Source organism: Cuculus canorus, chromosome 19 (genome assembly GCF_017976375.1).
Source record: "Cuculus canorus isolate bCucCan1 chromosome 19, bCucCan1.pri, whole genome shotgun sequence".
Taxonomy (NCBI): Eukaryota; Metazoa; Chordata; class Aves; order Cuculiformes; family Cuculidae; genus Cuculus; species Cuculus canorus.
The window spans coordinates 313,870-458,048 of NC_071419.1; the positions used below are offsets into that span (position 1 = coordinate 313,870).

The 144,179-nt window shown below is 46.5% G+C and overlaps 1 protein-coding gene across 1 annotated transcript; it reads right to left on the reverse strand.

Moving 5' to 3' along the window:
* Positions 1-22,114: 22,114 nt before the first annotated feature.
* On the reverse strand, positions 22,115-118,694 carry LMX1B (LIM homeobox transcription factor 1 beta). Its single transcript, XM_054084346.1, has 8 exons — positions 118,230-118,694; positions 117,558-117,744; positions 33,841-34,073; positions 31,325-31,503; positions 30,918-30,995; positions 30,458-30,524; positions 29,515-29,676; positions 22,115-27,765 (listed from the first exon to the last, which is right to left on the reverse strand). Exons 1-8 carry the CDS (start codon positions 118,366-118,368, stop codon positions 27,608-27,610), a joined length of 1,203 nt encoding a protein of 400 aa, XP_053940321.1. The 5' UTR covers positions 118,369-118,694; the 3' UTR covers positions 22,115-27,607.
* Positions 118,695-144,179: the final 25,485 nt, after the last annotated feature.

Sequence of the window (144,179 nt, forward strand, 5' to 3'; positions counted from 1 at the left end):
CATCTGTAGGAGTGTCTTTAACTGCCCTGCTTCATGTGGCTCTGGCTGCAGATTGCCAGCTATTTTCTGAAATGTACTATGAGAAGGGCAATAAGGCAATATATCAGAGTGCTATGGAAATAGCATAAGTTTATTAGATGTCCACCATGGCTAGAAACAGAGTTGTTCTTTTTTTCATTATTTGTGTATTAAAACTACATGTTCTGCTCCTCCCCCTCTGGGATACAGTTTACAGTCCCTTCTCACCCTGAACACTGAGAGGTTCTTTTGCCAGTAACCTGAGTGTGTGTTCTAGGAGTGTACAGGATTTTCAAGTGCATCTCATAACAGGATTCAAAAGAGCAGTCACAAATGTACATGAAGGTGCTATTTCCTTTGGCTATATTTGTCTCTAGCCGTGGTGCAAGTTGGTGCTGCTTTTATAGGCAAGGAGCACCAGGCAAGGAAATAGTTACAGATACTAATGAGAGAGGATAACAACCTTGATCAAAATGGCACAGTTGCCAATTGCTATCACTAACAGTAGCTATACACTGCAAGACTTAAAAGATATTTTCCAATGTACTATCTTAAGACCATTGTTATAAGAAGCAGCTGCCAGAATGAATGGAAAATAACCTGCTCATGGATAAAGAAAGGAAACAGCAGAGAATCAGCTACTTTAACACAAATAGTTTTTCTTTGAAATACATGTGTAGAGCAGCAGCAGGGGTTGGCACATAAATGGGCACAATTCTGTGATAGGGTTTCCTGACATCATTTAACTAAGCATGATGAAATGAAGAGAAGGTAGGAGGTGGGAATTTTCCTGTCTGGAATCATGTTTCAACTGATAAAGAGGTAGTTCCCCCATCTCCAAATACCACTCCTTACCACCCATTGTTTGTACTGCTTTAACACATCAGTGCGAACCCTGTGCAGTCCATGAACTCTGCACGGAAGAATGTACCAGGCATATGTACTAGGATATCCACTGCTGCTTGCAAAAGACTTGTGCTGGCAGGAAATGTAGTAGCAGTGTCACAGTCCTACTTGGCAGGGCTCCCCACTCTCCTCCCTCATAGTAAAAAATCAAACTGTTGGGTGGAAAAAAAAAACCCTAACCCAACACCTTAGGAAAAAACCCCACAACAATTCCCAAAGCAAACTTCCTTTCTCTTCTTTTCCTTAAGGGCACTTTGCACAACCTATACCTCGGATGGGACCTCTTCCAACAGAAGCCAAGTTTTGTTTTCACTCCATTAATCAGGCATGGCAGGAAACTGTTACCAGTTGTGCACAATGCATCTAGTTTCTTCCCCTCTCTGTTCCCAATGTGCTTGGATTTGTTAAGGTACAGAAGACTGAGAAATGTAATGTTGTGGGCTTGCCAAAATAAACCACAAGCAATGATGAAGCAATAATGTATTTTACAAGGTGTCATGGAAAAGACATGCTGCAAGATCTATTTGCTGGACTGCTATCTACACTTTACTGTCTGCAGCTGCACAAAGCAGAATCCTGTGTATTTACTGAGTACTCATTGAACACAGGGTTGAATTACCCAAGTTAATATGCTTCACCCAGACTCTGATCGTGGTTGTGGTTCTTTGAATTCTGATACCAGTTGTTGAAAATATGTTGGACAGAGAAATCTTTGGTCACATCCATCCTTTGATAACAGGAAAAATTGTTCTTACCAATACCTTTAGAAGAGACCTTGTGAGCAAGATATGGCCACAGAAGGAGGAAAATCCCTAGAATTCATCAAAAGCCAGTTCAGACGTTGGGGCATCACTAGCTGTCAGATGCAGCATCTCTGGGAAATGCCTCCTTGCGATAGCTAAATTCACTGACAACGTTTAGCCCTGTTACAGAGATGGAGGCCTTAATGTTTAAATTTGAATGTACAATGAAATCCACAATAGTTATTTTTTGAGCTTTCTTCTGGACACAGTAAAAAGTCTAGCTTTGTCTTATCACAGCACAAGTCTTAGAGGGAAGCAAGCATTGGTATTGAGAGGAGAAAGACAAAACATTTGACTGCTGCAGAAGAGCAGGCAGCAGCTGTTTTCTACTTCTGTCATATGACAGGTGCCTGAGTGTGGTGCTTTGCCCTGCTTTGCTTCAGAGAACGTGCATAAAACATCACTGACACCTGGCTAGAAACACGGTTTCACTTATGCCGAGCCTCAAGGCTGTAAACTGTGTTTGCAATAGAATCTTATGTCATTTAATTCTTCTTTTGATTTCCTATGTAACTTTTTTTGGCTATCATCTGTTTCAAAGAAAGACATCAACTTTGCTGAAAAGTGACCCTCATTCCCCTCTGCAGCTCCCTGAGGAGGGGACGTGGAGAGGGAGGTGCTGTGGTCTTCTCCCTGGGACCTAGGGACAGGACACATGTCAATGGCTCAACATTGAGTCAAGGGAGGTTCAGATGATATTAGGAAGCATTTCTTTACTCAGAGGGTGCTCAAACTCTGGAACAGGCTCCCTCGAGAGGCCCCAGGCCTGTCCATGTTTGAGACACTTGGACAATGCCCGTACCACAATTTAAGTTTTGGTCATCCCTGCAGCAGTGAGACGGTTGGACTAGATGACTGCTGTAGGTCTCTTCCAACTGAAATAATCTGGTCTGTCCTGTTGCCCTCTGTCTGGTGAAGAGGACCTTCCCTCTGCCTGCACTGCACTGGACTACGCAGCTCTGTGTAAAGCAGTGCTAAGGGGACAGGTGACAGTGTTCACAATGAGCCATGAAGTTTATACATGACGGCAGGGCTTTAGTGGGATGCTAGGCCTCCAGGCTCTGATATGCACATGTTCTTGGTGATATCTAGAAACTGTCACCATGCTCGGTGGAAGGCAAATGTGCCTGCTGGGGAGATTCCTTCATCTCCCACAGCTGTGGCACTGCATTCACACATGCGTGCCCTCCCACTGCTGGAAGCCAGGAATCAAGTTCCTAGAGGGAGGGGATGACATCCAGGCCTTAATGGCATAGGTCCTCATAGGGCTGATGCACAGAGACACAGTGAGACACGATTCACTACTCCCTTTGGATTCCACTGTGAGATGCATGGTGCAGCAGGGATCTGAGGGGCTGGAAAGACAGAGGAGAGCAAGCAGGACACGTTTCTGAGGCAGAGCATTGCAGTGTGTGCTGGCTGCTCGACTGACAGAGCAGTAAGCCCAGCTTCTCCCCTCTGCTTCTTGATCTGCTCCTGCACTTGGCATCTTCCCCTTCAAGACTGGTTTTCTAAAAATTGGATATAAATATATGCATCTAATTCTATTAATGTATTTTTAAGTCTCTTTTTTTAACTGAGCAGTGGAGACTGACTGTCTCTCGCCGGCTCTTGCTATGTTCTGCATTTCGGGTGAGAGACATGTACATAAAGGCTCTTGAACAAATAGTAGCATCCTGTTGTGTTCAATGCCCATCTGTAACTCATTTTCAGCTCATTCTAAGGCTTGAACTAATGAGTGTGCTGAAGACACTTGGAGCAAAAATAAAACAAAATTCAGAAAGCTGGTGAAACACTGTTGTTCTTGGCAACAGGAAGGAGCATGGGCTGTCACAGGGAGCTGCCTGGTGAGCCAGGGAACCATCCTCCCACCACTGGTGGATGGGCATCAATGGGTGAGTGTCTGGGAAAACTGAGACCCATTTGTGGGAGCTGGACCAGTACACTGTCAAGCCCCACATCAGCTCAGTGCCGGAGGAGCATGCTGTCACTTTCGTGTCACATGGAGATGTGCTGTCCCTGGGCTCGCTTTCCCACACTGTTCAGCCAATAACTGAAATGTTTTCTAATACATTATTTCAATTAATGACTAGCTTATACAGACAGTAACACTGATTTCTTAGATTTATTGAGGCCAACACATCGTAACGTAGATGGCAACCTGTGCTGCTGGAACAATGATAAATATGGAATGCAATAATCCAATTAACAATAACACCTCCTGTGTGAGGACAGCACATCCTCTAATCGTGATGCTGACTGGAAGTGCATCTGCAAGATGAAGAAGAGGTAAATGTATTATCAGTAGTCACACAGCATCGGGAGCCCTGAACCTCCGTCATGAGTCCCTCAGCCACCTCTGTTAATTTTTTTTCTCTTTTGCTGTCACCCTTGAAAAGAACCTTACTTGAAATCTGGGGCTGTTTAGGACGTGCAGGTGTTGAAAGGATGTCTACCTGCCTTGAGCTTGAAAGGTCAGAACAGAGACTGCAATCATCCCAATTGTTCAAAAAATGAACTTTGCTCCTCGTTCCCCCTCCATAGCAGTAAGCTCTTTTCAGCAGGACAGGCAACGGTGGCTTCCAGACTGTGAGCAGTCTTAGTGTTTGCAATGTGTAAATGTGTACTTTAAGCTGTAAAGGTCATTTGAAGTTGACACTCTTTTCTGATAAATTATTGTTTATATTATTAAGTCTTATAACTTTTGCCCTCTTCTTGTTTAGCCAAGGTAGCTCACAGCCCTCTGCTCTTTCTGAATTATTGGCATCACTGAGCAATGCAAAAGCAGTGAAAGCAGGGTATCTTTTTTCTTTTTTAGCATCATGGCTGTATTTTTCTGTTTTCATGGCAAGTTTTGCCTCAGTATAGCATTTTCAGACTACGAGCTACTAAGTTGGAGGTTAGGAACTAAAGAGCTATGGAAAAATGAAAAATTTTCATTAAAAAATTCACAGCAGAACTGTGGAGGAAATGGATGATGGAACAAACAAGGATATTTTCAAGGATAAGCAATGGTGATTGCACTCCTCAGCAGTGGTTCAATCAAACTGATAGTGATCAGATGTGTCTGATCAGATGCAGCTCATTGCGAGGGCTCACATCAAGTTGGAGCCATTTAGATTCTCTGTCCCTGCACAGCACCAGCCTTTGTGGTGGGAACATCCCCTTTGCCTTGGAACAGCTGTGGGTGGAAGCTGCTGTGCTGTGCTGGTTAAGCATCTCAGAAATTACCAGCTCCAGAGGTGGTGTCTGAGGCTGAGCTTGGGGACTCATGGGGCCGGGGGCAGCTGAGGGGTTGATATCAGGGCAATAAATGCACATTTGGGGCTGTACTCTACTGCTGTGGAAGGTCAGGTCAGGCAGTTTTTTACTAGCCTCTGCTTAATTTAAGAAAAATTAATAACAAAACATAAAACATTTGGTTTTTTGGAAGTGTTGCAAAGAGATTTTAACAAGCATATTTTAAAGCTTTGCTTAATCAGGATGCAGGGCCTTTCTTCACTGTTTTAACAGGATGCAACACGGGTGCTGTCCCTCTCCAGCCTTCGTTAGCGTGATTGAGTTACCTGAATGTGGAGGGGTTTTTTTAATTGTTTGGAGTAGAGGCAGGCTGGTTACCAAGCAAGGCTTACATCCTAAAAGGCTGTATTTCTCTGCTTTCCAAACTAATGAAAGTATTTCTTTGGGAGGAGAATTTTCCATGTAATTCCAAACAAGTGTTGTGAGAGAATATTTAAATCATTGCTGTTGGTGCCTTCTAGCACCAAACCTAGTTAATTTCCTCTCATGTCTTGGAGGACTGCACATGCTTGCTTTTAGGAAGATGACAAAGCATCGGCACTGCCAGGAGATCCATGTCAATGTGTGAGGTACCTCTGTGGTAAAAAATAAATGACAGTCAGAAATTGGTAGCTGGTGCTTACAATATAGACCCGAGAAGCTAAGATTGACATTTGCTGGCAGCAGGTTTGTTGTGGTTAAATATCTTTTTTCTTTAGCCAAGGAAAAATATTCACACAAAAATTACTTGATCTGCAGCAGAAGAATAGGATTAGCATCAGGAAAGGGTGTCTGGTGGCAGGCCTCCATGCTAAGAGCCCCCGTCCCTGAATGGGTCTCATTCTTCCCTGGCTGAGCTGGTGGGAAGCTCTTGGTTTTACAGGAAAGTGCTCAGACTGCTGCAGTGGTGTTGTTTTTGCTCTCATGTTATGCCCTTTTGCACGGGTCAAGAGTTCTTCCACAAAACTCACTCCAGGCATAGGTCCCAGCAAAAGTAGCCTGTATTGCCTGTTTTCTGAGAAGGGCTTTTATAGATTGGTGTTGGAGCCCTCCTGAAATGCCTGTCAACCCAGCACTGTTTGCTTATTCCAGGTTCACTGGAAGGAGACCTCACTTCACTCTTCAGCCTGTCGTGGCAATCTCTTTCACACGTTTTTCTCTATCTTTTTTCCATAGCCATCTCTCAGTGAGATCTCTCCACCACTGCCAACCAGCTCTTCCAGGCTGTGCAGTCTGGCAGAGAAAGAGACAAAGCCAGACTGAGTCATTTACAAAAACAAGGCACTGCCCATTATTTTAGCATGCTGGAGTGGACTACTGCTGGGAGATCCCGAGTGCCAAACAATAAATGAATCCTCTCTGGTTAATCGTCACCCCTGCCAATGAGACGGAGGCTGGTCACTTTTGCAATAAAGGACAAAAGTCTTTTCTTCTCCTCTTTGTTGCTTGTAACAAAGCTGGTTGGATGCAGCTGGGATCAGGCCCACAGCTGATCCTCCTTTCCCCCGCCCCTGGGCCATTCCTTTCAGCTCAGCTGGGGTAGTCCAGACAATAGGGAAGCTGCGTTTGATGCATCTCAGGATGTTAGGTCTGTGGTTTGGACAGCCCAGAATACGCGTGTACTCTCTCCATTGATGTTCAGGGGCTTGATACCTCTTTGTTTTGTTTGCTTTATTGAAAGGTAAAACGGAAGAAGGGATAATGTCCCTGCTTAGAAATATAGATGCATGGTGATGTAAAAGGGGCAAAAAGGGAACAGTTCAGACATGAGACCTGAATCCAAACTCTTTGAGGAAGGTGTGGTCAGGGAGGGAAGCTGTTATACCAGCTGTGCTGCCCCACTGCAAGATGTCCTCAGGCAGGATCCTTTACACAAAGCGAAGCCCTGGTCTGTGTATAAGGCTGCCTGGTATAAGGTGTCAGGATATTCTGCCAGTTCCTCCTGGCCTCTGGCAGGTAGCTTTCCATGCAAGAGTGAACAGTTAGGGCTGACTCAGCTGCAAACAAGCTGTCAGAAAAATAGTGCTCTCTGTTTTTCCGGTGTTGGAGCTTTGCTTCCCCAGTGTGTTTGATGTAGGTGCATTAAAAATATAGGATTGTTTTTTCCACACTGTTTCTTTATTTTTGTGGTTACCTTTCTGCTAGCTTGGGAGCCAGCAAGCAGATCCTAGCACGTCCATTCTCTGCCCACTTGTGCCTCAGCCAGACACAGAGCTGCCTGTGTGAGCTATGCCTGTCTCATTAGGGCCTAACCTGTTACCTGCTTCCCCACAGTTTGATGGGCTGGGCCTTAAAGGAACTCGCCACACAATGTCCTCACTTCCAGAAAGCATGCTGTTAGCAAGAACATCCTAGCTGCTTTTCTCACAGTTTATCTTATCTGGTGGCTAAACTTCACTTATTCTGCGTATCAATCTGAGTATCTACCTGTGCTTGTGTCTGCACTGGACAGCTAAGGGGTGATGCCCAGTGCTGTGGGTTAAATAAAAATATTCCCTTTTGCAGATTATACCCAAGGAGTTGGAGACAAGTCTGGACTACAGTGGTCTGATATCCCTTCTCCTTGCTGCTGAGGAACTGTTTTTCATGCCTTCAGTGCAAAGAATAGTGGAGGCCAATAAGCATCTTCAAAGAGATCACTCAAGCTGTGTTTATCTATGCACACAAAAGAAACTTGAGACAATACAGGCATCATGACATTCTCTGGCGTCTAATGTTAAAGATATGAATGGCTCTTAGTCCATTTACTATTTTGGAATAATATATTTCCTGATGTTTCCTGTGTCATTGGAGTATCAATAGTTATTGTGTTCTATCTGCACATCAATGCTTGTTCTCCCTTTGCAAAAGATGCTCACCTGGAAGCCTGTGGAAATCGCATACGTATTCAGGACTCAAAACATTTCTTGCCTGATGTATTCAAACACAGCAGCAGAATTTCATCACCTACCTCACCACCAAATTCTTTTCAGATCTTATCTTTTCCAGTCATAAGCTAAAAAAGATGCATGATACAATATCCTAACCATGCTGCAGGGGATGTGACTCCATCGGTATTTTCTGAGATAGATGTTGGGAGTGTACGTGACTAAAATTGTTGGAGGATAAAATTCCTGAGCATGGTGCTGAAATGGTGGATCACCCACTGGCCTGGCCTAGGACCTCCAGAATGCTTCTGGGGTCTAGGTGCCAAAAAGCTACTGAATATCAATTAACATTGTGTTTCTGATTCAGTTCCCTGAAACTCAACTAATCCTTCCCATAACATTTCTTTCAGCTTTTGGGTGGTGATTGAATGAAAAATCCTATAGACTTTGATCATAAGAGACCACATTGCTATGGCAACCAAAGTGTGAAATACAAATAACTGGGCTGATTGGACAGACTGAAAAATCCTGTGCCACCCCTGATGCAAAGAGGGTAACCAGTCCCAGGGGACAGTCCTGCATCTCTGTACCTCACAACTCACTGACTGTGTGGATGATCAGGTCAAGAGCAATAAGAGGAACATGTCAGGACATGGGCAATTTTTGTCCCATAGCAGGTTCCTTTTATGGTTCTGCTCTGAAGAGTCTGAGGGTGGCAAGAGGGGAAGGGAGGTCTGGAGATGGGTTTTGTGGCTGTAAGCTCAGTTTTGATGGAAGCACTGAATATGCAATTATTTTAAGAAGCAATCTGGTTCTTAGCACGCTTGCTTTCATTGTCTGAATAAAGCCAGTTCTCGGCTAGCCTTGCACTGAATTCACAAAGAACTAGGACTGAAAGTTGACTGAAAACCACTCCAAGTTTCAGCAAAATTCAGGGAAGAAAGAGTCTATTAGTCCATCAGAAGAAAAGAAAATATTTTCTGTACAAGAGAAAAAGTCAGTGTTGGGTTTCATCGTGAGCTCTATTAAGAGCTACATTTAAAAGGTTCATTCCTTCAGGTTCAATGGAACATTATACTGTTTCAGATTCAAGGTGTCACTGTGGCTCAACTCCTTACCTGTGTGTTGTGCCCTGTTTGTTCACAGTCACATGGCAAGTGTTTTTTGAGCTCTTTATCCTGTTTTGCTTTCAAGTGAGATCACACATAATTGCAGGGCGTAATTAATACAGTGGTATCATTCTTTATTAGAATTCTATATATGAATAAAAAAATCACTGTGATTGACTGTAACATAATGCTTCATAGTTTTTTATTGAACTTGAAACTTTATTTAAAAGACATTTGAAAGGGAGAAAAATTACATCTACTGTCGATGGCATCATCTGATAACACTAGGGTATTATACACATTTCTCCACAGAAAGTTATTAAAGAATAAATTCCTCTTTAATAGAAAGTTTTAAAACTACTCAAAATAGAATATTCATGGGAGATGTTTTTAAAGTAATATTTCAAATATTTTAACTGTATACTATATACATGCTGTTGCACGTTTTCATTTTGGAATCAACTTTTTTTAAGTTTAGACTCTATTGAAGTATTGAATCACTCATTTACTATCTCAGTGCCATGTGGAACAGCACAATCTTTCTCAAGGTCAACAGTACATCAGCAGTGATCTAGGCCCGCTCAGCATTAATTTTTGTGTCCATGCTGACATGGCAGGAGAACACATCTTATATACTAGGAAGAAATTTTTTGTGCTGAGGGTGGTGGGGCACCAGCAGAGTGCCTGGCACACCTCACCCACATAGGTGGTAGATGCCCATCCCTGGAAACATTCAGAGTCAGGTTGGACAGGACTCTGAGCCAGCCAGCAAGGCGGAGAAGCCCAAGACTGCTTTCTTACCAACAACATTGCAATAATAACACAAGCAACTTTATCAGACGTTGCCAAGTATGTTGAGAACTTAATGTTCAGATCATACAGCGAATCAGAACATCCATTTTGAGGCACGAGTCTGATGCCCCCAAGATGAGCTGTCCTGGAGATATGCTGTTTTCTGATGTTTGAACAAGAGCCAGGCTTACCTGTATTTGCTTTGATGTGTTAAAGCTTTGATACCCACAGCAACATGAAATCAACTTACAAGAAAAATTTGGAGATTCATATCAGATTCTTATGGCAGCTATTCATAAAGATCTCTGATAGGAAGAAGTGTGTATGTGATATTTAGGTACATTCTTAGAAGCACAAACCAGGGGACAAAGGTCTGATGCAAAATCGAGGGGTTAATGACAAAAATACAAGCACTCCCAAACTTCAAAGTAGGAATGATAGAATTTATGACACTTGTGAAATTTTGTTCCAGACCAGACTCCTGGTCTAGTTGTTGCCATCTCCTTTACTTGCCACCACAGGTGACAATGTTTAAGTTTTTAACGAAGAGACAAGAAACGTCAGGTTGGTTTCCTGACAGAGCATTGTCAGCATTGACCATGAGCGTGATATCTATTCAGTTATGGCTGCTGGTTCCTCAGAGAAGGACAAGATCTCTCTTACTTCCTGAGTGTAGGCATGCTGAAGGAGCATCCAAGTCCAAAACCTTTTGTTTCTTCATGCTGCTGAGAAGAGGCAATAGTCATTGCCTGAAATTACCTGCAAAATCATTTGCCTAAATTTGAGTTTTCCAGCATCAGTAAGGATAACAGAGCTGTTTGGCTAAGAACTGCTGGACTGCAAGCTGATGTGTGACAGCAGAAGTCTCCATATGAAAGTGAGCTAGTCCAGTCCAGCAGTGGTGTCTTCACAACCAGTTTGGCTCTCCAAATTTTGTTTTCCATGTTGAACAAAACCTTCACTACAAATTCACCCAATGTTGCTCCTCCTGTGATCACTTCAGTCAGTGGGTGTTGACAGCAAGGACCATGCTTGCTAGAGATCAGTCTGCTCACAGCCACAAATATTCTTTCTTGTTCCTGTGTCAGGATGGAAAGGACTTGCCCTGAATTCTTCCTAGCTAATTATCTGTAGAATGAACTCACACCAATGCCAAATCTTGCAAGAATAGGAATGTGCAAACAGTTTTTACTTTTCAGGACCGATGTGGCAGAGAGAAGGTTGCCCTGCGGAGCACAGTCCTGTCCTCCATCAGCACCAGCAGAATCGACCGCAGTGTCCTTGAAGGCATTTGCATAACTGGAGGGCAGTTATGCCTTTTTCTGGCCACAGTGTTTGCACAAGAAAGACATGCATGTCTGATGCTGAAGACAGAATATTTGTACTTCACATATTGGAGAAATTGTTCAAGAACAGTTAATCCTTGTGAAAATCTTGCTCTGAAACGCTGCCAAGAGCGGTGGCTGTGTTATTATCTGCCAGGTCTATGCCAGTCTGCGAGCAGTAGCTTCTCGCCATATAGCAAGGAACTGGGGCATCTGGCAAAAATAGTAGCAAGTTTATCTTCCAGAGAGAGACAGCGGATTTTGTTGTTCATGCTCCAGTCTTTCCTCCACCACTGCACCCTGTAACTGGAAATGCTGGTTTCATGATGTCCTACAGATGGAGCACATGGGGCACTTTTTCCAGGTGTGCTTTACCTGGAAAACTGCTTCACACTTTATGAGCATATGCATACGCTGTGCGTCTGTGTTATCTCACTCATCTTTTTGTTGATTGCAGCATGTATCCTAGATTCATAATCATGTGTATTCTGCATCATTCAAAGCCAGGTTCTTCTCAGCCTGCTGCTGTCAGACAGGATGTGCTAGCACACACACTCGGTGATGATGCTCCCCACCCAACATAACCATGTGCTTCCCCTCTTGTTTCACATTTCATGCTCTTGTCAACAATAATGTCTGAAAATAAATGATGTGAAGATTCAAGCATAGAGAGGAAGATTGATTGATTCTCCTTCAAAAATGGAAAAGAAACAACACAAACACCTTTGATTTTCACGTACATAAGATATTGTTCATGTCGCAGCTATGCCACACTCTGAAAGATAAAACATTCTGTTGTCTTTTTAAAGTGGTGCTTCCAATTTTTCCACCCCCCATTCCACCCTTATGGTCCTTACATATAAATTTCTTTTCACAGAAGAATATTTTTCATTCATTAAACATTTCCCCATCCTTTCTATCTGGTTAGAAGAATCAGCTATGCTCTTTGGCAGCCTTTCTGAAAATAACTGCTGTTCCCTGTATTGCAGTGCCTGTAAACACCTCCTCTGATTGAGCCCATCATGGGATGGGCAAACACTGCTTCTCTGAAAGTTGCTGCAAGATCTAACACTTTATGAATTCTTAAGGAGAACATCCTGTAGATGCTTTTATCTTATTCTTTCTATACCGAATACACAACTGCATTCTAAATCCTTGCATGCTGCTCCCAGATTGTTGTACAGGACACAGGGAGTGCCCAGCGCTCAGCTCCCCCTGGAACCACCTGGCGCCGAGGGAAAGCCCGGGCCCAAATGCCACTAGGACATCGTGTTAGAGACCCTCAATGCTGTATCAGTGGGTCACTAGCTGGGTCTCAAGAGCCAAATGGGTGAGGAAAAGCTGCCTCCTGCTGCTTCTTGGGAAGCTGTATGCTAGCTTCAGACTCCCTTCTGCCCCAGATAAGGATCTAGGTCAGACAGATTTGACAAAATGAGAGATGGGTATCTCTTACTTTGGAGGAAATAAAGTGCAAAAAATCCTCAGGTTGTCAGAGTGAAGCAAGGAGAGTGCTTTTTATATGTCTGCAAGGCAGAAAAGAGACAGGAAAGTCATGACAGGTATCTAGAACATACTGTAGTTTTGGGGGGAAAATTTGGCTTATTCAGATATTGTTGATTTTATTTCAGAAATAATAAAATAATGGTTGCATAGAAATGTCATGTTGTGAAACATGTTTTTCAACTATATTAAAATATTAATATTATCATTGCATTTTCATTTATAAAAGCTTCAATCACTTGCATCTGCATTTGATTCAAGACTAACTATTTAGGAAAGTTAGCTTTTCATTCCATTCTGTCCACTTATTCACCAGAAAAAAAAAAAATTCATTTTCCTCCAGCGTTATAAGGTAAAGCTTGGCAAAGCAAAACAATGATGACTGATAAAATATTATTCCATTGCTTTGATTAAATCTGTTCGGTTTTATCTACTTAGTCTGTAGAGGTTTGTTTTTCTTGCTGTGGTGCAATTGTTGCTTTTGGTACAGAAATACAAATATTCCAGACTTGCAGATACCAGTTCCCATTTTCAAAAACTCCTATCTGCCAGCTAGTAGGGGCATTGCTTCGTTAGCAGCACTAGCAGGAGCAGCACAGTCTTCCTTACCCCTGCAGAACGGTTCCTCTGGGGAGCAGGTAAGCAAAATAATGTAGGGAAAAGCAGTACCTAGTAAAAACAAGAGCTGGCGAGCCTCGATGGGCTTGTCACAGGGCATAACAGTTCTGAGCTGTGAAGTCCTGGGTGCTAGGAGGTAGATTTCAATGTCCTTGCAAACTTCAAACTCCAGAACACTTGTCCTCCAAACTTCAGAACACTGCTACACATTTTGAGCAGATTAGGAAAAAAATAAAGATATTGCATTCTTTAATGGAGGTGAAAATTGCTGAAAGCGGTAGTGAGTTTGGTGTGCGAGTTTGACTAATAATTTGAACATGTGAATTAAGGTCCAGAAATTTACTGTAGTGCCCTCAGGCACTGTGTAGAGATAAGCAAGGTACCATGAGAATGAATTCATGCTTCTTGTAGGTAGGGTAATTTGGGCTAATTAAGGCAGGCTCAGCACCACCCTGGTGCGGAACAGAAAGCTGAACAAGAATTCAAAGGAACTAAGCTGTCAACTTCAGTGAGTTCCTCACCCAAAAAACCTCACTTGCAATCATCCATGGAAAAAAAGCTACTTGCACAGGCAGGCCATCCCGAAAGGATCCAGATCCATGAAAAAATATTTCAGTTCTGGAGAAGGTAAGATGTTTAGAGCTCCTGCCAAAACTCCTCATGATGCTTGCAGGATATGTAGGCTGCTGACAAGCCCTGCAGTAGAACTGCTGCCCAGGGGACAACCCAAAGCCTTGCAAGCCCTGGGAAGGCCATCTTGTCTCAATGGGGGCAAAGAGAGACCAGGTTCACTTCTCATCTGTTCTGCCCAGCACCCTGGTCCAGTAGTGCTTGGCCATGTTTCCAGCAGTACCTGAAAGATGAAAGGCTATGCTCTGCACCAGGTTACGACGCTTTCCTCCAACCCAGCACAGCACAGACATCAGTAATGCCCCTGGGGCTGCCTGAATCATTGCTGCAGCACCCGGACCTGACACTTTGCTTTGCAAAGCATTAGCTGTATAATGCCTGTCTCTGCTCCAGTTCCCACTTCGTTGAAGTGATGAAACCCTGCACAACATCAACCTGACATGGCTCCTTTCTCCTGGAGAGGATTCACGTGCTGTACTGACAAAGTTGCCAGGTATGTGGAAGGGCTAGGGCTGTGCTCACATGCTCAGAAAGCAGTTGAGAAACCTGAAAACATAGCACAATCTGATGTAAACAAACAAGTTCTGCATATTCTCCTTTCCCAAATATTCAGAAGTCTTAAAAGAATTGGGCGTGTAATTGAAAGTAGCCAAAGGCAGCTTTATCCTGTGCTACCAGCACTTACGCAGCACTCACCTATCACCCAAAGTTTCAGTTGGCAGGTTGACAGGGTTATGCATTTTCACATGGGTGAACAGTTCTCTAACAAAGCATTGCAGCCTTAACACCACAAAAAACCCACATCGTCTTTTTCCACTGATTCTTATTTCAACAGGCGGGAAGAGAAATTTTCATTCTTTCTATGCCCTGGTCCTACGATTGGGCCCTTTGCCTCATAGAACAGATTTCCAGTGCCAGAAGCCTGTTTTCTTCTATTTCTTGCCTCTCTTACATTTTCTTTGAGAGGCAATAGGAATTATCCTTCCTGTATGATTACCCTTCTGCTCTTTCCCATGCTCTTGGTAAGCACTTTTGAACAAGTCATTGTCAATGTAACAGGATCACTGTGGTGATGGGTTCCTGAACCAGCAACATTTTGGAGTTTGGAAGGCACTTTGTCAGAAGATTTGGCACTTGAAAGGGATGCAATAGTTCTGAGCGACGAGGAGCACTTCCATGTATACCAAAGTGCTTTCAGAGTGCAGCTCCAGGGAACAGTGCTGGTGCCAGCATGCTAGGTCGGCTTCCTTGCATGCTAAGACCTGCATTTTTTTCTCGTATGGGCCAGAGAAGAAAGTCATTCCATGAAAGGCAAACTCAGTAGGTAACACATTACTGAACAAGCCAGTAAAAAAGGGGATAAGATGAGCCTCTTATATTTCTGCATTTGAGGGAATGGACGAACTTGTTCCTTCTACCATGGAAATTCAATAACTCCCTTAAAAAACAGTGAACTTCCCATGATTTGAGACAAATTCTCACTTCTGATGACTTTGCTTCAAGCTAAAAAAAAATTTTTTTTCACTCAATATGACAAGATGAACAGAAAACCCCATAATATGGGCAGAAAATACACAATACGAGAATCTGAATGTTTTCTCCAGTATCACCATTATAATTCATGTATCTGCTATTTCCTTCCTACTCTACATAACTTGAAAATACATGGAAGGGGAAGAGCGGGTGGATGTCTTAAAAGGTCCATCCTACAGAAACCCTGTGAGGTGCTAAGCTCAGACAGAAAGAGTAATTCTGATTAAATTCTTAATGAGCAATCATTAAAAAAAAAAAAGGGGAAAAAAAAGAAAGAAAAAAGAAAAAGTCTCCTCACACAGTTAATTTCTGTAACTTAGGAACACAGTCAATTTCTGTTATTTAGGGGGGGAAAGTGCTTCTCTCATTCGTCCCTCTTGTGAGAGACAGAAAAGTCTACCTACAATGCAAATCATATAGTTAACCAGAACCACAAATGAGAACACTTCTGGTTCCTTCTGCGGCAAGCTTTGACGTCGAGTGGCATTCCCAGCATGGAGACAAATTTATTTATTCATTAATTTAATATATTCAATGAACCAACCAGCACACAGACTTATTCTTTACAAGTAATTAGAATGTATTACAAGCATACAAATGTGCCTAAGATTGAGAACCTGGGTGATAATCTAATGAAAATATTGTCGCTGAATTAATTTCCTACGTGGTGCCAGAGCCACTGAATAAAAAGTATATTGAAAGCCTTCAGAGACCTACTGTCAACAGCCCAGCACTACCTCTACTTTAAGCTGGAGAAGATTAGATTTCAAACTCCTGTTCTTTTTCATGTACGATCTAGTTGTCTTACAGGAATCTTCACTACTTGAAAGGCTTTACAAAAGTTTCAGCAATTAAGAAAATGAAGAAATAGGCAATTTCTGCACCAAATGTCATTAAAATGCATTAGTCTCAGCGAAATGTTGTTCAAATACAGATTTACCTGGGACTTGAGGCAGCTGATCCTCTCCATGCCAAGTTGCAGTCCTATGAGCTGCAGATTGCATCACTGCAGCCATGGAAAATCATGCTGTGCCTGGCAGTTCCTGGCTGCAGCTGCGGGCTCTCCCGAGCAGCCCTCCAGCAGCAGCTCGGACCAGCAGCGTGCAGAAGGTCACTGCTGCTTCACACCTTCTAATAACAGTCAAGTTCCATACTTGCTTAGTATTTTCCTTTTCAAGCATTTTTCAAACCAAGGATGTATCATAAAGAAAAGGAATATTTTTAAGAACGGAACACGTGATTGCCCCAACTCCACACCTAAATAAATGCTGGGGGTGAGCTGGGACATAGACACAGGCTGTGATGCTGGTGCTCTGAGGACCAGAGCTGCAAACTGAGGGAAGAAGTCCTTATGAAGCATAGCTGTTGAGACTGATTCTTTGCCTCACCCTTGGAAGTCAGGCGGGCAGGTGAACTACGTCAGGGACAGGGGCTTCGGATCTCTGTTTCAATCAGCTCATAGAGAGGGCCAAGCAGAAATGGCCTCATTGGGTGCGGGGTCTCAGCCAAAGGCTGCCTCACAGCATGAATCTACGTCTCTGGTGCATCCTGGAGCTGCCAGCCTAAGAGCAACCTGCCTTCAAACATGCTGCTGTTTCTTCCAACCTAGAGTACAGATCTGGGGGCTTTTCCCTCTTCATAGCAATGAAGAAAAGAGATTAGGTTATCCAGGGCTTTGTGATTATTCTTTTTTCATCACGGATATTTTGCCTGCTTCAGTAAGCAGCACCTTTCCATTGCTGTGTGCTACATGAAAGACTATTGCCACTAGGATTATAATTACCTGGTTCCTCCCCTCAGTCCTAAAGCACAAGGTTATCACATAGTGCTAAGGTGAAAAGAAAGATCAAGGGAATGCACTGGGAGCACTACTGTGCAACATTTATCAGCAGCTCCTTATCAGGTTAATCTGACAACACAGGTGTGAGGGAATGCCCCAGCTGGGATAGATCACTGGGAATCTGATCAAGAGTAACTCATTGTGTGCTGCTGGACACTAGTTTACTTGTTACCTGTTGAACAAAGGAACAAATTAAGCAAGCCTGATTAAGCTGTGTTGGTAACAAGGGAGGTGTGGTGGAGAGAGCTGAATGTCTTGGCTGTCTGTGGGTGTGTAGCTCATAACCATTACACAACACCCACAGACACGCTCCCTTGGGGGAAAGGGCATGGTAATTATAGAATGGGTGTTCAGAGGGAAAAGACATTTCATATCCCATGTTCCTCATTTTAATAATATAGACTGCTGTGTTGTGAAACACGTTCCTTAGAAAAGCCTTAAATGCTGTGACCCATGTCCTCGCTGAGCCAGCAACCAGAAGGCATCCCCGTTGCGTGGGGGAAATAATTTTAGATCTCTGTTGTCCTGGTCACTGTCACCTTCCCTGTGACTCCCTGTCTTTGGCCACTACCATTAGCCAGCCTCTCAACCTCATTTGGGCACCTCTGTCTCGTCGTAGTTCCCAAAACAATGTCTTGAACACTGAACACAGTGGAAGGACTAAAGGTATTTTTGGGAAGAACTGTGTTGAGGCTGTCATAGTCCTGATGCTTTGAAGGGAGGGTGTTTTTTTTATGCAGGAAAATAATATTTCAGGTAGAAAGCTGCAAGAAGTTTTTCAGAGCCTTTAGTAGTCTATGTGGGAAAATAACTCAGCTCTGACAAAACCACCTGAATGCTGAATATGTCCGTTTAGAACCAAATTATCACAGCATATCGAAAGATTTTTTTTTTTTTTTTTTGGAAGTGGACAGACACACAAGCACAGGACATTGAGAAAAATCTGTGTGTCACTGACAGACACCATGAGTAGTTTAAGCACTGGAGCCAGGCTTCAGGGCTCTGCTAATGGCTTCAGCCTGTCAACCTTGGTGTCAGCTATTAAACACTTGTCATAAAAGCATTGCTTTTATCTACCTGTCTACCAAAATCTTTTTTCCTTCGGACACCATCTGACTATGCCAGGGGCAAATCCAACCTTCATTATCTGCTGCTAGGAGTGAATCGTGTGCTCACTACAGGTTCAGCAGAGACAAGCCGGCACAAGGGGTGGGCAGGAAGCTTCTTGTGCGAGCAGATATCCTGTTTGTCCCCAGCAAAGTTCCCTGTGCACATGCCATCCAAAGGCATACAAAAGGCCTCCATGCCCTTTTTTTGGCTTAAGAAGAGAGAATGTGATGTTCTCATTAATTAAAGGCCAAAAGATTATCAGTTAACATAAATCTAGAGGGTAGAGAAGAGCAAATATTCTCTCAAGAACCAGTAAAATGTTGTTTTCTTGCATAATCTACTGCTCAGCACTATTTTCCTTTCTCTACAGTTTGGGGAGCAGCTCTGGTCATGTCTAACACTGTCTTGCTTGCCCTGTGATGCTCATCAAGCCTGTGATCTGCAGAAACAATGAAGCCAAACCAGGGCTCCGCACCGTGCACTGACCTGCTGGCAACAGCTGAGGAGTCCAAGCCCAGCTCTATCAAAGGGGACTGTCAGACCCAGGTGAGGAGCTGCGGGCCAGGGAGATGGGCACGGGCAGATATCTGAATCCGAGGTCTTCCACAGGTACAACTGACAGCGTGCTATCTCTTCATCCAAGTGAGTCTTATTTAATTCTCAAACTATGAGAAAAAAAAGTTTGAAAGTGTAAATGGTGGCTGTTGCTTTGATAAATACTACAAGCCAAATTCATTAGAGAGCTTTCAAAGAGAATGGTTTTGTTTTCCCATCATAAGTAAACAAAGAAATAGCATTCTCTATCATTTCTCTCATTTCAGAATGTACCTGCTGGTTCTAGTGCTAATTATCATGTTCCTTCTGTGACGGAAAATAGCCCCACAGCATCTTAAATGGAAAATTTGGTTTTCAGGAAAGAACAGTTTTCTGAGAACGTAAAAATGGGTTCCATTCTTACTGAGTAATTGGTTTATATTTGAATACGAATAAATGAGAAGCAAGTATGCTATTTATTTAATAGCATTTAATGTACAATCATTTTATACAGTGGGACCATGCAGATAATGCTTCTTTTATGTTATTAAACATATTGATAAAACACTAGGCATTCATTAGTTACACCATTTCCAAGTGCACAGAAGGATGAACAAATGTGTTTTCATTATAAGAGGTAATAATAATTAAGAGTGACAGCACCTTATCCTCAGGATCTGCCTCCCAGCGGAATTTTGGCTGATAAAAAAACAGAAGTTAAGATAAGACAGCAATTATTAAGACAAATCTTTTGAAGGGCTGTTTGAACTCCCGTGTCCAGCAGATAATCTGATTTTACAAGGTGCTCCGAGGTGGGTAGGCTGCATGGGAAGCAGTACCCAGGTGCAGGCCTTTAGCCCTTTGCACCGGCATTTTTACCTCTAGCCATTTCCCTGGCCGCTTCTTCTTTTGTTTGCTACAGCTGTGGCATATAAATCAGTCTTCATTCTGTCTCACTGACACCAAAGAGAAACACAGCACAAACAATGCAGAACACCAAGACCCAAATGTATTAATCACCTTTTTTTCTTTTTCTTTTTTTTTGCTCCCTTTCACCTATCTTTTTGGGGAGATTCGGAAATGGCTATAGGCAACTCAGTATTTCTTCCTTCATAAATATTAGATGCATGCAGAACATGAATATTTGAATAGCTAACTCTGACTTAGGTGAAACCAACTGCTAATGGCAATCCATTTTTCCTTAGTGACATTCCACCAATAACAAGCATGAGGGGGACAGGGTGATGAAGTTTGGAGCTGGACAGTCTAAGGGAAAGAAGGTGCCGACTGGGAACAAAAATGCTTCATTGATCAGGCCTTCAGGTTGAGCTCAGGGCTAGGTGTCCTCTCTTACCTCAGAGAGTTTTAGCAGAGGTTCATGCTCGGCAGTTACATGTGCTTCCCTTGGAACTAAATATCAGGAAAAAGTTTTAAACACTTATGACTGATTTTTATCATGTCACCGACCTGCTGCCTCCTGACGTGTTGTGCCCTGCGTGACATTGCACATACGATGTGCAAACTGCGGTGGGAAGTACCAAGCAGTTCTGTAACGCTCTCTACCCGGGCTGCACCATACCCCCACTGGTAAAATCATGGTTTGTCATGGGAAAGGGGGTTGGAGTTCCTTCAGCCCAGCACCAGTTTCCTAGTGCACTCCTTTTCTCTCACTGACACCTGCAGCCCTGTCCTTACAGTCCACATCAGGTTAAGCAGCTGCTCCAGGGGAAAACACTGTCATTTTGGCCTTTAATGACTGTTTTTCAAGCCAGATGAACTCACCCTGCCACACAAGGGCTGTAAAGGATGGGCTGGAATGTTGTGAGCAGCAGTGGGGGTGGGAAGGGGGCTGCCCCTCTCCGTGACTGCAGGCTAGCTGGAGAACTGCACAGTTTGATTTTTAATAAAGAATAGAAATTGTGACTTCATGCCTGAGGCATAGTAAATAAATGTAGCATCACTGGACCTGGGGAATGGTGACGAGCAATCCGATGTGACCAGATCAAACCTCAGCTGAAGTTCACATTCATGTTTACATGGCCCAAGAGAAACCAGCGCATATCTATCACCTTATATTGGTCTCAAATTTGCCATTACTGGATTAATACTTCATGATCCATGGGTAGTTCTTGTACACATTTGTCTGGTTTAGCACGCAGCTCCCATTGTCTGCCTCAGGAAAGGTCCTGTTAGGTCCCCCTGGAACAACCACAGCCGCCAGGGGCGGGTTTGCTCAAGCTGCACCACCTCAGCCCGTGCTGGGGCAGTGCTGGCAGCAGGTCAGGTGCTGCAGACACACTGGGCTTACGACGGGGCCACTTGTGCCTGTCTGTGCCCCATGGGCACTACCTGGCACTGCCTGCCTCTACTGCCCGCAACCCTGGGCACCAGCACGGGGCCCTGTGCCTCACTCCGGGAGATCTGCTGCTGTTCTGCTGCTGGAAATACTGCCCGTAGCCTCAGTGGGAGCCTCCACAGCAGCACGAGCAGAGAGCATAATTCCTGAGTAAGCCTTTCCCTGCCAGACCCCTGAGCCCTGGCAAACAGCTGGAGCAGCGGAGGCTGCACCCAGAGCACAGCTGGGAGCAGCAAACAGCCCTTACCTCCGTGAGCTTCTCTGGTTCTTGGACGATGCCATAGCAGGCAGTGGTGATAAGCACCAACGTCTTCCCCTGGAACAGCTCATGCTCCAGCCCTCTGCCAGGCAATGGATGAAGCAGAGGGCCGGTGAGTTAATGTGTTCATGGTGTAAGCTGTTTTCTGTAATGAAAGACATTTCCTTGGTTCTTTCTACAGTTGTGCATGGAGCCAATGGCAGAGGAGTAGAGCACTCAGGCTTATCACCACTCCAGGCATGCCCAGCTACTGGGCTTTTTACAGTTGACTCATCACAGCCATGTACTTTAGCTGAGCCTTCCTGGCACTGCTGGGAACAAGACGCACCTGCCCCACACACCTGTTGGTCTGGTTAGTTAGTCTGGTTACACCATCTTTAATTCCTACAGACTTTTCCTGACCTAAACTGGTCCGTGCAAAAACGGCTGAGGGCCATGATGATGCGTTAAAGACAGTCCTCATGCCTCCAGAGGAGCTCTCAACCTGCAGCTTTCCTCCTGTAGAGGAGCTCTCACACCAAAGAACTGTATGAAAGGAGACCCTGCCATTGCCCTTGCTGTGTCTCCCCTTGCAAGAAAGAAGGGCACTCACTGAGCAGCCTGGGCTACTGTTGCACATCACTGAAAATATTAATGCAGCGCACTGCTGTCACAGTCCTCTGGTTTTCCTGTCTAAGGGAACAGTGGTGCCATCCCCAGTACACAGAGAACACACTTCCAGTCTGGAAAAGCAAAGAACTGCACACGACGGAAAATCCTGCTTTGTTTACAGGTTGCTTTTATTTACAAATATACTGAAGTGTAATCTCTCTTTTTTTCTGTTTTTATTTAGAGAGTGTGTGTGTGCGCACGCACGTGCACATGGGAAGGAGCATAATGTATGAGAAACTCATGTATCTTAGCCGCCAGGCAATGGTGGCAGGGAAAAAAAAGCAGTGAAATGAAAATTTAAAACACTAATAAATAATTTAACAATGACAAGTAATTAAATTAAAAAAAAAAATCCGATCTACATACATTAGGTTGGTTTGTTACCAACAGAGGGGAAAGGATCAGAGAATCTACGGTTAAGTATGAGAGAGCATAGTCATATTTTTTACAAGTTAAACAAATTGTAACAGACAGCTACAAAATACTACATTTCGATAACATAAATACAGAATATATAAATATACAAGTAATACAGCCATACACAGCTAAAAAATAGGGTGTTCACATAAAAACAGAGTTCCCAATGCAAAGTATCTGGCAGCCCCTTCACAGTTCCTGCTGAGCAGACACAGGTTGTGTGGAACCAAAGGGACCCGGGCTGCATCCTCGAGGAGGGCAGGTGGCCGTCAGCTTATTCCGACAGGCCTCAAATGAGCAAGACTGTGCTTAAACCCCACCAAAGCCAAAAGACTGCAGGTACCTGCCAAGAGGCAAGCAAGTGTCCAAGCACCCCGTCACTGGAGTGAGGAGCGGCCCAAAGCCCTGGCCATGCTGCTGTGGTGCAGCAGTTGGCTGTTTGTGCCACTGAGGTGAGGAGGGTGGGCTGGAGGTGACGCACACACAGGGGGAGTGTCTGTTCCTCAGCAATGCACTTCACGGTCTGGGCACAGGCTTGGGTAAAGCACTATCCTGAGCACTTGAGACTTTGGGTACTGCGGCTCCAGCTCTTATGGGTCTGACATGCTTCAGCAGCCTCTCTGTCCTTCCACTGTTGTGACCAAGCTCCAGGCTTGGAAGAACCCTTCCCTTCCTCCTGGATTCTGCTGTTGACTTCTAGTGACTTTTGGGGACAAGCAGAATTATTATGACACAGTTCAAAGAAGTGCTCTCACAAACCCCAGCTTGCAGCATCCCTAGCAGCATCGCAGAGCTGGGTTCCCTTGGGCGGTGGCTTGGGACATATTTCACATCCTTAAGGAAATTGGAAGGGAGTCCTGAGCACAGTAGGAAGAGGTAAGTGGGTTCACATCATCCCTGGAAGGTTTGGCAGCATGAAGGACCTTCCCCATGCAATGGCAGTGCAGCAGAGTGGCTGAGTTGCTGCTGACGGAGCGGCAATGACCCCTTCGAAGGACCTGGTAATGCTCATCAACTCATGCAGGGTGGGTCTGAAAAATCCACTCAGCAGCCATCACGAGACTCAGGTGAGCCACATCTCAGGCACGGTTAGCAGCAACTGAGCCAAGTGATCTGGATGATTTGGATGACAGCATTTAAAGAAATGATCAAAATGCTTAGGATGGCGTTTTCAATCTTAGTGACTGCAACCTCCACAATTTACTTACACCAACATAATTGCCTTCTACATCGCGACTGAAAAACACATTTACCACCAGCCCCTACAGCTTCAGGTGCAGGGTTTAATCCAGAGGGCTGTGGTAAATGAGGGGCCAAGAACAGCAGCGTGTGGTAGGAACCGTCCCCTTGGAAGCCAGCCCTGCAATGGAAACGTGCTGTTGCCCGGCCCAGAGCCCAGCAGCGGCATCGAGAGACACGCTGTTCCATAACCATTTCTGACTGCCAGGAAATCGCTAGGTGTTACCGTTACAGGTCTGGTAACTGCACAATAAAGACCTCTGAGGAAGCTAGTGCCTAGCTATTCATTCTGATCACACCATCATCTTTGTCAAACATTATTGAGCAAACACTGAAACCTAATCAATCATCTTTTACTTAATTGCATCTTGTCACCACTTTAGCTTAACATGTATTCCTTGCTTAACCAAAACAACACGACTGAAACACCGTGAAGAGCTCACTTCATGCATCTGTATTAGAGAGGGGTTAACTTCCTAGGGAAAATGATCACTGTAAGGTGCATGTAATAAACTGCTGTCATGACCTCTATAGCCTTTGAGCTCCCATATGTGCAATCATTGTTTGTGGTTTCCGTGGAAGTGCCAGATGCTAAGATTTTTTGGCAAGAGTTTATCAATTTGACTCAGTGCAAGATATTACTGTGATACGGCCCATTAAACGCTTTACTTTCACCTGATTGGTGACATTCCCTTGACAATAGAAGAGTAAAGCAGAAATCAAAAAGGTCAGAGGTTGCTACATAATCTTTTACTGCAGGTCCCAGGTTAAAACCACAATGATCACACTCCAGTAGGGTAATTCATTCGACACAAAAAAAGTGACATTTATTTTGCTTTAATGAACTTTGGCCTTTGCCAGATATAATGTGTCCACTGGAAATCATTGGCTATGCATTCCTCCCCTTGACCAGCAGCAACCCACAGTAGCATGGGAAATGTTATGCACGTCAGAGAGCTTGACTGTGTCATGCATGCGGCACCAGAGATGGTAGAGCACAGAGGAACAAACAGCTAAGGCATCATATGATACATTGAGGGAAGAGGAGATGGCATGTACAAGCAATGAAAAGAAAAAAAAAAAAGGCGGCAGTCATCTAAAAAATCAGCAAAAGACGATGGTTACTTCAGCTATGAAGTGGGATATCTCATTCTTTCCTTGGAAATGGATTGTTTTTTTCAACATCCAGCTCAGAAGCAGAGGTAGAGTTGGGACAAGGCAGTTCTCCAAACTGCAGGTCACATTATAGTTCTTATATAAGTCCCTGTAAACACTATAAATGCCATTTTGATCCTGCCAGTAATGAGGGATGCAGCAAGGTTGTGTCTATATGTAAAGTCTATAAACCTGGTATGTTTGAGATGGCAAAGATACTTTTCTAGGACTCTAAAGTAACACAGCAGAAGGGTGGAAAGAAAACCGATGAATCCATTGACATAGGTGGTCACAAATATTTATAATGTGCCATATGAAATCTGCTTGCCTGCTGCCCTGCAAGCAATGAGGATCACCTGAGTTCTTTATAGATGTTTGCTACCATGCAAAAAGGAAATTGTTATTTATTTTGATACACAAGGAAGAGGAAAAATAAGTGAAGGGAAAAGAAAAGAAAATTCTTCCAATTTCAGAACACATCCAGGGGCTCACAACTTTCACCTGAAAATCCACATCCCTGTCAGAAAGTGAGAATGGTCGCTAGCAAAAGGATATGGGTATGACAGATCTATCTCCCTGGGCACGGGGGCCTGCAGGGAGGGGAGTGTCACCCTGGCATCCTCACAGACATCAGCCCCTTCTCTCATGAAGGGCTCTGTGTGTGGCAGGCACTGGGTCTGCCACCGTGCCACAGCAGGAAGGGTCTGCCTGGGTTCTGCACTTTGCTCTCCTGCATTGCACACGTGGAGCCGTCTCCCCCAGGGCTTTCCTTGCCTCCACAGAGCAGAAACTCACGCACTTATCTTGCAGATAAAACATTGCTTTCTCAAGAAACCGCTAACGCGCCGGGGAGGAGCACGTTCTTACTGTTGCCCTTGGACCTATCACTGATCCTTGCCACTCACCCCTCCGGGACCCAAGGAGGACCCTCTCTGTGGTGAAGGGGTGGGCAGCACCCCAGCAGCCCTACTCTGGCCTCCCCCCGTCAAGATGGAGTGCCAGGGAGTTCCACGCTCCTGCAAAAGGTGCTGATCCCCACGGGAGACTCGGCAGCCTGGCTGGTACCAGTCCCCAGCCTGGAGTAGTTGGATTAACCAATGCTTTGGACTTGTTTTCAGCTATTATGGTCAATATATTAAAGGTATTTATTTAAGAAAGTGCCTATCCTGCCAATCTTTCCCCATGAGCTCTATTTTGAACACACCCCATAATTACAGATATTACCCTGGCAAATTTTCCCCATGAAGTTTTCTCCACTAAGAGCCATGACCGTACTTGTCTGCCTCTCTGCATTATAATTATCACCAGGTAATATTTATAACTATACTATTATTATTTATTATATTTTATGCCCTACGAAAACCTATATGACATATGCTCCAACTTTAGCATCTGAGACATTCATACTTCAGCTGGGATGTTCCCTTCAATCTGTGTCCTTGTTCTTCTCTCAATTGGATCAGTTACAGCATTTATTGTCAAATACAGGAGTCCCGTCAGTGTCCCTGCAGGACTTGGGATAGACTCCAGCTCAACATATTTAAATCTCCCATTGTAATCTCTTCCATACCTTTTTTTCACCCAGCTGGTACACATTTCAGGACTTCTGATGGCTCAGGCTAGAACTGTATATCATAGAATCTTGCTGAGGCGAGATAATTTAATCAAAGTAGTGCTTAATTATTCCAGATGGACAATGGAGCATAGCACATTCATGCCTCATGCAAAACAGAAATAAACAGAACAGAATGAATAACATGTTTGCCAATCATGGTCTAGACTTGAAATTTGGCACCTCAATAATTACAAACAAATGTAAATGTTTTATTCTCACACTCCAAAAAAAATTAAATAAAACTCTGTCTTGTAAGCACCTTTAGTTTTTAATTATTTAAGATCAATACTAACCTAAATGCCTCTGTCCCTAAGATGCATCTCCTCTCCAGGGTCACAGATCTTTCTTATTATGAAATCACTGGCATTCTCCACACGTATCGCCATTAACCAGTTTCCTCAGTATCAGATGCGTAAGGGCTATAAACTAATGAGCAGATCTAGGTTATGTAGAAAATGTGTAGAAAGGAAACAAATGTTGAACGTCACATTTACATTAACTTCTCACAGTTCGAATGGCAATTTATCCACAACATAGTATGAATCATGCAGTAAGAAAAGGGAGGAATCTCCAGTTTCTTTGATTTATTTGTCATATGGTTGACTGATGTCAGTATCAGTGGCTTTAAAAAAATGTTTAAACATCCAAAAGAAAGGAAGAGAGAAAGGAAGGAAAGGTCTAGCTTTCCGCAAAATCCATTTCCTCTACAATGATGAGCTCAAACCAAACCAAACCAAAGTCTGCCGAAGAGCAGGGTCTTCTGTTCCTTCCATGCTTGTGTCGTGGTCTGGTGCAAGCGGGGAATCAAGCGGATGGGACTGGTGGATGTGTTTTGTTTATATATATGTATGTATGTAGGTAGGTATTTTTATATATGTATACATACATACACATATATGCACACAGATACAGTCTTCCTAAAAATGCTCTTTGCAGTCCAGAGGCAGCAGGAGTCACTGTGAAGGAAGAGCTGGGCAACATATGGCTGTAGAGTCTGCACTGGAAAAAGTCACTGGCTAAATATACGTCGGCTGTTTCTTTTCTTTTACTTTCATGAGGCAAAATACGAGCTCTGCATAGAGTACAGCCTGTCAATGGGGTTTCCTACTCTAGCCTGCATGGAGTTAACTTCGGAAGAGGCAAGAAAACAGTCGCTCAAGCTAGTTAAAGAGGTATCACTGTCGATATCATGAAAAATGGAGTCGTTTCCTGCAAATGAAACGTATATGTTAAGCTGGATTATGTGCAGCCAGGAGGACACAGTACACACGGATGCTCACATGCTGCACACTGCAGCAAAAGGGAACACTCCTGGGTTTGTTTCTACACGTTAACGTAATTTCGCTCTAAGGGTCTACAAAGAGAAAGGTGAGCAACCCATCTGCAGAGCTCAACTGGCAGTGGTGGCACTCAGATCTGCCAGATTTTAATTTACATTGCAGTCAGCAGCACAGAAATCTTGGCTGACAATGTGAGCAAATGGTGCCATGGAGGAACAGGTCCCCAGCTCTCCATAAGCTGGAATCCAGCATTTGTGGGAGAGCTGGGGCTACTAAGGAAGGTGGGGGCAGACTCCGAGTGCCCGTGACAGGGGAAAGCAGTCTAAGAGCCATAACCAGTAACTTTCTTCATTTACAAACAAAGCAAAACACAGATCTACAAATGCAACAGGGCCCAGGAGGAGACCCAGTTTCCCTGGCCTCAAGTGAGCTACAGGTGTAAACATGATTTCATTTCAGAAAATTCCAGTTTTACGCGGCTGGTTGCGGCTGGTTTGGAACAGCACCATTTATTTCCCTTAGCAACCATGGTTTCACTTCACTTCAACTCTCAAGATACTGGAAAAAGCTCTGGCTCAAGTCTCACTAAGAAAGTGTTAGTCCGGCTCCTTTCCCTCATGCCCTCATATGAGACAGCTTTGTGCTATCTCCTGCACTGGCTTGGAGCACAGCACCTGCTTCTCAAGGAGTTTTGCTTAGAAAGCCAAGCAAATTGGTAGCAACAAAATCACAAGCCACCTAATGCTCATTTGCACTTCAGATGTCCTCAGCTCCATCCAAGATTTACCAAACTGCCTGGTGTGCACCGTGGACTTGTCTCAGTGAGAAAAGTAATAACACAGACACAAAGCAGATTTCTTGTTGGCCTATGCATGCTGTGCTCATGACATGAGACACATGTACCTCTACAAGGAAGTGCTCCTGGATAGCAAAACCAAATCTGATGTAACGAGCCCTTGTGGGCTACAGCAAGGCCAACAATCACAGTCTGAGAAATTCCGTTACATTTTATTTAAATGCAACACTGCAATTGTCCAGAATCAATTATTAGGCATTTAATACTTGTGATGTGTTTGGTGTACCTATCCACTTGATGGTGCATGGTCAGGAAATTGTGGAAGCAAGCCATCATCTTGACTTTGGGCCAAGAATAAAAATACGCAGGAGAAATGTCCTGTGGTGACACATCTCTTAGTAGCTCAAGAGCTATTCTTTAGCAAATCCGTGCGTCCAGTCTGAGGGATCCTAGAGGGGTGCTTATTCATTTTGGAATGAATAAACTACCTGGCTTTATTAGACCATTTTTCAAGGCACCTTTTCCCAAAGCTTCTAAGAAAAAGAAAAATCTTGTGATGAGCTAGAATTTGGTACTGGTTATTCCTGTGCCTTAGATAGTGGTTTAAAAAAAGCAGAGCTGGCAAGATGATGCTGCTTAGTTTATCGTTTATCGGAATTATAATGTGAAGTAGTTCGGAAGAGTTTCTAGAGCCTGGGATGAGGTCTCTTCTACCCCTAATGTGTACATGAAAACATAAACACAAAACTGATGGGTACAACTTCCCTGGTACAAATCCCAGAAAAAATATTACAAAAGCAAGTAGCTCTACTGACCCTGTGGTATGTCAACCAGCGTATGAACCCTGCTATTTCTGATGCGGCAGAATGATGCATGCCTTACCATAAGGGTTCATGTGGTCGCCTGGCATTTGTGGAGGGGTAAGACCCTGCTGAAATGGGTCTGTGCCATAACTGCTTTGATCCATTGCTACAATCTGCTGCTGTGGCGGTGCAAGTGGTGTGTAAGATGTCATCATTCCTTCCATTCGGTTGGACATCACTTCTGCAAAGCAAACAGGAGAGCACAGTCACTGCTTAGGAAGAGAGGCAGCAGACAGCAGCATCAGTGACAGTACTGAACACGAGCAGAGTAACCACAACTTGGTGTGCCCTGTCATTCACAGGGGCCATCCAAACTTTGAGAATATACAGCCCTGAGAAGTAAGCTGAAAGTCTGGTGATTTCCGACTACATAATTGCTGGAGCTCCTGGGTGCTGGACCATATCTTCCGAAAGTCTGTTCTTTGTGTGACATAGCCCTTTTATTCTCTAACTTCTGTTGGCACCATTTTGCCTGAAGGTTGCAAGGCCTTGGGAGTTGGGGAACCTCCAGAACATCCACAGAGCAGCACAGCAAGCCCTGGTGCCTCTGTAGCTAGTGTCCCAGTGTCCAGACAGCTGCTGGGGCGCAGGAGGAGCTCTCAGTGCTGTGGCTGTGGCAGCAATGCTGGTGCACTCCAAGAAGCCTGCAGACGCCCAGCTGAATGTAGTCCTTTCTTCAGGAGAAAACGAACTGGAGGATCTACCTAGAGCGAGGGTTCTGGAGATCTCCTTCAGTTGAAAGCGCCTCTATACTGCACATTTCTTCTAAAAAGGAGGTAACTGCTCCTGTGTAAGCACCCCCCGGGTCTGGCCCTGTAACTCTGTGTTTCCACTGAGGATGGCACACATTATCCACAGGCCTATGTATGCTCTCTATGGCTGTACTGAAGACATTATATGGCACTTCAAGAAACCTTGTAGATTCTTTTCTCCTTACTTTGCCTTCACCACAAATCCCCTACCTTGCCCTAGTCGCTGTGAGTTTTGTTGCTCCTGCTGCTGCTGATGCCTTCGTGCTAGTTTTTTCATCTGGATAAAAGAGGAAGAACAGAACAATCTTATGGCTCAGAATGCAACAATTTTGTTTCCTTGCAAAACAAACACTGAACTGATTCATACACACTGTTTGTATTCAGGCACTCACATCACTGTGGGTTCAGCTTCATTTCAAAGCTTAAACATTTCAGTTTCCAGTTTGCATTTGCATGCAAAATATACTCCCACCCTCATGTTGCTTTGAGCACACAAACTTAATTTCTGTGTTTGAAAGTTGCTTTTTCATATGGATGCAGACAGCAGCACATGCAACACATACAGCTCTGCCCTTGGGTCTTGGCAGTACATGCTGAGGCTGAGGGGAGGAGAAATACATGCTGGAGGACAATCTGCATTTTACTTTTGAGAACCTGACAAACAACCTACCTTTGCTCTTTGGTTCTGAAACCAGACCTGGACAACTCGCACGCTGAGTCCTGTTTCAGCTGCTAGCGTTTCTCTGACCTACAGGAAGAAATGTTTAATAATGTCATTTTAAATATCTTTTTAAAAAACTAATCAGTTATGTTAGGAGGGATATGCCTGCACTTACAACAAAAACTGCATATACGGAATTACTTTTTAAAATTCCTCATACAGTTTATGGAAATTCTGCCCTAATGCCACTACCAGTTTTGTAAGTACCAAACAAATAGCCTAAGCTATGTAAAAGGAAACTAAGTCATTTCACGATTTTTGTTTTACCCATAAAACAGTCTGGAGCAGTGGCCGGACCCTGTCTCCCCTATGGCCTGGTGTCAGAGCTGATTTCAAGTCCTTGATGAAGCACCTACCTTCCTACAGGGCTTGGAAGACACTTCAAAGGATGCTTTGAATGCTCGCCTCTGCTGCGTAGTAAGTATTGTCCTTGGTCGTTTAGGTCGTCTTGGGTCCTTCCCATCATCACTTCCCTTTCCTTGGGTTACTTGTCCTTTGGTGGGCTTAACATCCCCATCTTCATCGTCACTTTTAACTGGTGAAAAATAAACAGGATACAACGTTGTACTTGTTCCATCAAGGTAATAAGGAGGTTGAGAACTGCTCTTCAGCTGCCAAACCAGTCAACAGGTTCAACCATCATCCTGTGTTTATCTGTACACCTAAAGCAACTGCAGGCAGAAAGAGACTTAGACCTGTGGTCATTGCCTAAATCAAATGCCACAAAAACATAAAAACGTTTTTGAGTTTTAATTGAGAGCATGGGACTGATCAGGGGATGGAAATTCAGAATGAATATGCTTCAATATTTACAGGAATCAGCCACAGAGAGACTTTGTGCCCTCCCAGCATCACTCAGTCCCCCGTGTGCTCACCTGCAGCAGCCACACCAACAGACACACATGCTTCCCTTTCTGGCAGAGCTGCAGCCTCTTCCGAAGCACTGGCTGCAGACAGGTACTATTGCCTATACCGCTATGGCAGCAAAACAGTATAAATACAAATAGCACAAAAATACCTCTAAGTCTGTTTAGCTAAATACATTATTCTGAGTATTTTGAAGCTCTAGAGAAAATATTAAACATAATCTTTGCCATCTCATTTCTGCACCCCACAGAAAACAAGAGTATACCTGCTCCATGTACTTTTATGTGTCTACACGTACACAAATATGTCTACATGTGTAGACCAAATAGATTATTTCTATTTTCTACAGTTAAATTCTAAACATTTGTGCAATCTGGTGATATTACATGTGTTAGTATAATAACTCAGAAACCTCAGTTGCAGTGGCAAAGGCTGAAGAGCAAGTACAAATTTTGCTGTGAAAAACAACTTTTCAACTCAGCATATATTATTTCACCAGACTATCGACTTTTCTTCCAGAAAACATTAATACCCTATTGCAGGGATCACACTGCAATTTTTATATACTCAAAGATCACATCTGGGGAATTATTGAATGAGACTTTAATTCATTTTAGGGTCTGATTATTATGCACCTAACAATCTAATCATCTTTTACTTTAATAAGCATCTTTTGCCTAATGATTAAGGAGAAGTTCAGTCATTTTAATAACCATGACATTATTAACTTTCCAGCATGCCATTTCTAGGAAAAGGTTTGTGAGGATTAATATTGCCCATTGGAGAGTTAACTTTTGTGTCCAGTGGATAAATATTTGATTGCAGAAGGACACTATCTCAGCCAGGGGTATGTGAAATCATTTGCTCTCACACAGGCATCTGGGAGAGCTGTGTTTCCAATGTCTCAGACAATGGGAGACAAAACATCCCATTTAATTTGTCAACTTGTTTTTCAGGTTTGGGTTTGGCTAACAGAGAATAATGAGGAAAAAAAAGGCATCTGCGGGAGCAAGAAATGACCCCCTGTGCCAAGGGGAAATGAAATGGAAGTGAAGGCTGGTTTGTGCCACTGTGGTACCATACTGCGCATCACAAAACACAAGATCTGATCCTGATGGAGAGCCTGCCTGTGCCCAGAGCAGACCTCAAAGGCAGATGGCTGGCAAGCTGCAGGCCCCAGTGCCCAGAAAGCAGGGGAGGAGGATCCCTGTACCATCACTGTGGCGTGAGAACAGCCCTGCACGTGCAGCAGGACAGACAGCAGGACGCTGAAGCTGGTGATGATGAGAATGCTGAAGTGCAAGGAGGAAGCTTGCATGCCTTGGGCAAATTCACAAAGAGCCCAAATGTGGAGATTTACAGAGCAGAGCACTCCAGTTCCTGCAAACACCATACAGCACTAAGTAACATCCTGCTCCAAGAAAGGCCCTGGTCCTGTATGCCCTGTCGAGTCAGCAGTGTCCTTTGTCTTGCAGCATTCCTGACATGAAAATATAAATTTCAGTGATGTGGAGAATATGATTCTCAGATTAGAGATGAAGGATAATTACTGCTCCTAGCTAAATTGGAATAATGCATTTTCCCATAAACCAAAGGCAAACATTCATGTCATTTGTACGCCTAATGGAATGGTAACTGTTGATTTTCTTAGACATTTTCTTGGGAAACAAGTGTGCAATTACAATGGCTAGCAGCAATCTGTGCACACATGGTCTCTAGTTTGGATCAGCCAGGGCACACCAGCAGCAGGAGGTTTCCAGCCTCCTTGAGTGCATACGGCATAGGGAGGAGGCATCCTGCCTCTTCTGAAGCAGCCTGTGAGCCTGGGAGGTAAGTTAGGGAGAACAGACTTCAAGTAGGGATTTTCTTAACTCTGCCTGCTAATTTGCATGGGTGGCATGTGCATGCAGATAACGTGGCTGTGTAAATGGATATACTTTTCTATAAGAAAGCTCTACAAGCCCTTGTGGCTTTTCCAGTTACAGCAGGTGTGGGAAAAGCTCACCTGAGTCTGAGTCGTCCGGGCTGACCGAGCTCAACAAGTCTTTCTCTTTTTCATAGTCACTTTTGCAGAGCAATTGTCCTTCCTTAAGAACAAACTCGTCCCCTTTCCTCAGCTGCCGTTCGCAAACACAGCAGCAGAAGCAGCTTAAGTGGTAAACACACTCCAAGGCTCGCATCACAAATTCTGTTGGGGCGATCTTTTCCATGCAGCCACTGCATTTTGCAGCAAACAGCCTGTAAGAGAGAGTCAGGAAAGTCAAAGGGAACGTCAGATCATACACTGCATAAATTTAAACATAGCAAATTCTTTAATTTAACTACAGATCAGCTTGGCTCATGCTCTCGCACACTAGGAGACTTGCATCCTTAGCCTTGGAGACATCACAGGCATGCAATTTATTCAAATCTCAATCCCTTTGGTCTAGAGAGTTCCAAATCACCTTTGCTGGATAAAAAAAACACAGAGATTTGTCCTTATCTCACTGTTTTGTTTCTTCTTAAAATGTGAGACAAAAGGGAGCTCTCAGAGTTTGGGCAATTTGTTCAAAACCAAATTCATTTTAATTCACTCTCTGTTTCATGCAAGCTCTCTGGTTGCAGCACTTGAATCCTATTCCAAATAGATTTCATGACTTTCCATTTTTGGCATTGTCTGCCTCTGAGGAGGCTGATATATGAACACAGAAGCAGGCAAGAAAACTTTGAGCTATGGCTGAGAAGACACACACACACATGCAATCGCACACATGTAATTGATAAAAAGAGGAGGGAAATAACACTGCTTTTCTTTGGATGTTGAGTTATTCCAGAACAACCTGTCTCTAAAGGGAGTACTGTGCATTTTAAATGGTGTGAAACATCTTTTGGCAGAGATAGGCAGTGATACAATCTGCTAAATTACCACTATAATCACAGGCTATAGAACATACACTGTATTCTAGACTACTTCTTATTAAACCTTTGCACCCCCCCTCTTTCATCCATCATTAATTTTCTAAGATAAAGGTAGAATGATTTAGATTAATTTTATTTTACTTTTCTAATGGCAACCGGGAATCTCCCTCAGTAAGCTTTCAGGACGAGGGTTGCTTCAAATAAAGATGAATAGCTAGGTTACATCCCTGTATCACACAGTGGGCTTGGCAATTTACAATAAGCGTCTTTTATGGCAATACATCAAAGTGCAAGGTGCATTAATATTTACATTTCAGCAATGAAATTAACACAACTGCACGCACAGATCCACTGGAAAGAAGGCGATTCTGCGTTTTAGGATGGGGTACACTGATTTTTTTTTATGCTCATCCTCAAAATGATACCCTTCTTTATAAAGATGATTCTCCTGGGTTTTAGAAGGCCGGGGCCGCAGCAGTCGCCGATTCCTCCAAGGCCTCCATTTTGTCTAAGATGAAAGTACAGTGAAATGGCAGTCACCAGCTCCTCGCCAGAGCCATGGAGTCATGGAATGGGCAGGAGGGAAAAGAAAATGTAAATACATTTGCATGCAGCATCCAAGGAAAGGCTGAGCGCCCACCAACGTGTGGGGTTTCCCCATCTGTATCTTTTGAAATAATAAGAGATCCACACTGTTAACCTTGCTGGCTTGGTACGTCCAGTGCCATGAGGGGACGCCGGGCACTCACCAGCCACGCAAGGTGGGCAAGCTGCTCCTTTTTGGGTACATAAACTAAATATGACAAAGGGAAACAGATGGCACGCAGGACTCATGGGCACTGTCAGTACACAGCCTGCCTTATTTCACAGCTGGGGGGGGGCTGTCTGCAAGGTTTTCTCCTGTTAGACGAATACTTCAACGGAAAGAGAAATGTGATTTTACGTTCTGAGTAGTAATCACCGCAAAAAGATGACAATGCTTTAGCTGATAAATTCCTAAGCAGGAAATACTGTTCTCTATATATAACAACATATCTGAAAGGACTAAAACACACAGAGGAAAAAAGAGCAAGCAGATTTCAAGCACTTTAGAAAGTTGTTTCTATTTAACTGCTTAAACCTATTTGACTCAGTTTGGTTAAGCCTGTATCTTTAGTCCACAGACTGCTGTTAGGAGGGAGCACACCTAAGGACCCTGGAGATGACCAAACCCAGCGTGAAGCCATCTGGCTCCCTGAACCGGCACCGCTTGGCTGGCACGACTGGAACAGCTGCCCAGCTCCGGACCCTCCGGCCACGCCGGGAGCGCTGAGGATGGCACAGCCGGGCAATGCGAGCACCCGGCCCCGGTTGTTTCACGCTGGGACGTGGGAACTCCACAGCAACTGCCATCCATCCGGAAACTTTTGCGGTGCTGCCGGGATAGCGGCGGCCGAACCCTGCGCTGCGCCCGCGGCTCCAGCCCCGCTCCCGGCGATCGGCACCGAGCCGGGGACCCGCCGCGCCCTCCCGAACCGACCCGGGGCGAACCGGGCCGGGGGGAAGAGGAGGGGGAGAGAGGAGAGAGGGAGGGGGGGAGAGGGGAGAAGGGAGGGGGGAAAGGAAGAAGGGGAGGGGAAGGGAAGAGAGGAAGGGGAAAGGGGAAAGGGGAAAGGAAGAGAAGAAGGGAAAGGGGAAGGGGAAGGGAAGAGGGGAAGGCGGAGGGGAAGGCAAGAGGGGAAACCGAAGGGAAGAAGGGAAGGCGAAGGGGAAGGGAAGCGGGGAAGGGAAGAGGAGAAGGGGAAGAGGGAAAGGGGAAAGGGAAAAGGAGGAAGAAAAGGGAAGAGGGTGCCAAGCTCCGCAGCGAGGGCAGAAGGGCGCTGCCGGGGTGCGATGCGAGGCTCCCCAGCCGCGCTCCAGCCCCGGGGGCTGCGCCGGCCCCGGGAAGCGGGGCGGTCACCGTTCGCGCCGTCACCCGGCGGCACCGAGCGGGCTAGGTTACCTTCCTCGTCAAAATAAAAGGTGTCTTATACATAAATAGAAAACGCTTCGTGTTATTTACTGGCCGTTGGCTATTGCCAGCAGCCCGTGCCGGCACAGCGGTGCTCCCAAAGGCAGCCTTTCGCGTATAACAAATTACATCGTCGTCCGCGCGGTATGAACTCACTCAAATCGTCATTAAATCCACCTGACGGTGCTGCACGGACTTTGTAGCTTTAATGTGTCCGTTGTCAACAAAAGAAAATCCCATTCTCTGTAGTCCCCGCGCTAAAGCATCGCTTGCACGGTTACACACACACGTATCGCACCACGTTGGATTTCATTCTGTGATTATAAAATCTTCATTAACCCTATCTTATAAAGTGTTTATGGGCATTTTTTCAGCTTCCAGAGCATAACCCAAGGTTATGCACTCTTTTTTTTTTTTTTTTTTTTCCCCCGCAGAAGGCAATCTCACAACAGGAAACTAATCATGACAAATGACCAGACTTCGGTATCTGTGATCTAAACCACTGCTCATTAGACTGTTTGTTTTATAAACGAATGGTAATAAACCTGTTGAGAAGTGTAGGACAGCAGGAATACTTTACAGATCACCCCTTTACAGGTTTCTTTCAAAGCCATAAATTTGAAGGGGAGTATGCAGATGCTCCGTGGTGAGACAAAGACTGTCCCACACCAACCACACTGAAAGAAATACTTCTTTTCCTTTCTATACATTTTACAAATAATTTGCACAACTCTGACTTTTTACCTCCATTGCCGATTATCTCCAGCTCTCTTAAGTTAATGTCAAACCTCAAAATCCTTGGACTTGTTCAAGTATGTGGAGAGTGGAAATCAAATGCCTTTATTAGAAGCCCCAGGAAATCTCAGACTCCTAAGCACAATGAAAACATTCCAAAGAAAATTGTTCAAAGAGGACAAAGGAGAAAAGCAGAACAAAAAAACCTTGTTTTGAATCAATGATTGCAAGAGTTTTATAAATAAATTCTGTTGCCTGGACAATTTTGAAAGACAACTCAATAGAGGTTTAGGAGTTTTTAAGTGTGTTTGCCTCTATGCCTGAAGCACTTGAGAGATTCAGCTGAGCTAAAGCCTAGAACAATGGCCTGTCTGTCCATCCGAGCATTTGTAATAATTGCTGTGAAGCAACTTTACAGTACTAGATAGTCAAAAAATATCCACCAGCTAAAAACTGGGTGAACCTAACAAATTAATTTTGCATATATTTTAGGAGCAATGAAAATGCTAAGACATGCAGTCCTGTCTATAAATAGTAGATGAAAATGTTCACTAGCGGAAGAGGCCATAAAGATTTTATTTGTTAGGATATCCCTGTGAAGACAGGCTGAATCAGTAATCCTCAGGAACAACCACAGTTACATGATCCACCGTGCCTTCCTGCATGGGCACAACCATCTGGTGTTTAATATGTACGACTGATTTATTATCTCTCGCGTAGTTATCTTGCAGTAAGTTTGACCCTACTAAGCTCCTGAGAATCATGGTTCTGCTGTTTACTCTTCTGATGTCCTGGCAAGCCACCCTTTACCTTCCTATTGCTCAGCCAGGCCCTCAATTTCCTCCTGTCTGTGGGCAAATAGATGTTAATTGTTTTATTATAACTAATTTAATCTGTGCTGAGAGATCTCCATGTACAGTGCAAAATTTGCTGTTCATATTAAGTGTGGTTCAAGAGGTTTGTTACACAGGACAGAGGTATAAAAATAGACTAATTCAGCCTGGCTGCGTATTTACTGAACCTCTGCCATGGAGCAGTAAATAGGAAGTTATTAAGTGGTGTTTGATGGATGTGAGAGGACAGATGCTGCTGTCTGCCTATCAGAGACATGAAATCATTTTCCTTTCTGTGTTATTCTGACATTACATGTTGCAAGAAACGACAGCAGATACCTGGCTTTTCTTTATTTAATAAATATGCAAAGACAGTGCTCACAAGCTTTTGTGAATATTGTAGGTGCAGTCTCCAGCCCTGATGCTTGTCTGACCACAGCCTGTGGTCCCCATTGCGTCTGGGCAGGAGCTGGGACCTCGCCTGGCATGAAATATGTTAGAGATGGGGTAAAATATATTACGCTTTTCATACAATTGAGTTTTTTTAAGAGAAGAAATTACTAACAAATGGCATCTGTTACTTGTTCTTTGGGAGAAATTTTGACACTTCCATCTCCTTTAGATGACACAAAATGGGGAAAACACTATGCATGAGGTTTTTTCCCAGCACAGGACTCAAACATTTTTGTGGTGTCTTACAGCTCATGGGTTCTTATAAAAAAGAAGAGCTGTTGCTTGGTTACACTGAATTCTGAACATTCAAAACATCTCAAATACACTAAAGCAAAACAGAAATATTATAATTTTATTATCTGAAAAATAAAGAAACCCTAAAAAAGGAAACAATCCATTTTAAATATTTTCCCTGCAGAAAAAATAATTACATAGTTTATTAAAGCCAATTTCATAGCTGAAACTTCAGTAAAAGAAAGCTAATTCCCATTCACTGAGTAGTAATAAAACATGAGCAAAAATTAAAAGTTTCTAGAAAAAAAAGAGTAATATTTAGAGAGAAACGAAAACAAAGAAACCTTTTTCTTCTTCAGGGAGAAGGAGAAAATTTTTATTAACCCTCTACCCACAGGTGCTGCAGTAAGAACACCAACTGCTGGTGAATGCTTGCATTTTAATCTGTGCTTTGCAGTGGGGATGTGGACTCAGATTCAGCTGCAGCATACTGTGGCACCAAGTGCCTTTTTTTCCTTGTATTTTCATGAGAGGTGCTGCACTGCCATACGAAGGCACTCAAATGACAGGGCGCACGTGATAACCCATGATAAGCAGAATCTTGCTTCAGAGCCACAAGCTCACAAAACCACTCTGCCCACCAACCAAGCTCGCGTACCTGCTCTATCCCCACCAAACCTGGGTCCCAAGCAGCATCACGGAATGGCCATACCCAGATAACTGCTTGTGTCATTACCATATCCACCCTTAATTTGATTTCCTTCCGACTGGCATGAGAGGAAAACTCCCATTTGCTTCAATAGGCGCAGAATTTGGCTCATTTTTATATGCTGCTTCCCATCAGCACCACCAGCAGCACTGCCTGTACCTCACTGCCATGTGGTGGTCCTTGGCCAGACCACCATCACTGGCCTCTCCCACAATAGCAATGCCTCAAAGTCTCCTGCCCTACGTTAATTTTCTCCATTTACATAGTTTCAACAAAGGAAAAAAAGTCACGGTGACAGAGAGCTGATACAGCCAAGGCATCAAAATCCCTTCTGCTGGGCCCAGCATTTGCTGGCCACGCCACAGCTCTGCGCACTGGTGGCTCTGGGGTCTGAACCACGATACTGAGACCAATGGAAAAGCCCGAATGAATAGATTCACTAACATGCACAGACACACAGAATTCTAAGCTGCATCCTAATGTAACTTGCTCAAGTGGGGCCAGAATGACCTAAAAAGTTACATCTTCCTTAACTATAAAGTAAAACATAAAATGCAAAGTGCACAGGATTTTCTCGCTTCTAGCAGAATGTGACAGAATGAATTCTTCTCTTTGCTTAATTTTCATCCTCTAATTGACCACTTTGTTCAACTGTCTTCCATCACTGCCATGCAGTTCTATTTTATAGCATTTTTCCTTACAACACTTTACAACACTTTGATGGAAAAATTTATGAAGAATCGAATTATTGCTGTAAGAAGGGAATTAAAACAATTTTTCATTTACAAAGTCCCTGATATTGCTCTACTGTGCTCCACCTTTGGGAATCCAATTGCTCTCCTCAGCTACTCCCATTCCTCTTTATAGCATGGCAATTGCACTGTACAGATTATAGCTGCAATTTTCTCCTAATCTGTTCTGTAGAATAGAAACTGTTATAAAAGTTAAGGGCGCCACTTGAATTGATAATGACAGGGCTGCAATTAAAACACCTAATGGATTAACAAAATATGATGGCTTTGTTAGAATTATATTTTTAGGCAGTGCAAACATTTGGGAAATATCACTATTTTTGTCTCCTAGTTTAAAAAAGGCTGAAGGGGTTCTGCTGTTGGTAGTGCTTCCACCGGCACTGAGGTGCTGTAAGAGCATCGTACAGGGGGGAGTTTGCACTTCTGATGCAACTCCGATAAGCCAGGTCGTTACTGAAAACCAACACCCCTTTCATTTTTCTTCCTTTGGAGTTTTATTCAGTTATTTACCCATATTAAACTCAATCCATCTTCATTTCCTACCTGTACAACCTCACTGACTCCCGGCGGGCAAAATCTGCATGGGGGAGGTGGCGTCTCTCCTCCCAGCCCTGCTCCACGCCAAGACTGCCCATCCGAGTGGGCTGAATACCCATCCCTCTTAGGAGATGTCTTATCCTTCTTGTTCACTGAGTGGCACACTGAATTTGCAGTTGCCTTCGAATTTACATTGCCAACAACACAGGGAAATTCTTCTAATATAATTTCTATATGAAATTCCCCCCAGAGGCCCCATAGCAGGGCGACTGCGCTGCTGGTGATTCACCGCCCTGGCCCTCGCTTCCACAGAAGAAAAGAATCGTGTGTCAAAGCAATTCAAATGTAATTTCTAAGTTATTTCTTGGCTGGCAAGAATGACTTAGGGAAAGAATTTACACGGGGCCTTTCCTCTCAACTAAGAACATTAAGAGGAAGAAACGTTATTTGCCCGTATAAAACAAAATAACTTCCTGTGCTGCTGCGCTGATGCTGTACAAGAGCTAGTGCCCAAAGCCATCAGCACAGCCAATTTAGCAACTGATTTGCAAGGGAAAGATACCTTCGTCCTGTGGTGTTAATGTCTCTACAGTGGGGGGTCTATTGCCAGCTTCTCCAAACTCATCAACACAATCTATTATTAATACCCAGAAAGGCTTTATAGTATCTTTATAGCACAAGGCAATGAAAGCTCTGTGGTGTAATCTGTTATCTATATTGCAAAAACATGTGAAATAAAACAAAACATAGACACTTCATAAACAAAATGTTTCATCTGTTACATCCCTCTGCCTCTCCTATATATAAAGCAGTAGGGTGCAGGAAAGGCATTCCAAGAGATTTGCTGTTAGTTGTGGGACTGTCTTCTTTTTACATTTTATTTGTAATGTAACAAACTTTAAATTCAATGAAAATATCTGCTTGTTACATTGAGATGAAAAGGTTTGGATCTTTGCAAAATAAGGCCTCACTTGATTTGCAGAGCAAAGGGGCTTAGGAGCAAAATATAGCGCCTAAAAATCCTAAACAGAAGCTCTTTATGACCGAGCAATAAGCTGGTCAACCCAATGTTAGACCTGTGGCAGGGCAAAGAGGGAGGTGCAGTCTCAGCTCCGGCAGTGGCTGAGCGTGGTGCCCAAGCAAGGGCAAGACCAGGTACCTACGTCAGGGGCATTGCCATGGTGAGAGCTGAAGAATTTGTCTCCTGTATGCAGCAGTGCCCACTGGTCCTGGAGGCAGTTATTTCTTTGGAAAGCATCCAAGGACAGAATTCAAGCAGAGCTGGATCTTTTCCTCTATTATTGATCAACGTGTCAATATTTTATATGAAAAGCCCAGAACTACCCTACACTTAGTCCCTTGGAACAGACACAGTTAGGAATATCATTTAACAGCAAATAGGCAAATACACAGTTTAACACCCACAAAGATTTTGTTTTGAATAAACAGATTGTGGCAGAGGTGGACCTGAAGGGGGCATGGGGAAAGTTCTGTGTACTTGGTGCATACATGTTTGCAATACAGTAAGAACCGAAAAAGCCCTCAGTGTAGGCCTGTATCTTATTTCCCAAATGCCCTTTTATTTTCTCCCCCTGTTGAAAATAAATTGTTCTTTTGTAGTGTTTCTCTTTTCAGTCCGACTGTCAGCTATTATTTTTCTATTTCCTCTTTTTGTCACTTTGCATTATTTTTGGTGCTGTAATTCCCATTTGTTCCCACTCCTATCTTCCTGTCTCCCATTGTTCCATTTTTTAATCCCCAGTTTTACTCTTCTTCGGCTCTTTTTTGGCCCATTCTCAGTAGGGTTTGAGAGAATACCCAGGCGTGACTCCCTGCTATAGCAACCACACCTCCCCAGGAAAGCCACAACAATCTCTTCGGGAGCAGGAAAGTCTTTCACAAGCTGGCAGCAAAAGTAAATCCTTCTTCAAGGAACAAGAAGGATTAGCAGAGAGCAGTGGGCTGCAGACTTAACCCTACCCCTCATTTCTTTAGAGCACCAGTCACTCAGAACCCTGCTGGGATGTACAATTAAACAGAACCCAAAAAAATCCTGAATGACACAAGAGCTGGATTGTGTAAAGGTTTAATTCCACTTTAATACCTTTCCAAGTTCAGAACTCAAAGATAGCAATTTAACCCAAGAATCCCCATCAGAGCATGAAAAGTTGCTGTTTGTCTTACAAAAGTCCCCGCTATATTCTGCTTTAAATCGTGCACTGTTTCCTGACCTTTACTGGATGAATTTTCTTCCCCAGCCATCTTGCAGAGTTTCTCTTTACAGTCATTATTCACAAACTTCGTTCTTTTGATAGGACAGAAGAACCTTATCAGAGGCACAGGGTTTGGGGAGAAACTGATAAAAGGGAGCACTGAAAAAGGAAAAGGAACACTGAAAAATATCCAACCCAAACATTCAGGCAAGTAAACGTATGTCATGCAACATCTAGGAATAACTTATTCTTGTAATATGCAGTCACTCATTAATATCATGACAGTTATGTACTCTTAATGCTACAATGTAAAATAAACAGGTCTCAGGATAGGCTTTTCTGAAAACTCCCAACATCTGTTTCATCTTTTTCATGTTAGTGAACAGATTATTCTAGTATGGACAATTACTATAGTTGCTTTATGAACTGGATTTTTAGATTAACACAGAAGTACCAAAGTCTCCTAGCTTCTGGAGGGCCAAATACGGTTGATAGAGTCCTAAAGACTTAGCTACCAGCATCTGTGTTTGTATTCAGGCTTTGGTGAGCTCAACTCTCTAAATCTATACAAAAACGATTTACCCATAAGCAAAAGATTTACCCTACAGCGTGTTTAGACCCTCCTCTTGCCTGGAAGATTAGTCCACATTTTAAGTTATTCCAGCAGTTAAACATATATCACACAGGACACTGCCACATGTGTGAAAATGAAATCCTGTTAGACACCAACAACATTACTAGGCATGCAAAGAGGATTATTCCTTTAAGCTCGCAAGACTGAAAGGTTTGTCTAAATATTTTATTAACGTTTTCAGAATATTTTTTTAATTAAATGAAAACTTGTAAGTAGGTCAAAGCTGGAAAATACTACTTAGCTTTTGGTTATGTGTGTGTATATATATTACGAACACACATACATACAGAGAGAAAAAAATAGAGATGGCTCCAAGACAGAAGTGTAGAAATTCCCCGCCACATCACATCAGTATAGCATTCCTTTCTTTTAATGAGAAAATTTGTATGGCTTGGAATTGTTCTATAAAAACACAGAAATACCTCATGGTATTCCTGAGGGTTCTATAAAGGTTTCAAAAAATTAGGTGTTTTGTTGAATATGTAGCTGGAAAGAGTCCTGCTCTGCCTGCACTCTCCTCTCCACAGCACTGACACAGCACTTTGGGTTTTTTTACAGAATATTTGCTGAAATCAAATGACGTTTGCCCACCAGTAACTCTGAGGTTCTGAAGATCAGCTGCTAAAGACAACTAGAGGAGAAAAAGCTGTGGCAGTATTCCAGTAAGTGAAATGAAGAACTCTGACAACATCAGGAACAGGACTAGGTTCTCGCTCCCAGGTAAGACAACTTCAGAGTGCTCAGCTCCATCGGGTGTTTGGTCCTAAACCTGTTTCCTACTACTCCCTCATAGAATCCCTAGCTTTGTCATGGAAGTGTGGTTAACAGTGTCTCAATTTGCTGTTGGAAGAACAATGGGATCTCCCACCAACACATGCCACAGTGCAGAAAACCACCTGCCCTCCAAGTCCTGTGGCTGCCACGGGTGACCCTGCAGCCCACGCTTGTGTGGCTCCAGCTGCTGCTGGCGATGGGCACCCAAGGGGCACAGCTGAGCCGTGCACTGCTCTTGTTCTCATTTCACTGACAACAGGCATTAAAATATTTCAGATTTACTCCTAGTAGTGCACCAAGCAGGCAGGAAATGTAGAAGCTTGGGTGTACAAGTTAATGAAATATGGTTGGGTGAACATAAGCTCTTCATTTAGACAATAACAGTCACCGCTGCAGTCTCTTTGTGCCCGCTTTATGAAAGTCATAAACTCTCCAAAGAAAAGCACGAGCTGTTTTACCCGGACAGTCTTTGACTCCCTCTCACTACCTGCTGGCGCAGTTAGAAAGTATGAACTGCCTTTGAACAGATTAGGCCCAAGTTAAAGTGTGACAACATCTTAAGCTTTCTCCACATGTTGCCAATGATTTCCAACTAAAGATGTTACCCTCATCCTTCTGCCACAGTGATAAGAATCTACAGCCAGCTCACTTGAGGAGATAAAAGCAGTTTAGCTGGAAGTATGAAGTGCTCCGAGTTGCTAAGCTGAGTGGCTGGCTGTCCCAACCTAGCTAAATTTTTCCTCTACAAAGAACAAAATCCTTATCATTAGGGACTTAAGCTGCTTTTTATTTTGAGACAAAAAGAATACTGTTTATTGGCATCCAACTCAAACCAGCTGTAAACAGTTGCTTTGATGAAGAAGCAGCTACAACTGCAGCCTGCCTGGAGGCACATACCCGCTGCGTGTCAATCATTAAAGGAAGAATGTAAGGTGTATACCGGGTCAAAAGAAGGCCAGGGGACATTCAAGACCTCAGGGATCCTGGATAGCCCGGTTTGCCTTTAGAACTAAAAGAGGATTTTAAACTATTCTGCTGCTTGACCTTTATCTCAAGAGGCAGCGCTGGGGCTCAGCTCAGCCCTGCATATATCCACAGGAACAGCAGACCTGCAGCAGTTTGGAGCTTTCCTCCCCAAGGTGGTGGTGGAACAGCACCCTGAGCTTTGATTTGACAGAGCCCAAACAGCACCAGAAGGTTGCACCTCATGACAAACTCAGAATCCACACAAAAGGCTTTGACAGCAGAAGTCCTGCTGGTTTCTCTGGATATTTGAGTCACAGATGTGCAGGGCACTCTAATTAATTTTAATTCTTGTATTCACCCTTCTACATAACTTATTTCTTTCATCAAGAATCACTTTACTGGCTGCAACAACTATTTAAATTAGAGATACCCCACCGATCATTTTGGTGTGTGAAGCATGAAGTTGTTATAGAATTAAAGATGAAATGGCAGGAAGATCCAAAATTTAATTAAAAGTAAATTTGAGAACCCCAGCAATAGCTCGGTCATGAAATATGTCTCTACAGTTATAAATCCTCTTGTAGTCAGATACATACCAGCAAAAAGCCCAGACCTCAGGACAAGAGACTCAAGAGTGCCTAGGCAATGACAGGTGCTGTTTGGAAAACAGCCGCTCTTGGATGTGAAGTGGGAAGGGGTTCATAGTCACAGAAGAAAGTGAGATTGTCATATAATTCACTCTTTTCCATTTCCTGGAGTGGGCAGGTCCAGTTACTGCTGTCACCAGAGTGAGATTAGGTCTCAAGCAAATAAAAGCACAAATGGTGAAGGTTTCTTACACAGCCCTTCTGCTTCACATTGTGCTTTAATGACTTTAGGTGGACAGTAGTGCCTACTAAACGCTTTCTAAACACAGAGAAAATACACAAATCCTGAGACCAGTAATGTAAATGTAAGAGAGAAATGGTCGTGGTTTGAGAGGTGAAGTGGCTCAGACGTTGATGGGCCTCTGAGTTCTCAGCTGCAAAGCTCAGCACGGGTGAGAGAGAAAAGGCCCATAACGAACTTGGCACAGTCTCCATTCACACCATTCCCCGAGACAGACAAACGAACATGGCTATTTGAGGGGGCAGTGAGGGCATGAGGTTCTGCCTGACACTGGCACTAGCTCTCAGTGCAGGCACCTCCTTCGCCCCTGTGCACAGAGCAAGCTGCTGGCATGGAGTGCACTGCACCTAGTGCTGCAGTGGCTGCTGCCTCCCACATCCTCCTGGCCACGCCCAGCCAGTCACCATCCCCCAGCAGGGACAGCAGTGCCTACCTGATGCACAGTCACCCTCCCGGTCCCACAGCAGCAGCAGCATTTACCCAAAACATGGTCTGGAACATGCAGCAACGCAGAGTGGAAATGCGCAAACTGCTCCCCAGGACATGGGGAATTGGCACTCCCCAGGGACAGTCAGTGCTCGGGGAGGGGACGCAGCACCTGCAGCTTTCCTCCTCCTCAGACCCTCTTCCTGGTGAACGCTGATGTCTGACAGTTGGTCCAGGCATCCTCCCACTCCCCAGCACAGCAAGAGAGCTTTTCTGAAATGAGCAGCAGTACAAAGAGCTTCAGCACTAAATGGCGGTGCCAGTCATTGGGTCTTGGGAGTTTATGCTGCTTTAGAAGATTGGAGCAACTGTTTCGGTGTGAAATCAAATGCTAAGATAACTTAGCTACTAGGTAGGCCAGGATGACCAGACCTCATTCGTGCTATGTGAGCTGGACCAGCTACTTATTTATAGGAAAGTGTAATTTCTATAGAAGACCCTGCTGCCACCAGAGATGTGGCTCCTCCAGACATGGACTCAGCACCTCCTCCTCCCGTGGCTGCAAAGATACACACCAGTTTTACCAGTTCCACTGGCAGACACAGGATGCACGTCCCTGTCAACGTCCTCGCTGATACCACAGATACCCTTGTTTTGGGGATTCAATTCAAAATTGCTGCCTGGGCCTGGAACCCTCTCCTGAGCTCTTGCCAACCTCACAGCCTCTCCCTGTCCACATCCATAGCACCATCCTTCCACTGCCCACTCTCACAGTCAAACCAGGAGCTGGGCTTTCCTGCTGCTGCTCTCTGCCATTTTCATAGACCGCATCCACAGAAAATATCTCCAGCCCTTGCAGTGCCGCTACCTGCCTGGTGTTCAGCATCTGAACGTCCACTTGATGCAGCCACCCCTCTCAGGTACACCTCACGCTGCTGGAATTGCACAGATTATTTCGGGCTTGCATGACAGGCAAAAGGCAGTAGAAAGTTTGTGGTGCTGTTAGATTATGCGGTTTTACATATATAGTATAAAAAAAAATAAGTCTTTGCAATTTATTCTGTTAAGAAATTTTCCTGCATAAAAGCTCATAAAATCTTTCTTAAAAGAGATCATGGTTCATCTTTATTGTCATGTTGATATTTTTATAAACTTACTCTAGTGATCTATAGGAAAAGCAAACCAGACAGCTCTGTATTTATGGGCATATTTAAAAAGCCTCTTATAGTTAACAACTGCATTTAGCTGTGTTAACTGCAAGTTGCAGTAATAAAGGCTCTGCACACTTCGATGCTAAATTAAAAAAAGTTCTGCTGTTCAATAATACATAGATGCAGCTTTTTTCATTACTCTTTAATATCATTTCCATTTAGTTTATAAATAATTGTAGCTAGCTAATGAAACGAAATAAAACCTGCCTCCAACTCATTCCCTAGAGCAAACTAAACTCCTCTTTTTAAAGCTTCTTAATCACCGCCCAGTTCTTACAAAATTAGCATAGTAATGGGCTTTAAATTGAGCCTCTTTGTTTTTTAATTAAGCTCCCAGCAGGTAAAAATAAAACAGATTATTGAAGAATATGCCAACACTAATAGCCTGAAACTCTTTTGACAATTAAAAAGATCCCATGTTAACCCTTTTGAGGAATCCTGCATGCTAATTAGTCACTCTGAGGCCCAAATCCATCAATATTGCATCCAGACATCTTGTAAAGTTGAGGTGGTGAAACCAATCTGTGTCAGTATCTGCTGCCATTTCCAAGAGGAAGGTGAGGCACGAACTCTCTGTGGCAGCAGGGTGGTGCTGGACAGCAGCGATGGACCCGCTAGCTGTCACCTCACGGGTGCTAATCTGGTGGTTTGTGCTGGACATGCATGGGGCAGCATCCGCAGCGCCTGGACTTGGGAAGCCGTGCCATTGGTCCCAGTCCAGGCACGGGAAGCCATGGGATACTGCGCTCTGGTACCATCGGCCCCATTCCCACGGTGGGCTGGGCTCAGTCTGGCAGTGGCAGGGCACAGGTGGGACGGGGCAAGGGGAGGACACCGTGGGTACCCACTGGATCCGCTTGCCTAAGCCCAGGCTCCAGGGGCCACTCTGTGCCCCAGCCCCAGGGCATCTCCCCACACTTCTGGCGCCCACACAGCTCACCCTGGTGTGCAGACAAAGGCCCCTCTGGTGCTCCCTCAGCCCCAGCGCTCACTGTTTGGTGATGCCTCCTTGAAGCCCGTTCTGCATTCTGTACAAGAAAATTAAGGGATGCCAGAGCAGAAGCCTGCTCGGCATTGCAGCCCCAGTGCTGTTTGAAGGGTCTGCTAGCAGCCAGTGCCCCAAACATGCCGGAGACGTGGCAACTCTTTCTTGCTTAGCAACATCAGACTGCCCAGAGGCAAAGGTAAATCTTAGGAAGAACAAGAGGGTTAAGAAAGAGAAACACGATGCCGTGTCAGGAGGGTAGCGATTCTCTGGGAAAATTTACTAGATACTGCTGGCAGCCTTGGAATGGGAACAGCACCGAGCCCCATGGGTAGCGCTCTGTCAAATATTTGGAAACCCCTCTCTGAGTCCCACACTTGATTTTCTGTGTCAGATTCAAGCGTCGTTGTGGAGTGCTGGCTGCACTCTGCTTGCAGCCAGCCAGGACGATTAATCCTTGGCTTTCAGGAGTACTGTGTCCATCCCCAGAAATGAAATCACCAACATGAAAACACCATTCATTTCCAAGCACGCTGATCACTCTGCATCCTTCAGAGACTTGCAATGAATGATACCGAATGCTCCTGTGTGCTCAGTAAAACCCTGTCGGGTCTCAGGCAGCTGCAGTAGCTACTGTCAGCTGCTGCTTTATATCACACTTTCTACCATGAGGGTCACAGTGATGGAATTAGGGGCTGACAGAGAATGTGATCAGATTTAAGGGCAGACTCTAGCCATGAATATATGCTACCTTCTTTCACTGAAGCATTTGGGAGTCTGTGACGTGTCCTAACGTTTCACTTTCAAAGACAAATGGCATTTCTTGTGACTGTTAACTGATATCAGATAATTTGGAGAAATAAGGTGCACATTGCTTATAATGGACTGAAAATTCATTAGGCAAAGACCTTCATTTAGCCTCTGTGCAGGGACAAGCATTACAAACTTCACTGGGCATTTCTGGACCTTGCCCTATCACAAATGAATACCACCATCAGAATAACTCAAAGCAACATAAATCCATCACATCTAAATTGACTTCCCCTGAACCACCCTGGAGTAGGTCCCATATAATTTACATCAGAACTAGAGAGGCTGGGCTACGAGATGGTGAAGATGACTTAGAGTTTGTTAGATGGGGTTCTTGGTCCCTCATCCCCTCTCCTCACTGCCTCTGTGGGGCCTGATGGAGACACAAGGCTCATTCCTCCTGGGACCATTTCAATTACCAGGACCTCTTCAGGAATATATTTTCCTTAAAGCAAGAAGCCTTAACACTGAGGATAAGATTGCAACATTTTCAGCACATCTGGCTGAGAACAGCTGGAGAGGCAGCATTCAGTACAGATTTCTTTATCCTTGTGCTTGAGTTTTGTCAGCTATTGCTGGGGCTCCAGAGGGGCTGGCGAAGAGAACAGCAACTCGAGTAAGTGTTTCTCAAATTCCCACAGAACTGACTTTAGAGAGTGCAGAATCCACTGCAGCAAACAGAGCTCCAATCAATTCACACTGAAAGCTTCACACCAGACTGAGGATAACAATTACCTGTGCCAACGAGATTTATCCTAGAGATGTTAAGCTGGAAAATATGCATAGATACATTTTGCATTAGGTACCTTTTGCCAAGTGACACGAAACAAGCTCTTCTGTGAAGCTGTACTAGCATAACCGTTTTGGAGCCATGCACTCACCCCAGTACATCTCAAGAACACAGGAATACAAGAGGCAATCAGCACCATGGTGCATTTCAAAATATTTCTGCCTTTTTGGACAGCTTTTACCAGGCCCAGAGACGTTCCTCATCATATGAATAATCCCTTGCCCATCACAGAACCAGTACAAATGAAAGAAACTTTTTTCCACACCCAATCCTGATTGGTTTTCAGCTGCAGATGGAACTATAATGAACCTACCAACTTCTTCTCTGTGTGCACAGGCTGCTATCTCCACCAGCATCTGACCTTTTGCAAATGGGATCCAAGGTGACCTTTTACTATTATTGCAGCAGTAAATGCAGTTTTGCAAGGAATTCTCACTGGAGCATGTTTTACATTAGTAGCTGGTATGCATCAGAAACCCCAATTTCTCTGCTGCGCAGGGTTTATTAACCCAGCTATCTCTATAGAGATGTACAATTTTATATGAACTGTAGATGAAACTGGCATTGCTGTCACCAAGCCACTATCAGGCAGCACCTTTCAGCAGCAATGCAGCTGTCCAAACAGCGCCGCTCCTACCTGGGCGGCATGGCAGTACTTGTTTACTCTTTTCCAGCAGAATACACAGTGGTAATTCTTCTGCACTTCATCGCTGTCCCTCATTTTATGCTTTATATTCACCCTCTCCAGGAAATCAGAGAAAGGTACTACTTTCTAACAAAAATATCTGTCATCTGATCACAGCTTGGCAGCTTCACCTTCCCCCAACCCCAGAGTGCTTTTGCTTAGTATATCTTTGGTGGGAGCATGTTTCACACTTGCAAGGTGTAACATGGTTTATTTTGGATAAAGAACAGCCAACCATTGCTTCTTGAAAGCTCCCAATGTCCTTGAAGCTGGGCTTAGTCGTTGCTCAATAGAAATAAATAAATACAAGGTTATACTTGGATTCCTTCCTCCTGGAGAGCAGCACCTTTGATGCCTCCAAGCTGGTGGTGATCTGGTACACCTCCTGTTCTGGCCCCTGCACTGTTTGTGCTCAACAGGGGAGGGCAAGGAAACTCAGAGTAAGGCTTAGAAATTCCTTCTGGCGCTGGCCCTAGCATTCCTGGTATAAGAGGCCCCTCTGGGCAGAGAGACACAAAAGCAGTGAAGGAGACGCATAAAGCAGTGAAGATCAGATAGGGACCTGGGGGAGACAGCTGCCACCTCCTAAGGGACCAAGGTGAGGCTACTCAAGAAAACAGTACAAGCAAGGCTGATGATATAAAGATCTCTAAGAGTTTACTTTGCTTGAAGACAGAGCAGCTACTGACGGCATTGCTTCCCACTTTGAAGACCTGAATGTGTTTGAGGGAACCTCCTTCCAGCTTCTCATCTTGAGGACATTTCACAGCAAAAACCTGACATTTCCAAGGAATATTTGCACTTTCTGAAAGGGTGCAAATTCTTTTGGCCAGGAAGACACTGTATCACAGTTGTGTGCAACAAAAACCTGTGTTTGCTAATGCAAATGACTAATTTTGCCATTGACTAAATTTATGAGGTTCAATGAAATCCATAGCTTTCATATATCAATACAATCAAAATACTTACGCTCCCACGCTGGGGGGAGAGGGTCTCAGCCCAGCAATACTACGAGGGAATAAAGAAAGAAGTGACATTTTGGTCAGTTCAGGAGAAGAAACAAGAGACAGACCTTTGCCTTATATCAAATATTATTTTGCCCATATAGGTTTCAGAGACACACACCCACAGTGTGTTAAATTGTGCCCTTCTGCAGACCGCACAGATCTATGAACTTGGAGGCATTTATGTGTGTACGCATATCTGAGTTGCAGTGTCCTCCTTTCCAAGTCCCACAATATAACTGGGAAACAATACAGAACTCCCTGTCTGTGCACCCCACAGAACCTCTGGCCCCTCTGCAGGGGCACCCAGCAAGTCTTTTGTTAGCAAGCAGGGATTACCCCAGTCCTGTGCCTCTGTCATTAACTTGCTCACACAAGACTTTTCTTCCCTGCCCTTTATATAAGCATCACCTGCTACACCCCAGGCAGGCACAAGAGTAAAGGACTGACATCGCACATTTCTGCCATGTAACCCCTTATCACCATATCCTACCTCCTCATCCCACCACTGCGTCCCCTCTCGCTTTCCTTTCCAGCTGTGCTATGCCCCATAAGGCACCATAACGCAAATGCAGGATTTACCTCCAGCTCACTGCAGGCTCGTTGCCTTTGCCTGGCTTTTCAACGTCTACTCCACACTCTTCATGACTGCAACTTTCTGCTCTCCTGTGCTGTTCAGTGCTGAGCCCAGCAAGCCAGGATCACTGTTGTGACCTCCCGCGACTTGTAGTACTGACCTAACCCAGCAGCGAGCACGGGAAAAACAAGGCTGGGGACACAGGAATGCTGCCCATGTGTTTCAGAGTTGGGGAAGAGCTGGCAGCAGCCTGACTGCTGCCTTCATCCCCACCACACAGGGGACAGAATCGCTTCCCCCACCGATCTGCAGTTGTGCCCCTGACAGACACAGAGAGCAGGGTCACAGCTCCAAAACTTTCCTTGCTTATTATACAAGCTGACTTTGGCCATCAGCTGCCAAATGGCAGAAACAGAGCAGGATAAATGCACATGAGGCTGAACGTCCAGCCCAGAAACATCATTTAGCCCTGCCGTTTCTTTGCCATGCACACTTTGGTATTTTGACATTTCACAGAATGCATCGGTCAAAACTATCACCTAATTGCAGTAACGATCTCTTGGTTGAGAGCGAACTCTTGGCAAAGCTTCAAACCCTAATCATGTCAACTGAATCCAACTGCAAGAAAACAACTACCTGTAAAGCTGTCATTTCTTATAGTGTGACCATTATTGCCACCCCATGAAGTGCACAAGCCACGTCCTCCAAGTCCATCCTCTGACCCACACCAGCCCCCAAAATTCCACTGCTTTGTGATTCCCATTAAAAAGACCAAACCTGGACTGTTTGTGCATAGGGTAGGCTTTTACCTGGCAGTGACTCAGCAAACCATTCTGTAAATCAGAAGAATATAATTAAATAAAAAGCAGCAAAAGGTCTCCTGTGCTCAAGACATGGTCTTCAATTCTATCATATTTTTTAAGAAATATTTTCCAATTTAATTTTTGTCTATCTTAAATTTTCTGAAAGGGAGATAAGCTATCCATGAATATTTTATTAGACCTAGCATTATGCAAATTAGAGAAGGTTGAACCGATCCTTAAATTAGCACTCAGCCCCCCCCAAAGACTGCTCACATCACTTCCCACTAAACACCGACCCTCAGCATTCTTCTGCTCTGGAGGAGCTGGATGCAATTCCTGAACTTGACCCTGTACAGATAGAGGAAGCGAGATAGGTTAGAGCTCTGAAAGCCAGCCTGGAGAGCAGACCTCCTCCAGCTGTTGATGGAAATCTAATTATTTTTAGAAACCTTTCAATGTAAGTGACATGCAGAAAAGAGGTACGAACACTGTTTATATGATTTCCACACCCTGAAACAGTGATTTTGATTTAGCTTACAATGTTGTAGCAATTTACTTCAGCAATTCTGCCCACTCATCTCACAAAATAATAGGGAAATCCATAATTAAAGGCAGATTCAAATACTGAACTTGGATTCTTCTGTCTTGCCTGTTCCTCCCCCACAATGTATGAACACGAATTAGAGCACTGAAGTGCAAGTACAGCCCTGCAGTAACCATCTAAATATGCCACTCGATCCAAAAGAGAAAGGAACGAAAAGATATTTCTTAAGGAACTCTTAAAATGATTCTTTGCAGCTACCAAACACTACAGGCTGGATGAACCTCCAAGGTCTTCTCTCTGTTACCCACCAGAATTAGAAGTATGATACGTTTAATCTAAACCATATTTTTCAATCCTCTAAGTGGTTTAACAGAGCTGAAAAGCTTCTCACCCTGTAGAAAACAACTTATGTAATTTTTCTATCAAAAATCCATAAGCTCTAACAAACTGAAAAAATAAATTACAAATGCGTTCTTCCCAACACATCCATTCTTCCTTTAACACACATTTTCTTGAGCCCAAGGCAAACTTTCTGTACAGCACAGAAAGATGCATTTGGTACAGGTATGTTACTTAAAACTGTTTGTAAGAAACATCCTAAACATGTCCCTTGCTGTAAATGTGACATCTTTACAGCATATGCTTAGTAAATGAAAGCCCTGGGAAAAGGAGGAAAGTCAGGATACCTCCCATATAACTGATTGTAAATTCTTGGGCACCAGGTTTATATTCTTAATAACCTACTAGTTAGACTTAGTGTGTCTGTTCCATCTAAGTCAATTTAAATGAGGTGTACCAGATACAGTACATAAAGTGTTTCATACTTGTGGATATATGTTTAACTATTGTTTCTTTAGGAAAATCTAATAGCTAGCTCCATTTAATCACTGTCAGATGTTCTACATGTTGCAAGTGGTAACTTCCTTGACACAAACTGCTTTTAATCAGGAATCTCCAACATATCTTGCATACATCACAGATGGACTTTTGCGATACATGAAAAAGTTTTTATAGTATTTATTTTTTGGTCGTGTTACCCTGGTTTACTTTTTTCTTTACTGAGTACTTAGGAAAAACCTAACAAGGTAACTTTTTATTTCTCTGGTAAAGGCCATGAATTCCATGGGGTTTCATAAAAATTAAAACACAAATGCAACAGCCCACCTCCCCCTGCCACAGGCTCTCAACCCACTTACTCAGAGTCTGTGCTAACACAATCAGTTCTCCACAATGGGGCAAACGCAGCCTTGGGCCCACTGCAGCAATTCCATCCTCCCTGATCCCAACAGCTGTTTGTAAACACATCTCGGCTGGGAGCACGCGGATGGAGCACTGATGGCAACAGCCTTCAACTCTGTTCTTTAACTTCTCTGACTCTAAAAAGGCAATCAAAGCCACCCCCCAATGCGTGATTAAATATACGCAGGGGATAATCTCGCCTCCGAAAAGCTGGAGAAAAGGTGGTGTCGAGACTGGTTTGAAGTGGTCTCCTTAATAGAAAAGGACGGTCTCTTTCTGTGTACATCATGATTTGCTTTGGGATTTCTGTTGTGCCCCGTAAGCCTACAGGATATTACAGCAGCTTTTGTGTCGCTGGTGACCCAGCTGTTCATTATTGAAAAATTCCACTGCTTGATGCTGAGGGCAGGAAGGCTGACCTCGCATCTTATGGACGTTACTATCTTTCAAAAGATACAGGATTAAAGGGCCGAGCAAAATCTGGAGGAAAGCTATGTCTGGTTTTCTGTGTTTTCGTTGTCTTTCGCTATATTGGCCCAGAGAGGGATGTTTGTACAGGATTTAATTAGTTGGAATCAGGCTGAGATTATTGTTGAGACTATTTACTCAGCAAATCTCCAGTCTGAGCTGGAGCTCGAAATGAGTCTGAATAAGAAAATCTAGGAGTGCTCGGTCTTACTGCTCATATTCTGTAACGAGCAGTGCAGCACGGACGTGAAGAGGCTGATCATGTGAGGTGCCGAATGCCCTTCATTCCCACTGGAATCAATATAGCGGGGGGGGACTATCATTATATCACATGATTGAGCGTTAATCAGCTATAAATAGCAAGAGAGAAGATCACAAAACCCCCGAAGGTTTAAGAAGAACTTTAACTGCATCCTCTTGAGGAGCAGGGCTATAATACCAGTGTATCATACACCACAAGCAGCAATAAAAGGCATGTTGTTATCACTGCCACAGTTGTAGGGATCCAGCCATTCCATATAGATCAACTTCTTATAAGAAATGGGTTAGGAATATAATATCTTTTTTTCCCACATATTTATTTCTTAAATTAAAGCATCAAGATTTGGACATTAGGCCCTGAACCCATGAGCTTCAGTTGAAAAGAACGCATTGCATCTTTTAGATATGAGTAAGGTAGCTGGAAGTAGAAGCTGGAGGGTTAATCACTATGGGAGAAAGCAAGGAATAGAGTTCCGGAGCAGGGTATGAGCGTCTCTGAGAACACAGCACATCCACTATCAGGTCTCCCCAGCTTGGGAGGAAGGAGATCCCCTAGGATTCGCATCTTAAACTCAATAATTCAAGGTTCTGGGCTCTCTACATTTGGATCAGAGGACAGTCACTGTTAGGAGAGATTAGTAAAGATCAATAAGCTGCCGTTCATAATTTGTAGAATAACACTGGTGCTTCAGTCACCACGTGGAAACGCAGAGATACCCATGCTCTTTCTGGGGCTGTGGAGGGAGCACATCCTCCATCCACCCTTCCTACAGGGCTCCTTCCTGCAAGCTCTGTGGTGGAAAGCCACTGCAATACATGGTGTTATCAGACTACATTTCCCTGTAGGAGGACCTCTACCAAAATTATGAATAGCTACTTGCAGACGCTGGTAGTAATTGTCCAGCATGTTAGAGGAGGCACCAAGACTGCTAGGGAGGAGAAAAATGTGTTGGGTCAGCTCTCCTTAGCCAGGCACAATCCTCATCAAAAAACTACTCCCTGTGATTTATTAGGCTTGAAATCTTGATGATGGCACAGAGGCAGCCACCAGGCTCTCATGTCTTGAACACCAGACAAGCTCAGCAGCATTACTGCAGCAACTTCCTCCCACTTGTTGAGAGCACACAGAAGCCATGTAGCTGGATGTTTAAGATGAGGCAGACGTTGCTTTGGTTGCACTGGTTACTATGGCACAAACCTGTCCCTGTCAGCAAGGGCACGGGGGAGCCTTGCAGGCTCCTTGGCGTGCAGATGTTACCATTCATGAAACTGCTCTCCAAAGAGCAGAAAAGCCCTTCCCAGAGGCACAAGGCCCCTTGTTGCCTGGCTGCACTATTTCAGTGCAAATAATATTGCTTTAAAATCACACTTGCTAGGCTGAAGAGTAACAGATACAGAGAGAGCAAACACACCAACTCCAGTGGATCCTCGCCAGCGAGACACCAGTGACCACCCGCTGCAAGAGACAAAGGCATGCTGTGACCCATGCCTCAAAGCCAAAGGCAGCAGGCATATTGAACATCTCGTCAGCTCCTGGAAAATGAAAACAGCAAGGACGTAGAGGAAAATTCAGTGCCGCTTGCAGATCTGAGCTCTGACTTCTTACCATTTTTGAGCAAACACTTGGCATCAGCTCAAAAGGCTTTTTGTGAGCAAGCATGTTGTCAGCATTTTTCCTTTAAAGACATACAACCTCAAGTGAAAGAATAAAGCCAGACTGAGATTTACGCTGCAGCTTTCTTTTACCCCCCTCCCTTTCGGTAAATTACTGATGTTGATGTATTGGCCAGCTCCACAAGCTGTGGGCATGTGACTTCAAAGGCAGAGGTTTGCCCTGCCAGGAAAGCCGACAGGGAGGACCTCTCCAGTGCTGAGGTGTGGATATTGCAGCTGAGTAAGGCAGAAAGGCATCTTATCAGTAGCTGCTGTGTGGCACTGAGAACTTCCCCACACCTCTGGCCAACTGTTCTCAACATGCCTGATGGAGCACAGGGCCTAAGGAAATTATTGCCATGTTTATATTTTATGGTTATATTATCTGTTTGCAGAAACCATAGCCCCCTTGTGCACTCAGACTCCTCTCCCTAAAGAAAGGAAGTGAATTTGAATATGAATTGCAGCAAGATGCAGCAGAAAACGCACAGAAAACCTTTCAAATATTTTGCCAGCGAGCTTACATGAAACAGCAAGTTTGCAACCCTCCCTGAAACGCATTATGAGCTTTCATAAATAAAGATTTTTCTCGAAGTTAGGATTTTATGAAATTCAAAGCATGGAGGAAGAGCTGTAAATGCCGAGGTGCTGTGCTCTGTGCTCCCAGGCTGCCTGATCCTGCCAGGTAGTTGGGCAGGGGTCAGGCTGCAGCTCGGGCTTGGAGAGAGGTGGCTGGACTGAACGGCTTCCTGCGCTGCCCCGCAAGCACGGAACTGTAATGTGCCTTGTAAAAGTGGGTAAACAGTTTATGTCCTACAAGACAAAAATGTGAGCTATTCATTGAATTATTAGTTAAGAAATTAACTCTGGAGTTGTCTTTTTAATTTCAGTAAAGGAAAAAAACTCTTATTTTTAAGCAAGGTAGAGCTCTGTGAGGAGCAGCTCATTTAAAATAACTCTGCCCCAGAGGTTTACCTGTGTCCAAGAAGCAGTGAAATTCAAACCTTCCGTTTAAAACTCCGAAGCACAAAGGAGCATCGCAGCAACACAGCCCAGACTGCGAGCAGGTTTGCCGCTGACACCGCACTGACAGCACAAACACTGCCTGGACGCAGCAACCCTAGAAAAACAATGCAGCTCTGGGGCTGGAATAGGTGTGGGACACAGAGTTTTGGTGTGCTTTGACAGACAGAGATAGATGGTGGACTCACAGCAGTACCCCAACGGCAAACCATTTGAATCCTTTACTGCTAGCGTAAACAGATACCCCTGACTATGGGTGTAGGACTACAGCTACAGCTTCAGCTTCAGGCCAACAGGGCATGTGACCTTCACAGCCTCTCTGGCAGGTAAACTGCCCCATGGTGCAGGCAGCAGCAGGACACTTGGCATTCTGGAACTTTCTGTCCCAGCCGAGCAAGTTCCCTGTGCACAGTCCAATGCCAAGGGAAGGGGCTCTGCAGGAGGAGGAAGGGCACTGTGGGCATCTGATGGGCATGGGAGACCCGGCATGGTACCAACACCTACATTTGGCACAGTGTCCACCTGAGACCACAGCGCTGCAGTGGCATGGATGCTGCAGCCTCAGCTGCGGAGGAAGGCTCAGGCTGCGAGTTCAGCACTGTGGCTGCATGGTTATTTATCAGATGACCAGAAAAGCATGCAGCAAATGCTCACTTGTTTGGCTTTGCAGCCGCACTTACACCTTTATTGAGCCACTGTGGACAGAGAGAGGGTGTAAAATGACAGCTGAGGGTGTCCAGTGCTACACGAGCCTGGTCACATTGTGCAGCCAGGCAGCCGTACACAGCGGGCTGCAGCCACCAGGAGCAAACAAAAGCCCTTCTCCCCTTTTTTCCCCCTCTCTCTCTTTTCTCCTTCTTTTCACAAAGAGCGAACAGAGTGTTAAAAAGCCCTGATCTGATCACTTCGGCCAAGCTGTGTTGCGCCTTGAGAGAATCAACATCCAAGCTGTTGACAGCGTGATTTCCCTATCGTCTCATCCTCCCATGGAGAGCGACCAGGGCCAACATTTTTGGTGATTTATAAAGAAAACTGTTTTCACAGATAGAACATGAAAGACACAAACTCTAGATTACCACTAAGATTAGCATGCAAAAATGTATTTGAATTTCTGATCAGCAGGAGCCTTCAAAGGGACCAAGTGCAGATTAGCAGGTGTTAGTGAAAAAAAGAGAGAGCGCTTTTGTGCTACAAAGTTGCACGAGCAAAACAAATATGTCTTTCACTTTGAAGAGCTGGGGAGGAATTTGTGGCCATTGCCATGGAAACTCAACAAGCCTGGTGCTGTAGAGCCAGATTTTGGAGACAGAACTGGTGTTACGTCTGTATGCTACTGAACACAGCATGTCTTTATCAGAAGACTGGTGGGTAAAGTTAAATGACAATGTGACACCATTACAACACCTTTGTTTGTTTCAGCTGGATTTTCATTATCTGAAAAAGGGAAGCCCAGGGCAGGCACTTGCTTTTGAAATTATATTAATTTGGAGACAAATGTAAAGGCTCCAGAGGACCTTGGTTATCTTTAACATCTACCTAGGTTTTCTGGACCGATATGGCCTCACCCAAAAATTGTGTAGGGTCGGTCTTCGGCTATATGTCTTTTAATTGTCACCTCCTCTCTGCATTGTAACCGAATAGCACTGACATGAATCCCTGGGCCCTAATTAGTTACCAGTCATCTCCAAATAAACCTAAGCAGCTGTTCAGAGAGCACACTGCCACTGTCTTCAGTACCCTTGGTGGCCATGCTCAAGCCATTACAATTCCACATCCTCAGGCCTCCAAACGGTGTTTGCTCTGGTGCTGGCAGCAGAAGGATCCCCTGAAGCTTCTTGGGGCACCCCATACACCTGCCACTGGCTGCCACAAGCAGCTGAAATGTCCCAGGAGGGATGAGAGATGGGTCCTTTTACAGGGCAGGATGGAGCAGAAGAGTAAGGCAGCACAGCAAAGGCAGGAGGTGGTGAGAAAGACCCTGTCTGAAGGGCAGCAATAATAGGACAGCAGGCTCAGGCTGCAGAGCTTCTGCCTACGTGTCTGCCTTTGGCTGCCCAGCATACCCAGCCTGGTTACAGCTATGGTTTTATAAACAAACACGTCCACAATTAACCAGATAGTCCACCACTAACTCCTCACCATCAGCACACTTAAAACACACAATTAATTAACTGATGCCAAGATATTATGCTTAAAGGTCACAGTATCTCACAGCTTCCTCGATGCCATTTACTCTCTGCTTACCAAGCTGCCTGGCTGGACCAATCACAGTTCTGTGACTGGGGACCATGCTTCCAAGTCCCTGCTGCTGGGGCACGACCATTTCTGAGGCCACTGATGCACACTGCCACGGATCCTCCCCGCCAAGAGCCTGCCTGGACAGAGGTTGTGGCTTGGCAAGGTCTCCTGCTGGCTCCAGCTGAGGCCTGGCAGGACTCTGCTTCCCTGGAGGGAGCGACCATGATGCACATGACACAGGGCATTCAGGGCACTTCTCTGGACAGGGCTGGGGCAGCCGATGCTGCAGCACATGGGGCACACAGGCAGCGGGAGGGAGGCAAAGGGCAGGGCTAATGGCTAGCATCAGGTTAGCACCCAGGAGAAAGGTGCTGTCAGGTCTGTGGTGGCCTGCAGCAGAGCCACCAGCACAGGGGCCACAGGGCCACCTTCCCTAGAAGGCATGCAGCTACCTGCATGCAGCCACAGAGGATGCTTTGTGCACGCTGGAAAATGAGGAGGCAAGGAAAGCGGGACAGAGGCTGCTGGTTTGCCACTGGTTTGGATTCCTCCATGGGGAGGACATGGCTTCTGGCATTGCTGTCTACGACTGTCCTTTATCGCTGGCAAGGAGGGTGCCCTGCAGTACCGCACACGGGGTGCAACATAAAGGAAACAAAAACCATGGAAGCTTCAGACACCCTTCTGGGGCCAGGGGTCAGCAGGGGACCCAGACAGTGCTCTGACTGCTGCGCATGCATTCCCAGAAGCAGAAGTTCCTGCCTGCAAGCACCCCTCTGCAGCATGTGTCCCAGGTTCTGTGCAGTCCCTCCAGAGGACATTTTACACAGGCTCCCCAGCGACTTTCTGGATTTAGGGAACTTGGGCGATGGGTTGAAGGTAATAATTACTCTTTTGCTCCACTTACAACCAGTCTTCCCAGAAAGTCTTGGACAGAGGGATGCTGGCAGCCCATCAGATCAAGGCCAGTTCGGAGTGCACTTAACACTGGGTGAAGCTGGTTTCCCCGATCTCAGCAGTGTCAGGCACTACTCAGATACACTGGGCTTGGGGTAGCTTGCTTTCTGCTGAAAATCTGAACTGTTATGCAAAAAAAAAAAAATAAATAAATAAATTCCACCAGTGCCTGAGTGAGCATATGTAACACCCTGAAACGCCCTATATGAAGAATGTATTCTGTACGAGGCAGAAGCAGCAGCATTGCCCAGACATTAGATACCAACTACCTGTGAAAAGAAATGAGTGTAACAAGTCACTGGGAGTGCTTGAAACTCAGTGTACTTGCTAGAACATGCATTCCCTGCCTTAGATCTCATTTTTAACTTCCATAACCACTTGCATAAGAATACCAACTTCCTTTCCAGCTTGACTTACCTCAGCCTGCTTCATTCATATCTGCAAGTATGCGCTTTGCCCCAAGAAATCTGGCAGAAAACGAAAGTGCTGTCCTGCTCCACTTGCTGGCCTCTTATGAAAAGACTCACAGTATTAAAAGCTAAAGAACTGGTTCCACAGAATTCCATAGAGATAAAGCATACAATTTGTTGCAGATACTGACTGGATTTCAGTATCATTTGCACTCAGCTAAAAGGGAGCACAGGCGTTTGGTTTTAATCACTGACGAGTCACATGCCTGTATACACAAAGTAAAAGGCAAATAACACTTGCCTGTGAAAAAATAAACATGCTTTAAAATAATAGTCCTTGAAGCATATTTCATACGGACCAAGCACTTTTAAATTAATTAGTTACATCCAGATATTATTGGAAAGCAAGGAAGGGGATATTTAGATCTTCCTCCATGCCATGGGTTTCTTATAAACTACTCCTTCAAGTGTAAGCATAGATGAAATATGCAAATAATTCATTCATCTAAATGAAGTAAAAAAAAAATGCAGTCTCTAAATTTATAGCCTGTTTAGATTTCTAGTAAAAATATTTAAATTTATATTTAATTCTAAGATAGACATGACACAATAAAGATAATAAATTCAAACCAAATTAATATAACTTCAAAGTAGAGGCTGGAAACGCCCAAAGATTTTTCTGAACAAATGAAGAAAGAAATAAATTTTATGACAGAGATATGGAAGTCGAGGGAATAACTTACAGTCAAATGCCAACGTTTTAGACTGTCAGTTATGTAAAACAGCAAAAGACAAGGCAGCTGAATTTGTACCTCACAAAACCCTGACAAGTGTGGTCAACCTCCTGAAAGCAATAATATATTATCAGAAATGTCACGCCTACACAATAGCCTTATTGTTGATTCATTAGGTAATTTTCCTTGAAGACCAGCTGTTTCTAGCGTGGTAGGATGAATAATGAGGAAGATATTCACTGTTCAGGGTACAAATGACAGACATAAGGAGGTCCCAGCCCCACCAGCGTCCCACCGCCCCCGGCACCAGCTCTGCGCTGGGGGGAAAGGTCCTGCCCCTCCCATTCGCCGAGACCCTCCCTGGGGTGGGATGTGCGCCGGGAGCAGGTTGCTGCGCGATACCTTCAATAGAATCAGGAGACCCATGTGAGTGGCCAGGCTGGCCCGGGCCTCATTGTCACCTCCTATTTCCATTGACGTGCCCCGAGGGGAGAGACTTTCTCCTCCCAGCAGACTCAATTTATTCCCAGGTGCTCCGGCGAATGCCTCCCCACCAGCGCAGCTCGCGAAAGCCGCCCCGTGGCTGGGCTCCAGGCCAGCTTTTATCCTATTTTCCAGAAGTGCCTCTTTTTTAACCTTAAGCCAAGTATTATCCAGATAATAATTATTAAACTCTAATTTACTACAGTTACTAGTACGATCTGCTAACTGTTTGGTTTGGTTGGTTTTTTTTTTTTTTAATTTTACAGAAATGCATTATTTGTCCCTCAAATGATCCCTCTGAGGGCTACAGCTCCATCATGCAAGTAACGCTGCAATTAAAGTGAGTTAAATTCACCAATAAGCAGACAAGCACCATGTGCTGTATGGTTGGTTTTCATTATGCTCAGTACATTAATGCTAACAGTTTGTCAAGTTTTTTCATGCCACAGACACCTAAACTGCATTAACTGGGGGGAAAAAAAGGCGAACTCATCTAAAGCCTGCCATTTGCTCAGCCCTTCCAAGGGGACCTGGAATGCAAAAATCAGGTGGAATAATTTCTTTGCCTTTCAGAAGGTATTTATTTGGAAACAAATGCATGCTGAGCCGTGCTACAGGCAGAAACATGAACAGAACACCGCACAGAGCAGGATCTAATTAGAATTGCCTCTGCTTCTGTTGTGCTCCTAAAGGCTGCAGCAGGATGGGAGCCTTGATGCTGACAGTCACCTCTTACAGATTCAGTGAACGTAACCAGTGCAGATACTCACAGGCTGACAGACAGCATGAAATTTTCACTAAAATTGAAAAAAAAACCCAACCAAAAATGGAAAATACACCCTCTCTACCTTGCCCAGCAGTGGCTTAAGCTTTGAGATGGTAATTCAAGTTCTAAAGGCCTGTGCTATGCAAGTGTCCCTATTCCTGCTAAATTTTCCTTAATTAGACATGGCTTTAGGAAAACCAAAAGGAGCCTCAGACAGCAAATATTCCTTAAGTATTTTCTATAGTAAGATGCACCTACACAGTATTCTAGCAATGGTACATAAAACACAGCGTTGTTTTCTAGTGAAAGCGGTGCATAAAATAAATACCTTAGTAAATATATTTGGCTGCAGCTGAGATGAAAATCAAGCTGTTGTCCTTACCTACCTGTGGGGGGAGTGTTATAAAAACCCGGATTTACAGTTAATCAGATCTGCTGACTTTGGCCTCTGTGTGCATTTTAGTAGTGCACACTAGCTGAGTAACTGCCATCCTTAACAGTCACCAGGACAGGTGTTCTCCTTCACCACAGCCACACCGCAGTAAGTCTGTGGATTTTAAAACCATAGTCTTTTACACTTAAAATTGAATACAAAACAGAGTATTTGTATTATCAGAAGAAAAGATGTAGTGAGGACTTCTTTCCCCTAACAAGCGGGGAGCACTAGTCCTTCATGTAAGCTCCCTGCTCTGGAGCTCGCTCTTCTCATACCCATCACTTTGGATGTTCTGGCCCCACTTGGCAAGCTTGAAGAAACATTCTTCCCCACCTGAAGTCTCCACATTTTAAGAGTCGTTTCCAATGGTCATTGAAACTTTTGCTTAATTCATGGCCTGATCCTGTTCTCCACAGCAGGATTTTAAGTTTGAAGTTGCTCCTCATCTAAATGTAAGTAGAGCAGAGAGCTGTTTGGGATTTATATTGGTAGAACCTCGCCCTTCTATTCCCTTCAGTCAGCCTCTTTAAAACTTCCATTTAAATCCTGATTTACTGGAGTCATAGGCAAAACCACAGCTCCTGAAGGGAGGGTGGCACCACAGCTCCTACCATGCTCCCTGGGTTCGCACCCTCCACTACCACCACTACAGGCACGATGGGAACACGGTCTTCTAGAACCATACTGTGGTGAGAGCTGCGGGCATCCGCCACTCTCTGAAGCTTCTGTCACAATAAAGTCTCGCTGCAATTAGGATTAAAATCATGAATCCTTAGGATACTCTTTGCACTTCCAAGAAGCCTCCCACAGCAGAAGCATCTTTCCTGTCTCATTGCAAGATTCCTTTCCATGAATTACAGAGAACATTGCATTAAGGTCCCTGGTCCCTTGGCACTGCAGTCATACTGGGGCACAGGCAGTGCCAACTGCTGAGATTGGAAGGAGGGACCCCTTTTGTATTTTTTGGCCCATTAAGCCTTCAGGTCTAAATGTGAAGATATGCTCAGTACCATTTCTCCATAGGAAACAGATGAACTGTGCCCCACTGCAGAGAGGTCTGCCTGCAGAACTGGTTCTGCAATTAACAAAATCTCATCCATGGTTCAGTTTTAGGATCCGATTATTGTTCTACATTTATCTTAAGCAAAGTGGCTGACAAATAACTGCAAAATAATGTGATAAAAACCATTTATAATGCCAGCTTATCCCAGGTCTTTTTCCCTAACTAGTTATGACAAGGTAATAATGCTGGTTATGCATTTGTCTGACTTTAAATTGGTTACTTATAGCCATGATGGATGAGGGGAAGGAGCGCCTTATTCTGAAAATCAGCTCTTGATTTCTGATCTCATTTTTGCAGGTAATGAATTATATCTAATTAGTAGGTTCCAAATCTAATCAAGAGGTTGAGATGTTGACCCAAAGACAGCAAAAGAGGGTGAGGAGACCGTTTATGGTTTTTTTGCTTATCTTAAATAAAGAATGCTTCATAAATACATTCTTTGGCAGAGCATTGACTGCTCTGGCTAAAGATGGAATCAATTTTAAAAGTCACTGTGTCAGTTAACAGTTTAATGAAACTCATCTCCACAGATGTATTCTCTCCACTGGGAATGTAAACTCCTTATTCACCATTGGGATCTATTTATTTTATTATTTAGGAAAAGTATGAGAATTGTTGTTGCAAACAAATCACGCTCCAAGTGAAAGAAATTACTTGTGGTGAAATAAAAATAATTATGTGAGTTAAGAAAAATTTCCATCAGAATTTGAGAAATAAACAATTACTAAAAAAAAAAAAATCAAGGAGCCAGAGTAGAAAAAAGAGCACAAGGGGTGGGTAGTAGACAGATAAAAATTGTTTTTCAGTTTCATATCATAGTATCTGCAAAACAAGCAAACAAAACTACAATTCTAATCACATTTTGCTCTTAAGTGCAATTTTCCCCACCAAAGCCAGCAAAGCGAATACACGAGTATAAAATCTGCCTCAAAAGTCAGTCAATTAGCCAGGCACGTTTGTGATTCTACGGCTTTCACAACAGATTCAGATGTATCTTTGCAATGTTAATCCACGTGCTGAGTTAATCATTTCCCAGTAACCTGCAGCTCCCAGGAATGGGGCTGCCAGAGGTTTGACCGCCACTGGGGGAAGCCCCAAACACCAGCGCACTGGCTTGTACAATTATCTTCTTTCACAACTTGCCTCTTACTTTCCATCTACAATTATTTTTTAGATCTATGTTAAGTTCTTTTAAGAAGAGTTAGTTATTAAAATAGAATGAGCATTTAAAAGACAAATAAATTCTGAATTAGTAACGAGGACCAATGACACATGGTTTATGTTCATAAAAAACGACAATCTACTATACAAGTTCTTGACATGCTGTAGTTAAGGCTGGAATAAATCCCTTTCTTAACCAAAGGCCTAAATAGACCTAGAATTTTCCTAAATATTCCCAATACATTGATCCAGTCTGTTGATCTAAAACTTACACAACTTTTTAGTCTAGCAAAACACCTTAGTCTAAAAAGGACAACCCCCTAATCTTGTATTTCTAATTTGTGGATCTATCCCTTTCCCTAGAAAGCTCTAGTTCAACATAATTACAGAGCACTGAGCCCTGCAAACAGGAATTCTGCACCGACCAGCCCACTGGGCACACAGGTGGCAGCACGTTTGGCAGTGAAGCCTGTGAGCCAGAAATCTAATGAAAGTGGAAGGTAATTTCCAGAAAGTATGATGGCACCAGGAAAACCCCACATAGCGTTCAGCCAAGGCTGATGCTTTACTGTGAGCTGGTGCCCCCGTGGCTGCGGGCAACACAGGCTGCCTGTTCTGGAGGGAAGATGCTCCCATGTGAACCAAGGCACCTGCATAGCAGCCCACCCCATGCCACACTGGTGTTCCAGCTGGTCCATCCTTTGCCCTACTCCAGGGCATGCCTGAGCCAACTCCATCCACAGGGTAGGGAGCAGGAGAAGCTGTGTGCATATGGGCAGCTTTGGGTGTTCCTCTTGGATTCACAGCATCCCAGAGACAGCTCAACTTTGCTTGGTCAAGGCTTTCTCACTTCTCCAAGGACCTTTTGCTTTGTGGATGAAATGATTCCCCAGAAAAGGATTTTGAGTGCAACAGCCACACTTCCTCAAGTCTGAGCAATGCGAGAGAGATAAAAGGACTAAACACCTCAAGTTTGAGTTTGCAGCTCAAACGCACCACAGGGGCTGTGCTGTACCTGCCAAGAATGCTTTGGGGTAATAAGCCACCAGATTCCAAAGCTTGCAGGGATCAGAGGATGCAAGACTAGAGAGCTGAGGCAATGCGCTTCTGATTCATTGCAGTAAAACTTTGCCACAGCAAAACAGAGATGTATTCAGAGGCCTTAAAGCCTACAGAGTTGATCGAAATTCCCGCTTTTGTGTGCTGACGCTGTGGGCATGTAGCACCTCAGAGGACACAAACTCCCTGCATGACCCCTGCAGTCTGCGTACACCACTCTGAAAACTGCTGAATGATTTCTGCTTTCCCAGGAGCAAGCAGAATTTTATGTGATCTATTAAAAGAGAAATAATCATCAGTCTTCTGGTATTTCTACCTGCCAGAGTCACCACATAACTCTTATTTCTTTTCTGATCATTGTTTGAGAGGCTCTTCGGTGCTTGGCACACAGCATTCAGATCGCTGCCCTTTCCAAGAATGTTCTGACAAGCCACAAGCCAGCTTCACGCAGTGAAACTCAATGCGATGAGGCACTTAAAACTCCTAATGACTGCAGAGGGAGCGCTGGACTGAAAAAACTGGAGCCATCCAGTGTCTTGCTTATGCTTAATATTACTAAGACAACGCTACCTCTTGATTAGTATGGCACTGGAAGGAAAAGTACTTTATTTTCTATATTGGAGCACCTTGAAGACCTGTGGTACATTGTTTGGATTTGCCAAGCGTAGAAAGAGAGAGGAACTTGCTCTTTTAAAATATATGAGTAAGACTCCTGGACCCTGGGCCACGTATTTACTGAAAGGGAGACATTATCCCATGTTGTACTCACTTCATCACATGCTTGCCCTACTGTTATACTCTTCCTGATCCTGCTGTCAAGCACTTTAAATCCTAGAGTAGAAAATGGGATGAAGGAACATTGTCATTTAATTTATAATCACATACTGTACAGCAGTAGCAGCTACGGTGTTTACTGTAATTCCTTGACTAAAGGAACGGCTAGGCAGACTGCTATGGTGTTACGGACAAGGCAATGGCAGCTCTCCTCGTATGAACTTTAATTTTAGATGGTTTATAACTGGACTGCATAAACTATTATAGGCTTAAACCTGCCTATACGAAGTCCCAGCTTGGAAACTTCTCAACCATCCAAGAAATATAGCAAGATAGGTATAACAAACTGCTAGGTTAAGCTAGGCATTTAAAAAAAATAAAAAGCTGTAGTGCAATCCCTGCTTAGGAGGAGCACTGGCTTGCCAGGCAGACTAGTAAAATGATGGATTCATGAACTACAACTTTCATCTAAAGAGGTTAAGTGACCAGTTCCAACTATGCCTGTTTCTCAGGCAATACCAGTTTTAAGAGCTCGTTTTTAAAGCCAAATAACTCTGTTTTATGTATTTATCTATGTATTTATGCATTTCCAAAGATCACCACAATATTTACTCTTTATTAAACTTCATGTGTCAGGCGCTAATGGCCTGTAATTATCTTTGAAACTGGATTTGATGCTTCAAAGTTACATAGTGTAGACAAGTGTCTTAATGATGAGTGTGAGTGCCAGGGCTGCTATTCGAGTTTCATCATGAGAAGCACTGGTCTGCTTCTTCAATTGACTTAGAAAGCACACATGCCATGCAGAGCATATGAGTGCAGATCAACAATAAACCTTGCTTAAAAACCAAACCAAATCCCAAATACCCTAAACCATTGTGTTATCCAATTTCAAAATGCCTTGGAAGAATAATGTAGAGAAGAAAAACTACCATTACCAGTGCTTCTATTCTGCTTGGACTCAACTGCACAGGCCTGCATGGACATATTACTGTTTGCCCTTATTCAACAGAATAATTCATAACAGAATTCTACAAAATTAGCATAAAATCAAATATTTGTGAGTGGTATTTCCTTTGTTCCTCTCAAGTTTGGCCAAACCAGCATGTTTTATGTCATTCTTTCTGTGAACAAAAGGCTGAGAGCTATCGCTGCCAATTCCCCATTAAGTTCCTTTGCCCTCGCTCACTCTGTCTTCATAGAGAACAGAAACCCCCCAGCAGCAGGAACACACTGCCATTAATTCAGTTTCCCAGGGAATTTCACACCTTTGCCAGGCCCTTTACGGTTCTCATTTTAGCGCAACCTAATCTCAAATGGATGCAGAAAGCTGTGAAGAAGGGCAGCTCAAGCTGAAGGCAGCAATTAAATGATAATTAGGGCTTTACTTCATCTTGTGATTGATAGAGGCTTACTGGGCCCAAACTGCATCCTGTCATCTGCTAATAGGGCAGGCAAGATACTCCACTAGGTCTGAAGGATTTTGCCTTATCTCAAGAGAGATAATCTGCTCAACAGGTAATCGCCTGCCTGTGGTAAAGTGCCACTGTCTATTTACCAGGCCAGTATCAGCCAGTATTCTCCATGGTTAAGCTCAGTATGAGCCCTAGGACTTCCTTAGGAGCAAGGAATGGGGGGGATTTCTTCCCCCATTCCCAGGGTTTCAGGTGTCTCTCCCAGTTCATCTGCCAAACAGGAATCGGGGGCTCTGTCTCCCCTACGCATGATTCTTCCCAGCACAGTCCCTTGTAAGAGCCATCACCTTGGAATCTCAGCAACAGAAAATTGTTGAACCGTTCTCAATCTTTACCATTCCGGAGAAAGTTCACTGCATTAAGAGGCTCAGCCCTGGCACCAGGTCCAAGCCAAGGGCAGCCTGGGCAGGAGTGTGGCAGTTGGGAAGCAGCAGCTAATGCACACGAGCTGGGGCTGCAGTTCCTGTGCCTCCAAGCCTGTGTACACGTCTGTGTCATTTGGGCCTTCGTAGACCCAATTACTTATTATAAACAATTCAGTTTATCTTTATCAGAATCATTATCTAAATTGGCTGCATGACACAGACTGTTTTCCTAACTGCACTCTTGGGAAAATCTGCTATAAAATCTGTGATTTTGTACTTTCTAATTATCCCTCCATGGGCTATAAAACATTACACTTGTATTTAAAATAGGTATAGCTAGCATTTTCCACTGCTCAAAATGGAACATCTATTCTACCCCAGAAGATAAAATGCAGCAAAATATTTGGTGCAATGAACGCAGAGAGGTTTTGCAGCAGCCATGTCGTGCCTGCTGATCCGATTCTACAGGCAATGGAGTTTCTCAGGATGCACTCCATTTTTATTAGAGAATTTTGATCTCTTGCTTGATATTTCTTTTTCTCTGGGCAAGGCAAAGGTGACCTAAGTCAGTGTCAAGTGAATCACGTCCTTAGCTGGCATTCTAGTCTGGAAATGATGAGGTGTCAACAAGAGCAGTGAACAGGACCATACTCCCCGTATCATTAATTTTCTCCTTTTGGTATCCTCCACATTTCCTGTTGTAAAAAGGCTGGCCAATTCTTCCCTGTTGCTGACTTTTGTTTTCCTTACTGTTTTGAGAAATTCCTCCTTCCTCAGGATTTCTAAATCTATTTCACACAGTGCCAAGCCAGCAGCTCTCCCCATGATTAAAACAAAACACTTTAGAACTAAAGAGCAAAGACCTCACCTCCCATCTCGCACAACATGAGGTGTCCCTGGCCTCCCTTTTGAGCTGTTTCTGCTTGCTTGACGTACTCTCAGAAGTTCAGTAACTAGCAGCAGAGGGGTCATGTTTGCCCTCAAGTTGCTGCTTTTCATGCTTGACATGTTTTTCTACTGTCCAGTCCCTTAGCTGCAGCAGGGTCAGGAGGATGGAGAACAGGGTGGGGGTTACAGAAAGGGTATTGTATTACACAAACCCCAAAAGGTTTTGGTTACAGAATGTATATTGTCCATGCCTATTGGGCTTGCGGAGAAGTATCAAGTTCACCACATTCTCATTTGGGGACTTTGATCCTTTCAGTTAAAAAGAAGCTGCTTAGAATTACTCTGCAAGGCAAAGAAATGAATCAGTTGTACTCACTCACCCAGCACTGAGGAATGCCAATATTTCTGTTAGCCAGCCCAATCCTAGGGAGATTTACCCAGCTGCAGAGAGGCTGGAAGGGGCTTAAGTCTATCAACACAACCACAGGCTCCCCACCTCCTTTCAGAAAGGTCCAAGCACCTTTTATGCTGCCTGACTTTCAGTCCCTGTACGTTGATCTAGAAATGCTTGTGACATCGCGCTGGGTTTGACTATTTTTATGACTCGTCTGTACCTAAAGCAGCAATGAGAACTGCAATCGTGCATCTTACCTCCTCTCCCTCATCTCTATTTCACTAGGTTATCCATGATCACCCAGGTATTCCTGCTAAGGTGGTTTATCGGGCAAATAAAAATACGCATGGAATCACTGTAGCACACATTTCTGCTGCTCCAACTTTCCTGTCCCACTGAGAATACTGGACACATCTCAGTGGATATTTATTCTCCCCAGAAGTATGTAATTCTCTGTATTTTCCTATAGAATTCCCTGTACTTTTTGCCTGGAACATATTTATGCATCTACCAACTATGCCTTTTTTTTTTTTTTATTTGCATTTACGTATTATACAGTCCCTGTAATCAGTAATCTTTGTTAACCTAATTTTTATGCCCTGATAGGCTATGCAATGTGCATACTATCATATGTTTTCCTCAATCAGGGAGACCTTATACATGTTTTTTTTTCTGTCAGTATTTTACTTAAAATACAGAGAATCAGAGCCCCCAGGTGTTTACTGGTCCATTAGGACAGCACCTTACTATAATACAGACAGGACCCTAAAAAACTGCCATAACACAAATTATCAGAAGAGTGACAGAACCTGGCTGTCCTTTTGCTATGTAACCCATATTTCATCGCTTAATGGTTGGGAGACTGGCGTCACTTGTTGTGGTACTACAGTTCAATGCCTAATCCAAAGGGAACTGTTTCTACCAGCCCAGCATAAACCTCTATCATCCACCATAAGACGAAGTGTATTCCTGCTTCATCTACAGATTCTTCACTTATTCTGCAGCTCAGGTGACTCTCTCAGCATTGACTACACGGCAAATGAACGCCTGTGCAGAGAACATGCTGATGCCAGCATCTGCTGATGACCCTCACTCAGCCCCCGTGCACTCTTCCTTCAGCAGCAGAGCAAGCAAGTGAAACAAAAGGAACATAGAAAATCCCTGTGTCTTTCTCCTCTGGGTTCCCCCTGAGCAACACGAGACTGAGCATCGCTGGAGAGCTGCAGTCCCCATGCAGCATTTTGCTGAGTGACTCCAAGAGCAGCTTTCTAGCATTCCAGCCCACTGCAGACGCACACAGCCCTGGGGAGGCAGCCACAGCAGGCATCCAAGCAGCGCCTCTGAGCTGCAACTGTACTGTGGGAAGCAATGCTCTCATGAACGGCGTCAGAAGAGACCCAGGAAGGCATAATGAAGCGTTAGCTGATTTTTCAATGGGCTCTGCTTTGTTGCATTAACAATTTTCTGCAGCATTAAGCAGTTTCATGGTACATTGTACTGTGTTGCCTGAAATGGCATACAGACTATTTCCAGCCCAGAAAGCTGAGGGACTTGAGACTTTAAACATACTTGGCAGAGAGACTGGAAACAGAACAACGGGAACCCACCATAAGCTCATAGAGCAAAACTGATGCTGCTTCCCAGGACTGCAGCCCCACCAGGAGCCCTGCTCCAGCGTTTCAGCAAGCTGCTGCATCAGTACCCAAAACTCCACACCTTTGTTAATCACTACCTCTGCCTACCTATCCTGTACTCTCTTCCTTGCTCCAACCCTCTGTCCTTTCCCCTCTTCCTTTTCTCTCTAAACAGTCTTCCTCCCTAATCATTTTTTCTCAGTGAAATTGTCCAGAGATGATGACAATAATAATAATAGACAGAACAGCTACATGCAGTTTTTCAAAACAAATCCCAAAATAAAGTCCTACTGCAGTGCTCAGCACCCTTTGCCCCTGTGGCTGAGGGACCTGACCTGTGGCCCCCGTGGTCCCTGAACTCTGACTGACTCCAGCGGTGGGGTCCTGCTCAGTAACTGCAGGATCCATCCGTCTGGATTTATGGCAAGAGAGAGGAGAACCTCTCTACTGGGCACACAACGGTGACAGCCCACATGGCTGCTGTAGGTAGTCACTTCACAAATCCTGGAGACACCACTGGGCTCTCCAGGACCCCCACCCATGACAAAATGCTCATTAGCACAGAAGTATCTCTAATACTGATGATAACCTGTATTCTCCTGTTATCTCTGACACCAATGGGGAGCCACAGAAACAGGAATGACCTGGAGGTCAAGCTCCATTTTTATGACTCTTCACTGACTTGTGCTGGGCATTCACTACCTCCTCCTGGAGCCATGCCTGCCTCCTTGCTCCCAGCACTTATGAGGAACATTTAAGGGCGAAGGTCAAAGCTTGTGTCCAACAGCACAGAACACAGAGGGGAAGCTGGAAGGAGAGTGGAGCAGGACTTGTGATTCCTGCCTGATTTCCGCAGACATACTCCAGAAAAAAATTATTTCTATCCATTTGAAGGAAGATTATACATCCTGGAGAACCAGAGAAATGTCCACACTCCAGGGCAGTGGAGGAGAGGGAGGAACCACTTCACCTTGTCAGTGAACTGCTGATCTGTGTAAAACGCCAGGCGTGTACTCAGCACTCTACTGAAAGCACAAGGGAGAGCACTGCTCATGGAAACTGTCCCTGCACGGTGGATGGTGAGCTCCACTGGGCCTCCAAGGGGCTTAGCTATGGCTGTCTCCCACCTGCTTTCTGGGATAAGACCTTGAAATAAAGCATCCTTCTCTGCACCCTGATCTCCTTTAGAAAGGAGAGGTGGGGCACCACCAATCCCAGCGAGACAGCAAGGGTACCCTGCACTAGGGACAGGCTCCTGCACATTTCAAGGGCTTCCTCTCCACAGTATCCCATAAAGTCTGTGTCAGAGTAACCAAGCATGGAAGCTGGCCTGGTACCATCAAGTCACGAAGGTTATGTTCTGGTCAGGATTGAGCTGTATGAACATTTCTACTTCAGAGTGTTTCCTGGTGAAGCACTGCATTAATCCTTGAGGTGCACCTTCTTTGGCCTCAGCATCCACACTGCAAACCTCTCTGTTCCAACGCTGAGGAAGTCAGGGTACTTACACAGCTGACTGCCTTCTCACAGCAAACTCTTGTACATTCAATTACATCTGCTAACGTCCTCTGTAATCCAAACTGTGCAGGTGAAAGCAATCAGGAAGGCTCAGATTAAGCAAGGAAAAAGCTTGATGCTGTTTCTAGGCTGGGCTGTCCTGGATATTTACTCAAAACTGCACTTTAAATTCATGCTGTTGCTTTTCTCCTTAAGCGGTAGAACTTTTCTGCACCTAAAGACAGTGAATTGTCCCCTTTCATGTCACTTTCTAGAAAACGGCTTCACTAAATGGAATTAACCAGAACCGAACTTCCATTGCAGAGAACTAATATGCTGCCTTTTCTGCTAATCTACGTCAACTGTTACCGCAGGGACATTTCTAACAGGCAGCCTACCCTCCTCCGCAAAATAAAGTTTGAATGAAACAACAGACTAAAAGGAATATAAAAGTACATGTATGAATGAGGAACTGATTGCTGAAAACAGCCACAGATAAAACTCCCTGGAAATGTCATCATGCCCTGTTTGTAGACACAGCTGTACCCATATCTCTAAATTACAAATGATAATGAGGTGTAAAGATTTTATCAGATACCTAGCCTGCTTGAAAGGCCTTTGTGTGTTGACTGGTGTAGTCTCATATTAGGTGGTAGGAATTTTGTTTTCTTTTCTAAGTGGAACATCAGATTACACAGGTCTTATTTCACTGCTGATTGCAGTCGTCCACTTAACATCTTGACAGATATTCCAGAATGGAGCAGGGCTGGTGGCGCTGCCGAGTGAGGTGTGCATTCATCCATCATCCGCTAACAGATTACTTGGAGGGCCAGGCCTGATGTCGTTAGCCCATCACACTCCACAACTTAGTTCCATTTTTTTAACTCCTGCTAACTAGGTTTCTCAACAATTTTGCGACAGCCTGTTAGCTTTCATTCCTACAAACACAAACATCAACTGAAAACATCACAGACCAGAGCCTGAATAACATGGTAGGCTTTTTGATATACTTGCTGGAGAGAACAGAGTTGGGTGATGTTTTGGCCTGTTTCCAGCCCTGTTGCCACTGCACAGTCCATTTTGCTGATTGTTTTTCAAATAGTTTGTTTTTCCACAGCGGTATGACTGTGATCACCTGTTGCACCATCCCCTGTGCTCCCACCTCCATCCACTGCAGCCCCTCCTGTGGAAGAGGATTCTGCTGTCTGAGCATCAGTCTGGTAGATTAAAGTAAGGCTGGTCACTCTGGAGCCCAAATGGCCAATGGGCATGGGCTCAGGCTGAGGAGTAACCACTCAGGACCCAGAGGCACTGCACCAACCTTGCTGTGACCTAACAGTGCTGCGTACCAGTCTGGCACAAAACAAGGACCAGAGACAGACTTTTGCCCCCTGGAAGGAAACATGGCAGTTAACCTTTCCTCCTCTACATAATTGCTACTGCTCTTGCCATCTAAAAGTTGAGAGAAAAATCCTTTCTTAAGGAAAATTTACTTGGGGGAAAGACTTGAGATGAGATACAGATGTAATCCATGTTTGTTGCTGTTGCCAGGTACAATGCAAGTGGCGGGAGCAGTCACACCCCTAATGGTGCAGAGAGGCACCAAGAACTGGTGGGTCAGTACAAATCTCACCCAAAAAGCAAACTGGTCCATCAGTCCTACGTGGCTGCTGAAATCTTCTGTGAAACACAAGCTTATTGTTCTATAACCATTCATTAGTGCTTTTGGCACCTCGTTCAGCCTCCTTTATGACTTCTTATTTTTGTCAGGTTTTCATACTAGATTACATTAAAAGAAGAGCTCTCTCGAACCCCTTTAATGTTCTTAAGCTCATAAACCACAAAGCACATTCTATTGCTGTCAGCCTGTGAGATTTATTACACTGACTGGCCTTGTGTTCACACCTCTGCTGAAAGACAGAAACGCTCTTCAGCATTCAAGAAGAAGAATCTCTGCGTGTCCACATGCCACTGCGTAGTGTGACTCCACTGGATGTATAAGGAGAGTAAGGTTTCTCTGACACAGTTATCCGTCAAATAGCCCTCAATCAGAAGCAATGAATACAGAAACTTGAAGGTACCTGTATATGTGAAATAGTTGTCCTGCCTGCCTTTACGTAACACTTGTTGGAAAAATGCATTTGCTTCTATTTGTGAAACACTCGGTAAAACCATTAAAAGCCATGGATGAAACCATATAAAATAGATTTGTGTTTTCTTGCCCCTGTATACTCGACATAACAAAGGGCATGTACTTCTTAATGTAAATAGATCATACTTGCACAACACTATTCTAAATAAATCTGGGGCTAATGTAGTTTATGAGATACACTGAGGAGGTTAAATTGTTTCTGACTAGGTGGTTAATTAAAGGATTTATTTTGCAATTGCAGAGGACCCATAACTCATGAGTTACAGCACAATAAAAGTGTTGTAGATGTGTAAAATAACACCATGATTAACTCCCCCACACAGCTCTGTGTGCCCCTTCTTTGTGCCAACAGCCTCAGTCCAAAGTTCTAGAGCTTCTACCAAACTGTGGCTTGGGGTTAGGTTTTGTTGTTGGTTTTGAGTTCAGGGGTTTGTTTTGGTCTGTTTTTTTTTTTTTTGTTGGTTTGTTTTTTGTTGGTTTGTTTTTTAGCGAAACAGATGCACCTGATAGAGTGGGTGGCTCAGGGCTCCTGCCAGCTACATCAGAGGAAAAGATATACAGATGATTAATTATCAAGCAAAAGTAGTCTGGAACAGAAAAGAAACAGCCTGATAAGACTTCTTAATAGATGGTTCTCATTCTGTTTCTCTCTCAAAAGACTAGCAAGGATCTTAGAGCTCTACAGTAAAGCCTCCATCAGAAGACATTGCATTTGTATTTTGTTTGGCAAGGTCTAGCAGTTGTTTTACCATTTCCTTAAAGTAATCTTAATGTTTAATGAAAAGTGACAAATAGGAAGTGCGAAAAAAATAGAACATGGTTTTCCTTTCAGTTAAAACTGATTGTTTTGGTCCATATTAAAAAAAAAGATTTTCCTATATATTTAGCTCTCTAAAATCCATGCCATTCGGCTACCAGCATTAATGATATTAGGGTGAATTATAAAGAGAAATCAAATTTTCCATAGCATTTGAACGCCATTAAAATGCCAAACAATAAACTACCAGACTGCAAATTAGATCAGTGGAAATATCAAACACATTGCGGTATAAAATCCATAATTGCATTTAGCGCTTTGGCTCCCAGGGGACAGGCTGCTAAAGATCATCACCATGCCACATATGAGAAGCTATTGACAGAACGATAAAAATCGACAGCCTAACCAAATAAACACTGCAGGCTTCATTAAATATTCAGCAACTGAAATTTGACTATCATGCGCCTTTTTTTCCCACTAGATGTGTCCTGCTGCAGCGCTCAGAATTTTTACTGTGACAGCAATATAGGATGCTGTGCCCTGCAGGCCTGCGCGGTGCAGGGCACGGTCAGTGCCGTCAGGTACCAGCGCCATCAATAAAATGCTGCAGCTCCGACAGGGTTATTATTCTTCTGAATACATTATTAGCCTTGGCCCCAGGAATATCTGGCTGCAAAGACTTTAATTAGACAAAGTGTAATATCTGCAAAAGTCTAACACTTCTGTGAGGACAGAGACATCTTGTCCCTAACAAGGTACTTTTTAAGGAGCTGAGCACTAAACTACCTCTTCTCCCTCCTTCCACTGTCGGGTGGTGCGGTGACGGGGTGACTCTACACACCCTGAGATGGGAGAGGGTGAAGCTGTTCCAGGCCAGCCAGTGCTCAAATGGCCACTGGTATCCAGAGAGCTGCATAGTGTGTTGGTCCCCAACACCGCTTTGCTCCAAACCCAGAGAGCTCCTGCGGGCTCAAGCTCTGGGATGCTCATCCCCACACAGCTCTGACACAAGGGTAGCTTGCTGTCTGTAGCTCAGCTTTTACACTGTAAAAAGAAAACAAAGGGAATGAGTGTCCCTGGCAAAAGGCAGGATGGTCCCAATTATGATTTTTATTAGCCACCTATTTCTTGTCACTCTCTTGGGACTCCCTGCTGCCAGGAGGAGCGTGCACGTGGCTTATGCAGCCGTCCTTCGTGGTCATGGTGAGATAAACGGAGCTACAGGAGAGCCTCATACAAGCAAAGGGCACAGAGCCATACTATGGGCTTGTGAGAAAAAAAAAAGGAAACCTAAGAAAAGCCAGTATGTCCCAAGAGTTCTGCAAGCAGAACAATACTTGGCTACTCATGGACCTGGCCTGGCTGAAAGGGTGAGAGTCTGAGACTTCTGACAGAGTTTGGGTAGAAACTGTTGAAAATATTTAAAATATACTGGCATATTTCTTAAAAGTACCTTGAGCATTTCAAATCCTGGAAATGGCTCCCAATATCCTGTCAGGATACATTTTAACCTTCTTGCAGGACCATGCATGCGGAGTAGCACACTTACTGCTGCAATACTAAAAACAACAATGAAAAGACTGCACATTTCCCCTCTCTGTTCCTACAGGCCTCAAGTCTGAAATTAGAACAAATAAAATGTATAATGCATGCCCTGGAAGCACCCAATAGGGTTATAAGCAGCCATTCCTTCTTCATGGAGAAAAAGTTTATGTAAATGACTGATGACAGTGTTATTGTGTGAGGAATATCAATGGAGTAATTACAGTTACATAGCTTGCTGCTGCACTGCTGCTCTAAGCCTGTGTTAATTTTTCACACCACTCCCTTGGGGAAGATCACAGTGTGCTCCTAAGAGCAGAGCTAATAATCGGAGCTCTGAGCCACTGCCGCTGAAACTAGCCCCAAGGTCTTTCTGAGCAGACTGCTAAACACTGACTGTCTCCCCAGAGAGAAGAGAACAGAGATAAAATGATTAAAAACTGCCAAATTGGACTGGCAATCACTTGGCTGTACTGTCAGCCCAAGACAAGACAAATCTCAGTTATTTTTTCTTTTGTGAGCTTGAGAATCAGGATTGCACAAAGCAGCTTGGCTGCAAGCAGCACAGCGGACTGCCTGTGTTTCAGGTCTTCACAAGTACGATGTCAATACCAGGAGACACCAACAGTGTGGCAGTGATTGTATTTAACACCAACACAAATCAAGAACCTGAGAAAACCAATTTCTATTTAGGCCTACTGGGACCCTTATTATTATGAGTCAATTCCACTTGTTTGATCCCTGGAATAATTTCAGGACTGAGCAGATCCTAGACACAATAACTACATCTCACTCTACGTGAGCGGTTCCCTGAGCTGCTCCTAAAATTTTAGACAAATGCCATGCTCTGGTCAGTCCTGTACAGTGAAAGGCAGTGCAAGGACTATGTGACAGAACACAGCTTAAACTTTGTCTAATAAACATGCTTTTAAAAAGCCAGCTGAGGTATCACTGCACCTCAGCTGTGTGAACACTGGGAGAGGATCCCAAGCCACATTTGATGATCAGCAAAACAAGGTAGCACTTCCCACTGGGCTGGAAGAAACACTCCATCTCAAAAGAGAGAAGTGTGCCAAAATTAACCTATGGGCTAGTAAGCAACAGCCCACAGCAAAGCCAGCATGCAGCGCTGCCATAAACCACTTCAAAACAGTACCTCAATCTTTCCTGCTGAGGGGACACAGAGGAATAACAGCCTGAAACAGCTGTGGACAACCCCCTTGACCCTATGCATCGCTGGTCTGCAACACCTGTGAGCTGTGTATCGTGCCAAAATTGATGTTGATGTAGCTCCATCCCCATAGAGGGACAAAAGGGGAACTGTCACAGGTTTGGGCCTCCTGATCCTGACAGAGCTGCCTTTTGGAAACAGTATACTTTCAAAAACCTGCACATGAAGGAGGGAAGAAAGCAAAGCAACTCCAACACAAATTATTTCACTGTTTGATTGCTTTTGTTCTTAGCTCTACACCATGTATAGGGTGGATGGAGGGGGGGATACATCACAAGGCAAGGGATTCGCAAGGACAAGGTCCACAGCAAAGTCCTCTCTTCGCCCCAGAGAGGAAAGCGGAAAGAAGTCAGGTGAGAGCTGTGGCCTGAGGGCTGTCCTGAGGTGAGGGGCATGCAGGGACAGTTGGGGCCATAGCATGAAACGGCTTCCCATGAGACATCAGTGGGCGCTGCTGAACACCCAAGTGCAGTCTCTTCTACAGGAAGGCTGCGGGGGCTGACTCTGAATTATTACCTCCCAGTTATGTCTCCATTAAAGCTAATGTTTCCTGCCTGTAAAAGAAGCTGTTGGGGCAAGTCTCTAAAATTCAGCAATGATGTGGTCGTATCTGCAACCTTTTCCACTCAGCCACACACACTGATTCATACACAAACTACTCAATTACAAGAGTCTAAATATACACATACAGGCAGCCTGGGAAAGTTTAAGTGACTGGAGCCCCCTCTGTACAGCATTTGTGGAATGGAAACACTTCAGGCTGCTGCAGCTCAGCTTCAGCAAGCCTGGTCCGTGTGGACGTGAGGCAGCCCTGCCGGACAGCCCTCATCTGTCTTCAACATAACACAGACAGTCGTGCACCAGCTGACAGACCTTTTGCAGTGGAAACAACATGAGTTTGCTTACTGCGTTTCTTTCCTCATTTCCAATCATAAAAAATATCCACTAGAATCTTAACTTTCATCCCCAAAAATATGCCTGTTTTGCACACTATAGTTTACGCACACACAATGTGCGCACTTACCACACACTTAAAGAACATTATTGTGAGCAGAGTCATATTGTAAACAGAAAAACAACTTTCTACCTCAGCTACTATAGATCCAGATGCTCTCTCTGTTCTGCAACACTCCAGACACATATGATTAAAAAGAACGTAACAGGTATTACAACTATTAAACTGCTAGATACAATTTACAATGGCAATAACCCACTTGTCATTGGTCTTCGCTAAAGTTAACCAGAAGTTTGTCAGATATTTAAGAGCACATGGAGTGAACAGAGTTGGTGCCTCGTTTCACAGAGGTTTGTTCAGCTCTTCCGTACACTCCTTAGCTTTTGTTTTAAGTTAGTTTGCTCAAATTAAGAAAAATGTGAGGCTAACTGGTACAGGGGTTTTATTTTTGGTCCACTTACACAAAGTGTTCCATTTCATTTGCAATCAGAGAAGCCCAGACCCGATTCCTGCCGCATACTTGCAGAGGGCTGAGGACTGAACGCCTCCGGGTGCAGGCTACAAACTGCACTGGAACGGCACCAGGGGCAGGCAGATGCCTTGAGGACCCAGCTCTGGACAAAACGATGCCTGACTCTTAAGGGCTGAGGCTGCCAACACGTGTGGGCACTGAGGCACCCACAGGAGGGCCACCAAACTGGTCCCCCAGGCCACTCGTCCCCACACACAGACAGGGTGCAGCCTGGCCACGCATCCCACCATGCAAACACAGCTGGGGAAGTGCAGCTTCTGTGTCACTCCTGGGATTGCTTTGGCAGTGTCCTAAGGTATCCATTCAGAGGCAGAGGGACATCTGGTGAACCGTTCTCTAGCGCAAAGGTAGGAGAAGACACCAGGTTGCTCTGTCTTGCACTTCCCTGGTCCTCCAACAGTGCCAGAGGAGGTGCAGGATACAAGCTCTGGCATGGATTCAGGTGATCAAGGGTGGTAGGACAGGCCAAAAGGCAGGAGGGGAGTGAGCATCTCGCAGTGTCCTCTTTCTATGAGAAATCTGATTAACTTCAGTAAAGATGTATGCACCAGGAAAGTTGTGGGTGCTCATTCACTGAGAGTTATGAGGTTTGATGGATTTTTCTCAAGGATTATGAGATATAGGCTCCCTACTCATCAGAAACAAGAAGTTGTCTGAGTAGGTGTTTATCTTTCCCACAAAATCTGAGCAATTTAAACATGTGAAAGCATGTAAAAGTCACCTTAATAAAACTGTTATTTGTGTCCCTCAGAGCAGAAAGACTGAGTTCTGGAAAGGATCAGTAAAAGCTGAGATGAGACAATGCCTGAATGAATGCTTTCTCTCTACAAGTCCGTAAATTCAGCTTGCTGCCTGGCACCTCCAGCTAAATTCACACAGAATTTAGCCCCAAACTTCCCTGGATTTTTAGCTTAATGAAGGATCCTTAGGCTCATTAATTCCAGCAGATGAGAAGACCAGTTTACAATATGTCTTAACTTTCCAAATTTATTTCTGGAGAGCTGATAATTTAGGGCCTGACACCACGTGCACGTCTTGCCGGAGCAGGAACCCTGCATGGTGTAATCGTTTCCTGCTGCGAGGGCACGGTGTCTGGATCAAGGCTCGCAGCCGACACGCTTCTGCCTGACATCAGGCTGGATCAGCTGCTTCTCAGTGCCATCAGCCCAATCCTTCAACCATTCCTCATCAGCCAACTTTCTCCTTCAGTGGTACAAGTGTTGTCAGTGTATGAGCTGCTTCTTTTTTCTTTTTCTTCAGTTCTCAGGGGAATGAACTGGGAGGTGCAGATTTTATTATGCTAATGAAATAAGAACACAACAGCTCTCTGAAGCATGCAAGCCAGAGTCTAGGGGCAGTGCTAAAAACTTCTCCCACAGGAAAAACAGATACAAGGCTGGCTTTGAAAGTGGGCGTCTTCTACACTAACCATTGCATTGTCAGAAACCACAGCTGTCCACCACATGAGCGAGCTTAAATGTAACTGCGCCAAAGCGTGCTGACAGCACAGCGCCCACAATGCAGCGCGCCCAGGGCGCTCCCTGCAACGCAGAGTGGCTCCTGTGCCGACAGCCTTGCAGACCTGCACTCAAGAGGAGAAATAACAGGGCACCAGACACAAAGTCAAGCAGTGCCAGAGAGCGCTTTCCTGTTTGTCTTCCTAAAGGAAAGGCACAGAAGAACCTCCCTGGCCGTCTCCAAAGCAGGAACTTCTACCCCCCACTGCTTCTTTTTTGACTCTTCTCTTTGTGGCAGTTTTTATTGGTGCCCATCTCACTGCACAGCATCAGTATTAGCCTGCAGTGTAAACCTTCAGCTGAGAACATGCACAACTCCTGCTAGATGTCCGATCTTCTGAGATGCTGTGCATAATTCCTTTCTAGATTAGCCGTTCGCCCTGTCATGCTCTTACAGGATACGCAGAACAGCTTGGGCCTTCCAGAAGGGGAAAAAAAAAGCCAACAGGCCATTATTAAAATGAGTTTAGTAAACAATAATCATAGGAATAGTTAATAAGCACAGCCTTTCTGTGTTAAGTAGGAAATTAGATCCACTGCCCCATTACTATTTTGAGTGAGAAAGCAATGATGCCTTTAATTATGCATAGTCTGCTTTATTTGAACTGTGTTGGCTGTTGTGAGGGAAATAATCAATGTAAACGCCTCCTGAGGTCGCTCCCGAGGCAGGCGCAAAATGAACTAAGTGAGCAGAGCAACGTGTATAATCATATCAAGCAAATCCCCAGGTACTACCCGAGAATCACACATACGTATGATTTATACACTCTCAACAACTCAACACTGACACCCCGAGCCACTTCAACAGCAGAGCTTGTGCATTGCTTTGAATTCTTACCTACATATGCCAAGCTGAGATTGTGAAGTTGGAGTTAATTCTGTGTGTTTGAAACTAATATATCCCACGCTGAATTCAGTGGCAATCCTGCCTGATTACAGATCATAGAACATTTTTCTTAAAAATAGTTTTTAAGGGTTTTAAGCAGAACTCCCCAAAGAACTGTTTGCACTAAAGGTAACCTTTGGTAGAGGTTCAACGTGAAAAACATCTGGAATCAGACCATACTTTAGCAAGAGATGCAAGAGTTTGTCTGGAGGGATTATAATTTCATTTTTACATTGCTATTGTATTTATCCAATAAAAAACTTTGATTTGAATTTGTTTAAAAAGCTACCCAGATTTTTTGCTATTTTCCAGGTTTTTGAGTTCAAGTAAGTATTTTAAATGTGAGCATCCACTGCTGGGGCGCACTGGCAGTACGCAGTTAGACCTGCTACAGCAAACAGTGCCTGGAACCAGGCTGTCAGGGCAGATGTTTTTACCAACCACCTTTCAGTAACTCAGGCACCATGGCAGTGCCACAGCTCTCCAGTACACACACCTCTCCCTGCCAGGGAACCAGTCACCAAGCAGCTTGCTTAAAGAGAAGAACTGCGATTCAGAGAGTCAATTTAGCCACTGCAGCTCACAGGAAAACTGGAGTGTGTAAAACCCAGCCCTGGAATAGCCACCGGTGCTCCTTCCAGCTCTGCCAAGAAGGAATTTGCTCCAGAATTCCTCAGAACCAGACATGTCCTCCGCAGACCGGGCTGCATGGCCAGTGGCCCCAGTGGTCTGTGGGTGAGCAGGTGGCACAGGGCTCCTGCACAGGTCCCAATCCACACAGGCACCCCTGCAGCCCCTCTCCAGTTGCCCCACAGCTCCTGGGCTGGGCTCTGTGGCGCCCGATCAGCCTCCAGCCCAGATCGACTGCTTGCCAGGTGTAACCACTGACAGATAAGAGAAGGACAGATCCTGACTGATTTACATCCATGTGAACCTAATCGTTCTGTTTTGCACCCTGTATATCACATCTGCCATGCAGTCGTCCTGCACTCCCTTGCAGGCAGCCCAGCCCGTGATGGGTTCGGCAGCCAGACTCGGGTACTGCCAGGTCAGCGCATCCATCATGCACCAGGGATGGCACAGAAGTCCCACTCAAAACCATTTTTTTACAGCTCCTGGCTACACAAACTCTCTCCAGTTAACCCCAAGGAGCTCACTTTCTCCCAATCTGCCTGCTGCAGCAGAGAAACCACCCTGTTCCACCTGCAATATCACCTCCATTGCCATGGAGACTGGCCCTGTCCTCAAGCTCTGGAAATGTGGATCCTGTAAAGCAGGGAGCACACACAAACACAGAGGTTGGACACATCTGACCAGGAACAGAGCTGGGTTCTATGGCCCTGGACAGATTCTCCTGAACAGGGAAAGGACATTTTGGAGAAAGCCAGACCTTGCCACCTTGCTGCAGGATGCCAACAGCAGCACACCTGCGAGGTCTGCAAGCAGCAGATGCCTGCTGTGCCCCATAGGTTGGGCAGTGTCAGCAGCAGGCACCTCTGCTTCCCCGACCAGCAGCTGGACAAAGCAAGAAGCATTCTGCCCTGTTAAATATTTCCCTTCTGTGACAACTGCATCCTCACACAGCTCAGAGACTGCTCTGACCTGTGGTTTGTGTAATCCTTCCCCCGACCAGAACAAAGTTTAAGCCAGCCCATGCGATGCCATCTGGTCCGAAGAGCAGAGCAGAAAGGGATTTTGTTCAGATCTGAGCTACCAGAGGGTTTGCTTAGCACAGACATCTGAAATCTCATCACTGCCAGTGAAGGAACCACACTATTGCTATAAAGAAGTTTCCCAGTGCACATTTGGATGTTTGTGCATGGACATCTGCTCTTCACTCCCAACGCAAAATCTCTGCAGGTCCCTCATCCATGTGTTAAAGGGAGTTTGATCTTTCACAGAGACATGCACTGGCATGAACTTCACCCTAAGGAGTTAAATCAACTTTTGCTATGGAAACTCTCATGATAAAAATAGATCCTCCTGCTCTAAAGGATTTGTACTGTGTGTGATTTAAGGGGGCTTACTGAACTATCCTGTGCAGTTTGTTTTGCTGCACAGAAATAATATTTGTCAAAAATTTCTTTCTTCCACCAAGATTCATTTGAAAAAGTTCTGCCACACCAGCCATATTCTGGGGAAACACGAGCATCGCCTTTTCAAATGGAAAAGGCAAGCTTGTGCTTCTTCACCTTTTGGCTGAAAATAAAAGTTTTATGGAAGAGAGCATATGGTGGTCTATAACTATTACACATAATCCTCCAATCTATCCCTAAGCATGTTCCCATAAATCTTTAATAGTAAAGAAGCTGAATAGAGATATCCAGGATCATAAAGAAATAGAATTTTGTGTGACTTCAGACTTTTCAAATCTGCAAGCAAACCAGCCATCACCAAAACATGCTAAAAAAAAATCCAACAAAAGACTACAGGCTATTGTTTGTGTTTTTTGCTGGATTTGCCTATTTAATGCTCTTAAAACTGAAACGCTGTAATGGTGATTCCAGAAAAAGATATTCAGCTCCATGATTTCTGAGAGCTGGGTAGAGACAGAGCTAAGTATCAGGAGCTTATTTTAACATTATTTGAACGCAGAAATATTGCTCATTGATTTTAGGTTTATTTTTCAAGAGGCCTATTCCGGTCACCTGAAAATAAATTGCAGGTGCAAAGGCAGATCCAGTCACCACAGGTTTGGCCGGCCTGGAAAAAAAATGACTGGCACGAGTACTGCGCGAGGCTCAAAGCAGCGATCAGATGGACAATCTGCCTGTCTAGGTAGCACTGTATGCTGAAGATAAGAGATACAATATTTCTAATCTCAGCTTTTCACTTTGCCCGTATGCAACACGTATAGTGCATAGAAGTATTTCCTCAGGAGTTTTTGAGCTGTGAGGACCAGTGACACGATGCATCCCCACACTGCAGCACTTCAGCATGCCTGCCAGAAGAACTGTAACAATGGGCTTTGTCAGTGCATGCAACCACAAAACGTGGAGATGGTCCAGGAGCATCGAATAGGCTCCTATGCCACACACACAGCTGGAACGACCTGAAATTCTTCTCCCCTCTCTTTAAATAACATGGGCAGAAGCAAGGAAGGTGGTTTCCAGAGCAGGAGACAATGAGGAGGCTGGCCTGTCTGCGGGATGATGTCCCAGGCAGTGGACACCCATCTCCTCCTGTGGGTCCACACTGCCCAACGGCAGAGCAGACTTTCCCATGGGCTCAGCCTTCAGGCAGAGCCTGGGGATCACACAGCCGTGCACACAAACACATCTGCACACATTCACATTTTCCAGCCCCTTAAAGAAAATAAATTGCATGAACATCATGCATATTTTAAGCTGATACCCTGGGGGATTTTCAGACCAAAAACGCCTTAACCAGAAAACTTCATATTTTCCTTGCTCTCAAAAACTCAGAAGAATTCATATACAAACGACGACAAATACTTCATTCAAAGAGACAGTTACTCCCAGAGCAGAGGGAATAGGGCCAGCTCAAGTAGTTAGAATGGCTACATGCAGCTAGCCCCTTTGCTTCAAGACCACAGGAATTGTTTATCACTGAGACTCTCCCAGGCTAATTGAAACCAGCTCTGACTTTTGAACCTGCCAGCACTAAAGAAACTTTAAGTGTTTTCTCCTACTGAGATTTGGCCTATAGGGACTGATCATTGCTCACTCTTCCATCATTTTCAGTTCACTTTATTTCCACCTTGAATGAATCCTTAGTCTAAAAGATGCTCAAGGAATTCTCTGGTAAATACTTCATTTATAGGCAAATGAAACTTTGAGACCACGTTGCCAATGTGTCATCCTTTTAAGGACACTGACACTAAGTAAGTTTGAATCCATACATTAAAGGGCCACTATTATGAGACAGTTTTGATAAGATCTTTGTGGTTTATATTTTACAAGTGTAACTTACTGACGTTTGCAAGGTACAGCATGCTCTCACTTAGGATTTTCACAAACTCTTGGAAACAGAGATCTACGCAGGGAACATCAAACTGGCTTAACGTTTGCTAAAACTAACCCAAGAAACGTTGCTATCTGATGGCAAGCTTCCCTAGGGACATGTACTGTGAGCTAGACAGGTATGCTGGGCTGGCCTGCCCTGCACACCAATGTGGAATGATTTTTTTTTTCCAGTACATATCTTCACCAGGATGCTGCAGTAACAAGACACCCATATTTTTTTGTAGGGAGGCATTACATATGTTGGAAAACATTGCAACCATGACACTTTACTGCTAACGTGCAACCCACAGCCTTATCATTGATGGAGAAACTGATACTGGTCAGATCACCAGGTCCTGGCAGCCTGACATCCCAAGCTCTCTTCTAGCTCTCCTAATCCCCCCAGGACGCTGCTCAGCACATCACAGATTAAGTCAGGACAAGCAGGCAGGCAGCAGCACATTTATCTTCTTTGCAAACATCAGTTCCAAGAGAGATTCCACAGATAAGACAAGTTCATTCAAATTCATTCATCTGAGAATAGAAACCTGAGCCAAAACTAACATGCATTTTTATGCTTATTTACAGACCACCAGAGACTAAAGGATTCACCCAGAAATTCACAGGTACCTTCTCTGCCTCAGCAGTGAAATGCCACAGACTCATTCTCCTGGGAGGTTTCAATGCACGCCAGCCCAAAGTTCAGCTCCTTCCCATGGCTCTTCTCCTTCTCTGGTCCTGCCCGCATCCTGAGTTGTGCTGTGGAACTCACCTTTCCCTGGGCAGCAGCGAGGAGGATGCTCTATGCTTGTTGCTGCCTGGACAGGTCACCCACCTTGTTACTGCAGTAGCCAAACGCTATCAGCCTGCAGCCCTAAGAAACACTTGCAACTTGATCACAAAAATAACTTGTCTGCGCTTCTAGAGCTGAGAGCTTTCTTCTGTGCAGAAGCATGGGGCAGCCCAAAGAGCAGCCCCACTCTGGTGCCTGCAGTCCAGCACATCAACCAGGGAACATTCCAGATGGCAAGTGGCCATTTTCAAACTTCTAGCCAGCTCTGCAGCATGTGAAACCAATAATGAGGAGCTACTGGCCTCACCTGTGCCTCCTGGAAGGAAGGCAGCAGAGGCTCAGGGAAGAGTAGTAAAATAGCTTAGATCTTTGTCTCAGGATGATCCCAGGGTGCAGTGATGATGCACTGCTGGATCTCCTGTTTAAAAGTCCCTGCAAAGATCCCCTACTTTTCTGACATCTTCTGTAGTTGCTTCTGTATATGAAATACAAGGGATGGCTTGAGAAAAAGAGGCCAGTTAAATCAAACCTTTTGTGCTTCATGTGTCCAGAGGAACCTAGTGCTCAGCTGTTGTTAGTTCACAGATGGTCAGTAGCCAGGTCATGTTATACATGAACAAGATAGTGGTGAGGTAAAGAAACCAGAGTGTGGGAAGAAGAACAAACTTTCTCAGTGAACCTATGTTGTGATCTGCTGTAGAAAAAAAGGACCAACACAACCCTTTTCTTGTTATACACTTTTTCCCAACCTTGCCTCCTTTGAAGGCACAGCTGGCAGTCTGAGAACCTCATCAAAATAGGACACAGAGCAGCCATGCCTCTCCTGGTAGGAAGGACATAGGAGAGCAAATAGCATGTGATGGACATTCATCAGTGCCACTGCAGTGGTGAATGCAGGAGCTGGAGAGGGCAGCCTGTCCAGGGATGTAACAGGGCACGCCAGCTGCACTGCATGGATGCACAGATACTACTGAACTGGTAAAACTCCTGTGTCCACAGCCAGGGCCCTGGTCATTGGTCTCACAGACAGTGGCACATGCTCAATTGATGAGGCTGGACGGCTGTCCCCTGGTCACCTCACCAGGGCCTCTCTGGCTATCCATCGGCAGGATAACAACCTCCAGGAGCTCTGTAGGCCACACCATCAATATTTCCCACATATGCTAATACTTTCAAAAGGTGGGCATCCCCCCTTGACAGGATGCAGGAATGCTTGGGGGCTTTGGATGAGCTCCTGGAGCTGGAAAAGCTGCATCAGCACGGCACTGTGCCCAGGCTGAGAAATGTGGGGGCGTAAGAGTCAAGTTCACCTGGAAGTGGGACAGGGGGTAAAACAGCTTGGGAAATGCTGACAGAAGCTGATTGACACTCAACCTGTCCTGAGGAAGCCTCAGGAATGCCTTCATGCTCAGTATCATACAGGGATCAGCCTGGCAGGCTGACACGTGCACACCAGTTGCTTCCCCTGGGACTGAAGCCACAGCAGCAACATCCCATCACCCCAGGTGTGGCAGCAGTCCCAGTGCAAGTGTTCCCCATCTTACAGAAGGCCAGCCTGTCTAATTACCTCCTCACAGCCTCATGCCCTCAGCCCTCATGAGGGGAAGAGCTTTACACCATGCTGCTATTCCTTCTCCGAGCTGGGCATCCGTGCCATCTCACAATTGAAGCAAATTAACTTGTCTACCAAGGTGATGTTACCTTTGTACCCAGCACTGACAGATCCAACACAGACCTGAGAAGGGTGAAAATGGACTGCTTGTGTTCTCACTGAGCTTTCAGTTGCCACAGACAGCAGAGATGCCCAAAATAAAACACACAGAGCGACTTTAGTGGTAGAACGTGAAGATGTCCTTGAAGGTGCTAAGGTTGTACAGATGTCCCACATCCTTTGTGGGACACATATTGACAGATGTTATTCTACAACAATGCAAACAGCAATGAGAACTCAACTGTATGGTTCTATAGAGAGGCCCTCACCCGCAGGCTGCAAAAATGAGATTGTGGGCTGCAAGTTGGTGGAGTGTGGAAGTGGAAGATGTCTGTTCAACTCTCTCCTCCCCTTGAGGGGATTCACACCTTTCACCACCCTGGAGAACACCTTCAACCTGCGAGCAGGTCCCGTCCCACCATGCAGAGCAGGAGCCACCAGGTGAGCGTTGAGGAGCCAGTGGCATCTAGGCAGAGCAGCTGCGGGGGCACTCACCAGCCAGGCAGGCACCAGTCCCCACCAGGGCTGCCCACCGCCGCTTCCAGCGGGCGGTCCGGAGGAGCAGGGTGCAGGCTCCTGTCAGCACTCCAGGCTGTTGCAGGAAAGGAGAAAGGGAGAAGCACCACCAGCTCCCCCTCTGGCAGTGCTTTAAGAGAAAGTTTTGGCTGCCGCTGCGTTTTATGCGAAACCTGATCTAGTCATCGTGCGTGGTGTGCTCTCAGCATGCCTACCGCGAAGAGCCCCGCGGGCCCAGGTGGAGGAGCACCTCCTTGCTGGAGCACAGTCAGCTGGGTGGGAGCCAGAGCTGCGGGAGAGGACAGGCAGCCCCAGAGCCTGTGCAGCGCCACCCTTCTAGGCTTTGGGTCCAGGCACAAGGGGACGCACTCCCTTGCCTCGCACGCTGCAACCAAGACCTATTTCACATACTTGGCATGGCATTGTATTGGGCCAAACTATCCACTCCATACAGAGGCTCCGCTGTAGCTGCTCCGCTGGGCTGTCCTGTTCCACGCGTAGCCAACAGGATAACTACACTTCTTGCCCCACCTTGCTGTATATTCCAGAATACAAGGTGTTCTAGGAAAAAGCACCAGGGACTGCGCTCTACCCCAGGGCTGGGAAGTGCAGTGCCATGCAGCACAGCTCACACTGCTCTGTGGCACCCAGGCCCCCCTGTCCTCTGCTAGAGCAATAAAATAACACCCAGGGATGTAAGCTCAGCTTCCTTACATTATTTATGTCAGCAATAGACAAACCCTGACTATTGCCTACATGCACATTCTCCATGAGAATGAGAGAGAAAAAGGGATTTGAATCCAACCTTTAGAAAAATATTTAAATATTGAAACTGTGCAGATCAAGGTTTCTTAAGACTCGATCCCCACCCTGGCAGCTCCTGAGTTACAAAGCCCCTAGGGCTGAGAGAGGCCATGGGGCAGCCTCCTAGGCACCCTGTCTCACCACCTTCTCCTCCTGAACACCTCCCAGCTCCAGCCCTCCAAGTCGCTCACACCTTTTCAGTTCTTCAAATGAATCAAGTGCATCCCCTGCCTTTAAAGTGAAAACACAAAACGAGTTCCTATTAATTTAAAACAACCACACACGTTAATTATAGGTATTAAAAGTTACTCTGTATTTATGCTTAATAACAGCATCTTTATTGGGGGCTTGAGAGTTCACACTCCTCTGACAGCCCTTTGCTAGAAGGTCTGAGCTAGATAAAGTTGCATAAACTTCATACTGGCTTTGCCCTGCGTCAGTGGAAGTGTGGTAGATTTACACTGCAGAAATACAAAAATCTGGCTGTAAAAATGTGAAATTATGAATCTAACCTCTACAAAATCCCAGCATAACAAACTGAATTCAAATACCAGGCACAAAATATTTTCTTTTAAAAATTCTTGTGTTTTTAAGCAGGAATTCATTCCAGCCCATGTGACTCCAGCTGGCAGCAAGCTTAGCACTGCTCCCTACTGTCAGTACTAAAACAAACAGAAATTTACAGCCTTTCCTCCACTCCAGATTGTCACAGTGCAAATGGCTAAAAGCAAGTGGCATAGCTGTTGATCACACCTTCCCTGCAGGTCAGAGGATTCTCTGTTCATCCATTATGGGTAAGCAGAGTAAAAATCTCTCTTTGTAACCCCTCCTCTTTATTAGAATTATTCTGTATGTTGTTTTGCAGATTTTACTTATTCCAGCATTTGTCCTCTGTTTTTACCTCCCAGAAGTAACAGCACACTGCATCCACACATTGCTTTGGACAACTTCTGTTCCCTCACAGCATTACTAAATGCATGTTGTGAGATTCATTCTGAAGAATAAACGAGTGTATTTGTTTCATTTTCCATAAACAAGTAATGCATTGCCAGGCTGTTCCAGAAAGGCTATGTGAAAGTGTGTGGACAACAACAGCTTCAAAATAAAAAGCCAAGGGAAACAATTTTCACCTGTCCCCACTCAGAAGATAGGGTGAGCACTGCCCTATTGTCCCTCAGAGTGGGAGTCAGGAGAATGTACCTGCCTCTGGTCCCTTCCTTTTGTAAGCTGCAAGCCTGTGATTTGTCTGGAAGAATGGAGAGTGCAAGGAGAGAGGAGGTGCAGTGGAGGCGATTGCACTGCAACAACATGGCCGAGGCAGCATGCTCACCTCTGCCTGCCGAGTCGCAGTGATGCAGACAGATTTGCTCCAAGATGAAGATTCAATTACTTCCCACTTCTTGGCACAGGAGCTGGCTAAATGTGGTGTTGTCCTGCACCCACGTCATTTCTGCATATCAGCTCAGAGGAATGAGGCATCCTTTAGCAGGACATGTAGGATCAAGATTTCCTCTTTTTTGTCTGTTTCCTCCACAACACCGCAATTTGGGAGGTTTAGCAGTGTCCTAGCCAACCACTCCGTATCTGGTCATTTCGGCAGGAATGCTAGCGAACCTAAAACACAAAATGACTGATCCTGCGCTGGAACTGACCCCTACTTGATCATCCTCTTTTTTTTCCTGGGGTATTAGTGTATAAAGATTATGCAGATCCACCTAAAGCTCCTTCCTCTCCGAATTTCTTCATGATGCAATGCCTTGAAGTTTCAGGATGGCCTTTATTACAGCATATGCTGAGGCTTCAAATGTAAAGCAACTTTTTGAAAAGGCAGCATCTGTCTCTGCGGGCAGGAAAACCCTTTTGTTACCATATTGAACTGTTACACAGAGCAAGAGATGCAGTTCAAGCAGTAAACTCTTGATCTTCACTCGAAAGTCTCTACTTTCACTTATCAGCCTGACATCTCACAGTGGGGCCACTGGACCAGACCATGGGGCTGGCTCCAGGGCTTGCAGACTGGAACCAGACCTCAGAGGGAACTGGGGCGGACGGAGGTGGCCAGCTCCCCGGGACTCTCCAGCGCAGTTCAAAGTGACATGTTTCAAACAGTCCTTTCCTCCGTACCCCACTGCCTTCAAAGCACAAACAGCTTTATAGCCTGGAGCATGTAAAGTATTCATCCAAGGATGCATGGCAGTTGCTCTTAGCAGAGGAAGGAGTGCGGCTTTGCAAAGACATTCGCATTCTGCGCGCTTCCAGGACTTTTTGTACAGGAGTTTAAAGCCAATTCCCTTGCTCTAGTCCATTCTTTGATTTCTGCCACCCCATTTCTGCCAGATCCCTGCAGTTCTCTGTCAGAGCTCACACACAATGAATTTTCAGCAGAAATACAGTAACTCCCCAAAAATAATAAAAGAACTAAAAGCTCCCCAGCAATTGGACTCTGAAGTTCAAGACAAAACCTCTCTGAAGTAGAAAATGAGTTAACACATAATTAGGGGTTTTCCCAAAGAGCCTGAATAATTTATGGAAAGTTACTGACATGTTCCTGACATGTTTGGTCCAGTTACGCCTTTGTACAATATTAGGCTGTGACATCACAGCACCAAAAGACAATGTTTTTAAAAGAAAAATCAGTTATTGTGAAGCCAGTAGAGTAGAAGCTCCAAAAACCTCTAAACTTAGCCTATTTTCCTAAATCACTGTTTTGTAAAAGGAAAAGGAAAACATTCCTGGCTGCGTGCAATGTGTGCTGAAGTCACAGGATCCCACTTGTAACAACTTTCCTTCCCCTTGTCACAGCTTAAATTAACTGCACTCCCGAGGAGGCAAAAGAACAGAACCAGAGCGCTCTGCCCGAGACGTTCAGCTGTTTGTGACCAGAACTGTTCCCGGAGCACAGACCTACTCACCACTGCTCAGAAAGTCATTCTAAATCCAAATGGGCAAGTTTTCTGTATTGATAAATGGATTAATGGAGCACATATTTTGCAGAGAGCTGCAGGAAAGCAACTGTACTTGAACAAAGAGAGGGTGCTGCTTTGGATGTGAAGACACAGACACTGTTTATCTAATGGTTGGAAAGTTTACAAGAAAACAGCAAACTTCGTGCTGTGGTTGTTGAACTGAAGTAGTACTTCACTAGAACCAGGTTTTTTCGGTAATTCTGCGGTTGTAACAACTATTTTCTTTACATACTGCTATAGAAAAGGGACTCTTTTTAACTTAATTGAAGACACTATCAAGAGTAAATATACTGGGGCTTTTAATAAAAACAGTATGAGGAGAACATTCAAAGCTAAATAATCAGAAGCAATTTGTGTTCATGAGCAGAATGATGTGTCATTTTTTTCCCTTGCAACGCTCTGTACTGGATCAGTTTTGAGACTGTGGCAAACTTTAAACCTATCTTAAAATAATGAACAGCAGTGAGGGTTGAAGATAGTTTGAAAAATACGCTGGAAAGAGAAAACATATGCCCCAGAGTGTGGTGCAAAAGTCATATTTCATGCATGACTTTAGAGAATGTTAATAAGGATTAGAACCATACTTCTGCAGAATAACAATCAGTCAAAGAAGTGTAATTAATTTTTCTTTAGATCTCTGTTAGACAAAAATACAGGAGAGATAGCACTGCTGCCTGTAGGTTTCACTCCAGCTAAGAAATACAGCGCTTAGATACACGTCATAATTGTACACTGTAACTGCAGTGTAGTACATGACTCATCTGCTTTATAGTTGTTTGGTTTATAATATTCTGAATCCAAAAATATTTTAAACTTCATTTTTTTTTGCTTTGGCCAATAAATATGATTAAGATAATACATCCAAAAACATATGTAAGCTATGTATGTGGGACATATGGAAAGCAGATGTGTTCTTAATTTACATATGACCTAAAAAAATCAGCTGATTACCAGAGATGGTACTTTGTGAGGCTGTTTTGGACTCCGAAGCAGTGTTGCTAGCTCAGCACCATTTTAAAGGAGGCAGTTTGGTTCTCTTGTGTCTGAAACCCCAGACACAGTGCTGCAGAAAGACTGCGTCCCTGGAACAGCAATCACTTGGCTTCATACAGAACAGCCCCGCAATGGAAAACCAAGATCATTTGTTTCTAAACACAACTGTTATTGAAAACTTGTCTTTAATATTTTAAGTGTATGTTCCAGCATATGCTTACAAAGCCCCAGTTGTGCCCGTCATAATGCTCCCTCAACCATAATGATAATAAAGGCCATGCTCGGTTTCCATTATAAGCCCAACTCTGAATGCCAGAATCAAAAGGCAAAGCTGTACCCACCTCTGGTGAGGAATCATGCCGAGGTGGGAGTCACTTTGTTCACAATCAGAACAGCCCAGGGAAGCAGTTTCTTAATTACAACCCCTGGTGACAGAGATTCTCTGGGGACCACGTTCTGGGTTTCAGGTTTTTTAGCTATACCTGATAAGAAAACAGTAACTTACCATGAGACATAAAAGGCAATTAAAAGCTTCACTTATGAGGTGCTCTCAGAATTGTACACAGCCCAGAAGTTCCTGTGTCAGCACCAGAAGTCAGACCTGGGCTGCAAAGTGGGGCACCAGAAATACGGGGTTTCTAAAGCTTTTTAAAGCATAACATTTTCTAACCTTTTTTGGAGAAGAGGTGGTTCAGATCACAGGGAGACTGTCAGAGGGACACGATAGCTGTTCCAAAACACAGCCTAATTGAACACACCACTGGTAAATGAAGACACATTTTTCAGGCAGGCATTTGTCACAGTTAGGATGTGACACTCTTCTGCCAGGCTTCATCTTGGCAGCATCCATGGGAATCACTCCAGCCAGAGTACCCCTTGCAGCCATGCCAAGATGCAAACCTGACATTGCCGCCTCTGCCCAGCGCTCCACAGCTGCGCCCAGAGATGTGGTGAGGGGTGCAGGGGCCTCACACAGCGGCTGGCAGCGGGAGCAGCTCCTCTGTTGCAGCCACCTGTACCCCTTCCTGCAGCATGCGGGGTGCAGGGCAGCCATCCGCTGCCCAGCGAGGTGCAGGGCAGACCTCGCATAGCCTTTATGCCTCCTCAAGCCAACAGACAATATTTTTCTCTTTTTAAGCAAACAACATTTTAAAATCTGTCTTCTGTCTCCTCCCTCCCGGCATATAAATTGGGATTTGCTGGTGCAGCAGACCTGGTGAAGCAAGCCCACACCCAGCCCCACCGCTCATCCTACTCCAGCAGCAGCACAGGATGGGGCTGCATGACTTCAGGCAGTCCGCTCTAGGAGAAGTGCACATTGCCTGCTTCCAGTCGGGATGGGGAGTGCCTGGTGAGGTTGTGAGGTGCTCACTCAGTTTGTGCCCGCCACAGTGCCGCACAGCAGTCTCTTGGGCATCTTCCCACTGCACTTTCCACCCATGGCTGAGGCCATGGTTCCTGCTTGAGCCCTGAACAGCCCCAAGGTGCTGAAGATCAGAGCCCTGCCCTGGGGCCTGGGCACAGACAGGGTCTCCCTCTGGCAGAGATCCCAGCACACAATCCCAGCAGGACTGCTCTTTGCTGCTTCTCATGTATTAAGCTTTAAACCAGATACAATCGGGGATTGTTTCCCCAACCTGGGCTCCGCAGCCTATGCCATTCTCCTGTCGATGGTATGTATGTTATGTATGCAATGCTGTGCACTTTTTCACAGCAGGGCCGAGGTGTAAAACTGACACGACTCCCTGGCCTAGCAGCTGTGATGCTGAGGGATGCTTTGCCCTGGCTGTAACACAGGTTCAAATCCATGCGCTGGGTCTGGGTCTCAGACCTCCCAACCGCAGGGTCTGGTGTTGCCCCATGGCTTCTCTCCACTCCTCCTGAGCGCAGGGGCACCAAGATCAGTGGGAAGGCAACAGGCAGAGATTGTCACAGGCACTTGGCAGACCTGCTGAATTAGGATCCTGAACAATTTCTCCTCCTTCTCCTCTCTACCAGTATTTTTCTTTCCTTGTCCCAGAATCTGTCGTCTTTCCAGGAAATCTCTGTTTATATCAGACAAGGCAATGGGACATGCAGTTATTGTTGGACTCTTGTCCAAAACCTCTTGCTTCTCTGGCTCTGCTTCTCTGTGGCAACCCTCCTCCAGGGGCTGCTACAAGGGCCTGCAGCACACGCAGCCGTTCGGGGCACCCCCACCACCGCCAACACACTCAGGGCAGAGCTCGTAACAGACTCCCCAGGGAGAAATTAAAATCCCACCCAACTTTTGAGAACTACTTCATGCAATAAGCACAGAGATTCTTCCATGATAAATCCTAAAAACGCAATCCTGTGTGATGCAGTGTCACTGCACCAGGGAAAGAATAAAGGGCTGTGGAGAGGAACCCAGCCTGTAGGCTGTCAGGGGCATTTTCTCGTCATCGTCAGAAACCTCATGATCTGAAACATCTGCATTGTCTTATGCTGGTCATCAAGACCCACTGTCCCTCTGAACTCCAAATGTTTCCCTTCTCTGCTGTTCGATGCCTCCTTAGGTCACAGGCCCTAGCACACAAATCATTTCAGCCCTCAGAGGGGCCTGAGAGGAAGGCAGGGAGGCTCTGAAATTCAATCCCCAAAGATTTTTCCTTTTTTTTGGTCCAAACAAAAGTTATTTTTCTTTCAATGAGAACACTTTAGTATCATGTGCTGCTAATGCAGAAACAGGGGGATCGCTGAGGGTGGGAGTTTGTCCCCTGCTTACTGATCCTCCTGCTCCAAGCAGGGCAAGACATGTCTAGAGGAGCTGAGGAGCTGTTGTGCAAAGCTCCAGGGCACGCTGTGAGGACGGGTTTTGTTACCTCTGAAGACTCGGAACACACTGCATTGCCTACATCCTTCTAACACAGCCCTGTTGGGTGTCACTGCAGGAGAGCCTGTGCAGGTACCACTGTGACCGGAGCTACTGCCTCTACGTACCAACCACAGCAGTGAAGAGCCACAAGTTTCACAATACTAAACCCAGGAGATTAACGGGATCCCAGACTGATTTCTGCAGTCATCTTTTCTGAAGTGCACACAGCCTCATACTGCATTGCTGTGGTTTGCATTTCACATTTCCAATGTGTTCATTATTCGTGTTCCTGCATTTCAGCGAGGCTTCCTCTGAGAAGCCTGAGGTTGTGACACTGATTTCCAGTTTTGGTGAACCTTATCCTCAAGCACAACCTGACATCGTCTGCCACAACTCACCTATCAGTTAACTGACCTCTACATTATAGACTCCTTCACCAGCCCTGCTGATTAGTTGGGTATTAGAACTGCTCTCAGCTCACTCCATTCAGTCCTGCCCTTGCTGCAGAGACTGCTGCCACACTGATCCCAAATTCTGAGATCCTAGCAGCGCTGTGTTCAAAGCTCTGCTAAATGAGAGCCTAAACCTTGTGGTTTCCTTCACTTGCTGATGGCAGCTGCTGGTTCTTAAGGTGGAAAACCAGATGCCAGTGAAGCAGCAGCGATCTGCTTTGCACACCCCAGACAAGAGAACTTCCCCATCCCAGCTCCTCATGCAGCCTGGTCCTCAGGAGGCATGGGAAGACACGGTGTGTCCCAGGGATAAGCGTGCCCGGGACAGGCCCAGGCCTGCAGGAGCCCTGGGCAGGTCGCTCCACAAAGGACTTTGATATCTGCTGCAGGAAGGTGCCACGAGATGCAAACACCTCCTGAAGATGAGATGTGTGCTCAAGTCGGGCAGCACGAGGTCGCCAGGAGACTGGGCGGGGGACGGGAAGAGACAGGGGAATTCCTGAAAGATAATTTCTTCAATCGTTTAATTAGCACTGACTTTTAACAACTAGAATTACTTTAAAAATGTGCATAGAGATGAAAAATACAGAGGAGCTGGACATGCCTTCTAAAACTGAGACTGGTGAGCAATGCCAGCTGGAGCGGCCCGTGGCAGTGAGCAGAAGGGAGTTTTAGGCAGCATCTCTATCAGTGGTACCAGCCTGGATGAAAGGAAAATGATCTTCAAACTTTCCCATTCCTTTGCTTTTGATTACAGCTTGAAAAAATACTTAACATGACAAAAAGATAATTCGTCTCTTCCCCAGAATGCAGCATTACTTTGAAATTTCCCAGACTTCTGTTTCAAAAATTACAGCAACCGGTATAAATTTCTCAAATCCACTGAGGAGGCAACTCTTCAAATACCTGTGGTTTCCCACATTTTCCAAGGAAAACAAAAAAAATTATAGTTTCTCATGTTAAATCTGAGAGGCTAAACTTTGAGAGACATACTTGCCCACCTGCTGCATGTGTATTAGTTCTAGCTGAAGAGAAGTCAATAAAAATGGAGAAAGAAGAATTTGCAGAGCTGGTTAAAGTAATAAGATTTGTTTCAGAGCATCTGATCTTTAGACTAACAGACTTCCAAACAGTTGGACAAGTAAATAAAGCACCACAGGGAATCACTAGTTGAAATAGGTTACCACAGGGATATGCACAAAGGAATTCCTACGACTAAGAAAGGGCCGGAGCTATGAAACTTTTAACACCAGTGACTGGGATGAATTGCTGACTTCTATGATTCTTAAGAGTGAATTCTATGGGTACCCGCACTTTGAGGAGGACATAAAAATCTGTTCTGAGCTTCAGGAAGTATCCCACCCAATAATAATTACCACTGAGCAACACCGATATTTGGCACTTCGTGTTGATCCTCTGCTTCTGCACAGACTGGGTTTTTGTTCCTTTTACCCCTTTTTCTGGATGGGAGCTCTGAAGAAGCTCAGTGATACAGTTCACTACATGGTCCTACAGCAGGCAGCGCATGGCTCCGACAGAGCAAAGCACAGACAGCGAACAAAGCAGGAGATGTCCCAAGTCTGTCCAGCGACGAGGGGGTGGAGGTGACACTGTTGTAAGGTGCCATCCGATCAGGACTTCTTTTCTGTGCTTGACATGAATAAGGGGATTAGGACGGCGAGTTTCCGTGAGCTCACTCTATCGGACAAAAGGCCCTGAGGTTTAGTGTCACAGTGCCTGATAAAAGTACAGGAGGCTGTCAATCAGCGGCTCCAAGGTACTTGTGTCGGTGACATAATCTTATTAGAAGATAAACCAGTGAAATCCTTTTCATGATGAAAAGTTACATTTAATTGCTCCTTTGCTTTTCTTCTCTTTCTCCTGTTCATTTGTCCATTTAACTTTGTTAATGTTAGCTATTACAAGAATATAGCAGCACAGAGATGTGAGCCATTTACCCCACAGCCATGCTCATACTAAATGAACAGCTCAGGATGCTGAAGGAGGGCAAAGTCTGTGCAGAAAAAGCACCAGTTGAAATCTTTTAAACAGAAGGTCAGAAGAGTTACTGAATTAATTACCAGGAGTGCTCATGCACAAGGATAACAGTAAATGTTCTGTCAGTTGCTTTAACACCCAAGTAAGCTGACAAAAAGACTCAAAAATGGCAAAGCTCAGTCTCTGTGCAACAAAGGAAGACTTTTACTATCCTCTAACAGGAGCAAGTTCATATTAGCCGTGGTAATGTGACTGTTTCAGCCAACTCCAGGCTGTTTCTTTTTGGTTTCACAAACAGGCAGCTGATGCTGACAGCATGAACCACCACACACCACCGGGGATGAATCAGGAGAAACTTCACTGGAGCCGGAGGGGCGAGTCAGGGAGCGTCAGTGCCTGCATCCCCTGCGTGCCTGCTGTGGCACTATGCCAGCCCATGTCACACAGCCCAGGCTGACCGGAGGGTTCCTGGCAGCGCAGGAGCTCTCCCGTGCCTGAGAGAAGGCTTGAGAGGACACAGGCAAGGTATGCAGTCTCTCCTCTGAGGACGGAGGAAGGGCAGGATGCTCTGCCCGATCAAAAGCCACCCACACCCTGGTGTGGAGGTGGTGGCTCTGATGCCACTGTCCCTGGACACCCTGCAGCTGGACACCTGCATGGCCATGCGCCTGCGGTGTGAGCAGCCCACATGCATGCACCTACCCCAGCCACACCAAGCACAGCACTCCCGTACTTGTCCATGGTCCCCCAGCCTTCCCAAGACACCCTGGCCAGCCATAGCTCTAAGCCAAAGGAGGCCAGGACTCAGAAACTTCCAAGCCAGGAAAGAGTGGATGAGCTGCCCTCGCTGCCATCACCACTGGGCAGCCTGGGCAGTCACAGGAGCTCTGCCCATGCTGGAGCCGAGGGAGCGGGGGTCAACACTGTTTGGTCTGGCTTGAACTTCCCAGCAGCGTCTGAAGCAGCAGGATAGCAAGAAGCCTGGCAACGTTTTAAAGCTCTTTCTAAATATTTTGAGTTTAGGAAAGAGAGCTTGGATGTGACCTTGCTGTAACAGGACTGATCCAACACAGGCTAAACTGAAAGTCAAAACGTTTGTCCGGCAAAACCCAAAACAGACACAGAGATCAGGCAAGGCTTGGCCAGTACAGAGCTGCTCAGTTCCTGTGGCCCAGGCTGCCTGGAAAATGCCTCTGGGAAGTAAATGAGCATCTGCCATGCAGTGTAGGTACCCCAAGAGCCCCCGTTATTCACCTGGTTGCATGTGTAACTTTACCTTGTAAAGAGCTCCTGAAGAGACTAAAATTAATCACCCTACGAATGTGCAGGATCCCAGCCCAAGGTAGAAGCTGTGCTTGTCAAAATATGTATTTTAAAAGCATCACATAATTGTCACAATCAATAAACTACAAACACACTCGCAGTACATGACTGGTGCCATGTAGTGCCACAGAGTTCCACTAAAATCAGTTTTACACAAGCTTCCCAAGTGTGCATGTTATCCAAGTAAATTAACTCCACAAATGTGAGATGTTTAAAGAAAAAATTAATTCCATTCATTTTACACATTCTGTTCCTTATTTCATCCAAGTGCCCGCCTGGCTGAGAACTAACTAGCACTTTAATCTGAAATGCTTTGAGAAATTACATGTGTAATTCTCTCCCATAATTCAGATGATTTTAAAGAAAATAACTCCTCTAGAGATCTTTAAGAAAACCACGTTTTCATTTAAGGACTAACAAAAAATTCTGACAAATGTCTTAATGCTTTGCTTTTTTAGTAAAAGTATACGTGAAAAATCATGAGAGAGAAGCATCAGAGGGGCTGATGGCAAAACAGAAGCAGCTGAAAAATGTGGTTTAGCATCAGTTAAATCAGTGGTGGTTGGCCATGCAGTGAAAAGACAATTGTTACATTACTGGGCTGCTGATCACATGGCACCAGCATTCCACAAACACTTTGCCAGTGGAAATCCAACTCCAGCTTTTGGGACTGCAATTTCAAAACAGTGCAACATGTTATAAATTAATTACTCGACTTACTATTTTATCTCAAAACAACAGTTTCTACATTATGCATATTTACAAAATCCTTTATTACCTTTTCAAATACGTAATCACTCACATCTGCCAATGCCGCGCTGAAGTCTGCAGACTCCAGTGCCTACACTGAGAAAGCCTGTCAAAAATATTTGCATGCAGGTTATTTGCTGTGCACCAAGGTCTCCCTCACTCTGTTTCCGAGATCAGCAGGAGGCGTGGAACGATCAGCCCTGCTCAGCTCTGTCAGGTAGCTGCCCTGGTCACCTCTGCTCCGAACTTGCACGATGTAGGCAAATCAACAAAACCAAACTCCAACAAACAAACGTTTAACAGCTTTCAAAGCAGTGATAAGGAAAGAACAATGGGTGAGCTGAGTGCAGAAATTTATTTTTACTGATCAAACTTAAGCAAATCCCAAGAAACCATTAGGAAATGCTGTCAACTAAAGCCTGAAATCTAAGAAAGTAGCCATTCAAAAGCACAGTGGGCCCTTATAAACAGTTAATCCAAGTAGCTGCAGTAGTTAAAGCAAACACACTGCCCTTCACTGCGCCATCAATTACACCTCCCCAGAAAAAATTACACAAACTTTGTAGGATTTTTCAGAGAGAAGATGGATTCTTTTGGAGACTTGAGGTCAAGACTGGGCTGTTTAAAGCATATTACTAACAAATAAACATTTATTGCAAAAAAACCCTATAGGCCTTTGGGGAGGAAAATTGTGTTATTTTTGGCATCAAATGACACAAGCCATTTATGACATGAATGGCTATCACCAACAGACTGATGAAATGGCAAATGTCTCCCACTTAACTTCCTCTGGCTTCCTGAATAAACTGTTTCAAACACTTTTTTCCTTCTGAAATGGCAATAAACTCCATGTAATTTTGGTTTTCTCTCTATTCTAGCTATTTCAAGATCTGTAGCTGGAAAGGGTTGAAGGTACTTCCAGATGGAAGCAGAAGACTCCCCAAAGACTGGTAAGGCGATGAAAATCACATTGTTAGGATCCGGGGCTGTGCACTGCCCTTGTTTGTGTGTATTCTGGCTTGAGTGACAACTTGCAATTGGCTTTCAGATGGCTGGGTGAAAAAGCTGAGGTTTAATTGTGGCATCCAACAAATTGAATGTTATAGCTCTTGTCATTGAATGTATCCGCTCTGCGCTCAGACAAACCTTTGCCAAAATATGAGCTGAATATTTAAGTAAGAAAAAAGCCACAAATGGAACAGGCTTCAATTATGCTAGACAACCAATATTCATAGGACAGGGATGAAATGAAGCCGGCTTGCTTGCCTTGGGCTTGTTTTCCAACCTTTCTGTAAGACAAGGATCCGTACAGTGAGCTCCACTAGCAGTCAGTCATAGAGTCGCAGAATCATGGAGTCATTAAGGTTGGAAAAAACGTCTAAGCTCATCCAGTCCAACCGTCAGCCCCACACCACCATGCCGGCTAAACCATGTCCCAGCGTGTCACATCTACATGCTTTTGGAACACCTGGACCCGCAGCAAAGCGTGGTTGTTTGTGGGACCACAGATGACCCTGCTCTGGTCTCTACTGCAAGGGATGACGCAGGCAGGCAGCTGGCCACAGGGAGTGGGCACTGCTGGAGCGCCAGCACTGCTTCAACGAGTTCTCCTGTCTCCTCTGCGGGGAGCAGCGGCTGGATGGGGACGCCGCCGCACTGGGCAAGGCTGTTCTCCCTGTAATTGCCCTGGAATCTCTGGGGATTCTCCCACATAAAATTAATGCAGGCGCCATCAAGGCTAATTTATTCCACACCCACAAAACCATGCTGGGGAACTGGCCCGGGCATGGGTAGCAAGGCCGAGGCAGCACAACGCTAAGGCCCAAGCTCGCAGGAGCTGTGCATCCCCAGTGCATACCATCTCTCTGTGGAGCACAAGCACCGTGAGAAGACCACACGTTCCCCCGCATCCCCTGGCACAGGACACAATGGAAAGCTGTTGCTGACATATAAACCCTGCCTCCTCCGTGCAATGTTCTCCCACGGCATCTCCTGCCAGGGCTGTGACAGCCAGAGGCAACCAGGGTGCAGAGCCTGCAGCCGGGGAACCCCCCAGCCCCGGGATTCCACCTGTCCCTGCGTTAATAAAGTAGCTGCCGGCTGTAACGCGTTCTGCTCCCATCAGCTGAATCACTTGTTTGTTGCAGCTCCAACCACTAAGGCTGGCAGATTCAAACCAACGATACCAAGGAGAGATAGCATCACTGCAGCATTTCACATGCCATTTATTCCCCCCAGTAGTTTTACGCCATTTCTGCTTTTGCAACACTTCATACCTTGCTCTTAACCTGCTTTTTGCCCTATAAGTATTCCCATCACCCTGCCCCATCTATAATAAAACAGTGTTCCTTTTCTTTTTACACACACACAAACCAAGAGACATATGCAAGACACTGCAATATCTGTTGATCATCAGCCCCATGCAAAAATGGTACAGGGTACAAACAACACCCAGCTACAATGCCGCTGCTGTCAGCTGGTCATGACTTTCAAAGAGAAAATGCGTGGATGGCTTCCTTGCAGCTTGGGAAAATGTTGGTGAATGAAGTAAATAATTTCTCATGTGTGCATGCAAATGAGAAAGTGTCCAGATATTGCAAAGCTTTGGCACGTTCTGCTGACAGAAAGGGAATCCTTGGAAGAACAGCATCGCCCCCGTGGCGAAGTGATGCCCAGAACACTTCCTCCCTAGGAGCACCAGTCTATGAAAAGCCAGTTTGCTGATGCTGATGGTACTGCAGCCCCCAGCCCTATGCAGCAGAGGCACCAGTGCTGCAGCAATGCTTCCCGGCCAGCTCTCAACACTGGTGGGTGACGGCACCTCAGCCCATGCTAGTTGGCTGCGCACCCCCAGCTGCAGGGCAGATCTGAGCCAAGCCGAGCCTGCAAGTGCAGGGCAAGATCCGCCCAATGCTGGGCAGCACAAGGTGAGGCTCCAGCAGATGCAGACATGGATGCAGCAAGAGCAGAGTGGGCGCTGCCACCCATGCTCCCACCCTCTCCTTTTCATAAGGGCAGAGCTGGAAATGGCCACTATGGCAGCGGCAGAGCTTAGCACCACTTCCTCACTGCTGGGGTTGGGACAGTATCAGCCAGACAGGATGCACAGGGTATCGTACCAGAACTCTACAGGCGCACACAGGGTCACTGCAGTCCTCTCACAGCAGCACATGCTGGGCACATGGAACAGCAGCCACCGCTAAGCACCAATAGCATGAGGTGGCTCCAGGTTCTGTGATGCCCACACGGCAGGGTCGGCACCCTCACCTACAGCAATCCTGGAGCCTTTGCACCTCTCCCTTCCTGGGTGCAGACACAAATTGTACTGGTAGGAGAGGTAGGGGGCTTTCTCTGTAAAGGCTTCGGTCACCTGAATTTCACTGAGCCTCCTCTCACCACCCCTGTCACTGGTACAAAGCAGAGATATTTTGTGTGACTGTTCATATGCAATAAAACCCAGACTGACATGTAATAAAACTTGTATCAATAGAATCATGTCCAAAAAAAATGTTTTCTCTTAAGATTTCAAGAGAGCTGCACACAATATGCAAAACTCATTCACTGGGGTTTAGAACAGACTGGTTTTATGTTGACCTCTGCAGAGAGGCATGTCTTGATTGCTGTTCCTTTCTCTCTCTTCTCTCTTCCTTTCTTACTCTGGAGTCTAACTATTAATGATCGGAAGGTGACTGGGAAGCTCTCAAAACACAATATTTGCATTTCCCCTTTGCGGTTATAAGTCAAACAGCTCGCAGAGGACCACAGAGCCACCAGCAGAGTGCGGAGCACATGCTTGGCTTGGTCAGAACACTGGATGAAGGAAATCCACTACTGGTACCGATGTTTGTAGAGGGCCCCACCACACCTTCCTCATCAGACCTGGCGATGCTGGATCCCTAGGGTTATGCTCCACATTTCTTGTCACCAGATGAAGCCCACACCAAGACGCAACTGAGAAGACAACTCACAATGTTAAACTGCGACTTGTATTTAGGGTGGGCTTTGCCTATGAAGAGCCACTAGCTGTCAGGTGAGTAAACTGACCTCGCATGACCCTGCAAGCCACTGCACGCCAGGGCAATTGGCTCCAGTGGCATTACTCATGGGAGCCCCAGGAGCCGGGATTTGCCGGCTCAGGCCTCTGCTGGGGCCCGTGAACTGGCAGCGCCAGCCTCTCTACACAGGGAGTGTTCCCAGTGCTGGCGACTGCTGCAGAAGGAATGCTCTGCCAAGCTCCGTGAGCACTCGCAGCCCGCTGCGTGCACCGGTAATCTGAAAATTGTTCTCTAAAATTATAACAGATAGGTACTGACTCAAGCCTGCAAGTACATACAAACCTTCATGGAGTAGATATTCAGTCTGCAAACCACAACTATTAATAGCTGAGGGAGGAGGATGGAGGATCAGCTCTTTCTCTCCTGGAAGTCAGAAATGCAAACCTCTCAATGCCCAGGCAGACCCAACCGAACAGGTAACCTGCATGATCCCATCCCACGCACACAGGGAACCTCCCTCACCCACCACAGCCAGGAAGAGACGGCCCATGGCTTTTGACCTGTGTAAGCTCACCAGCAGCACCAGCACAGCTCCAGTATCCTGAACACGTCATTCAACCCACAGGGAGCAGGTAATCCAGATCCCCAGCTGCTGGAAAAAGTAACCAAGGTGAAAACAGGGCTGTGTGTTGCTGCAGTGAGGCCCTGGAAGCTGGGTCAACCCTTGCTCCCACTGCTCACCACCTCCCCACCACTCCCTGCAGCTCTTGGTGGCACTCCTGGGGCTTCTGACCATCTGAAAAGTTCGCGCTGAGGCTCACAAGCTCGGCAGGCCAGCCTGCTCCCCGCTGAGACCCACAGAACCAAGAGCACAGCACCACTCAGCAAACAAACGAAGAGCTGCTGCACTTGAGATGGCTTTGCACAGATCGGCCACTATAGAGAAAGGTCTGCAGAAGACTGAATATTTAAGAATAGCACTGGGCTACTGGACTGCCACGTACAGCTGGACCTTACTGCACCAAAGCCTCCCACTAAACGAAGGTAGCTCACATCTTCTGCGATCATTTCACTGGTTTGCTTTGCATTTTTTTGTCTTAATTTCATGATTTCCTGCAGTGCTTTACTGTGATTTGCTAATAATCCTCTCTGTACTATACAGAATTAAATACTTGTCTCATTTCACAGGCATTATCGACAGAAACCTCCACAAGCGCACTCACATCCTTCCCCCCGAAACTGATTTAAAGTTGTGACATAAGAGAAAGAATGAGAAACCAGAGAAGCTGCTGCCATTGGGAAGCTGAATGAATAGCTCTATCAGGTGACAGAAAAATGCTAGCTGTAGGCAAGCTGATTATGTCAAAGGATAGGATCCCACAGGTGGGAAACAACTGTTGTGTGGAGTGGATGTTAATGAGAACTGTTAACCTTTCTCACTAATGAGCTTTGGCAGGTATCATGCTGCAGCCTAAAGCTGCAGCCCCGCAGAGCTCCCAGTGCCCCAGCTCCAGCTATGGCTGACAGAGGCGCCCAGCACTCTGGTCCGCAGTCACCATCCACGTCCACATCCTGTAACAGACATGCTTTCTCACTCATACACGAGGAGTGCACCAATGCTCAATTTGTAAGGAGAAGCTGCTGTAAGTAACAATGATGTTTCCATCAGTCTGAGAGAACGATGAGCGACCACTGGCTGTAATTAAAAATGCTCTAAAACAATTTAAATAATTTCTTCTGCAAGTTCAAATTTGCTTGTAGACTATTCTTTTCTGGTTGTTTTTTTTTTTGTACTTAGGGAATGGTGTTCCAGGTAACATGAAGGAACAAACACAGGAAAGTAAACTCGCTAATAGCTGCCAGGAGGATTCGGTCCTCAGCATACACATATAAATTCCATTAGCTCTGACTGGGAGAGTGCACATGCAAGCTTGTACATTATAAATAATGCACTGATTGCAGTAAAATCAAGAGCCAAATTCTACCCTTTGATGAGCAACGATGGCTCTCATTGAAGTCAATAGGAACTGCATGTTCACAAGTTCACGTCAACATTTGAGGAGGAAGATTTTGTGCATATTAAAAAAATATTATGTTTTGGAAGCAAAGTAAATGACCTCCAGGACGAGCACTCTCCGTAAATGTACTGGCTTGTTACAGGAGCATCAGAGTATAAAAGTTCCCAAGAAATAGGTTATTCCTTTCCTTGTTCATGTTGATATCCAGGGCATTTAATCAATTTGTGCCACTGCAGTTCTGTTCTATCTATAAAGATCACTGCGAAATTTAAAACCCAACAAAATAACAAACAGGAATTAACCATATTAATGATTCCTTTACTATAGTACAGTCTTGCAAACATCTACTTGTTCAGTCGCCCACAGGCAACCAGCTTTGGAAAGGCGAGTGAGGTACTCCAGCTCCGCACGAGTATAGCGAGGAGAAGTGTGCAGGTGGTTTTGCCTGGGTGGCTGGATTCCCATCTCAGGCCAGGAAAGCGGCTGGGACAGATCCTTGCTTCCCCTGGGAATGAAGACCTGAATGTTTCCCCTTCTCTAGACAGTCAACACCTAACGCTGCATACAATGCACTTCATCTTAAGGGGCCTGCTCTACATCATCTGCATTCAAAGTGCGTAACGTGCCACACACGGTGCTACCTACTTGCAAGACATATTTAGCATCCAACAAAGGGCAACGGCAACATGTGTATTCCGTGTGTGTGCTGGTCATCTTACAGGAGCAAATCCTTGTTACCACAAATGTCTGGGAGCAGCCAGAGCTCGGTTTGCAAAATGGCTGTTTGGAGAGCGGCTGGTTGAGGCCCAGGCAGCAGAAGCCACCGTCCCCACCTCCCTTGTGCAGCAGCAACTCGTCCTGGCTCTGCCCAGCACCCACAGGTGCCAGGGGCTGCCCCTGCCCTGAGACCGTGCTGGCAAGATGTGATGGTCAAAGCAGACATACCAAGTGAACCAGAAGGAAGGCAGTATCTTACTTGAGGAATATCAGCCAAAGCGAGCCTGGAAACGCAAATGTAAGGTCAGTATTGAAAAAAAAAAAAAAAAAAAAAAAAACCACAAAAAAAAAAAAAAACAAGCAAGAAGTTAAAAGATTTGCCTCAATTTTCTGCTGCATTTCAAGAGGCACCTAGAGACAGCAAATGATTCACCTGGGCAAGGCACAGAAGATTGTGATCTACACAGGCACGCAGTTATAAACACCAAAGAGCATTACATTTAAAACCAAAACTCGGCTCATTTTACCTTACAAGCACCATCATTTTTCTCTCTCTTACAGTGTCTATTCTCAAACTCAGAACCTTAGCTTTACTTTCAACATTTATTTTAAATCAGATATGAGGGTGTCCACATTTTTTTTTCCCCCTAATTACTAATGGAGAAACTCGTGTTGCCTTCCCTAAACATTACCAGTGCTTCTAAAGCTCCCACTACTGCAAAATAATCTGATCTCCCTGCTACATTTGTTAAAATATCTTAACCCCCTTAACATCTCTGCTTTCTAAAAAAAGAATTCTAATACTATTTTATAAAACAAAAATCAGTTTTAATTCATAGATTTAGATACAGCACAGCACAATTACACAGCCTGCCTGGTGTACGTTCGATAACCATTCCCTGCTCGACAAATTTATTCCAATTCGCTGAAAGAAAGGAAATTTCTGTTCTTAAAAATCCAAAGGAACTCCTGGTTTCGCCACTTGGCTGCTGGAGGCTGGGCTGTCAGGCTCAGGTCAGGTTGTTACTCACAACCAACCTTATTCTTTGTTGCAGAACAAAGCTGGAAGTTTTATATTTTGTAGCCAGCAGAAACTGTGGCTTCATTGAGTCGCTTTTTGTCTGGTAAGGAACGCAACCATCCTCAAATCACACCAGACCCCCTTCTCCCGCACTGAGCCTTCCAAGAGCAATATCAAGCTGTTTACCTTCACCAGAGAGCCCTGCACAACGCACTCCATGGTTTTATTTACTGCTTGCTTCCTTACCTCACTTGAACAATAACATCACAGATCACACAAGCAAAAACAGGCAGGCAAAGAGCAGCATTTATCCCTGGGTTTTTTGTGAGCATGGCCTAGCACAGCCTTTGCAGGGGACACTGAAACGGCCTTTTTGGATCTCACTGGGGTTTCAAGTCCACAGCCTTTTTGTGAATCTGCATTTTATGCAACTCGTGACACACTCCCAAGCCAGCCCACGCGGCAGAAAAACCCTTTCTGACACTATCACCAAAAATCACTGTTACAGACGACATTCTTCCGAAAGAGCTAAATAGCACAAAGCACATTGTGCAAACCAAACGGAGAGAAAATTTACTCGCCTGCTCCTAGCTCGGCAGGGATGGGACGATGGAGTATTTCCCTAGCCCCTCTTTTCCACCGTTATCCTGGTGCTCCCACCAGCATCCGCCCACGGGCTCCGTGCTCAGAGTGGGGCAGGAGGCATCCGTGCCCCAACACGGCCCCGTTCCACAGTTCCAGTGCCCGGTTCCTTATGGCCACAGAGGGCTCCGGCTGCAGCGCGGGCAGGGAAACCTCGGGCTGGCGTGCAGGGAACCTCCTCTCATGATTTACTAAATCTGCGATGCTCTCCATTGCAGGGGAAGGAGACATTACATAAAATGAAATTAATTCCTGCTACAACAAGCAGTAGCAGATTTAGTATAAATTTGAATTTTGTCTGGAACAAAAAAAATAAAAATCCCAGCTGCGTTATGGAAAGCACACCCCTTTTCCTCTGGCATATTTCTTCCCAACTATCTGACAAAATTAAACAGCCTCCACTAAACATGTGCCCACCTCTCAAGTTCACCAGAGCAGCAGGCATTTTAAGATGCACCATGCTTTACAGGTTGTCCCACAAGGGAAGTAAGCGAGAGGGGTGCACATTTACGACAGAAATACCCTAACAGCATTGCTGGCCTAAGAAGAGGCTTTCGAATCCAGCTGATTTCCCATGATTTATTATTGATAGCTGAAAAGGTGTGATGTATGCCTCTGAACTAGTTCAAAACCTTAGGCCAAAAAAATAATAAATATGATTTCTAAACGGAACACAAAATTTGTCACGTATTTCAGTGAAGAAATTTTGCAATGTCTTTCATATTTATTGGTTATTTTTTCTCAGGTCAGTAGTTAAGTATTACAAATCATCCTCTTCTTAATCTAACTACACACTGCCTACACTGCAGAAAGATCCTCCCTATCATTTTCTGCTGTGGATCAGTACACATTACGTATTGTCACTGCAATTATTTTCTTCAATAAGGTTACGACTGTAGCAGAAAATCAAAATGTCTCCCTAAACCCTCCGCACACGTTCCATCCACAGAGCCCTGAGAGCATTTACTCAGCCTAATCCCCGGCTGGCTGCGGGCAGCCCTGCGGCCAGTGCTCCGCCATCCGCCTGCAGTTCCAGCCTGCTGTGGGACGAATTCCTGCGGACACGGGGGACCCGCGGGGGCTCTGCCCGATCCTGGACACTCTGCTGACGTCACTAGCAGAAATCACAGCCCTGTTTCCTCAGCACAACTGCTTTTGCAACTGTTTCAAGGTGCCTCGAAAGCCTGATTGTACAGGGAATTTTCAATTGACTGATGTGTCCGATAGCGCAGGGTAGGCTGGATTGTCAGCAAAAACACCAGAGTATTTCAGCGACTTTTAAAAGCATTTTTAGTGGATGACATAACTTTAATCATTACTCCATGTCCTGGGCATGTGCTGAGGCTGCTCCTCACCCTATGCTTCAGTCCGTTTTTATGCTGTTCCCTAACGACACGCATAGGACCAGTGCCAGCCTGATGCGAGAGGCAAACGGATGGGGACACGGCTCCTCAACACGATGCTGTTGAGTTTGGATGATAAACGACTGCACTGATGGGTGCAACAACACGTCTGGTACTCCTCAGTTAAAAGAAAAAGTAAAATTGAAAACAAATAAAATCTTTCTGTTCACAAACAGTGATCGCTCACTCTGCAAGCGGCAGAACTGTGGAGCTCAAGTCACCTCTCGCACCACAGCACCACAGCTCCTGCCTGCATTCCACAGCCTGTGCTCACGACAGACAGGCGCTCACTCCCTCTGGAAGAAAAATAACATCCACAAAAATAAGAGACATTTACTAATAGGAAGCTTTTGTCTTATTTCAAATAGAAAAGGCAACTGCACTGGGAAACCTCAGCCTCAGTCCTATATTCCTGTGAAAGAATTCCCAGGCTCTGGAGAGGGGAACGTTTCCCTACAGCAAGGAGGGTTCGCAGCGTTTCCTTCCCTCCCTGAGAGGCTCAGAGGAAAGGAAACATGCTGCTCCATGCTGCTTGTACATAAAAAATAAGCCCAGCCTCTGCCAAGACAGGACTCAAAGATGAAAAATGGTATAAAGACATACCAGAAATCTACGGTAAGTAGATTTCCAACAGCATCCAATAATGACGCTAAAGCAGCGTCTGACATGCCTTGAAGAATCCAATAAAAAACCTAAATATTTCTCCTTCCCATCCTAAGCAAAACTTAAATACATTAATGAAAATTATGAAATAGTGACTGTGATTGTTTGCTATCCTATCCCTCAAACAAGAGACCTCTTTTACAGCTTTTATTTTCAAAGCTCGACTTGGCATATGGATCTTTCTAGAAATTATATTTCCTTCTTACATACGAAATATGTAACCTGGAACTCAGCAAATCTTTTTTTTCAATACCAGTAATAACTGGGGCAAACCGTTGCATAACACTGAGCAGTGAGAGAAAAACAAACCAGAAATGCACAATCGCAACAAAATGAAAATATACAAATGGGGAGGAAATGTAATATTTATAATTATTAATGTTTTATAGCAGGAAGCACTCTGGAGTGGTACAATAAACAAATTAATTTAAGCCAAGAACCAGAATGTAACTACCACAAATACCCTACTTTTGATAAACATTCATTCTGAAGGTTTCCGTTTGTCAGAAAGAAAACATCTTTTAAAGAAAAAAGTATAAATGTAAGGCTCCAAATGTACAACAATCCTGCAAAAGCTCTCATTAAAATCAAAGGGATTCTGTTTGACTGAGGCTTGTGAGACAGCCTCCCTGCTGCCGTTGTGCTACTCTATTTCCCCCCCCTTATAAACCTTGCAATCAAATCTACCTGTGAACCTCAAAATCTTAAATTTTAGCAAAACAAGAGCTTTGCCTTAAATCAAAATATCAAGATGTACTCATACAAAAATCTGTTGAATCTCTTGCACGAAGAGAGTCTAAACACAGGCACAGCTTAGATGCTTGTCCCACCAATGAGATTTCTGTGATAAATTACATTTATCAAGTACTTCTGACTACTCCAAACCGTGGGCCACTAATCTATCTCCCCCCAGATTTATTCTAACATTCCAAGCACAGGGGCAGCTTCAAACAGCCAACATTTTTATTAAAAAAAAAAAGAAAAAAGAAAAATTCAAAAAACCGGCAAAAGCGAAATGCTTTTACCCTTCCCCCTCATGCTAAATGCCCTTACCCAAGGATGGGCAGCAATCATTCCTGACCCAGTGAAAGGTTTAAGGTCTGATACCCGACCCATGAGGAGCTTGCTTTTATTAGAAAGGCGAGACACCAGTTTTCCAAAGATACACACACAGCACTTGATTATAGTCCTGGGAGTTCTGGAGAAATCTGACCTTTAAATTACATTATTATGTACAGAAAAATCTATTTAAAGCAAATTTCAGTAACTACAAAATTTAAGTGAGCTTTATTGTCTCTCTTATTTTTTTTCTCCCCAGAGATCTGTAAATAGGACTCAGGACAACAAAAAGCACCTGATGTCGCGGATACCGGTCTCCCTCTGTACTGACCGCTCCCGCTCACTGCTCCAAGGCACGGACACAGCAGGATTTTACACCGCAGAGCATTACGGCACCGGACGGCGGCTGGACAAGCACGCCCGAGGTGACCCACACGGCTGCTCATGGCTGCACTCCTCCTCCCTCTCACCAACAGAACTGAGCAGCTGCATCGCACAGCCCAGAAAACGGCTTGCATGTGGGAACAGGAATTGTTATACTTCACCTATCCTAAAAGAATATTTTTCTGAGTCTAAAAGGCAGCAGCTAGGGAAAGCAGACAAACGAGGGCAGAGCAGTTTCACGTTTGCTCTTCAGGGCTAATAAAATTTCAGAGAAAACAAAGTCTGAAGTGCAGCATCTCCCTCCCCGCGAGCCACGGCCGCTGTCAGTCCTCGGGGGCACGCACAGCAGGCGCCCGTGTAATGTCACACTAGGTGCTGGGATTCAACAAAGGCCAACATGCTGATATCTTTTTATTGCTAGTCAGCCCAGTTACCCCGTGTCCCCCTCTACAATTGGACATCTCTGATAATATGGAGAGTTCTGAAGTGGTGACATTTCTATTTTCAGTTAGAAAAGTAATCTTGTTTTTACAAAGCAAATGTCTACCATCGCGTTTTTAAGTCACAACGCATTATCCTCGATTTTACAGAAGCTAAAGATGGGACTTAAAAGAGTATATTTGTCTGCAATGAATCTAAATATTTACACTACCAAATAATGCTTTTCTAAGTAGCCTAATGATTATTCCAAATTCTTTCCCATCTAACAAAAACACCCAAGGCAGCACTACCTACAAAAGCTCCAGTGATCTACAAACTATAGCTATCATGGGCTGTTTTATTTTGCGTGGAAGTAAAAGGTAAATTCTGCAGGCACGCTCCAACCCCAGGGTACGGGAAAGCACGGCCCGCGCTGGACCCCGACCGAGTGTGGTGGCCCAGCAGCACCGAGCGCCGGGCTGCATTCCCGCAAACCGCCCGGGCCGTGGCAGACTCTGGTAGCGTGCAGTATGAAACAACACGTTTTGTTGTAATTCCCAAACAGGGAGACATTTATCTGGGCCATTTATACAAGAGTTATAACCCTAACAATATTTATACTCAGCATGCCATGTTAGCATTTACTACCAGTTTCCAAGGCGATGGATTTTCATGCCGTAGCTATGAAATGCACATTGTTGCCACTAAGCCACTTCGGGCCTTTCTGGGAGCCTGCTGAACGCCTGACAAAAGTTGATGCAAACCAATAGTTGTTGTTCTTTGTTTGTTGCCAGACTTCTAGCAGAGCCACATTATGTCCCGGTGACTGAAGTGCCCGTGTTCGCCCCCCTCCCGGCACGGAGAGGATCCTCAATTTCGGTGACAAGCATGAAGCGGGCTGCTGCGGGGCAGGGGCTCTCTCTGCGCGGGGGCTCGGCACGGCTGACACCGGGGAGAGCCGGGAGAACCGGGACGGGGCCAGGGTCGGGCGGGAGCCGTACCGCCGGGGCTCCCGCACCGCCGGGCATCCCGCACCGCCGGGGCTCCCGGGGCGGCTCCGGCACGGCGGGCCGGGGCTCTGCGCTGCCCAGGATGGGCCGCCCGCCGCCGCCCTCGACGGCACCGCAGGTTCCGGGCTGCGGGGCGGGCGCAGCTCCCGCTCGGGACGGGCGCGGCGGCTCCGCGCTCGGAAGAGCCCGCAGCGCCCCGAGCCCGCAGCGCCCCGGCCCACAGCGCCCCGAGCCCGCAGCGCCCCAGCCCGCAGCACCCCGGTCGCGGCGGGCGGCTCTTACTGTTGGTAGTCCTGCTTGCAGTAGAGCTTTCGGTCCCGGAAGTAGCAGCTGGTGGTGAGGGCTTGCTGGCACGCCGCGCACTGCAGGCACTCCTCGTGCCAGGACGACTCGTTCACCCGCATCAGGAACCGGTCCGAGATGGGCCTCTGGCAGCCCTCGCACACGGCCTGGTGCTGGCAGTCCGACCCTGCGAACGGCAGCGGCGTCAGCGCCGGCCCCGCAAACGCCGAGGAGAACGAACCGCGCCACCCCGGGCACGGAGCGCAGTCCCGAGCGGGACACCGGGCGCCGAGCGGGGTATGGGGCGCTGAGTGCACCCGGGGCACCGAGCGCAGTCCCGAACGGGGCACCGGGCGCCGAGCGCGGTCCGGAGCGGGGCTTGGGGCACCCCGGGCACCGAGCGCGGTCCGGAGCGGGGCTTGGGGCACCCCGGGCACCGAGCGCAGCCCCAAGTGGGGCACCGGGCACGGAGCGCAGTCCGGGCACCGAACGGGGTATGGGGCACCGAGCGCAGTCCCGAACAGAGCGCGGGGCACCGAGCGCACTCTCGTGCGCGCCCCGGGCATCGAGCAGGGCACCGAGCGCAGTCCCGAGCGGGGCGCGGGGCACCGAGCGCGGCACCGCGCAGCCCCGAGCCGGCCGTCGGCCCAGCTGAGCAGAGCAGGCACTCACCGAGCAGCACTCCCAGGGTGGCCGGCCCCGAGCGCAAGGGGTGGTCTTCCATTTTGATGCCGTCCAGCATCTTGGCGCAGTCCGGCTGCCCCCGCGGGAAGCACCGCTCCAGGGACTCGGGGCCCGCGGCGATGTCCATGGGGCGCGGCGGGGCCGCCCCGCGCCTGGCCGGGCTCGGGGGCGACTGCGGCCGGGAGAAGGGAGTCGCTTTTATTTTTTTTATCTGGGAGACATGAGGAGCGGTCCCTGCCGGGGCGTCCGGAGCCGGGGGGTGGGGGGGGGGGCAGAGGCAGCGCCGCCCCTGCGGGCAGCCCGGCGCTACGCGGCCGCGCTCATGTCGCGCACACGGCGCGGGGCGGCCCGCGCTGTCACCTGCTCGCCGGCGGCGCCGCAGCCCCACGCCCTGCGCGTCGGGCCGTGCCGGGGCCGGGCCGGGCGGAGCGGGGCCGGGCGGGGCGGCTCCCGGCGCTCCGCAGCCCCTGTGCCATGCGGCGTCCCGAGGAGCCGCGCCGTTTAGAGCAGGGGCCGCGGCGGAGGAACACACCCCCCGGCGCCTCACCCCTCCTCAAACTTGCTGACATTTGAACTCCATTGGTGCGCGCCGTATCGCTGCGCCGCGGTGATCCGTCTCCTCGACGTCAAATAGTGCCCCGGCCCCGCCGGGCCCCCGCGGCCCCCGCATCGCGGCGGCGCCCGGGGCGCGGGGCGGGCGGGCTCCGCGCACCGCGGCGTGGCCGGGGGGGGCGCGGCGAGCGAGGACGGCGGCGGCGGGGGCCGCTCCGCTGCCGGCCCGACGGCGGTTCCCGCCCTGCGCGGGGTAGGTACCGGCGGCGGCGCCGTGCCCGGGGGCGCGGGTTGGAGCCCCGGCAGGGACGCGGGACGGGGCTTGGGGCTCCCGGGGGGAACCGGTGTCCCTGCGTCCGGAGCAATCGCGCCGCTCCCCGTTCGGCGTTCGGCGCCGGAGCGTTTGGACGCGCTCGAGCACCCGCACCCACTCGGGAAACGAACAGAACGGGAAAAGCCATCCCCGCCGCGCGACAGGGACAGCGCCTGAAATCCGCTCTCAGGCTTTCCTATCGTTTTTGTTTGTGTTGGGTGTGTTTTGGTTTTTTTTTCTGCCTATGCCGTTAAAAATCTAAATCTGAGGAAATAAAAATCCGGAAAGGATTCCGTGCGGAGTTTCTTAATGTGACCCGTGATATGCTGTGACCCTGCCGAAGGAAGGGGGTTTATTTTGTAGCGCTCCCAAAATATTGATATTTAATAAGCAGGACAAGTGTTAACTTGAATTACTTAATGCTTCTTTTTCTGGGTCTTAAGATAAAGTCACCTTTTTATGCCGTTTTCGTACAGAAACCTCTCTGAAAGAAATTCGTCGTTATGTTTTAGTTAAATATTTTGGTAAAGGGTTTTCAGTAATAGAACTGATTTGGGTTTTGTTCTGGACATTACAAATCTGAAAACCTTTGTAGCTAATGCTGAAAAAATAATGTACGATTATTTAATTCTGAGATCAAGATAAAAGCTGCTTAGATTTCAGAGTTCAACGAGTGGAGAAAAAAGCTTCTCGTTTACATTATTTTTTTACGTCCCCGTCTTATTTTCGCGTAAGGATTCCGTGCTCTTCTTCGCGCAGGGCGTCCCTCAAATTTTCTTATACCATTGCGGGGACAATTAGAGCCCCCTTTCCCGCAGGAGATTTCGTAACTTCTCGTTTAAAAAAAGAAGGGAAAGAGCCGCGAGGAGCGGACCCTGCCGAGCTCGCACCCCCAGCAAGGATCGCATCTTTGTTCGGGGGTCCTGCTCGCAAATACCGCCCCGCGGATTTGTTGCTCCTCGCCGTGTGAGCACGAACGCTTGCCGGGTCGGCGTTATCCCTGCTCATTCCCCGAGAACAATTCGATGAGGTGTTACCCTCGGTTTATATGGCGCTTTTAACGAAAAACAAAATACAATTAAAACTCCCACGCGTAAAACCGTCACAGAAGTAAAACCAAACCAAGACTAACGCAACCCCACCTCCCCGCGGCTTGGGTCTAATTCTCTATTTATTTGCAAGGCAAATCTTTTTGTTTTGAGGTGTTTTGTTTTGATTTTAAGAGTCGAACGCGAGACGCGGCCAGTCTCCGTTCCGCGTTCCCTAAACACGGCAGGGAAGAGCGAGGCACGGGAGGGAGCAGCGGCGGCGGGGCCGCCCGTGGGGCTGCGCCCGGAATGTGGGGCCGGTTCTTCTCCCCTCGCTCTGTCCCGCCCGGGGGGCTCGGCGAGGGGAGCGGGGAGACCCCTCTTCCGCGGGCCGGCAGTTGTGTGCGGGGCAGCGAGCGGCCCGGGCTGCCCGGAGCAAGGGAAGCGCAGATTCCGCTTTCTCTGCGGGAGCGTGCGGGGCCTCCGGCTTGCGGGCTGTCCCGCCGGTCGGGTCCCGAGGTCCCCGGTGCCGCCCCGGGCGCCGTGCCTGCTCCGCAGGACGCGGTGTGCGCTGCGCCACTGCGGGGAGCGCGGCTCTGCCGTGCAGTGCGGGGCGTGCAGCCGCTGGGGTGCGGGGGGTACGGCGCCCGCCCTGGCCCCGCTGCCCCAGCCCGGCCGCCCCGGCCCCGCTGCTCGGCGCGGCCCCGGGCGCAGCCTGCCCCCTACCGGCATGCGGCGGCACGGCCGGGGCCATCCGTCCCGGGTGCTGCCCCGCGGGAAACCGGTCGCGCTGCCCGACCCTGGACGGGGCGGACGGGGCGCGGGGGGAGCCACGGCGGCACCGGCTCACTTTGTCACGTTTTTCTCCTCCCACAGATAGACCTGCGCCTCGCTGCCCCGCGGAGCCCCGGCCTTCCCCGCTGCCAGCGGCCCGCGACGAACCATCGCTGCCCGGGGGTGCGGGGCACCGGCCCGGCTGAGCCAGCATGGCGCCGCGCTCGTGGCGGGTGCAGACCCTGGGGACGCGGACCGGCGGGGGCCCCTCGGGGCCGCCCCCTCGGAGCTTCCCCCACTCCCCAGAGCCTCTCTTTGCCCACGGCTCCCACCGAGCCCCGGCGGTGCCTCCGAGCGTCATGCGGGGCGGCGAGAGCCCCGGCGGAGCGGGCCCTGCCCGGGGGGGAGCGGGCGCGCGGCCGTGACTGATACCGCCCGCTCTCTCGCCCTCGGAAGTATAAATGTAAGCGAGCTGCAAAGTGTAGTTACTAATAACAATAACAATAAATTACCGGGCTGTTGCTCAGTGGCGCAAACCAGTGCTTGCCGTGCACCACGCGGAGCCTCCCCGGGCCGCACAGCAGCCCCCGGCACCAGCCCCGGCCCGCGGGTCCCTGCTCCCCGGCAGCCTCGCGGAGCCAGTGCCCGGGTTTGCAAACTGGAGCTGGCGGGGTCTGCGCATCCCGGGGGGAGCGCGCTGGCATCCGCGAGCGCCGAGTGGGGCTTTAATTAAGTAGAGTCTCTTTGATATAGGCAGCCTGATACTATCTCTGCGCGCCCTTCCCTCCGCGACAACTTTTGGGTTGCTGAGAAAGACGGATCGGAGGAGAGCGGGAGCCGCCCGGCAGCCCCGGGGAGGCGGCGGGTTCCAGAGGAGCCCCGGGGACGCGGGAGGAGCCCCGGGGAAGCGGCGGGGGTGAGCGAGCGCGGGGCGCTGGGAGTTCCAGCCCCGCTGCGGTGCGGGCCGCGCCGTCTGCATTTTCGGGGGGCCCGGAGGAACTCGACTCAATTTACCATGATTAAAGGCACAAGCGAGGAGGCGCCACACATTTGCATGCACCTTCATCTTCCTTAAGTGGATTTTTGAGGGCAGCGAGGCAGACAGGCTCGGGCCGCGCATCCCTCTGCGCCGGCGGGGACGGGAGGTCGCGGACCCTCTCCCGCCCGGCGGAGCCGCGAGCCGAGACCCGGCGCCAGGGCCCCATCGGGGCCGCCCGGTCCCTCCCGCGGGGCAGCGGTTCGCCCGGCGCCGGGGCCGCTCCCACGGGGCTCATCGGGCTCAGCCCCGAGCGGGAGAAGCTGCCCCGGCTCGGAGCCGCGCATCACGCCCGAGCCGGCGGCTTGCGGCCCCGAGGCAGCCGTGGCGGACAGCGGGGCCGGTTCTACCGGCCCCGGATTCACTTCGGACCGAACCGCAGCGCCCTGGTCCACGCCCAGCTGCCCCCTCCCCCGTCCTCCCCGCAGGACTCGACGGGGCGGGCGCGGCTGGCAGCGGCGTGGCGAGCAGATGTGTCCCTGGTGCCAGGTGCAGGGCTGAGGGCAGAGTTTACCGACGGCTCCGCGGGTTCCCCAGCCCGAGGGGATGGGGAGGGGGTCTTTTCCCAGTTCAGGGCAAATACCTTCGTTTCACTGGGAAATTTAACCTCTCCTTGGAGCTGGATCCATTATACTGGTTTAATATCCGCTCTTTTACAGCTCGGTGTTGTAAAGGCAGCAGCCAGGTCTGTGAACTCTGACATGTGCACCCTCGGGGGGGGCTGCGGGCGCAGCCTTTCATCTGCGGGGCCGCGCACCGACCCGCGGCCGGCGGCGAGAGGGACGGCCCCGCTCCCCACCACGCTCCCCCCAGCCCCCGCCGCAGCCCCCGGGGTGGCCGTGCCGGGTAGGTGCGATGCCCCGCGCGGCAGGTGCCCCCGGAGCGCGGATCAGGACCGCCGGCCGCCGCCCCTGCCCCCGCAGAGACGCCTCTCCCGCACCGGCGGGACGGGGCGGCGCGCCGGGAAGGGACGCGGCGGCCCCGAACCTCCCGCGAACCGGCAGGTGTGTGGGGCGGCCCGGCGGGGGCTCGGGCGGGACGGCGAGGGTAGGGGCTGCCCCCGGACCCCGGAGCGGGGTGGGAGCGGCTGGACGGGACCGCTCGCTGTGCGGGGAGCGGGGCCCGTCGGAGGGGAGGGAGCGGGCCTCTTCCTCTGCTTTTTCGAGGTGCCGCGGGATAATTTCTATACGTTTAATCGAGGAATCTAAATAAAACTCGATTTGCAGGGGAAAAAAAAATTCTTAAACGTCCAACAACGAGAAACCGTTTCCTCCCGGGGCTGGGCGGCCTCCCGGTAACGACTGACGCTCCCCGAGCAGCGGCTCCCCGTCCTGCCCCGCAGCCCCCGCAGCCCCGGTACCCGGGATCCGTGCCCGCGGGGCTGGCACCGACACAGCCCCACTCCCCGGCGCGGCTGCTCTGCCCGGGGCCGCTCGAGGGGAGAGATGAAAAACAAAGAGTTTTTCAAGAGGGGAGAGAAGGGGAGAGGGCTCTGCCTGTGAGGCGGTATCGCTTTTTTACCTAAAGATATTAATAGTTAGCAGCAAATGGAAATTGCCTCACGTTATCTGATCGCGCGTTTCTGCCGTGGCTGTCCAGAACGGCTTTGTACATCGAAAACGATCACGGACAACGGGGATATAGCAGGAACGGCGCAGAGGGGCAGTGCCGGTCCCGCCGCCCCCGTTCCGCGTTAGCGATTCATGCGCCGTCATTAAGGAATGCGGGGGTGGAAATATTTGCTTCGGGACTTCAAGCACACGCGTTACGACGAGAGGGGAGCAAAACGCTGAGGCGTGCATGTCCACAGAAATAACGCGGAATAACGCTTAGCGAAGGCTGGGAACGTCCCAGGCGGGAGAGCCTGGGAGGGAGTGCCCGGCGCCCCCCGCGCCGCTGCCGAGCGCCTCCCGATCTCTGCCCTTCGGACCCACCCCGCTCGCAGGATCCCCGACACGAGCCTGCAGCTCGTCACGCACCGTGGCTGCGGGATGCCACTCCCGGCGCCGCACGGCCTCCCCCGGTGCCAACTGCCCGCTCCGAAGATGCGCTCGGAGCTGCGGGCTCCACCGGCAGCGGCTCCCCGGCCTCTCCCTCCCTCGCCTGTCTGCGATCGGCCGTCAGGCTGGGCGCCCGCAAGAGAGGCCGAGGCAGCCCTCGAGGGTGTCTGGCCTCTCGGGACACCGGCGGCGGGGGGAAAGCCGCTGTTGGTTCTCCCGGTATCAGTAAGCACGAAGCTTACTATTTCTAGTTATCTCGGAACATGAGTTTACATAAACTCGGCTGTAGCATCGGATTGAGGAGCAACCCCTTCTAAAGTTGTTTTGCTAAAAGAAATCCTCTGATCCCGGGGCTCAGAGGTTATCGCGAACAACAACGCCTTTCACCCTCGGTTAGACAGTGACAGACGAGCCCGACACTCCTCCCCTGCCCCTGGGATGATTTTAGCATTTTTATTTTTGGTCTGAATGAGGGACCCGCACCGTTTTCCCTAGAGCTCCCGTGCCCGGTTTTGCCGCCTTTGCAAAGTTTTTGGTGTCCACGGGACGAAAACGGGTGCGATCGGTCATAGGGCGATGGAGCCGTCCGACCGCTCCCAGCCCGGGCGCGGCTTTGCTCTTCCCTTACAGATACCCCGGGTTTTTCTGAGGTTCGATATTTGCGTAACACACGGGAGAAGGGGGTTCCCCAAGAACAGCCAGATTATCCGATAACAGCGTGCCGAAACAGTCCCGTTTACCAGGTTTGGAGCTCCCTTCCAGCCTGGTGAGAAGGGACGGCAAAGCCGAGAACTGGAACAACGGATGAAGGAAGACCTTCAAGCTCTGAATTTCAATGGGATCCCTGCAGACCTGAACGCATTTTGTTGTAGCCTCGGTCACCTGAAAGCTTGGGGGTCAGCATGACCACCCTTCCGAGGATGATTTTACGCTTTTGAGCACAAACCCTGTGTTGTTCGGTCCCTTCACACAGCGCGGCTCAAATTCCTGCTCACCCCGCAGCTCTATTTAAACCCGATTTAACAAACAAAACACACGCACCCCCAGCCTTGAGAAACCGGCGTGTAAACGGGCCGACAAACGCGTTTCCAGCTCTAGTTTTGGCGGGAGCAACCGGGCTCCTGCCCGAGGGCGGACGCTGGGCTCCACCGCCGCGGCCCCGCACCGGCCCCGCGCCGCGCCGCCAGGGCTGCGGGACTCCGCACCGGCCCCGGGCTCAGCCCCTCCCCGCTGCGGAGCCAGGATTTCCCGGGACGGACACCGAGGCTCAGATTCCCAAATCCCACCAGCACGCGATCGCCTGGGTCTTAATTTTTACTGGTGTCCAGGAATAAACCCGTTGCCCATAAAAGAGGGGGGAAGAGCGGGCGTGTTGGTGTGTTGTTGTACCGGTTTTTATACGACGGTCGAGGGACTGCTCAGGCGGCCGATGCGGGGCGTGAAAGGGGCTCTCACGTCCCGTTTCCCTCAGCGGCGGGAGCTGGCGAGGTGACAGGATTAGGGCTCACACGCATTTAGACTCCCTTTCCCGCACGGAGGAATTCCCCAGCAGAGCACAAGGGCAGCACGGGCGCTCTGGGAGGGGACCTCCGGCCATCCTCACCCCGCACCGTGGCCCGTGCACGCTTAACGTTTTGTTTCTAACGCCTTTTATTCTAGAAATCTGTTTCCTTGGCTTTGTGTGGGAAGAAGTATTTTCAATCAAAGATTATAAGAAAAAGCGTGATTAATTAGTAAAATACGATATTAAATTAAGCTAATAAGGGATATTAATATAAGGTATTGATAAAATATTAAACTGCTGCTGTTAAAATTGGAAAAGACAGTTCTGAAGTCTGTAAGACTGAATTTTGAAGCTCAATTTATCAAAGACGACGGAGAAATGTTGCACATTAACATTTTGTTCTGAGACGCTAAAGCGTTTCTGTGGCCAGAGCAGCCTCTGCTCTCCAAAGCAAGTGCTGTTGGTTTCAGACACCGCGGGATGACTCGGCTGAGTCCAGGAACGGCGGCTCTGGGACCCCACTGCCCCTGGTAGGGAAGGTGTTCCTGCCACGGGCACGGATGGACCGGCTCCTGTAGAGGATCGGCCGCAGCGAAAAGGCAGAGAGGAGGGCAGGACAAAGATGGGCTGAACTGCCTGAATTTAAATGCTGGAAAGACTGGGAAGAGGCAGGTAACAGGATGTGCGAATGGTAAAACGTGGTGAAGAAGAGGAGGAATTTTCAGAGTAACATTTTGTTTCCCTTTGGCAGGTGAAAGATGTACAATGTGGTTGTTATCGGTGGCTAAACAGAGTTTTCAGCGCTCAGATACAGAGCTGAAAACTTCCTGTGTCCACCAGCCAGAATGTAAGCTTCTAAAATACAACTACCTCGGAAAAAAGAGCATTTTAATTTCAATTACAATTGTTCTATGACAGACAGATGTGAATGGCTAAAATGTTTATAACATGGCTTAACATTAAAAAACCAAATATTAATGAAACGTATTTCACTGCTGGGATTTGATTGGCATGCTGTATTAATTACAGACCTTTCACCTCTGAAACTGCTGCTCTAATCCTGTAAGTGCCCAGGGAAAACAATTTCAAGCTTGTTTATATATTCTAAAACGATATAGAATCATATAAGCATCTTATTTTTTTATAAAAGGCTGAATTTCAGCCTTGGTTTCACTACAGTGAAATACTTAAAAAGGAGCATCTGCCAACATATACATTCTGGTCACCATCCTACGACCCAAATACACCTAGAATATCTACAGACACTACTACATGCAAATCATATCAGTTAGGATCCATAACCTGGAATTAAAATGGTAACCAAATTTTTCAAGCCTGACACAGCCAAGGCCCGTCTGTCCCCAGCAGGTGGAGACAAGACCCCTGGCCTGCTTTACTGAAACCATAGCAGTGAAACAATCAATGCTGGGCGGCTGATTTCCGTATCACTAAGCCAAGCGTTCAAAATCCATCATTCAGCTTTACAAATATTATCAGAGCAGTTTAAAAGCACGAGAACTTAAACCATCCTTTACTTTTACTCCTCGTGGCTAAAGCAGAGGGTGACTTCTGGTCTCATCTGTGAGTTTTCCTGTGCAGCCAGAAGAATGATCTTCCTTAACCTCAGAGGTAAAACATTGCTTGGGATGTGCCTGTACCAGGGAAATATCAACCTTCTGTCCACTGAGTGTACCATGTGGATTCGGGCTTGGTACAGACAGAGAGACAGAGACCCCCAACCCTGGAGCCAGACCAGTGTTAACACCTGCATGCACAGGGCGGTCTCTGCCTGCGAACACCAGAGCTCTGCTGGACCCTGGCTCCTTCCAGCTTTGGGCACCTGGGGTCCCTGCGTTCTGTACTGGGTGAGAGCCCACGGGGCTGTGCTGTGCTCCATGTGGCACCTGCACCCAACAGACCACAGGAGAGGAGAGCTGGAGGAAGCTGCTGAGGGGAGAGGGTCCCAACCCTTTCACCAAAGAAGTGGATGTAAAGAGAGAAGAAACCATTCATTTAGAGCCCAGAAACTTTAAGTGCAAAGAAGCTATTTGGCCCTTAGGCTTCCACCAAGCTATTGTTACGGTGCTCTACGGACCAGAAAACAGCAGAATGAACCAGCACTACTAACCAGCAATACTAATCAGCACTACTAACCAGCAATACTAACGCGCAGGGATGAAGGGCAGCATGAGCAGTAACACACTGCCTTCTTGCACTGGGGACAGCCCCCCATGTGAGAGAGACCCTTACAGGTGACAGCAGGAGAGCAAACGAAACCCTCTGAAAGTCTCAGAAATCCTGAGTGGGGCCTAAGAGGGATCAGCAGAACCTGCAGGCTGGTTTAAGTAACAAAAGATAGTTTGCAAATAATAAGGATGTGTTTTCCTCTGCAGTAGCAACAGTAACTTTTAAAGCACCATGCTCTGCCAGCAACTCAGCCCCTGTGTCAACATGGAAGTGGGAAGAAAAAACCCGTAACAGGGTAATAGTTTGAATTGTAAACTCCATTTTAGTCTATTCTACGTGTTCTAGGGCAGGGCATTTTATGTGATTTGGATACAACTCCACCAGCACATTAAAGTTTATTGGCCTTGAAAGCATGGATGCATCAGCAGTGATAGAAGACCCAGTGTTACACTGTCAATGCATACTTTATTTGATCTCTGCCTTAAATACAACTCAGATCTTTGGACTCCATACAGAGTTGGACTTTAGCCTTTTCCTGTAATTATTTGTTGTCTTGTTAACTATTTATGAGTATGGCTGTTTAAATAAGCTTATTTGATATGCACTCATTTTGTCTGTAGCCTGCTATACAGGATGGATGTGCTCTTCTCTTTGTCTTTCAAAAGAAATCAGAATAAAGCTGAACAATGGAACTGCAAGGGGAATAAATTTAAATATGGTGTTTGTTTCATTTAACAATACGATACAGTTGAAATCAAATAGACCTGACAACATTATTTATGAGGATTTAATATTTTTATGCTAAGTGTAGGACATTGGGATAATTACAACTGTAAAGCATCGGTTTATTTGCCAGTTGCATTGACTGCCTTATATCTGAGCACCACAGGCACAATTTGTTTGCAATAATGGACTGTAAAAAAGGCTGGAGTTCCAGCAGGCTTTGCAAATCTTCCCTCTACTCTTTTTATTTCCCTTCTTAATACTTTCAGAGAAAAAGAATGTCTTTAGAATTTTTACCTGTTTGCATGAAAAGATCCTACTTCTTCATTTCTGTCTGTGCACCCATCTCAGCACGCAGGGCACCGAGAGGAGTGAGGCACGGCCAGAACTTCCCAGCCACCTGCACGGGGCCCTCAGCCCTTCCCAGGGAATCCAGGAGGAGAGTGCATGCTGCCTCCTCCTGCTGCTGTACTCCTCCTCCTTCGGAATGCCTACAGTCGAAGGGGCCAACGCATCCACCCAAATGCTGCTTTAATAACTCATTGAGCTGTGCAGATCATACACTCACTGTATGTCTTTAAAACACCCGATTCACCTCCTTTAGATCTGTTGATACCATTGGCCACAAGCTCAACAGGTCAAAGTATGTAGTGTGAGATGAAGACTACCTGCCCACTTCTGCCCTCGAGATTCCAGCCTGTGGAATGATGCCAGCCTTGTCACACCCAGTGCAGTCTCAGGAAGGGAGGGAGACACCTTACACCAGAGGAAGCTTGGGATAATGTGAAGCTATTTTCCTTTCTCTGTTCTTTACATGCAAAGTGTTCATGATAAAGTTTTAAACTTTGCATCCTGAGAACAAAACAAATTAAGGGCCAGAAAGGACCGTACCAACCTACACCTTGCCTTTCTTCACCACCCTGCACCATGCAACATTCAAGAGAATAGGCAAACAAGCAGAGATATGTTTGCTGACCCCTAGGATGCAGCCACTTCCAAAATCCACAGCATCTGCATAAAGCAACAATCAGCAAGAGCTAAAAATAATTAGAGACATTAAAGAAATACTCTCACTGTCTCTGAATCATGCGGAGGGTCCTACACCATCTCCCTTGACCTTCACACTTTCAGCTTCAATAAGAGCACCTTAAAGTGCTGTGAGGTGCTCAGAGGCAGGCAGGGGCTGGCGATCCTGCCCTCTGCCCTCGCCCTGTTCCACCATCCTCCTGGGACCAGTCCCACCTGGCACAAGGTCACCGGGGCGATGGGGGCAAAAGCTCCGGTGGGGTTTGCCGAGCTCTCACCCAAGCACTCACTGCCCCAGTCCTGGGCTCTGGGCTGGCTGAGCCAGCAGTACGGACCGGCAGAGCCCGGGGCTGGTAGAGGAGCAGAAGGGAAGACTCTGGGGAACTGTCCACTCGTTTATAATCATCTTACACTGAAAGCAGGGCCTTTTCTGAGCACTTGAGGGGTTTTACCACAAATTTTCCAATTCTGCAGGTAAGTAAAGTTTTCTTTCCACAAACACGGAGATGATTTGGTTTAAGCAAAACAGTGTATACTCCAGACTATGCCTTGGGCAAAATATTACTGTTGCAACACCTTTCTTAGCAAAGCAGCCTGATTGTCAGTGTGGACATGGCCTTTCACTTTGCTGTAACAGGTACTGACATACAGTTTACTCGGGATGCGGAAGGTGACTTTCCACTCTTTTTCTAGCAGTTATAATTCTTTCTCCTCACCAATTGCTGCTGTTGTACTGTAGCAGAAAGAAGCAAAAGAAAAGGCATCACAGCTCCTGGAGCTCAAGACATTTTTCTGCTTTTTAATCCTGGCAGTCTCTGTATTGCACCTTGCACAGCAGCATCAGGGCTGATCCTGGGCTCCTGCCTGATGTTTTCATATGGTCAAGATGTTAAAACAACAGTGCTCAGTCAAATAAAATCACTGTGATGAGGTTGGAAAAGATTATCCAACATCACAAAATATGACAAAAATGACAGATGACGCTGGACTATATGCTGGCAAGTGAGCATCTTTGCTGACACAAGCAGTGCGAGCAGCTCTCAGGTGCATGTGCCTGTGCCCTGAGCCTCTTGGAACAGGGCTTTGCTGAGCATTGCCTGTGCTCGACAGCTTGAGCAATTGTGCGGTTGGATAACCTTGCTTTACCATTCATCAGCCTCAGTCTGTTCAGACTGGAGATCCCCATAGCAAGCTCATGCAAGCCTACATCAGAGGATGAATTCCACCTTCCACACAGTGCCTTCTATCACTTGGGAGAAGAGCGCTTCTCCAGGGAAGTGGCTGGGACAGTGGGTGATGGCACTGGCACTGCACCTACTCCCTGGGAATGTTTTCCAGGGCATCCTCTGAGGTGCTGAGGATAACCGGTGCTCAGTGGAGTAATGTTCCAGGGCTCACTGAAAAATAATGAATACTTCAGTCTCAAAGCCTGCTGCCACCCTGTTCACAGATTACCCTCCTCACCTCTCACTACCCAGAAAAATAATACAGCTATCCTCTTTCCCTCCCCTGTATACTTCATCCCACAGGCTAAACTGCTTCCAAATCTTTACTTTTCCAAAAGTCACTGTTTTCCACCGAGTATTGCGCTGGCAGAGCTACACATAACTACTCCCTACATTACTTTCAAAGCATCGGGAACTAAACGAGAGAGATTTTGCTAGACGGGTCAAATCGCGAGCTAAACCTGCACCGTGGGAGAAACCCTCACGCTCTCAAATCTTTCTTTTCTCACTTAGCTCCATCTGCTGATGCTGCAGCAGATTGCACGGGGCTGTGGAGCTGTGCTGCAAACCCAGACATGCTCTGCCTCCCATCAATAACAACGTTAAGGTTAATTCTTCAAGAGATTAGAAAAAAACTACTATCAAGTGAAAGACAAGTGCTTATGAATGTTTCCCTGGCGGGGTTTTTACATCAGAAGTGTGAAGTGAATTACAGGGTACAATAACCCAGGGGAAAGTTAGCTGCTTCTCGGCAAAAAGCATTTTGGAGCCAGTTCAATAACCCACCGTGAGACCACACATCAGAACTGTATTTATTTAGGGAGCTAATTGAAATGGAGCCTGCAAGGAGGAGCTGACATCAGAGGCAAGATGCAGTTAAGATCTGAGCAAAGGCAGTGTTTGTGGGCAGAAGTAGCGAGGAGTGCGTGTGAGGCCAAGGTAGCCCTCACCCAGGCAGTTCCCACCGAGCGGGGCGGGTTGCAGTCACAAGGTGGGTTGCCAGGGAAAGGCTTGTTCGCTCAAGCCTCTGGGTAACTTTCGTGGGTTGCTATACAGCTCTGCTTTCACGGGTGCTGGCACTCTGTCTGCCTCGCGGCTCTGCCGTATCACTTCTCTGTTTCACTAGGAACCTTGCCACTCAGCCAAGCTGTGTCCCCTCCCAGTGTGAACCGATCGGAAGAGTGACAGCGTGTCACATATGACCTAATGGTGTTATTCAATTATAATTGTTTTGTGGGTCTGTGCTGCAAGACATTCTAAGCTTTTTTTTTTTACCAAAGGAAAGAAGGAATGTTGGATTGGAAAACCTTGTCATCCTTTGAACTTCAACGAGAATTTTGAGGCGAAATGCTGAAATCTTTTTTTCAGAAAAAAGCTTTAAAATCAGGCTGTTAAAATCCACTCAAGTTTGCCGCCTTCTCTCAGAGTACCAAGTGTGCTGTTTTCAGCTCTTCACTGTGAGCAGGAGGACCAGAACCTCCCATTTTGAAATGAGCATAAGCATTCCCACACAGCCCGGGGGCTCCTGGAGCCGAGGCTTCCAAGGCAATAGTGAATCCCGTGAAACATGCAGTGAAACACCAATCTTGTATATAGGGGGGGTCATAGTCAATCCTTCATTAAAAGGCTGAATAGAACTGCATTTGGATCACAAACAACTGCATTTTGCCCTTTATTTTCACTTTGGAACAGCACTTCAAGGCCTCGTGTTTTGCAGAATTCAGTTCAAAAAGTCATAGTTGTTACTGGGGCAAACAGGTCTGAAGAGAAGTAGACGTTTTCCTCTGCTGTGGTCCTCTCCTAGCAGTGGGCATATACTCCAAGGTAAACTTGCTCTACTTATGTTAAACTGATAGTGTAAGTAGTAAAGTCTTTTCCCTTTTGGTTTAAATGAATACTTGCCACTTAAGTTCATGTTTATTTTTATAATATGGACTCTCTGTCGTTTATTGCTCCCAGAGGGACTCCAAATACCATGATGGTTATGAGTGAACCTGGGAATATCCTTCTGAATTGCTTGTGATTTATCCTGTTTCTGATGCACATAATAACACAGCTCTTCCAAAGCCTGTTCAAGGCTTTTAATTATTAATTTCTATACTTTGTGTGGCACCATGTGACAGTTATTGCTGCTGTGGGTAGGAATTACTGTGCCTGTGTTTGCTGGTAACAGCACTGTCATTGGGAACTTCATACTTCAGTCTGACTGCTGAATGGCTTTGGAGCAGCTTGAACTTGTCCCCAGCAACAGGACAGATGTCATTTCAAACAGGCTCTTTGCAGCATCAGAGCACTGAGAGCAGAGCTCAGGGGGAAGAAGGAGACCAGCAGGGACTGTGAAGACACCTGGTGCGAAGGGCAACTTGCTCTGTGCACATGCAGCACACCTTCTGAGATGCCCCAAACTTCAATACACCTCTCACTAAAGATAACACAGGAACACGATGATGTGACATAGGAGCAAATTGCCATTCCTCAGTGCCAGCTCTAACCCCACATAACTCTGAAAAGGCCAACAGATCCAAACAAGTAACTCCAGCATGCCTGTTTGCTCCAATGAGCACCACTCCAGGACATGAGCAGAGGACCCTGGTAAGCATTTGTCCACCTGAGCAGCACAAGACACTTTCAGTTGCAGCCTCTATTGCTCTGTGTGGTAAAATGGGTCCGTGGCTTTGCCCTGCTCTATGCTCCCTGCTTTGCATTGCACACCTGGCTTTTCCCAGCAAAGATGGAGATTTTACCACCCCAGACAGGCATTGTGTCAGGTGCTGCACGCAGCGTCAACCTGGCCACCAAGGATGCTGCCAAACGGGGTCTATGCAGAGGACCTTTGACATCAACCAGAGGAGAAGCCCTCCTTCCCTCCCCCCTTCCTCCTTAGTTACTGAATCTGTTTAAACTAGGGGAGAAGGGTGAGGAAGCGAGACCTTTTGGAGAAGCCACATAGATGTTTGTTTTCCTTGGGGGTTTATATCAACATTGGTCTTGACATTTTGCCTCTTATTATGTGTGGCTCTTTAAAGGGTGAAATAATATTTTCTTTTGCCTGAGAAAAGGACAAAGTTCAGACAAAGCGCTCAACCCAAAATAATTTTCTTCTTTCCCAACAGTTTACACATTGTCTACGCTGTGGCTCTATGTGAAGCGCCACTCTGCAAACAGAAGGAGACTGGCAGGGCGATGCTGCGCCTCCAGGCCCACGCTGCCCCAGCGCTCCCTGCCGCCCTGCAGCCCTGCCCACTCCTAAGGCAGAGGGAACACCACAAACCCACTCTGGGACACTCCTAGGGACTGACTTTAATAGGTTCCATATTTGGCAAAACATGCTTTGAATTTCAAAAATATCATTTTTCTCTCTGCCAGTCCAACATCTCTTCATCCAGCAAAAGCGTGTTTCCAGCACCGGCTGTTTGAGTGCCCGCAGAGCTGGTGAAGTCCCAGTCAAGGCATTTGCCACCAACCAGTGCAGCATCTTTTTCACACACTGCCCAGGAAGAGCTTCCTCAGCCTTTTCCAGCTGTGGCCTTAAGCTACACGGGTCCAGAGGGGAAGAAGCAGCAGGGACAGGGAAGCATCAGGGATGAAGTTACTGCCTCTGAGCAGAGCTACAGCATCAGAAGGAAGATACCTTAGCCCATACAGATGTTTAATTAGGGTCAATGAACTCATGCGACTCTTCACCTGTATCTCAAAGGGAATAAAAGCAAAAGTTTACTTAAAATGCAGGCTGCATATTTCTATGCTCTTCCTCACGAAGAAAAGAGTCAGCTGAGCAGGAAACCACGGCAAAACATGTCAGTGATTGCAGAGGCTCAGACATGACTGCGAAGCAAATGGAGTGAGTAATATGGGAAAAAAATATATAGAGAAGACAAAGATGTGGGAAACCCAGTGGCTGCAGGAAGCTGCCAGGGTTTTTGGATAACTTCCCCTGGTAGTTTTAAGTGCAAGTCCCTCACGCAACCTGTCACAGCTCCAGACCCGGTCTGGGAGCCTCATCCCTCCCTGCGGATGCGGGAACTGACAGAGCAGGCTGGTGTGCTGGAACAGAACAGGGTTGCTCCCCCTGCACCACGTAAGTTGGAGGGAAGGAAGCGGGGGATCAAAAAGAATTTGGTGGGGGAATTCATAAGACGAAGAGGCAAAAGGCCTAGGACAGAGAAATGCGAGTTTGGGAAGAAGGATGCTGATGGGCTCAGTGCTGCTGGTCATGGTAAGGACATAAAGACCAATTTCCCCTCTAATCTGTAAAATTCAGAGCTGTAAGACACTGGACCAGCTCTTCTCCATGCTTTGCTGAACATGCTGCTGCAAAGCACAAGGCTCCTGACACCATCAGGAATGAGGTGAAGTATTTTCCCAGCTGGCACCAAACGGTGCTGATGGCAGTGAGGGCCGAGGCCAAGGAGATGCAGCAAGTGGGCGAGAACCATCTCGCTGCAGTTCAGCTGGAGATCAGGTGGGCAAATAGTTCATGGCAAAGGACTCTGGGATTGCCATGGGTCAGCGGGATGGGAGCAGAGCGGGAGGTGTCGAAGGGACACAGGGAGGAGGCTGGGCCAGTCTGGAACAGTCCATGACTGATGATGCAGACGGAAAATCAAACACAAAATCCCATCCTTGCCATAAAGTCCTCCAAACGTGAATCACCTCCAGCGCATGTACTGGTCAGGGCACACTGCCTTCTGCTCACTCAGAACCCTTGTTTTTCTAACGCTACGCGCTTTCCTGGATTTTTAGTAGTATTGTGTCTTCTAATCCTGTCTGAAGCTCAGAAGTGCTACTGCTTGGATAAACAAAATATTTTATACCCTGAAAAGCTGGGGTTGTTTCTTATTAGTGTAAAGTTGTAGATCAATTTTGAATCAGGTTTGCCACTTCCATTGCCCCTTGTAGGCAGGGGCAGGTTTATTTTGTGAAAGATGCTGGGATTTCTGTTTCATTACATTAAATAGAAAGCTAAATAGAATATTTAGATTGTAATAGATGCAAATATTGAGAATTTCAGATATTTAGAATTGCTGTATATGTGTTATAAATACGGTACATCACTCGTTTGCAGAATTATTTTATCGTAATAACTTATTGTAACCTAATAAATCTGTATAGTGTAAAATCAAGTGAAAACAGACCCAAATAATCATTTGCAAACCTCATAGTAATATGGGATTTTTCTGTAACTCATGCATTTCTATTTCAGACATGTTTTTTTTATTCAGTGTTCTCTTTAGGAATGTATTTCACAGAGAGTCTTCAAGCAATACAAGCCCATAAAATATGTATCAACAGAGAGTTAGCAAATGTTTTATAGAATCCCATAACCAGTTGTGATAAGAAATAAACAGAGAGGCTGTGCTGGGCTCTCCAGGTGGGATGGAGGGGTCACCCAGCCAAGCTGGCTCCTCTGATGGAACCCACCCAAGCAAGGCGCTACCACTGCCTCAAACCAGCTGTTCAAATGCTGTAGGACACGCAGCCGACCTCTGACCCGCCAGCTAAGAGGGAATGAAGGCAAATCATAATTCCCCAATTATTTGGGGGTGAAATGTGACACTGGAGTTATTCCTCACCAATCAGGTTAACAAGTTAGCTGAAACTTTATCTTTCTGTACTTAAATTACTGGGAAATGATCTTGCTGCCCTGATCGAAGAGATATCAATCATCCCTTGTTTACAGAGGGCTGCAGGGGTTGGACACTGTCCGTGACCAGGCTGCAGCATCCCCCACCCCATGGCACCACTGCGCCTCAGCCATCCCGAGCATGGCCCTGGCTGCTCTCGCCCTTCTGTCCTTGCCGCATGGCTCAGCTGCTGCAGCCCGCACTCCACAACCTGGAAGCATCATGCGGTTCTGCCTCACAGGTGTGAGAGCTGGAGCAAGATAGATAAATGTTATCGAAAGCGATCAAAATCAGCCAATAGATGTACAATGGGAAATAAGAGGTAAAACATCTCTGGTCTTGAAGCCTTCTGACGGGTCCTGTTTGTTAGGCATTTATCTACCGACAACACGAGTAGCTTGCTGCAAGACAAGACACTAATGAGGGGCTCAGGAGCTCTGCAAGTCTCCGACACCTCACGCTGGGGGTGCAGGGTCACTGGCCTTGCTAAGGAAGGGGCAGACGAGACCAGGATCGCTGCTTTGGAGCACCCAGCAGCAGCCAAGGCTCTGCCAGGGAGCCAGCAGCCGAGAGACACGGACTCCTGCCTGTCCCGCCACCCTGGCGGGTGCAGCCATGCTCCCATGCCACAGCACGTGGACAGAGCAGCATTGCTCAAACAAGGACTGTGGGCAAACCTCCGCACGGCAGACGTCACCTCCCCCTGGTAACTGCATGGCAATCCAAGGCCCCATTACAGCAGTGATGGTATTGTGGATGAAGGCTGACACTCTTTGAATTTAACAGCTCATGGCAAATATGGTGTATGCTGTCAGCAGAAGATTTATCCTTTCCTTTCATTCTACCAGCTGTCAAATGTGTTTGATTTTTCTCAGGCTTTGACTGTAGCAGGAATTTAGCCAATAAATACAACTGATGATGATTTGCACTTCAGTTTCAAGCATCTGCCATTCATAACGAAGCCTGATTCAAAATGTAAGAAGATTATTTTTAGTTTTAGAATGCGGCAGAGCCTTGGTGCAGAACGTGGTGTAAGGCGTGAATAATTAACTTAAAAAAAATCAAGGTATATCAGTCTGCATAAAACAGATGAGCAAATCCTCCCAGGAGCACTGCCTTTGCTGTAATGCATCCCGCGTGCAGAGCACGGGGCAGTGGCTGTGCCTCCTGGGCAACAGCCAACTCTTCCACTCTCACTGACATTCTGTACCTTTTCTGTCTCACTGGCAGTGAGTTGTTGCAAGTTAGTGACTCCCCACCCTGTGAACAACTTCAGCATGGTTTTAGAGCTTGCAAATCCTGCTAAAGTGACGGGTGAAATGCAGGAGGGCCTCTACAGGTGGTGGTAGGAGCCAACAGGACTGCTGAAATTCACTTTCTCTTCTCACCACAGGGCTCCGGTGGCTCTGTGTGTGTGAAGAGGCTCCGACACATTGAGCTGGGCCTGCAGAGATGCAGCTTTTGTGCAGTGTAAGCCTCTGCCTGCAGTGGCAGACACACATACAAGTGCCTTCCCAGTGCAACCTGCCCTGGAGCCCTGCCGGCATCTCCCTGCAGCAGTGCCAGGCTGCACGGGTGCACCTCCAGCTCAGGATGGCTGAACGGTTTTCACAGGGTGGGTGTTGAAAAGAGCTGTCCTAGACACCGTGCAGGAAGCTGCGGTTCAGAGTGAGGACTCGCTCTGTTCCTCCCTATCTGTGCCAGGAGCTGGGGGGATGCAGGAGATGGAGAAGGAAGGTGCTACAACTGTGACAGTGGTTGCTATCACGCCTGTTGTACTGCTAACTCCTGCATGTTTAGTGCATCAAGACATAAACAACGAGGGCTGGTTGTTTTAGGGATTCGCTCACTTTTACCCATGTTACAAAACCACCTCTAGTTTCTTGAGGGAATTGACATTGACAGGACCAAATTGTCTGATAATAAATTTATCAAGATGTTAATGATCATCAGCTTCTCTGTGTACTATATGGCAAAATCACTACAGGTCTTCCTATTAGCTGGAACTGCTACCCATTTAGAGCTTGCTTTGAAATTTTATCTTTCCATCTTGTTTTCTGTTTCCTCCTTTTTTTTTTTTTTCTTTTTTTTTTTCAGAGACTTCATCTGTTTGCCAGCATTCTCTGATCAACATCTCTCATGTGTTTCCTATTAAGGCTATGATGTGTCTAGCCATTTTACTTCTCCTGCCCTTTTAAGTGGTGTCAGTCTTTTTGCTTTGCTACCAGTTGCCTTTTATCTCTGCAGTCTCCAATTCTAAGTGCACATCATTACCTAACTCTTGAACTATCTTTTTCCCTACTCACTATGACAAACCTCAGAGCCCCGTGGCAAGCCCTTGCCAGGATGTAGCTAACGATGCCTGACTGGCTGTTAGGAGAGGTGGCTTTCTGTGAAAAAACAGAAACTCCCTGCTTTTGTGACCTCAGTTGTGGGCATGGGCATCTACCAGGTGCTGGGCATCGGCTGAGCATGTGATGTGCCAACCTCGAGCAGGGTTCTGCTAGGACCACCGCACAGAAACCTGTGCTCCTCCTGCCGATGTGAGAGGCCAGTGGATGCTGTGCCTGTCTGCGGGGGTTCAATCCTCTTCCTGGTTCCCCAGACTCTGGGGTGTCAGGGTCTGCGTTATCACACTGGGGACAGCAAGCGCAGCCCGCTGGGGAGCCTGAGACCAGCCCAGGGCTGGTGCTGCAGCCTGCAGAGATTCAAAGACCTTGCTTAAAAAAGGCAAAACCCCATCAAGTTTTGTCCGGTATTGACCAGGGTATTTCTTACAGCCCTGTGAGCTCTCCAAATGTGAGAATTTGCCTATGAGAATTTGCTTGAGGTGTCTATCCTGGCCAGTCTCTGTGCTTTCATGGTTATGTTTTTTCTTGCAGGCTCCTCTCTTCCTGTCTGTTTTCCAGCATGGTGCACTGGGCACAGCCACCTTAATGCCTGGCTTAGTTATCAGTATTTCATGCTGCATTTAATTAAAAAATGGATGTCATTAATGATCCACAGACAACACCATAGAGCACCATGCAACCTCAATCTGTAACTAACTAGGGATAGCGTTATCCTACACTGTTACTAAGAATAGCTTCTAAATATATACCCAAACCCCAGACTCCAGAGCCTCCTTCGTCTCAAATGAGTGGTAATCTTGCCATCCCAACTGTCACAGACTTTCTGTAGTGGTACCACGCTCTGCCACTCTGCCAGGGACCAACCCTGAGCTCACAGAGGGCTAACCCTGGTGTAAGGGATGCTATACAGTGTCTGCACAGACAGAATTATTATAGGGCCCACATACAGGCAGTGGACGCGTGTTACCCAGTAGCTGTCTCTGCAAGTCCACAGGACTGACTTGCCAGAGCAACCAGAGACTGGCACCCCCCGACTCCCAAAGCAGCAGGAGGCTGGTAGCTGGGAACTTGTTGAGGCTGGCCGGCAGCACAAAGTGGCAGAGCGGGTGAGAGGCTGCATTCATTGCTCCTCCCAGGGCTGCTGGTGATGAAGACAAGTTCACCCCTCAGCAGGCTGGCAGAAGTGGGCAGAAGGTTCAAAATCACAACTCTGAGTTGACACAGCACCTCTTCTTGTCCCCTTCACTGCAGAATGAGGAGTGTGCTCATCCAGAATGGGAATTCTGCTTCCTTCCTGCTGAGCAGCACACTTGCGGGCACAGGGAAGGCATGGTGCCCGCACTGACCGCGTGCTGGGTTTCGTGCTGCCCTGCTCGCTCACAGGCAGCACTGCTGGGGGCTGGCAGCCAGATAAGAAAACAAAATGAAATGTGGTGTGGCCAACTCAGTGAAATGCATCCAGAGTGGTTCCCTGTCCAAGAAAAACTCCTAAGGATCAGGAGACACAAAATCTCTACTTCTCCCTCTGTCCAATTTTCCCTACAAAAAACAAGAATAAATGAAAAATCTCCCTGTGAAAGTTTCTCTAAAGTGTATAAAATAAGAGTCAGATTACATCTGATCTATGACTTGCTTGTAAAGTCTTAATCTGTCCTGGGTTGTTTTATAGCAAAGGCCCTGGATAGCACTTAGAATCAACTAGAATTCGGTCAAAACATTTTTTTCAATTAAAAAAGATGAAAATTTTCGTTTGGGTAATTTCAGCATAAATCCATTATGTTTCTTACACTGAATTACGCATACAAAAGATATCTTGAGTCCAAACACAACAACATCGAAAGTTTTAGAACTTTTTTTTCTAAAGGAAATAGTAAAAATCCAATCAGAACTGACACTTCCCATAACGAAATGAGGTTAAAAAAGCCTCGCAAACCCTCATTTCTATCATATATTTCTGAGCCCTCTGTTACAAATGTGATGTCCAGTGTCAGAAAATGAAGAGAATTCATTTTATGAACAAGCACTTTTTCGTGCTCGTACTTTCCTCCTGTTGACAAGAGCCGACACTTTCTGCGGTGCCCGAGCAGCACCGTGCAAATGCCAACTGACAGAGCTCCCACCGCAGCGGCCCCCGGGAGGCACAAACTGCAGATTCACATGCTTTGAGCCCATTGCCGCTGATACCACAGGGAAGATGCAGGAGAGCCTGGAGGGGTCCTGCCTGACAGCAATGAAAGTGTTTCATCACTCTAAGTTGGTAACAATTCATTTGCATGCGTCGTTCCCCTGTCTGTAGCTGTATAGGAATTCTGCTTCTGGAAATCGGTCAGCAGTGAGGCTGTCACCACCTGCCCCTGCAGCAGCTCAGGGCTGCTCTGCAACCCGGGGACCCATCTCAGCACTGTCTGCGCTCCCATCTGCTGCTCCTAGGCAGGGCTGCTTCCAGAGCTGCCCCTCCCTTGCGCAGCAACACTGGCAAGAGGATGAGCCTGTGCAGCCCCAGCACCCACGGTCAGAGCTGACACGGTGGACCCATTCAGGAGTGCACTTCGAGAAACCAAAGCTCTCCCTGACGTCGGCATGGGCAGTGGGGAGCCGGCTCCACTCACCACTGCCCAACACACGCCTGGCCACCACTCAGCCTCCATCGAGGGGGCTCCTGGACGGGTCTATAATGACACCTCCCACATGGCCTGTGCTGGTCCTGGCGTTCCCAGCTTCAGAAACCTGATCGGGAAATACCTGGAGCATCACAGCAACGACCCATTGCAGCCAGGGCCCTGCACTACTGGCACCCTTCTCGTGAACTTGTGCTTGAACGGTTCATGGCTACCAGAGCGGTAAGTGGAGTAAAGGAACAGAGCTGCTTTTGCTCTAGCTGGAAGAATACCTGCCCATTATTCCTTGAAAAAAACCCAAGTCATCTATTTTTGTAAGAACAAGAGTAAGTGAAGCAGGAGGCAGCGGATGCTCTCTTTGCACGGCTCTGTCCTTGGTGGGCAACTGCTCTGGGTTTCACCAGGCGCCCGGGCGTGCAAAGCCTCTGGCATTTCTCACAAAATGCCACAGGAGGGGCTGCACCGCGACACCAGCAACGCTGCGAATTCACAAGACAGTCCTCATTTTTCAAGTGCAAACTGAGTGATAATTGTTAAAGAATTCAGCCCCATAGGCTGGACCAGAAAGGTGTTCCAGCTCAGTTTTCCAGGGGGTATGAAAAGGATTTCCTGCAGTGTGGTTCGTTCAACTCACTTTTCATAAGCTAGTTTTCAACAACATCATCCAAAAGCCATTACTTTCATTGTATGTATCACGCAGGGTTATTTAGTAGGTCAGAAGGAAAATGTAAATGGACAGGTGCTTTAAATTACAAGATGGTGGAGGTGGTTAATAAAAAACTACTAGAAAACATTGGTAGCCTTATTTCGGGCTTGAAGTGGGTTCTGTAACTGATGGGCAAATGGCTTGGAGAAACACTAAGATCTGTCAGAAGTGGTAGGTTCCAAATGCATTCAGGAAATCACGCTGCTCCCCAGAGACCAGAGCACAGCACACACTTCCCAGACGTTATGCACCTTTAAAAGTATTTATTTCCTCTTGGATATTTGCACTGTGGGGACAGTTAATTACATGATGCAAATGTCGTCTATGCGTGACACAGAGAGAAACCTCAACACACTTTTATTTCTTGTCAGGACCTCAAAGGTGTGAGAGCCGTGATAGGCTGCCTCTGGGTACACTGCAGCTGACCTGGGGAGAGACCAAGCCTCCTCCCACTCCTGTGTGTGGGGCTGCAGAAAGGAAGGAAGAAGAGACTGTCCCAAGCTCCAGGTGCTTCAGACATAAGCTGCAGCTCACCTCCACCCCCCTTGGAGTACCCTGCCTTGTACCAAGGCTGCATAATAGGTCCCACCGTCTAGCAAGAAACAAGCAAGGGGCTTCTTCGTGCTGAGCAGCTGTGTTGTGTGCTTGCCACCAGCGTTACCCATAACCTGGCAAGTGACCTCAGCAATAGCTTGGCAGCCTCCTGCCACCACCACAGCCTCACAGGCTGGTGCAGTGCATGGGTACAGCACCCAAAGCACAGACGCAGCACCCAGTCCCAGGGTCTTTCAGCACCCAGGGATACTGGGGTCACAGCTCGTATGGCAACTCCTGACTCCTTGCCCAGAGTTAGCCAGCACCCACACCAAGGCAGAGGGACACTGAGGAGACAGGCACACATGTGCAGCCAGTCCTACTGTGCCTGCACAGGGGATGTAATCCCTCAGAAATCCTACCAGTGTCAGTGAGGCAGCACAGTAACAGAGGTGCTAGCACAACAGAGAAAAACAAGGGAAGGATTTAACATGGACATGGAGAGGGTTTAATCATTTTATACATCGGAGGCTACTTATTGAGACATCTACTGAAAGACTGGTGCTTGCAATGCATTCAGTATACAGTGCGCAAGAAGGATGACTTTGGTTTGTCTAAGCATTCCCCAACATCATCACATCTTATCTGATTCCTTTGGCTCAGAAATCAGGCTAGAATTCTAATGGGAGTCAACTGCTTTCCAAGATGCCTGATATTTCCTAATTATTCCAGGTTGGAAACATGTCAACAGCTAGAGCAGAGATGCTTTAGCATCTGTTAAATCCTGACCAAACTCAGACTGTTTTTCTGTTCTTGAAGCTCAGGGCACAGGAAGAAGGATGAAGGCAATTAAGTAGGAAAAAGCTACTTGGTATAGCAGGCAGAAAGAGGGAAAAGGCAAATCATGGAGGGCATAACTGGCAGCTAGGACAGCAAACGTTTTGGGCTGCCCCTCTGCTACTTTCCACTCTGCCCAGAACAGCTCAGGACCACAGGGCTCCTACCAGCAGGGGTGGGAGGCCTGCAAAAACACAGCCTTCTGCCATGCACGTGCCCACAGGACTTCCACCGGCTTCAAATGTGATTCCCTTCTGAGGCTTGAAAGAAATTTTGCCTTTATTTGTCTACAATTTGTCTTGCCAGACTGCAGAGAGGTTAGCACCTTTAACTAGTCTGGTTGATGCTGCCCCAACCTGGCTGAACTGTGCCCTTTAGCCATCCCAGACCTCATTAGGGTCTGACCTTGAGGCTGGGTAGAGAGGAAATGCACAAAGTCACAGGGTACAACAGGAAAAAAAGGAACAACCCCACAATTTTTTTCTGCCTTGGACACCCTGATGATGCAGCCTCGGATGACGCAGCCAATGTACAGGTAAGAAGACGCAGCCAATGTACAGGTAAGAAGATGAGGCTACTGTCTGAACCCCAGAAAGCCAGGCTGCATGCTCTGTGCTTCAGTAGACCACTCATCCTGTGAGACGCGCTCCAGTCAGCATGACTCGCAGTCACTGGAAATTCCAGCTTTTTTCTTTTTCCTCTGCATCTTCCCCCTGCGTGCATAGTTTGCATGCCAGGGGATGAGCTCTGCTCAAATGCTTTGCTGATTGATTGGTTTGCAGACTCCTTGCGGACATAAACAGATTGAACAACTTGTGCCAATGTGCCATGAACTCAAATGCACTAATTGCTGTGGGAGCAGGTAATGTTTTCAAGTTTGATCTGGAAAACATACATGT

Bases quoted from the DNA above. Each gene is read 5' to 3' on its own strand.
- LMX1B (XM_054084346.1), bottom strand. From the start codon at position 118,368: ATGGACATCGCCGCGGGCCCCGAGTCCCTGGAGCGGTGCTTCCCGCGG. The intron at 117,745-118,229 runs GTGAGTGCCTGC...TGCCGTTCGCAG, and splicing joins CACCCTGGGAGTGCTGCTCG to GGTCGGACTGCCAGCACCAG. The intron at 30,996-31,324 runs GTAGGTGCTTCA...TTCTTCCTGTAG, and splicing joins CTTCCAAGCCCTGTAGGAAG to GTCAGAGAAACGCTAGCAGC.